The 143,737-nt window shown below is 44.2% G+C and overlaps 2 protein-coding genes across 6 annotated transcripts; one reads left to right on the forward strand and one right to left on the reverse strand.

The window, feature by feature from the left end:
• Positions 1-28,867: 28,867 nt before the first annotated feature.
• DCAF4 (DDB1 and CUL4 associated factor 4) lies at positions 28,868-62,258 on the forward strand. Of its 4 annotated transcripts, none has more exons than XM_039219933.1 (15): positions 28,868-28,989; positions 42,369-42,560; positions 43,197-43,293; positions 45,659-45,762; positions 46,190-46,347; positions 47,037-47,119; positions 48,347-48,449; positions 50,748-50,891; positions 51,781-51,830; positions 55,923-56,002; positions 57,553-57,648; positions 57,764-57,861; positions 58,856-59,029; positions 59,335-59,449; positions 61,374-62,258. In XM_039219933.1, the coding sequence occupies exons 3-15, from the start codon at positions 43,205-43,207 to the stop codon at positions 61,403-61,405; spliced, it is 1,326 nt and encodes a 441-aa protein (XP_039075864.1). In that variant the 5' UTR covers positions 28,868-28,989; positions 42,369-42,560; positions 43,197-43,204; the 3' UTR covers positions 61,406-62,258. The 4 variants fall into 4 exon arrangements, with proteins under 4 accessions (XP_039075864.1, XP_039075865.1, XP_039075863.1 ...); XM_039219934.1 differs by lacking the exon at positions 61,374-62,258 and adding an exon at positions 60,232-60,566; XM_039219932.1 differs by having other exon boundaries at positions 28,869-28,989; positions 61,172-62,258.
• A 5,174-nt stretch (positions 62,259-67,432) lies between these two features.
• On the reverse strand, positions 67,433-118,070 carry ZFYVE1 (zinc finger FYVE-type containing 1). Of its 2 annotated transcripts, XM_039219949.1 has the most exons (12): positions 117,864-118,070; positions 115,564-116,483; positions 94,651-95,155; positions 91,037-91,251; positions 77,591-77,697; positions 75,527-75,635; positions 74,900-74,997; positions 74,687-74,804; positions 72,183-72,353; positions 71,250-71,430; positions 70,480-70,593; positions 67,433-69,029 (listed from the first exon to the last, which is right to left on the reverse strand). In XM_039219949.1, the coding sequence occupies exons 2-12, from the start codon at positions 116,044-116,046 to the stop codon at positions 68,797-68,799; spliced, it is 2,334 nt and encodes a 777-aa protein (XP_039075880.1). In that variant the 5' UTR covers positions 116,047-116,483; positions 117,864-118,070; the 3' UTR covers positions 67,433-68,796. The 2 variants fall into 2 exon arrangements, with proteins under 2 accessions (XP_039075880.1, XP_039075881.1); XM_039219950.1 differs by lacking the exons at positions 91,037-91,251; positions 94,651-95,155; positions 115,564-116,483; positions 117,864-118,070 and adding an exon at positions 82,146-82,244.
• Between the last annotated feature and the right edge of the window lie 25,667 nt (positions 118,071-143,737).

Raw genomic sequence — 143,737 nt, forward strand, 5'->3', positions numbered from 1 at the left:
TTAGTTTTTTAAATTCACTAATCCAAGAAAAATGAGCAAAGAACAACTTTCATAACAAAATAATAGGACTACTTCAGTTAGAGGTCATATAACTACTGAAGCCCCAAAGATGCCTTCTTGCTGATTGTGATATCAAGACACCTTTAAAATCCCATCTCTAAAGCTCTATAGATATTCTATAGAAATATAGATATATTCTCTATAAATATAGACCTAAATACACTCCATCTTCCCCCCCCATCCCTTTCAATTTATTTTTTTCATTGTTTTTTGGGTTTTTTTTAGTATAGTTGCCCACCTCTTTCATCTTGATTCAGCTGGTTGGGTAGCTTAATTTGAAGGTCAAAGTGGGCCTGGAATAACCAACCTCCATCCCACCCGAAGAGTCAAGAGTTACACTATCGAACGTGGGAGCCATGAGTCACATGTAGGTACAAAGCACTTGAAATGTGGATAGTTCGAATGGAGATGGACAGAAACTGTTAAGTACACACCAGATTAAATAGTACCAAAAAAAAAAAAAAAAAAAAGAATGTAAAGTAGCTCATTAATGATTTTCGTATTGATTATACATTAAAATGACAATATTTTGGATTTACTAGGTTAAGTAAAAAATGTTATTAAAGCTAATCTCACATGTTTCTTTTTACTTTTTAAGTGTGGCTACTAGGAAATTTAAAATAACTCATGTGGCTGGTGTTGTATTTCTATTGTATAGCACTGCCCTAGACAGTGTGTGTGACCAGGGAAAGGAGGGGGAAGGCTTTCTCAATCATGTGAATCCATCTTGTAGAGCCTTCTCAAATTCAGCCTTAACATCAATTAGCAAAACCCCTGGCCCAGGTCAAGTATGTGTTCAGTGCCACCATCCCAAAGAACATTTAGGGTGTGGCCAAGGACACAAGGACCCAAACCACAAGGGGCACCCAAATCCATTTTCTCTTAAAAAGTTTGAGGGCTGTTTCAGCAGAAAACAAGTCAAAACTGTGAGGAGATGCCCATGCACAAGCAGGGAAGAACGGCATTTCTGAAGCAAGTTTTGGCCTTTGCAGCTGACTTTTTTTAAGGCACATCAAAATAAGAGAGAGAAGGGAAGGAGAAGCAGAAATCACCAACAGCCAAAGAATTCATTTGAAAGAGGAAGTGTGCCACAAAAGCCATTCAAAATAAATGCAGGACCTAGCAGTCTCTGGGAGCTGAGGGGTTTTAAGTCCTGTGAGTGTTTAAAAAATAAGAACAAACTCACCATCAGTCCCTCTATTCATCTGCAGAACAATCAGTCATGGCCTTGGCAGCCAATGGGCCATGCTGGCTCCCTGAGATCCAGAGCCAGCTCTGGTATGTTCTGAAATAGGGGTATCATTGCTGAAAAGGGCGTATCAAAACTATCATCTGGTTTTCCCTCCGCTTGGGAATGTGGGTGGGAAGGTCTTACTCCCTTCACAGAAGAAAAAAAGTCAAGTTCTGGGTTTGTGAGATCCTCCTAGGGCCAGACCTCTGAAAGCTCTTATTTCAGGGTAAAGCCAAATTAGAAACTGATGCTTGCTGCTTCCCACTAATTCATTTCATTCATTCACTCACCCATTGGAGGCTCTCTTTGAGGGAGGCATTGTGCTAGGCACAGGTGGCGAAATAAAAATAAACCAGACAGGGAAAAAGCCCGCAAAAAGCAATTCCCATCCATCTGGAGAGAGAATAAAGATAGTAGGCCCAATCCTACAAGCAAGCAGAGTAATTACTTGATGTGACTTAAAAGGGAAGAGCAGCCTGCCCAACCAGGCTCTCCTTTTCCTGGCATGGTGCCCATGATCCCAATGGATGCATCCTTGGGTGTTTATTGAGTGTATTCGCTTCTTTGGGTTTTCAAGGTTTTGTGGTGTCGAGATTTTCACAAATTGGTCTAAAGCAGGCAAGAAGTGATATATGTCAAAGAACCTTAGTGGAGGGAGAGGGTACCTCTAACATTGCAGGGGAGGGAAAGACTTCATGGAGGTGGTCTCATTTAATTTGGGCCTTGGTTGAGTAGACTTCAGAAATGAGCCAAGGAATGAAAGGGTTTCAGGTCCAAACCATAACCTAAGAACAACTGATTCATACAGAACTATATGTAGGTTCCCTACCCTGTGCCACCTTGCCTCCTTTATGCTGGGCATTGGGATGCAGAGAGACAGAAGACAGTTGTCACCTTTAAAGGTGAGGGAGGGAGAATGCAGAGCCATGAAGGAGAGGAAAAGGGGCCACTGTGGGATTGGAGGAAACACACTGACCAGATAGGAAGGTTGGTGTTGCCTTCCCAGAAGCGATGCCTGAGCTGAACCCTGACTGCCCCGTAGGAAGAAAGATGTCCCCACGGAAGTGGCAGCATGTATAAAAGTCCTCGGGGAAGTGAGAGAGAGCATCATGATTTCAGGGGATCCCTTTGGTAGGAAGGTAGTTGCAGGGGTATGAGTGAGACAGAAAAAGCTAGAGAGACAAGGAGTGGGTGCCAATGCTAAGAGGTGCAGAGTTTGATCTGGAAGGCAATCAGTCAACACTGAAAGATTTTAAGCTAGAGGTGAAAATGAAGAGGCTGCCTTTTTAGAAAGCGATTCTCATCAGCAGTGTGACCATAAATTGGAGGGAAGCTGAGCTAGATAGAGGCCTGGGAACCTGTTAAGCGGCTGTGGCACTGGGGTGTAGACGAGGGGCAGGATCAGGGATTTCTAAGGAAGTAGAACGTGCAGGACTTGGTAGCAGGCATGCTGTGGGCTTGAGGGAGGCAGAGGGCCCAGGATAATGCCAGGTTTCTGGCTTCTGGGAAAGGACATCAGTCAGCTCCAGTTGCCTAGAGAAACATGAAGTCAAAGCCAAGGCCCGAAGGCTGAAGGCCAATGAAGCAGTGAGACATTCCATTGTGGGAGAGGGGCTTGCCTTACTAGAATACCTTAGTCCCCCATCCCCTACTTGGCCCCTGAAATTGATATAAATCTCCTCCCCTGGCAGAACAGTGACCTAGGCTGGGATTCTCTTAAGCCCCCCTCTTCTGGCTCTTCCTTGAGCTGAATGGATTCCACCTTGTATCAAGGGCCTCTTCCAAATCCCTTCCTGCTAATCCGCACCCTTTCTTTCAGGGCATGTTCTGAATCGGCTTAAAGGACTCTCCCTCCCAGGTAGTTGCATCTTACTAGGAGACTCTAGGACACCCTAAAACCTTCACAAGGAGAGGATCAAGACTTCGTGAGACACATGGTACACACACACACACACACACACACACACACACATACACACACACACAGGCATGCAGAAGCAATGGCTTGATTAGAATCTCAGGCACCAAGAAAGACAGCAAATGGGATATTTTTATACAGAAGCTTTCTCCACTCAGATCACACAGAGTCAGATGGCAGTCTACTCTGAGAACTAGCCCAGCTTCCTTTTCACCCTCACTAAAGCTAGACAATTGTAAGTGGGCCTCGGTTCTTCTTCCTGGTAAAGCCACTGGTTATTTGCTGTGTCTATTTTTCTAAGATAGCTAACTCCTCTCTCTTGTACCCTCCTCTACCTGACAATCCATGTTTTCCAAGTCCCCCCATCACCCATCTACATGGACACCGGATCTGAAATTCTGTCACCAACCAGAGAGGAAGGTCAGGGCTGCCTTCGTAGCTGCTTCATTGCCTGGCAGCTCCTGCAGCCTAAATCACAGCAACTGGCAAGGTCCTCTTGCAGAGAGGGGCAGGATGGGGCAAAGGGGGAAAAGAAAAACCATTCTACCATTACCACCGTGGGGAAGGACTAGAACCATGTTTGCAGCAAGACATACATGAATCAATTTCTCTTAAGACTGAGTCCACGTGTACAGAAATAGACTCCCTTAGGCATATCCTGGGAAAAGAAACTTCCTTTCATCCGCAAAAGTGGCTGCCCCAAGAGCCCCCAAAGAGGCCTGTCTGTAGGGTATTTCTTTAAGTATGGTGACATTTCTGAGGCACCTGTCTCTCTCACTCACACCATTTATGTGACCTCAGGCTTCTACTCTGTCATTAGGCAGGGCTCATCCAGGAGAAGTCTGAAAGCCAAGCGCAGGAGAGCGCGTTAAGTCTGGTTGTTCTGCAGATATTTACACCACCATATGAAAATAGGTGTCCACAAGCAGGACAGATGGACGGAAGCCACAGGACCTAAAATGTCCCACATTCTGGCGAAGAGGGGAACCGAGTCCTGCTGAATTGAATGCAGCAGGTGTTTTCTATTCTCTGAAAACTCAAGACAGTGAACTCTGGTCTGCCTAGCCGCTAAAGCACAATTCTACGTTTATTCTACTCAAGAGGGCAGAGGGAGGTGGTGAGAAAATGTTCCTGAAGTCCACAGAGGGTCCCATGCAACTTAAATACACCTAAGCCAACAGTGGCTGGCAGCCCAATGACCACTTCTCCAATGCAGCTTTGGATTCTGGGACAGAGGCACAGCACAGGGCGCATCTAAGACCTCAAAGAAAATAGTGATAGAGGAACCGAGCAAGGAAATGAGTGAGGTGAACTTCTGGGCGAAGAGACAAAATAGATGCAGTTGGTTCTCGTAAAAGAAGTAAAGCACAAATCCAATGGAATGGGATTATTAAGGTCTAGGCAAGAAATGAAATTTATTTTGGTACCTGGATTCCCAAATTCACCATATGTTCTCGTCCTCTGTTCTCACCAATCAACTTATTTTATCCTTGTTCAACAGGCAACAATTTGTATCATTGCCATATTGTAATAGTTGGAACTCAGTGACAATTCTGAAAACCAGGGCTATTTTCTAGACATGAGTAGGTTCAATAACGATGACTCTGAAAGCCTTCATGTTTCTAGAATGGCTTTTCAAAAAGCTGATATTAAATATTTTAACCTTATCTATTTCATAGCTTGAATGTAAACCTATGCAAATTAAGTGGATCTCAAATTAGTCACATACTACTTTTGGCTTTTGCAGAGTTTTATCCATAGCTATATTAAAATACTTGGTTCCTCTAAAAATTAAAAATAGTAATACCATATGATCTAGTAATTCCATTACTGGTATTTACCCAAAGAAAATGAAAACATTAATTTGAAAAGATACATATACCCTTATGTTTATTTTAGCATTGTTTACAATAGCCAAGATATGGAAGCAGCCCAAGTGTCCATCAATAGATGAATGGATAAGGAAGATGCAGTACACACACACACACACACACACATGCACATACACACAAGGGAATATTACTGAGCCATAAAAAAAAAAAGAGTGAGATCTTGCTATTTGCAACAACATGGATAGACCTGGAGGGTATTATGCTAAGTGAAATAAGCCAGAGAAAGACAAATACTATATGATTTCACTCACATGTGGAATCTAAAAAACAAAACAAATTAACAGAGATACACTGATACATCTGGAGAATAAACTGGTGGTTGCCTAAGGGGAGGTGGCTGAGATGATGAGGGAAATAGATAAGAGAGGGAGAAATACTTATATTTTAGTGTCTCTCATTTTCCATCTCCCTGTCCCACAAAATGTGGAGGGCAGGTGTGATACCTTTAAATCTCCTCAGCCTGGCCCAGGTCCTAGCATATGGTTAATAATTGGTAGCTGAAATAATAAATAAAAATATAAATAAATACATAATGATATAAATCCCACCCTATTAAAAAAAAAAACCCTCTACTTCACACTCACCAGGATGACTAGAATTAAAAAGTCAAATGACAATAAGTGTTGATAAGGATGTAGAGAGATCAGAACTTTCACTCAGTGTTGGTGGGATTGTAAAATAGTCCAACTGCTTTGGAAAATAATCTGGCAATTCTGCAAACAATTAAGCATAAGTTACCATATGCCCCAGCACTTCTACTCCCAGCATATATCTAAGAGAAGTAAAGACATATGGCCACACAGAAACGTGTACATGAATGTTCACAGAGGCCTTATTCCTAACAGCCAAACAGTGGAAACACTTAAATGTCCATCAACAGAGGAATGGACAAATGGACAAACGTGGTATATGCATACCATAGAATATTATTCAGCCATAAAAAAGAATGAAGGATGGATACATGCCACAATGTGGATGAATCCTGAAAACACCATGCTAAGCAAAAACAGCCAGACACAAAAGGCCACATACTATATTATTCTATTCCTGTGAAACTCCAGAATACAGAAATCCACAGAAACAGAAAGTAGATTAGTAGTTACTTAGGGCTGGAGGTAAGGGTAGGTATGGGGGGAAAGGAGGCAACAGCTAAAGGGTCCAGGATTTCTTTAGGAGATGATGAAAATACTCCAAAACCGACTATGGGAATGACTGCACATAAGCTGCAAATGTACTAAAACCCGCTCAGTCAGACACTTTGAATGGGTGAATTGTGTGCTATGTAAATTATATCTCAATAAAGCTGTTTTTTAAAAATCTCCACCACTCATCATAAATGCCAAACACCTGCTAATCCAGACATTTCTATGGTCATTTTCTCCTTGAGAACTGCAGGAGACATGTAGAAAACTTAGACTACTAGAGGGAATTCAATTTCCAACTTGGTGATTCTATATTCATGTTAGCCTCTTGTAACACAGAAATTCCTTGCCCTGAAAAACTCGAAATATGAAAGCTATAACTATGACCAAACAAATGAGCTCATTGACAGAGATTCTGAAAGCCTTTGGGTTTCTAGGAAGTCTTTCAATAAAGTCAAATCTAAGTGTTTTAATCTTGAGTATTCACCCCTCTGGGGTAATTCCTAAAGTGAACTCTTATAACAAAAGGGCTGAACCAAGAACCTGCTTTACCTAAGGACCAAAGTGATCTCAAGTTTGGCTTCTTTTTAATTCTGAAATATAATGGGGGTAGGAGAGGCAATTTCATCCAAATTGAGGTCCATTTTCATTTTTATATTGTCTTTAGCTAGTTTTTATCATGCATTGTGAATTTTGGTTAAACCTTCCCATGGTAAAACCCAGGAGATGACAAGAAATGGTACAAGTAGAAACACTGATGACAATACTAAAGAGAATGAAGGTCTGAGTAAGGAGGGCAGTACAGAACAAAGCGAATCAGGAAATCTCAGAACTGGATCCTGGCTTGACTATTTACAAAGTACACAATCCCCAACTTAATCCCGATCCTCGGTTTATTCATCTGTAAAATGGGGAGATTGATACCAACTTTTAAGGGTTGCTGTGAGGAATAGATGTGACAGTGTGACATAAAGGAAAAGCAACTGGCATAAAGTGAGCACTTGAGAAATACTCCTCCCTTCTCCAAGAGAGAGGATGGAAAATTGAGTACTGGTTGGTGCTTAGGAGGTACACAAAAGGAAAGAGCAGAAGATCTGGAATGGAGGAGTTAGGTGAGTCCGGGATTAAGAGAATATAATCCACTAAATTAGCTGAAGCCAAAAACCCTGGGGCAAAATGGGAGGCCAGACTTGCCTGGACCCAAGGGGAAAGGGCATAGGATAAACAGCAAAATAAGAGCCAAATTGGGCTGTCAGTAAATTCTTTGAGTTTATACAAGAGTCCATCCCTTCAAGAATTTCTTTTTGGAATATCATGGAACTAGAGGTGCGGTATGGTAGACAGCAATAGGATGTGGTTAAATGTAACATTCAGGGTGTGCCGTTACTAACAAGTTATTCACTGTTAACAGGGATATTTCCAAAGTCCAGATTTTAAGGAAATGAACATCTAGTCCATATTAGAATCTCTCCTCATTTGACATCCCGTTAGGAGGAGAATGGCGTCGTGTAACTGTTCTTTACTAAAAAGAGTAAAACCAAAGTCTTGAAAAAGTGCACAAAATCTGTGTCCAAATTTGTTACTGGCAATTGGCCGCCCTCTAGTGGCAGCCAGTGGAGAAGGCACCCTTCGAAAGCCATAAAATAGGGAAGCCCAGCAGGGTTCCAGGCCTGGAAGAAACTGCCAAACACAGCAATGTTCACATGGATACCTCAAAGGCAAAGAAAAAAAAAATTGAAAACGCTTCAGTATGACACGACAAAGTCCTTTTTCTGTGATGTTCTGGAACATAGTAGTATTCACAAGATATTTGCTGAATGAGTGAATGGCATTAGGTCCATGGCAGAGTCCTGGATTCATGCCACATCAGGGCATTGATATGCAATGAATACACCACCTGTCAAACTGATGCAGCAATGGAAACCTTGACTGATTCTAGGATACTTTCTGAGTGATACAGTTGAGTAAGAAGTACGGCTGGGTCACCAGGTTGAAATTAAGGAAACTGCTCCACTGGGTCAACCAAAATGTGCATGTCATAAAAACAAGCCGTCTTTTCCTCTCTAAGCTCTGGCGAGTCCATCTGCAAAGTGAGGAACATGGTTTGCCTCTGAGAAAAGATTACCCATGATCCCACATACTCTTAGAGCAGTAAAACGTACTTGATTTATTTATCACCCATGGTGAGTCAGGTGGAAAAAACATGCTCAGTTCTAAAGCCAAAGCTCTTTTGGCATCAGATCTGTTATTACACTGAGAGGGGGAGAAAAAATTAACCACACAGACCTACCTCAAATTGCTTGCCAGTCCAGTTTCTTTTGTTATTGTTATCCAGTTACTTATGTTCAGTATATTCGATATAAAATGCGGCGACTATTCCCTGGCTATGCCAGTTTTGCCAAGAAGGATTGTAAGTCTTAAGAGAGGTTTAAAAAAAAAAAGGCCCTAGCATGAAACAATCTACTTTGATCAAAGTGCCTGGATTTCTGGGAAAGCCAGCAATGTTATTGGGACCTGCATTCTCCCTACTTGGAAAGACATGGCCTGTACAACTTCAGTGCAAATGTATGATATGGCACCATGCTATTTTCTTCGCTTACAAAATCTGCAACACCTTCTGTTTCTTCCTAGGCAAATGGCAGCCTGTTATACCTACATATTGTATCTACAGCCTGTATTTATGTCCCCTGAATGGTCGATTACTTGAAATGGAACATCCACGCAGAACTGCCCAAGATGCTGTTTTACAGACCAAGCCTGTCCTGCCTTTTGGAAAATCCCCAAAAGCCATACCTACTGACCATTGATGCTTCCGGTGAATATTTGGCCTAGAAGTCACAGACAGATTTATTCCTCAGACACTCTGGTGAGAGGTGCCCAGAGCACAGGCTATGAAAACTCAAATGATCATTCCCAACGTTCGACCAAGAGGATAAAGGGAGACCAGATGCCTTAAGTGCCTCAAGGGTGCATGGTGTTGCTGGGAAGGGGGTATAAATACCTATTCCCCAGATAAAATCCCTTAGGAGAGGGTGCCAAACAGGCTGGCACTTACTTGACATTTCCGAAAGTGAGGCAGACAGGTGAGCACTGGGAGTAAAAATTCAGGCTACCACTGGCCACCACAGTTAACTGGTTACTATTTTAAGTAAGGACTACAAGAAACGAGGTCAGAGAGGGGCAGAGTCCTCCAGCATCCGCTCTGCACTCACACAATTGTCATTAGGCACCAGGGAGCTTTTCAAATGTGGGAGCCCTGCAGGGGGGTTCTTTTTCTGGCTCACAGCTAATGCAGAGGAATGAGGCCTTCTCTTCTCCGACCTTCTTTTCAGGGCTCCTGACCTTCCCACACCAGGGGTGCTCTCCCAGTGGGTGGGTCAAAATAGCTTATCCAGAACTCAGGGAGGGTGAAGGAGAGAGAAAGAGTATGGCCTTCGAAAGCTCTCCTCTCAGAACTGTAGAGGTCAAATAGGTGGTGGGACATTTTAACAAGATGAAACGAAACATCAACCCCAAAAGCAAAACTTAACGCATCCTCGTCACATGATGTTTTAAAAGGTTCTTTTTTTAATTATTAGGAAAAGACATCCTTGGCGAAAACTGCTGGATATCCCAATAAAGCCATACTTTCCCTGTGTCCTATCCCAAACTGAGAATGAGCAACACCTGATTTTACTGAAAACCACATTTGCTTTTAAAAATCAAAAGTATGGTGGGGTGCCTGGGTGGCTTAGTCGGTTAAGCGTCCGACTTTCACTTAGGTCATGATCTCCCAGTTCGTGGATTCAAGCCCCGCATCGGGCTCTGTGCTGACTGCCAGCTCAGAGCCTGGAGCCTATTTCAGAATCTGTATCTCCCTCTCTCTCTGACCCTCCCCTGCTCACGCTGTCTCTCTCTCTCTCTCTCTCTCTCTCTCTCTCCCCCCTAGAAATAAAAATATTTTTTAAAAAAATCAAAAGTATGGTTAATATCCTATTAAATCGCTAAGTGTCATTATGAGATGACTATAAGTGACTGTTTATTCAATTCTGCCATCAAATAGAATACAGTGCCCTCAAGTTCACAGCGTTGGGTTAAGTATCACACGCAAAGTAATTCAGACAGCATGTCAGAATCTTAAACCACATCAATGCCTTACATTATAAGCCGTTCCTAAACAAAACAAGGGCTTTCTATGTAAGCAGTCGAGCCTGACCAATGAGAATAGATTAATGACAGCAGTGGTGATAATAATAATAAAATCAACACTTACGTAGCACTTCCCAAGAGCAGGCACCGTTCTAGAGCACTTTCTCCATCTTAGCCCATTTAAACGTACTCTCAGGATCCGCATTTTACAGGCAGGAAAGATTGCCCTTGCTTTCTCGGTTTGTAAAGGAACAGTTGGGTAAAAGTGAACCCATACTAACTAGCAGCCTGACTTAAAACTAGGTCAACACGTCTCCTATTCTCCAAACTCCAGTGCAAATAATTCTCCTCTCAAGTCCAAAATGCAAAAATGAATTTCACCCCCAAACGCTGGGTTTATAATATCACATAATGCTATTTTCATTAGCCATCTGAAAAGTAAGGAGGAAATCTCCTTCTCAAATAGCTAAAACCACACCCCTTCAAGGTAGCAGGCAGCACTGAGCCAGTGCCGCCAGCTGCTGGAGAGGCCTGCCCACCTTTTCCTTAAACTGCTCTTTCCCCTCCCGTGGTCCTCGCATCCACTCCACATCCTCCTATAAAGAAAAACCAAGCACCAAAATATCACACTTCTACTAAAAGTTTTTAAAAGTTTACAAAAGGCAGCAAATAATTCTGCTGACACAGTGAAACCATCAAAAAGATGTGCCGTAACAAACATATGTGCGACTTTGAGTGTTTTCCCAACTGCCCCATAATTTGTGATGAGGGTAATACTTCAGAGCAACAGATATCCACTTTGTTCATTCTTTTGCATTGCTTTTCCAAGTTGAGTCCCCTCGAGCCAACTATAAATAAGAATGTGTGTATTACGGAGGCGTATTAGTATTTGGAGTTTGGGGTTTATTTGGTTTTTGCTGTTATTTCATTTTCAAAATGAAAATAAGTTCGTCTTCTTCTTGGATATAAAAATAATACATGTCCATTTTAAAGAATCAGAATGATAAACAAAGAAACAGTCGTGAAAATGAAAGTCCCCTGAAATCTCACCATCCTAACCAGTAACACCGAAGAGTGCATCCTTCGATGCATTTATGTACACACATAGTCACACATATACCTATGCACGGATACTTCCACAATCTTACACGAATGGTATTATATCACGCCTGCTGTTTTTATCATAGACAACTCTTCTCTTCTTTTCCTCTCTCCCCCTAACATTAGCTAGAGTGTGTCTATGTAGATTTCCCTTTGTTATCGTACACATAGACATATACATACTCATATATACGCACATATATAGAGAGGCTTTTTGTTCTGTTTTTTTACCATAATGGAATCATATTGCACTCATTTTGTGTCTTGTTTTTCTGACTCACCGATATCTCATGGAAATCTCTCTCAGACATCTGGTAAGGCTATAATTCATTTCATTTAATAGCCATGTAATATTCTATGGAGTAATATATTTTAATTTTTCAGCCATTCCCTGATTAATGGCCATTCACCATGTTTCCAGTTCTTGGCAGCTACAAACAGTCCTGCAATAAACATTCCTGCACACATGTCCTTACAAATTAGCACTTTTATTTTTATGGAATAGATTCCTAGGAGTAGAATTCTAGGGTCAAGGGGAATATGTATTTTTAATTTTAATAGATAATGCCAGATTGCCTTCCAAAAAGGCTGGAACGCTTTACAACTCCAATATGTGAGAGCACACTTCCCCCCACATCCCTGTTGGCAACAGGTATTATTGCTCATTTTAAGTTTTTGACAGTTTGATGGATATAAAGCAATATTTCGTCATGAACTTGCATTTCTCTGAATCTGGACTGCTGCATGCATTGTGCAATATGTGCATAGTTCATTGGGGCTGAAATCCAGCCCACAAATGGCTTGCAAAACCCAGCATCCTGGCTGTGTTCAGTGCAGAGGAAGGATCGTTTCTAGTTTTTAGGAAGGTGATGCTAATGCCCCTGTCCTGACCTCAAGAAATTAGAAGAACTCTTTGTATGGTAGGATATTTGGACTTGTTCTTCTCCTCATAATCAGTTGCCCATTTTTCTATGGCATTATTTAATATTTTTCTTGTCAACTTACAAAAACTGAAATTTGTGAGATTAATTTTATAGAAATTAATTCTTTGACTACCAATTCCATCATACAAATGGTAGCTATCATTTGCCCCTTAACTTTGCTTATGGTACCATTTAGGATATAAAATTTTGTTCATCTTTTTCTTATTTCTTGTTAAATTTTTTAATGTTTACTTATTCTTGAGAGAGAGAGAGAGAGAGAGAAAGAGAGAGAGCGCACATGGGGGAGGGCAGAGAGAAAGCGGTACACAAGATCCAAAGCAGGCTCAGAACTCACAACAATGGGCCTGATGTGGGGCTTGAACTCAAAAACTGCAAGATCATGACTTGAGCTGAAGTCAGACACTTAACGGACTAAGCTACCCAGGTGCCCTGATTTTTTTCATCTTCTAATCAAATATATTTATCTTTTCTTTTATAACTTCTGGGCTTCCCGTCTTATTTAAAAAGCCCTCTTCAGGGACACCTGGGTGGCTCAGTTGGTTAAGCCTCCAACTTTGGCTCAGGTCATGATCTCCCAGTTTGTGGGTAGAGCCCCATGTCCGGCTCTGTGCTGACAACTCAGAGCCTGGAGCCTGCTTCAGATTCTGGGTCTCCCTCTCTCTGCCCCTCTCCCACTTATGCTCTGTCTCTCTCTCTTTCTCTCTCTCTCTCTCAAAAATAAACATTAAAAAAAATTTTAAACCTCTTCAATCCTTAGAAAATGTATGTAGTCTTCTAAATTATCTTGTAAAATATTTATTTTATTATTTACATTTATCTTTTTTCCATCTGGAATTGATTTATGCATACGAAGTAAGACAGGGATCCAAATTTATTTTCTTCCAGCATGATAACCAGCTGAAACCACATCATTTTATTTAGTTAAATTTTTTTTTTAAGTAAGCTGTACACCAACATGGGGCTTGAATCCAGGACAGGAGATCAAGAGTCACATGTTCCACAGACTAAGCCAGCCAGGTGCCCCAAACCCACATCATTTTAAAAAGTATTTCATCAGAGACACCTGGGTGGCTCGGTCGGTTAAACATCAGACTCTTGATTTAGGCTCAAGTCATGATCTCACAGTTCATGGGCTCCAGCCCCACATCGGGCTCCACACTGACAGCACACAGCCTGCTTGGAATTCTCTCCCTCTCTCTCTGCCCCTCACCTCTCTCTCTCTCTCTCTTTCTCAAAATAAATAAACTTTAAATAAATAAATGAATGAATGAATGAAAAGTATTTCAACCTCTGGGGTACCTGAGTGGCTCAGTCTTGTCAAGCATCCAACTCTTGATCTCAGCTCAGGCCTCAACCTCAGAGGTCATGAGTTCAAGCCTAGCATTGGGCTCCATGCTGGATGTGGAGCCTACTTAAGAAAACAAGTATTTCATCCTCTATCTACTGAATTCAAATACCTCCTTTATTATGTATTAATCTCTCATGTGTTCCAGTTCTGGAATCTCAGTTTTCTCCCACTGCTCTAATGATTCCTAGACCAATACCAATGCCAATGTTCTGATATCTGATATTCTTTTTTTCCCAGTTTTAGTCTTTGTACAAAGTTTAAGGTTATTTTATCGAATTCAAAAAAAACTTATGAGCATCCTAAGTGGAACTGCATTAAACGTATATATTATTTTGTGGAGACCTGAAATTTTAAATATTATCTCCATATCCAAGAACATGATAGACCTTTGCATTTATTCATATCTTCATTTGTGTTTTTATCATAATATTTTGTAGTTTTCTTTATATAAGTCCTGTGTCTTGTTCAATTTATATATAATGATTTCATTATTTTATGGTAAATACAATACTTTTTTCCATTTCCACTTTTTTTTTAAGATTTTATTTGTAAGTAATCTCTACACACAACATGGGGCTCTAACTCATAATCCTGAGATCAAGAGTCACTTGCTCTACCCACTGAGCCAGCCAGGCACCCTGATCATTATACTTATTTAAATTCTACCCCATTACCAAATTATCTTATTAATTCTTGTACCTTTCTTTTTTTAACTAGAAGCTGTCAATTTTTCTAGGTATGTAAACATATCATCAGGAAAAAATAGTTTTTCTGTTATTATCCAATTTGCCAGTCAAATTATAATGGTGATTTTACTGGAAATTATTTTCACATTTCACCATGAAGGACATTATTTGCTTTTGGTTTTTGGTACATAGCTTTTTTTTTTTTTTTTAATATTTTTTTATTTATTTCTAGGAGAGAGAGAGACAGCATGAGCAGGGGAGGGTCAGAGAGAGAGGGAGACACAGACTCAGAAACAGGCTCCAGGCTCCGAGCTGGCAGTCAGCACAGAGCCCGACACGGGGCTCGAACCCACGAACCGCGAGATCATGACCCAAGCGAAAGTCGGATGCTTAACCGACTAAGCCACCCAGGCGCCCCATGGTTTTTGGTACATAGCTTTTGACATATTTGTTTCATTCTGTTACTATTTTCTTTGTGATTTTATTAGGAATGAAATGAATTTTATCAAATGCATTTTTAGCATCTATTATGTGATCACATAGTTTTTCCTATTATCTAAATTATGAATTTTATTGAAAAGTCCTGTTAGTGAATCACCTCAAGAAAGCCTTCCTGGTCCTGGTACATCAGGAGGGGGTGAGTACTTTCATTGTTTTGTTGTTTTGTTTGTTTATGTATGTGTGCATGTGTTTGATAAACTAGGTTCTTTTTGCTAGATTCTATTTGCTGATATCTTACTTAAAGTTTCTGCAAATATACATTCATTAGTGAGACTGGTCTATAATTCTCTTTTGTACTACCTTTATCAGGTTTGGGTTGTAAAATGATGCTGGTGTTGTAAAACAACTTGGAGGGTTTTGACTTTTTTCTGCAGCTTGGAATATATTAAATGACTTCAGAATCATCCATTCTCTAAAGGTAAGATAAAATTCAGCTTTGAATCTACCTGGTCCTCTTTTTACTTTTAATGGTAGGTTTTGAATCATCTTTCTGATTTCTTTTATGGTAAGTCATCTATTCTACTTTTTCATTCCTTCTTGGGTCAAATTTGATAGTTTGTATTTTGATAAGACATGACCCATTTTCTCTGGGACTTCCAATCTGCTGCCATAGAGTTGTATATTGCAGTCTATCAAAATTTCTTTAATCTTTTTCTGTTTTGTACTATGATCATGTCTCCCCTCTCATTTCTAACTAGTCTATTTTTGTTCTTTCTTTCTTTTTTTTCCTTTCAAGCCCCCCAAACCAAATGTATACAAGAAATGGATGCATCATTATAAGCCATATTCAATACTGTATTTTCCTAAAGATAAATAAGTGTGTATGATATGAAACTTTAAAGGTTAAAAAAAAATACACTGGAAAGTAATTCTCTCTACTCTTGTCCTCTGGCCACTCAGCAGCACCCTCCTAAGATATAACCACTATAGGGTGGCTCTTTTTCTCACTTCTTGAGATGAATGCTTATCCCATTATTTTTCTCAATTATTTACTCTCTCCTAACCTGTAGTAGGATAATACTTGCCCACTGACTTTAGATTTGACCATGTGGCTTTCTTGGGCCAACGGACTACTGAGCAGATGTACAGACAGTTCCCGACTTCCAACAGTTAGACTTACAATTCTTTCACTTTACAGTAGGGCAAAAGTCATATGCATTCTAGAAACTGTACTTTAAATTTTGAATTTTTATCTTTTCCCAGGTTAGCAATATGTGTGGGATTCTCTCTCATGTGCTAGGTGATGGCAGCCAGTCTTGGCTTCCAGGAAACCATGATCATGAGGGTAAACAATTGGTATGTTGACTACCATTCTATACCCATACGACCATTCTGTTTGTCACTTTCAGTACAACATTCAGTAAATTACATGAGATATTTAACACTTTATTATAAAGTTGGCTTTGTGTTGGATGGTTTTGCCCAACTGAATGCTAATTTAAGTGTTCTGAGCACATTTAAAGTAGGCTAGGCTGAACTCGATGTTCAGTAGGTTAGGTGTATTAAATGTGTTTCCAACTTAACAATGTTTTCAATTTACAATAGGTTTGTTGGGATATAACCCCACAGTAAATCCAGGGAGATCTGTATGCTACATTGCAGCAGAGTTTGATTGCGTGGCTTGGCTGGGCCTTTTGCACTCCAGTGACTTCGGCCACAAGAAAGGCAAGTCACACATGGAGGTTGCTCCTTTCTTCCTGTTACCAGAATAAAAAGTTACTGAAAAGAGACCTGAAGCTAGCCTAAGGCTTGGAGCAGAGCCACAACAGGGACAACATTAACATGAATGAGAAATAAATGTGTTGTAGGGCTAGGAGAATCTGAGGTTGGTTATTTATAGGATAACCGAACTAAAAGTAACTAATGCAATTACATATGCAAGGAGATTTATTTTTTTAGTTATCTCTTGGTTATTGATTTCTGGTGTGATTGCCTTGTGGTCACAAAACACACACTCTATTATTCCAATCATTTGAAGTTTGTCAACAATTGCTTTATAGCCAAATATATACTCAAGTTTTATAAACAGTATTTGGTCTTGAAAAGAATATGTATTCTGCAGTCATTGGATGTAGTGGTTTATTTCCTAATATGCCCATTAAGTTACATTTGCTCATTATGTTGTTCAAATCTTCCATGTGCTTACCGACTTTTGTCTACTTATCCTATCAGTTATTGAGAGCCATATGTTAAAATAGCCAATTATTGGGGTGCCTGGGTGGCTCAGTCAGTTGAGCGACAACTCTTGATATCAGCTCAGGTCATGGTCTTAAAGTTTGTAGGATGGAGCCCCGTATTGGGCTCTACGGTCACAGCACAGAGACTGCTTGGGATTCTCTCTCCTTCTCTGCCCCTTCCATGCTCACGCTTTCTCTCTCTCTCTCTTTCAAAATAAATAAACATTTTTAAAAAATAAAGTAGCCAATTATTAAGGTTTTGCCCATTTCTCTTTGTAGTTCTCTCCATTTTTATTTTATACATTCTGAGCCTTAATTATCAGGTGATTCAAAGGTAGATTCATCACATTATTCTGGTAAATTGAATCAATCACTCTGGTAATCACTACAAAGTGACTATTTTATTTCTAGTTATGATTTTTGTCTTAAAATCAATTTTGTTCAATACAAACACAGCCACACAACTATCTCCTCTAGCTCACATGGCATTTTTACTCTCCTTTGACTTTCAAACCTTCTCTATCCTTGTTTTAGATGTGTCTCTTATAAGTAGCAGATAGTTAGGTTTTGCTTTGTTTCTTAGCCAGTCCACTAATCACCATCTTTTAACTGAAGCACTTAGTCCACATATAGTTAATGTAAATTCTAATATATTTGAGTTAACATCTATTATATTACTATTATGTACTTTCTTCTTTTTTATCTAACTCCAGTATAATTAACATACAGGGTTAGATTAATTTCAGGTGTATAATATAATGATTCAACAATTCTATACATTAGGCAGTGCTCATCATGATAAGAGCACGCTTTTATTTTTTTATTTATTTTTGAGAGAGAGAGAGAGAAAAAGAGAGAGTGCAAGCAGGGAAGGGGCAGAGAGAGATGGAGACACAGAATCTGAAGCAGGTCCCAGGCTCTGAGCTGTCAGCACAGAGCCTGATGCAGGGCTTGAACTCAAGAACCACAAGATCATGACCTGAGCCGAAGTCAGACACTTAACTAACTGAACCACTTAGGTGCCCCACGGTAAGAGTACTCTTAATCCCCATCATCGATTTCACCTATCCTCTACCCACGTCCCCTCTGGTAACCATTAGTTTGTTCTCTATAGTTAAGACTCTGTTTTTTTGATTTGTCTATTTTTTTCTTTGTTCATTTGTTTTGTTTCTCAAATTCTGCATATGAGTGAAATTATATGTTCCATATGTTTTATGTTCTTTTTTCTCTCCTTTTTTGCCTTCTTCTGGACTGACTTGAGCATTTTTTATCATTTAATTTTCTTACACTCTTTAAGGTTATATATTACTTTCCTATTCTTTTACTTTTAGCATCCTGCACTTTAAAATTACAATATGCATCTTTGACTTCTCAAAATCTAGTATAATCAGTATATCTATATTTTCCCCAGAAAATTCATTATTTCTCCCAACTTATATGTTATTATTGACTTTTTTAAATTTTTTATTTTTTTATTTTATTTTTTTTAATGTTTTTTATTTATTTCTGAGAGAGATTGACAGTGTGAACAGGGGAGGGGCAGAGAGAGAGGGAGACACAGAATCTGAAGCAGGCTCCAGGCTCTGAGCTGTCAGCACAGAGCCCGATGCGGGGCTCGAACCCATGGACCGTGAGATCATGACCTGAGCTGAAGTCAGACACTTAACTGACTGAGCCACCCAGACGCCCCTAAAATTTTTTATTTTTAAATAATCTCCACATCCAATGTAGGGCTTGAACTCACAACCCCAAGATCAAGAGTAGCATGCTTTACTGACTGAGCCACCCAGGTGCCCCAACCTATATTTTATTTTAAAACTCAAGGCACCTAGGTTGTTCAGTTAAGCGTCCAACTTTGGCTTAAGTCATGATCTCATAATTCCTGGGTTTGAGCCCCACATCAGGCTCTCTACTGTCAGTGTAGGGCCCACTTGGGATCTTCTGTCTCCCTCTCTCTCTGCCCCTTCCCTGCTCACGTGCGTGCATGCACATTCTCTCTCAAAAATAAATTAAAAAAAAAAAAAACACATTAAAACCCTATAGTTCATGTTCTTCTAGATTACCCATTTATTTGCCCCTTTCTTTATTCCTTCCTTTATTTCAAATCTTTCACATGAGATTATTTTCATTTTGCCTAAAAAAATAAAATGTGCTTTAGATTTTCTTTTAGTGAGTCCATGGATAATAAACTCGCTCAGTTTTTGTGTAAAAAAGAGAGAGACAGAAGAGATTTGTTTTAATTTTATCCCCATTTTTTTATCTAGATATTTTGTAAGTTAGAAATAATTGTAAACATGGGTGCCTAGGGGCTCAGTTGCTTAAGCAGCCAACTCCTGGTTTTGGCTCAGATCATGATCTCACAGTTCGTGGGTTCAAGTCCCACAACGGGCCCTTCACCGTTGGTGGAGAACCTGATTGTCTCTCTCTCCCTCTCTCCCTGCTCCTTCTCAGCTTGTCCTCTCTCTCTCTCTCAAAATAAGTAAATAAACTTAAAAAAAGAATTGTAAACATAAATAAGTTTGCAAAACAAGAATGAAAAAAATCTTGTTTTCTTTATTAATTTTTTTAATGTTTTATTTATTTCTGAGAGAGAGTGAGAGAGAGAGTGTGAGCAGGGGAGGGTCAGAGAGGGAGGGAGATACAGAATCTGAAACAGTTTCCAGGCTCTGAGCTGGCTGTCAGCACAGAGTCCGATACAGGGCTCGAACCTACAAACCATGAGATCATGACCTGAGCCGAAGTCGGACACTTAACCGACTGAGCCACCCAGGTGCCCCATAAATTCTTGTTTTCTTGAACCATTTGGAAATAAGTGGCCAAAATGATGCTCTATTCACACTTAAACACTTTAATGCATAATCCTTACCAATAAGGACATTCTCCTACACAATCAAATACAAACACGAAAATCAGGAAATTAACATTCTCTATTACCGCCATCTAATCTAGAGAACCCATCAAGTTTTGTCAATTGTTCCAATAATATCCTCTGGAAAACTAGAAGATCCAAATCAGATGACATGTTGCATTAAACTGTCATGTCTCTTTAGTCTTCTTCAATCTGGATTAACTCCTCAGACTTTCCTTGTCTTTCATGACCCTGAAATTTTTGAAGATTACAGGACAGTTATTTTGTAAAATATAGAAATGTCCCTCAATATGGGTTTGCCGGATATTCCTCATGGTTAGATTCAGATTCTGTGTTTTTGGCAAGAATACTAAAAAAGTGATGCTATTTTCTTCTTGTTGCCTATCAGATGGTACCCAATCAAGATCTGTGTCATTACTGGTGATATTAACTTTGGTTACTTGATAAAGGTGGTATCTGCCAGATTTCTCTACTGTATAATTACTCTTTCCCCCATTGTCATTAAGAAGTATTTTTAGGAACTATCTTGACATTATATATTTGTAGTTACTTTATCAAACATTTGCTCCTTAGTTCCATCATTGGTATTTCTTTGCTGAATTAATTATGATAATGATGTTTGCCAACTTATGATTTTCTGACTCCATCATCTCTACTCATTAGCACTGTACTGTATGAAAAACTTTTCTTCTCTCTTCATTTGTTTATTCACTTAGTTAGTTATATCAGTATGGACCCAATGAGTCCTACTTACTCAGTGAAGTAGAATCCATTAATATCATCATTTATTTGGGCACCCAAGATAGTCCCAGATTTGGCCTATAGAAGCCCCTTCAAATTGGATATTCTAGACTCATCTTAGATGTTCTCTGCCCTAACCCTGGAGTCAGTCATTTCTAAGAATTTAAATTAAAAAAAAAAATAAAAATTGGTCCCTTTTACTAGAAAATAGTATTTAAGAGCCAAGATCTGAACTTTAGGTATGCTTATTGTTATTAAGCTGTTGCTAATCCTGGGTGCTCTCAGTAGTCAAAGGTAGGGAATACATACACATGTACACACACATACACTTAACATCTGTATTTGTTTTTCTTTCTATTGAAAATCATGATTTACTTTAGTATCTCAGTTCCAACCTAGTTTTCTTTCTTTCTGTATTTCTAGCTCCCTTCCTTGACAGTGAAAACACTGTCTCCTATTATTCTCGATCTACTTATTTATTTATATTTATTTATTGAATGAAGTTATGGACTGAATTGTCTCCTCCTTATTCAACCTGACTGGGGTCCTTATAAGAAGAAGAAATTTGAGGGCACCTAGGTGGCTCAGTTGCATCCAATTATTGATTTCGGCTCAGGTCATGATCTCAGGGTCATAGGATTGAGCCCCATGTCAGGCTCCTCGCTAGGCATGGAGCTTGCTTAACATTCTCTCCCTCTCCCTCTGCTTCTCCCTCTCTCTCTCTCTCTATCAAAAAAAAAAAAAAAAGGAAATTTGGACACACAGAGAAACACCAAGAATGTGCACAGAGGAAAGACCATATGAGGACACAGTGAGAGAGTGGCCATCTGCAAGCTAAGGAGAGAGGCCTCAGAAGAAACTAACCCTCCCAACACTGTAATCTTGGACTTCTAGAGCCTAGAACTGTGAGAAATAAATTTCTGTTGTTGAAAGCTACCCCATCTGTAGCATTCTGTTATGGCAGCCATAGCGAACTATTACAAATCAATTGCCCTTCCTCCCTCTCTCTTCCACCCAATAATGTAACCAGTCTCCTATCATTGCCTCTCACATCCTCCCAGCCCACCCCTCAGCCGAGAAGCTCTTCTCCCTACCCCACTCAGGCTCCAACACCCTGTACTGGGCTGACCCTGCTGCCACTAGCATCACTAACATCGCACCCCTGCCTCACCCTACCTAGGCTCATTCCCCATGATGGACCATCACAGCCCCTGCTGCACCCTCTCCCCTGCGCTAGTGCCCTCCTTGCCCCACTCAGGCTTTGACACCTGGTGCCAGGCCACTGACGTCCTCATTACGTGGATGTTTACCTTGCTTAGCCTTACCCACTGACTTGTGGACTAAATCTCACCTTTATTCTTACAAGATATTTTTACCTTTTCCAGGTCAGCTTTCTCTGGGCATCAATGTCAACTAGAAGAATAGATGAGGCTGAATGAAGCTGCAAGGCTGGGTCCAATTTATTATACATATTGCCTAGACCTGAGTCAGCAGGACAAACCTGCAGAAATCAAAAAGGCCTCAAGCACACAGACCTGGCTTGATATTTATACAATATAAAAGCCTCTCTTCCTTCTGTTCCCTCTCCTGATGTTCCTACCTGGTACCTCCCTCAGGATGGTCTGACAGTTCTGGTTCCCTCTGCTGTGGTATTATTACAATCAGGGGACCTGGATGTTTCCTCTCCCTTAGGTGCTAGTGATGCCAACTGACATTGCAGAGATCTGAATCTTTCTTCATTTTCCTTACACTCTGCTTTTTTTTTTTTTTTTTTGCAGAGGCCTCTCTTCCTTTGATTGTTATATCTACCCATTTCTAAAACATTATTAGACCTTTTATACTTTATTTTATAGCTCATCAGAATGGGCATGACGCTGCAGAGATTTGTGTCAAGAACAATCAGATTGCAGAGAGTAGCAGAGCTGAGAGATGACATAGCTCTCAAGAGGCCAAGAGAAAGCCACCTGGGTTCCTGACATTCCAGTTTCTAATTCCAGTGCCTGCTCCTCCTAGAAACCATGATATACTCTCCAACATCCTTCCACTAAATTCTACTTGAGCTTGTGCTAGCCTGATGGCGATTCTGGGGCTTTGCACAAAGAAGCATGTCTAGGACTTTTCATTCACCTGCAAACCTCAGTCCATCCAGCCAAAAACAACCCCCTGTAAAACCAGTGCCTATGAATGCTTTGTGCAGGATGGCCCAGCCTGCCTTAAGTGAATTCTGAGAAGCGCCTATTTCTCTAGCACTCTCTCGCTCATATAAGTCCAGTATCCTCTGCCAACCAACTAGCTCTGCACAATCCCCGTGTTTGTAGAGGCTGGTTTAGTGAAGGAACCAATGGATTTTTGTCACAACATATATTTTGTGTAGATTGCACTGCAGTGGGCCCTATTCATTGTGAAGATCTCTCCGATGGCTCGGCCAGTCCACAGCACCTACAATGCATATTTATTGAGCACCGGAGAGTACAATCTCTGACAAGGAAACCAACTCAGAGCTTGTTCCTTAATAGGGCATCGCTCAGATTGCTACCCCTTTAGGCAGTGCGCTTTCATTTGCGCTACCATATTACCTTAACTTACTCAAAATTTCGGAAACCTGAAAAATGACTCTAAATCATAGACTCCAGTTCCCTTATCTCACTCATTTTTATTCCTCTTGGAATTTATGCCCTGACTTCACAAGTCTAAGAGTGATTGCTCTGGCTGCCTGTGCCGCACGACCTGCTGGGGGCCCGAAGCCCCAGCTGTGCTTTCTCTGCCGCTCACACTTCCCCTGGCAATAAACGGAACTCTATTAGGGCTTCCCTAATGGCTCCTGAAGCAATGGGCAACACTGCAAGCTCATTAATAGTGCCACTATCACCGTGGGGCTAGAAGGAACAAATGTTTATTTGGTTCCAGAAAATGAGCCAACCCCACCATTAGACAATGCCCAGGGAGGCGAGGTAAGAAGAAGCCATTTATAGAAAGAGAAGCTTATTTTGCAAGATAAAATGGATGAAGCTGTTGCAGCAGACGCCCATCATGGCTAACATTGAGCCTTGTAGGCAGGGGGGATGGGGGAAGGGTAGGAAATCACACCCATGCCTCAGACTGGGAAGACAGATCCCTGGACAAACTCCCTAGGCAATTCTCCTTTGCCTTCCCGGCTCTTTCTCAGGGAGATCCAGCTAAACTGCTGGGATTCCCACTGTGTAGAGGAAGGGTTTTTTGGTTTGGGGGTGGAGACAGGGTTTGCATTCAGTTTCACTGAGTTCTCAAGTGCTCATTGCGGCTCACGCACTGTTCTGAGTGCTTTGTATGATCCAAGTGCATTTAATCCTCACAGTGAAGTAGATAACCTTGATATCCTCATTTTTCAGTTGGGGAAATTGAGGCTCAGAGATGTCAATCAACATGCCCAGGGTCCCACAGCTAAATTGCAATGGAACAGGAATTTGGACTTAGGCCCACTGATTCCATAGCACACAGTCTTTACTTCTAGGCTGTATTTCAAGTGATGGCCAACAGTAAAAGGCAGCATACATAAAGCATCTTCCTCCCAAGACACAAAACACCTTCAAATATGTTGCCACACTTATCCATAGTGTACTATTTTTCTAATCTGGAAAGGTGGGGTCTAGGTAGTCAAATATGGGACAGAACAAGGAAGAACTTAATTTTGTGAAAACGTGGCTTTCAGTGTGGATTCATCTGAGAAACGTGGGCTGAAGACGTCCTTTAGCCTTCCTAGGTTCTCTGATTTTCTACATATGCGATCCCAGAAAACAAAGAAAAGCTTAATCCAGTCCTTTATGTCCTCTCCTGAGGACGGGATCAACATGCCCATCTGATTTTTTTAAAAGCCTCTCCAGGCACGTGAATGCACAGATTTCTTGACAAGCCGGTTCTGCTTCAAGCCTTCCTGGAGGCTTCTAAGGCTAAGCTGAAGCCAGTTCTTCTTTACTCCCTTCCTCGTGTTCCCTAAAAGCAATCCCTCCATCAGTGTTAAACACAAATTCAAATGCAGAAGAAGCCAGGGATGCAGTAAGATTTGGAACAATTACATGCCTTGATGTTTCTTTCCTGCTCTTACTCTGCAGATTCTTTTTTCCCTTCTCCCGATCCACACTTTCTGATGTCTATAAAGCTGTCGTCACTGATGCAGCCAGTCATGGGAAACAGGGTGCATCTTTTTAATATTCTTCCAGCTTGCCGAGGAAATGAGTGATGCTGATAGACAGTATGGCACAGGATATTCTTCCTGCAGGTCGCTTCTCATTTTCTAATCCAGGCCACCCTGGCAAGACCCCAGGCTTGCAAATGATTAGCAGAACGGGAGAAGAGTTTTAGAAACTATTTGAAGAATCCTCTAAATGGAAGCACAATTCTCGGCACCAAGTAGACAGGTAATAAAAGAAGGTGAAAAAAGTAAGTGAGCAGTGGCCTATGTTTCCAAAAGAGGGCTCCATTGACTCCTAATGACTGAGACCCCTCCCTAGGGGGCGGAGAGTAGAGAAATGCACAGCTGAGGATGAAGCCTCATGAAGAAAATAGTCTGTACGCTAAAGAAGCCCAAAATGGAATTACTTGGATAAACTGGATGCCTGGGGGGGGGGGGGGGAGGCGTGGGTAGGGACACAGCAGTATGCAGACCACCCCCTTTATTTGGGAGGGGGTATTTTTATTATTTTTTAATACACTTTATTGTCAAGCTAGCTAACATACAGTGTATACAGTGTGTTCTTGGCTTCAGGAGTAGATTCCCTTGATTTATCACTTACATACAACACCCAGTGCTCATCCCAACAAGTGTCCTCCTCAATGCCACCCCACAGCGCCACGAATGGTGAGATCATGACCTGACCGGTAATCAAGAGTCGAACATTTAACTTACTGAGCCACTCAGGCACCCCTACCCTGGGGGTAATTTTATATCAGTGTATAAAAGAGGCTCCTCATTCTTCTTTTTATTTTTAGTGCATAGTATTCCACTATGAATGTGCCATCATTTATTTAACTAGTCTCCTATTAAAAGACCTTAAGATGGCTCCCAAACTTTCACCATTATACATGGTTCCATGTACCTAAATCATTTTGCACATAAGCAAATACATTTTTTGGATCAATTCTCAGCAGTGCAATTGCTGGGTCAAAGGTATATGCGTTTTGTATTTTGATAATATTGACATGTTGCCAAATTGTCTCCCTTAGAGGTGGTAGGAGAGCCTCACTGAGCATTAACAAATTTCTGAATTTTGCCAATCTGGTTATGAAAAAGGATATGTCAGAGGAGTTTTAAACTACATTTTTCTTATATTGAGTGACACTGAGGATCCTTTCATGTTTTCTTCCTTTTCTGTATAGTTGGTATAGCCACTGTTCATTTTTTTTTTTTAATTTATTTATTTGCGGGGGGAGAGAGCGAGAGCAATCAGGGGAGGGACAGAGAAAGAGAGAGAATATTAAACAGGCTCCACTGCAGAGCCACCTGGGGGCTCAATTTCACAAACCATGAGATCATGACCTGAGCCGAAATCAAGAGTTGGACACTTAACGAACTGAGCCACCCAGGTGCCCCACTGTTCATTTTTCTATTGAGTTTATTTGTAGTACTTTATATATTAAGAAAATCACTTTTCTGTGATAGAAGTTATAGGTATTTTATACCAAACTGGAGCGTCTTAACTTTCAATCGTTTTGGTCTTGAGAACACTAACTCTGGAACCAGACTGCTTGAGTTTAAATCCTGGCTCTGCCACTCAGTGTGTGACCTTGAGCAAGTTACTTAACCTCTCTCTGACTCAACTGATCAGTGAAGTAGTGACATTAACCATACTTACCCCACAGGATTGTTGTAATTAAAAGAATGAATATGGAAAGGGCTTAGAAAATATGTGGCACACGACAAGGACTATATAAGTATGTTTTTTCTTTCAATGTAGTCAAATTAATGTTATTCTTTTTTTTAATTTTTTTTAACACTTATTTCTTTTTCAGAGACAGAGCATGAGTGGGGGAGGGGCAGAGAGCGAGGGAGACACAGAATCTGAAGCAGGCTCCAGTCTCCGAGCTGTCAGCACACAGCCCCACATGGGGCTGAAACCATGAGATCATGAGCCAAAGTCGGATGCTTAACCCACCGAGCCACCCAGATGCCCCAAATGTTACTCATTTTAGATGCCATTTCAGAGAAAACTTGTACTTGCCTCAAAATGGGGAAGAAAAAAAAAAGGAACTACTTCTACTTTTGATGGTAACATGCACTATCCAGATAGATACTCAGCCTTCCTCAGAACAGACGGTGCTCAATCCATGGGCACATAGACCAAGCAGTCACCACATCTACTCAACAATAACCCTCTTTGGTAGGGATCATCATCACTTTATCTGTGAGCTACCTTAGGTTCACGGACAGCCAAATGACTTTGCCCAAGACCACACTCCCTTTGTGCCTTGATCTGAATATGTTCTTTGGCCTTTTTTCTGTGGTGTGCCTGGAGCAGATCCCTAAAGCATGACCAGCCCTCTGGCGGGCTAGCGGCCACTCACTCAGCACGCCCCAAAGCCAACTGCTTCCTGACTTCCTCCAGCAACCCTAGCTCTTCAGCTTGGAATCCCATTAGACTCCTCCCACAGAATTCATCAAGCCTCCGCAGATTCTCCCTCCTGGGAAATGTTATCTCCCATCTACCCTCCTTTCCATCCCAGCTGCCAGCACTCTGACTCAGTCCTGACTACCTCTCACTGGGACTGTGGCTGCAATAAAGCTTCTCAGGAGCCTCTCAGCCAACGTCCACCATCTTTTCTCTCCAGTCTCTTCTGCAGTGCTGCCCTGATCTCCCCTAAGCCCAGCATCAGTCCTGCACTGCCCCATTCTCAACCCTTTAGAGGTCCCCTCTGCCTGGTCTGTTCCCTGACATTTGACCCAACCTACCCTGCTGGTTTTGCTTCCCAGACTCCCCGACCATCCAGCCAAAACGAATGGTTCACTATTCTTTGATCAGGCTTCCCAGTCAGGTTGTTTGTTCAGCTTAGAATTTCTCTCTCTGCCTTGTCTTCTGCGCCACTCAAGCTTCACAAAGCTGTCTTTTATTGTGACTGCACTCATTCTCATTCCCCTGCTCCACACCCTGCATTTGTTTGTAAACTCCTTGAGAGCAGAAATTCTACCTTCTTTATTATGGACTGAAACGCTTTCACATAGAGATACAACTGATAAACCACACAACCCATTTCCTAATTGGTCCAGCCACTCACAGGGGCCTGGGTTAAAAAGACACATGGTGTGCCAGGCTTGCTAGGGGAAACGACCAAGCCTGGCCTATTTAATTTCTTTTTTCTTTTTCTTTTCTCAAGCCTGGCCTATTTGAACCCAGATCTTCTCCTAGAACTGTCACTTCTGGCAAACTGCTCATCACCGGCTTCTAGAAGTTCTGATAGCTGTCAGCTGATATCTGGAACAGGAACCGCACACACAGAACATTCTAGAAATATTATTGGTATGAACAAACTCTGCGCTGGAGAGAACAGCAGAACGATTTCATTGTTTCATGAACGCACAAAAAGGTAAAAGGCTCGTCTTAGGTCACACAACAAAGCAAGAAAACAGAACTAGACCTAGAAGCGAGCCTCCCAATGCTAGTTCAGGGCTCGCTCCTCCACACCTTGGAGCTATACAGACCTAACACAGAAGCCTCAACCACCTGAGGTCACTGTCCAAGACCCCATCTGTTCCTTTTTCTCCCTCATCTCAGAGACTCCTTTCCCCTTCCTACAGCAAAATCCTTCCTCCTCCCCAGGTCTCAGCTTTGAAGCGACGAGAGGACTTCTCTGGGCTGGACCCATTGGCTTTGGGCAGACATGGTAGGCGTGGCTGGGTTAGGTACCCACCTAGTCCAAGGATGCCCCCTCGGAACTTCCGGGTTCAGAACTCACCCTCCTACCCGGCCCGGCCCCGCCCCAAATGCGTCCGGCCCCGCCCCAGCCTCGCCGGCAGACACGCGGCCTCTTCGCCAGGCCTGGGCGGAGCCGAGCTTCCAATCTCCGCCCCCTCCAAGATCCACCCTATTGGCGTAGACAGTCAGAAGACACGCCCAATAAGAAGAAAAGGGGCGGCCGCCTAGTCCTATCCGCTGCGACAACACAAAAAACGGACGCAACTCACTGGCGGACGCTACACCTGGGTCTTTCCGGGTCCTTCCACGCGTAGCCCGTACTCGTGCTGGTCCTGGGCCTGAGAGAGCCAGAAAGGACGCTCTAAGAAGTAAGTGTCTGTCGACGAGCGTGACTTTTGGCGTTGGTCTGGGGGCCGCTGCTGCTCTCCTCACAGAGCGCGGGGTAGGTTGGGCCGCGGGGGAAGGCCGGAGAAAGGGGCGGGGAGCCGCCGAGCACGTGGAACGCTGGCCTGAGGCGTGGGTGGGTGGGGGGCTGGGCCGGCGAGCCTCCGTGTGCAGTCTTCGTGGGCGGGCACAGCAGGGCTCGTCTTGTCTGGTACGTTTTTCGGCCCTGAACACCCGGGTGGGGGTGGGAGGCCCGAGTGTCGCCGCCCTGTGTTGGATCCGAAGGAGCGCTTTTTAAAGCCCTGTTGCTGAAGGTGTCGCCCCGCACCTGTCACCAGGCTGGACCGCGGACCCTTGGTGGCGGGTTCCCTGAAAGTTGAGGTTGTGTTCAGAGCCAAGGCACGCTGAGCGCTGACGGAGTGCCAGGCACTGTGCCAGCTGCTCCCCGAGCAGTTTTCCCCCCGCCAACGCTGTGAGGTGGGCACACTACCTTTGTCAGACGCGGGAAGAGGCCTGTGAGGTTTCGCTCGCCCAGGCTGACTACTGAACTAGTGAGTGGTGGAGGCCCGGCTTGAACCCAAGCTTTCCCAGCTAACCTCCCCTCCCCCCCCACCGCCCCAGTTGTGTGTTAGCGGGAGAGCCACCTTTTCCTCTTCTCAGGGTCGTCGCCCCCCGCCCCCGTTGACCTCGGAAACTGTGATACCCTCTTCCCCCAGGTGGGCCTGGCGTAGTCTACACACCTTGTCTCGCGAATCAAACAGCAAGCAGGAAAGAAAACCGGGACGACTTCCTGGAGGAAACAAAATTCCAAAAATCCCGCTGTCTGACTTTAAATAACAATGTAAATTAGAGTTGAAGTGGCGTTCTGGGGGTGACCAAACCCTGGGGCCTGACCAGCAGGGGTGGAATTCCTTTTCCAACACTCATTGCGTCCTGCTGGGTCAGATACTTATCCGAAGCCTCAGTTTCCTTATTTGTAAAATAGTTAAAAAAAACAACAACTCAAGGTGGGCTTGGCAAGCACTTAGCAGAAGCCATTTTGTATTCGGCTTTACAAGCTATTCAGCATTAGCATTTTCCACATTACAATCCAGTAGTGTCTATAATCTTAATTATTACCCTGTTAGATTTTTTAGGATGTTTCTCACTTTTAAATATGCTGATGCATACTAAATCTAATTCACATACCATAAAATCTGCCATTTTAAAGGGTATGGGTGGGTGGGTTTTGTAGTATATTTAGAAGGTCGTGCTACTATCCTCAGAACATATTCATCGCATACCCGTGCGGCCTAGGCTCTACGAAGAGGCCTTGTTGGGCTCCAGGCCGGACGTTGAGGCCCAGCAGCCAGGGCCTCCCAACCTGAGATCTCCAGTGGGAGAGATGGAGCCTGCATCCCGTGCTGAATTTTAGCCCCAGGCTGGAGCGAGGAGAAGGAAGAGTAGAGGCCCAGGGCAGAGCCCCGTGGTCTCCCATGGTCTGGAGTTGCCCAGGAGGCGTCTTGGGGAAGGAGCAGTGCCAGTTATCGCGAAAACTGGGTATTGCAACCATAGGCCTCTTGGCCACTCCTTTGGAGAGAACTGTGCGACTGTGAGGGAAAGCCGACCAGGGGGAGATCCTGCCACTAGGCCTCTACAGAGACCCTAGATTTGAAGCAGGGCCCAAAAAACTCAGGAACTTGCCAAACTCTGGCTTATCCTCAAGTGGAGATTCATACTTGGAGCCTAAGGAGGTGAACCTTTGAAAGCTTATGAGACCAAGATAAGAATGAAATGAGATGATGTCACAGCAGCAGTGACAGCAAGGAAATGGAGAAGCTAAGCGAAATTAGAGAGGACAAGTCCGGAGGCACCTGGGTGGCTCAGTAGGTTAAGCGTCTGACTTCGGCCCAAGTCATCTTACGGTTCGTGGGTTGGAGCCCCGAGTCAGGCCCTGTGCTGACGGCTAGCTCAGAGGCTGGAGCCTGCTTCAGATTTTGTGTCTCCCATTCTCTCTGCCACTCCCCCACTCATGCTCTGTCTCTCTGTCTCAAAAATAAACTATAAAAAAAGGACAAGTCCGCAAACCCATCTGAGGGGCATGTTGTTTCACAGGCAAAACCCAATTACATACAGCTAGAGTGGATGTTATCCAGCTTTCATGTGGAGAAAGCTATTGGCAGTTCTGAAAAGCAAAAAATAAAGGATACCAAGACTGTATTTCAGTTTTATCACATCGAATTCTGTTTCACAGCAAAGCATTACAGGTATACACTGCTGCCTACCAAAATACCCCAAAGGTTAATGAGGAAGTTTATAGGTTTTTCAGAAGTTCTAGGTATCCACCAGATTATCCACCTCATTCAGATAATGTGAGGATGTAACCCAGTGATGTATCTCAGCTAGTATCTCAGGAAACCAAGAGGGAAGATTTGGTTCACTGTGAGACCAACTGCTTCATACCTGGGAATCCCAAGGGATCTGGGCAAATCAAAAGCACACCTGGCTAGGTTTGCCAATACTGTTGCAGAACAAACTCGGGTAAACTCATAGCAAGAGAAGCCAGTAATAAGAGACAGGGTTTGGAAAAGAGAAAGGGAGAAATTATTTCCAGTTGTGCAGAGAAGGTGGCAGGCTCCAGCCTTAACTGACTTCCCAGTCTGCAATGTGGACATCTGTAGTTTTATAGAGAGAAGTTAGAAGGGTATGTGCAAAAGGACAGATAGGATGTGATCATAGATGGGGGATCAGTATGTGTAGAGCCGGTGATCATGGGAGGGGATGTTTGGGATGTGGCCTTCTATACATTCTGTTGCTGTTAGGACTTTTCTGGCCTGGCGGTTGCAGTGTTCTAGTCAATTCAAAACATCTTCATCAATGCCTCAAGAAAGTATGATAAGAAATCAAAACAGTAGGTTTCAGAGCATGAGTTGGGTGGTCCTGTCTCTTTCTGGTTTTAACTGTTGGGGGTCTGTAGCACTCTTAAGCAAGAGTGCTCGCTGACAGCAGATTAAGAGTTTCTTTTCAGAGATTGCTGTCAGCTAAGTGTATTTGGAAGAGGACAGGTATCCACTTGTTGACTAAGAAAGGATCAACAAGCAGATGATTTGAAAAGTTACAGAAGAAAATTAATTTTCTTATACTTTTTTCCATTTTTATCTTAAAATGACTCTGAATCCAGGATTTCAGTGGTACCCCTTATCTGGGGGAACCCATTCCAACACCCCCACCGGATGCCTGAAACCATGGATGGTACCAAAACCTGTGTATACTACGTTTTTCCTATACATACATACCTGTGATAAAATTTAATTCATACATTAGGCACAGTAAGACATGAACAGCAACTAATGATAGAGAACAGTTACAACAGTGCACCGTGATAAAAGTTATGTGAATGTGATCTGTCTCAAAACTTCTTATTTTACTGTATTCACCCTTTTTTGTGATGATGTGATGATAAAAATGCCTGTGAGATGAGACATTTAGGCTTTGTGACACAATTGATCTCCTGATGATACAGCCGGAGGAAGATCCTCTGTTTCTGGATTTGAACTGGGGAAAGTGAAACCGTGGGCCTGGGGGTCTTCTGTGATGAATCGTAAAACTTTATACCAACCTGCCATGTTAAATCTCAGAATGAAATGCTACTGAAAATAAGGGAAAACATTAAAATAAGTTTGTACTGACCTAAAATGGAGGTTATAAAAAACATTATAGGGGCGCCTGGGTGGCTTAGTCGGTTAAGTGTCTGACTCTGGCTCAGGTCATGATCTCATGGTTTGTGAGTTCGAGCCCCATGTTGGGCTCTGTGCTGACGGCTCAGAGCCTGGAGCCTGCTTCAGATTCTGTGTCTCCTTCTCTCTCTGACTCTCCCCTGTTCATGCTCTCTCTCTCTCAGAAATAAATAAAACATTAAAAATTTTAAAAATAAAAATAAAAAAATAAATATTACATACCCCTAGTCATTTTAACCTCTTACCTTATGATATGGGGGAAGGGGGGGTGTTGTATCATTATCCTCCTCTTTTTTTTTTAATTATGGATTTCAAAGTGTTTCATTTTATTGCACTGTTCTTACAGTAGGGAGTGCTTTAGTAAGTAGATAACAGAAACCAAAAGATCTACCAATTCCATTTAGCTTTTTTTAGGTCAGCTGAAGAAAAGGATTTTATCTAGTTCTAATTAAAAACTTCTATCTCATGAAACGTTAAGTAAAAAGACCAATTTTCTTTTTTTTAAACGTTTACTAAAACATGAAGTCTCATCATTCAGTCTGTATACTTACCTTTCAGTAAGTGTATAATCAAACAGAATAAAGGAAATATGACACTAGTGTATCAGTGTTTACAAATGCACAGGCATAAACTTTAGTTTAAATAAAAGTCACATTCAACCTGATTCTGGTTTTAAAACAAACTGCTGTCCTACTAGAGTATTATATATGAGGGGCCCTGGGTGGCTTAGTCGGTTAAGCGTCCGACTTTCACTTAGGTCATAATCTTGCGGTTCATGGGTTCGAGCCCCGCGTCGGGCTCTGTGCTGACTGCCAGCTCAGAGCCTGGAGCCTGTTTCAGTCTGTGACTCCCTCTGTCTCTGACCCTCCCGTGCTCGTGCTGTCTCTCTCTCTCTCTCTCCTAGAAATAAATAAAACATTAAAAAAATTAAAATAAAAATAAAGTATTATATATGATACCATAGCTTTTAGCACAAAAGCTAGTAATTTGGTGGAATGTTGCCTACGAAAACATAAACAGGTACACGTGGAACATCATAAATCATTAAAAAAATTTTTTTTTAACGTTTGTTTATTTTGAGGAGAGTGCTCTGCCAGTGCAGAGCCCAGCTCAGGGCTCAATCCCATGACTGTGAGGTCATGACCTGAGCTGAAATCGAGAGTCAGTCACTTAACCAACTGAGCCACCAAGCCACCCATTATCTAAAATTCTATAAAAATTTTACTAAGCTACCACCCAGATAAAGGGTGTTAACAGTGACTCTTACTTCTAAAAATATGAAACAATGTAATCAGAGCCTTTATCAACTAACTTGGGATGACTGAGAAAAGCAGTTACTCATAACAGAAGAATAGACTCCCCAAGAAGCTTCTTTTAAAAAGAACCATATGGGGGCAGAAATCTTTGTACCAGTTAGTCACTCTGCATTCTCTGCCTTCTCTTTCCCTACTCCCAGCCCCTTGGAAACCACCTCTTCTTTCCTGTCTCTCCTCCCTTTCTCTTTCTATCTGGACTTGCCTGTTCTGGAGATTTCCTGTATGTTGATTCATACAAGATGTGGCCTTTTCTGTCTGGCTTCTTTTGCTTAGCATGTTTCTGAGGTTCGTCCACACTGTAGTAGGCATCCATACCTCACTCTTCGTGGTTGAACACCATCCTGTGTATGTGGTGTATTGTGTATATCCATTCATCAGTTGAATGAAATTTGGGTTGTTTCCACTTTGGGACAATTATGTATAATGCTGCCGTGAATGTTACATCTACATTTTTATATAGCCCTATGTTTTTGTTTCTGCTGGGTTTTGCTAGGTCATGTGGCAACTGTTGAACCTTTTGACGAACTACCAAACTATTTTTCCAAAGTGCCTACAGCATTTTGCCTTCCACCAGCAATGTTTGAGGTTTCTCCACATCCTCACCAACACTTGTTGTTACCTATTTTTTTTTTTTTATTGTAGCCATCCTGGTATGGATGAAGTGCTATCACTGTAGTTTTGATTTGCATCTACTTAGTGACCAGTAATGTTGAACATCTTTTCATGTTCTAAGTGGCCATTTGTATGTCTTTAATTTTTTTGCTCATTATTTTTCCTATTGAGTTGTGTATTCTGGATACTAAATCTTTATCAAATATATGGTTTAAAAATAATTTTATTCCATTTTGTGAGTTATCTTTTTACTTTTTTGTCTTTTCACTTAATAGTGCCCTTTGCACAAAAGTTTTTGATGAAGTCCAGTTTTTTTTTCTTATGTTTCAGGTGTTGTATCTAAAAAACCATTATTCCATGATCATGATGATTTATATACCTTTATTTTTTTCAAAGAGTTTTACAGTTTTAAATATTGGGTCCATTAGAGTTAATTTTTATGGATAATGTGAAATATGGATCCAAATTCATTCTTTTACAGGTGAATATCCAGTTGTCCTAGCAGTTGAAAAGATTATTCTTTCCCCCCACTGAGTAGTGTTGGCATCTTTTTCTTTTTTTTTTTTTTTTTTTTTAAATGTTTTAGTTATTTCTAGGAGAGAGAGAGAGAGACAGCGTGAGCAGGGGAGGGTCAGAGAGAGAGGGAGTCACAGACTGAAACAGGCTCCAGGCTCTGAGCTGGCAGTCAGCACAGAGCCCGACGCGGGGCTCAAACCCACGAACCGCGAGATCATGACCTAAGCGAAAGTCAGACGCTTAACCAACTAAGCCACCCAGGTGCCCCGGCACCTTTTTCAAAAATCAGTTGGGGGATGCCTGGCTGTCTCAGTCGATAAAGCATGAGACTCATTAATCTCAGGGTCTTCCAATTCATTACATGGATGTTTTTCCATTTATTTAGGTCTTCTTAAATTTCTTTCAGAATGTTTTATAGTTTCAATGTACAAGTTACACTCTTAACTTTATTATGTATATTTCTAAGTATTCTTTTTGATGTTACTGTAAATGGAATTGTTTTCTTTAATTTCATTTTCAGATTGTTCATTGCTAGCATAGGATTACAACTCATTTTTTAAAATATCTTATATCCTGCAAACTTACTTAACTCATTTTTCACCTCTAATAGTTTTTTTGTGGAGTCTTTAGGATTTTTTTCTACATAAAATCATGTCATCTACAAGAAGAAATAGCTTTACTTCTTTTCCTGTTTGGATGCCTTTTATTTCTTTTTCTTGCTGAATTGCCCCTGGCTAGAACTTTTAGTAGAATGTTGAATAGAAATGGTGAGAATGGACATCCTTATCTTGTTCCTTATCCTGGGGAAAACTTGTACTCTTTTCACGATGAAGTATGATGTTAGATTTGGGTGTTTGTTTTAAGTAGGCTTCACACTCAATGTGGGGCTTGATTGAACTCATGACCCTGAGATCAAGAGTCCCGGCCCTACTGACTGAGCCAGCCAGACACGCCAGCTTTGGGTATTTTGTGGATGCCCTTGATCAAGTTGAGAAAGTTACAACTTTTCTGTTCCTAGTTTTTAATCATGAGAGGCATTCTGCATCTGTTGAAATAATCATGTGGAGTTTTCCCCTCCGTTTATTCTATTAATATGCTATATTACATTGATTGATTTTCCTATGTTGAATCAAACTTATATTCCTGGGATAAATCCTGCTTACTCATCACATATAATCCTTTTTATATGCTTCTGGATTTGATTTGCTAGCATTTTGTTGATGATGTGTGTGTCTGTGTCATATAATAATTTTGATAAGTATTGCCCAATCACTTTCCAAAATTAAGTCATGTTTGTTTGAGATTAACATTGTCCTTCCAAAGTAATGGTCTCTTAGAAATTGTTTTTCTTGGGGCACCTGGGGGTCTCAGCTGGTTAAGCATCCAACTTTGTCTCAGGCCATGATCTCATGGTTCATGAGTTCGAGCCACGTGTCGGGCTGTATGCTGACAACTCAGACAGAGCCTAGAAACTGTTTTTGGATTCTATGTCTCCCTCTCCCTCCCTTTCTCTGCCCCTCCCCCTGTTTGGGCTCTGTCTCTCTCCTTCAAAAATAAATAAAACATTTTTTTTAAAAATTAAAAAGGGGGTGCGTAGGTGGCTCAGTCGGTTAAGCATCTGACTTCGGCTCAGGTCATGATCTCATGGTCCGTGGGTTTGAGACCTACATCAGGCTCTCTTTTGTCAGTGCAGAGCCTGGAGCCTGCTTCAGATTCTGTGTCTCCCTCTCTGTTCCTCCCCTACTTGCTCACTCGCTCTCAAAAATAAACAATAAAATATTAATGTTTTTTAATATTAAAAGAAATTTTCCTTATTTCAAGCACTTACAAGATATCTCTGAAAGCAAAGCCAAGCCCAGCCTTCCACAACACATCTTACTTAATACCTGTCTGGCAGAGGAGCTGCAAAGAAGCTGGGATTCGGCATTTTTATCTAGCAAATTGTTAGCGCTTCTGTCAAGAACAGTTTCTAAGGGTCTTCCAATACTCAGGGCGCCTGGGTGGCTCAGTCATATAGGCATCTGACTCTTGATTTCAGCTCAGGTCATGATCTCACGGTGGGTTTGAGCTCCACATGGGTCTCTCTGATGACAGCGTGGAGTCTGCTTGGGATTTTATCTCTCCTTTTCTCTCTGCCCCTCCCCTGATCATGCTCGCTCGCTCTCTCTCTCTCACACACACACTCACACACACACACACCCATAAAAAAAAAGTTCGTCTACATCAGCTCTATTCGGGGCTGGGATAATTCATTTTAGGGGACTGTCCTGTGTATTGTAAGATGGTTAACAGCATCTCTGGCTTCTCACTAACTGGCAGTGTGTCAACCACCTCTGTCACTGCCCCTCCCCCCAAGTTGTGACAAACAAAAATGTCTCCAGACATTGCCAAAAGTCCCCTGGTAAAGAAAATTGCCCTCAGTTAAGAAACACTGATCTAAAAACTGATAGGTGTGAATTTCCAATAAAATTAACTCTAATTTTGTTTTTTTCTTTTTAATTTGTTAACATTTTTATTTATTTTTTATTTCTGAGAGAGAGAGGGAGACACAGAATCTGAAGCAGGCGGGGCGCCTGGGTGGCTTAGTCGGTTAAGCATCCGACTTTCGCTTAGGTCATGATCTCGTGGTTCGTGGGTTCGAGCCCCGCGTCGGGCTCTGTGCTGACTGCCAGCTCAGAGCCTGGAGCCTGTTTCGGAGTCTGTGTGTGTGTCTCTCTCTCTGACCCTCCCCTGCTCACGCTGTCTCTCTCTCTCCTAGAAATAAATAAAAATATATATATAAGAAAAAAAAAGAATTCTTTCTAAAAAAAAAAAAAAAAGAATCTGAAGCAGGCTTCAGGGTCTGAGCTAGCTGTCAGCACAAAGACCGACGCAGGGCTCGAACCCATGAACTGTGAGATCATGACCTGAGCTGAAGTCGGACGCTTAACCAACTGAGCCACCCAGGTGCCCCCGTTTTTATTATTGAAAGAGAGAGCATGGGAGGGGCAGAGAGAGGGGGAGACACAGAATCCGAAGCAGGCTCCAGGCTCTGAGCTGTCAGCACAGAGCCGGATGTGTGGCTGGAACTCACAAACCGTGAGATCATGCCCTGAGCCGAAGTCAGAAGCTTAACCAACTGGGCCATCCAGGTGCCCCCAAAATTGACTCTAATTTTGAATTCAAATCCTCACTATATATTTGACTTTGGATCTACATTTGTCTCAGTGTGTATCATCATGTGTTGATGACTCTCAAATCTGTATCTTTAGCCTTGTTTCCTGTCTTGATTTCCAGACCCTTTTAACAGCTGCCTACCTTGGTGTTCTATAGGCAGCTTGAAATCGGTATGTTCAAAACGAGACTCATTGTCTTCTCTCCCCCAAACTGCTCTTTTACTTTATTCCTGGTCTCCCAGACCAGGACCCTACCAGTTAGTAACTTACTGGTTCCTCACTCCTCTGTCTCCACCTCTCCTATGAAATTCACATGAGTCTTTCTAAATTCAAGATCCTCTGTCCCAAGTGCCATTTCCTATGGTGGGTTCATCTCATCTCATTTGCTGCAGCAGACCTTAACTTCCAGCTTATTCTCTCTGCTGCCTGTAAAGTGCCGTTTCCAACATGGATGTCTAATCATAGAGCCCTCATGGGCTGGCTCTGCCTGCCTTTCCAGCCTCATCCCTCAACTCCTTGTACTTTAGGCTCTGGCCATACCAAACTGTTTGCTGCAGGTCCCTCACCTCACCCCCTTGCCTGACACTCCCAACTGCAACTCAGACTGTCTCTCCCCCTAGCCTTCCTTCCACTCAGAGCAATGACTGTCTTCTTTTTTGCTACATGTGGAGAGACCAGAGTGGAGTCTTCACTAATGAAGGAACCGGTTCATACATCAGCATCCCTAGTGACCAACTAGTGTCTTGAGAATAGAAACCACAGTTTATTTATCTCTGCCTGCTCCCCAAGGCTCAGTGGGCTCTCTGTAAATCTGTGTTGAATAGCAAGTGAAAATGCCCAGAGCAGAAAGGGGCTACCTGGGATTTTAAAGTAGCTGCAAGGTGGTTTTGTTTTTGTTTAGTTCAGTGAACATTTACTGAACTAACTAGGTCATGGGTGCTAGGAACAGAGGAAGGAACAAAGCAGGATCTTTGCTGAGAGAATTCACATCACGTCTAATATAAGATGAGAGTACAAAGTTCAGTACACAGTGATAAGGACAAATAATGCATTAAGTAGATACTAAGACTAAACTACATCTGCTTTTGGAAGACTCTCTTCCCACCCCTGAAGTAGGCTTCTTAAAAGTACAAAAAGATCCCATTTCATCCTACTCTAATCCTTTCTATATTCAGTCAACTTGTATTCGTTGTGACTTTTTTTTTAACAAAGCAATCTTTTTTTTTAAATTTTTTTTAATTTTTTTTTTTTTTTTATTTCTAGGAGAGAGAGAGAGAGACAGCATGAGCAGGGGAGGGCCAGAGAGGGAGGGAGTCACAGACTCTGAAACAGGCTCCAGGCTCTGAGCTAGCTGTCAGCACAGAGCCCGACACTGGGCTTGAACCCACTAACCATGAGATCATGACCTGAGCTGAAGTTAGACACTTAACTGACTGAGCCACCCAGGTGCCCCAAGCATCCAACTCTTGATTTCATCTCATGTTATGATCTCATGGGTAGTGGGATGGAGCCCCCCATCAGGCTCCGTGCTGACAGTGTGGAGCCTGCTTAGGATTCTCACTCTTTCCCTCTCTCTCTCTCTCTCTCAAAATAAATAGGTAAATAAACTTGAAAAAAAATAAAATGACTTTGGCTTAATGTTGCTTATTAATTTGGTTGATGCTGTCAGCCTCTCAATCTGTTGCAGTACTTGGCACCTGTGCTTGTGTGAAGTGGTGGTTTGGAAATAGTCCACAATCAATGCTGTCATTGTTTACTGTGCCCTACTCTTTTTGTGCCCTTCTTTTGAGGATAATGGTGGAAGTATGCCATGCTCTTGCCTCCTGATCTAAAGCCTTTGATTTAACATTACTGTGGTCTTCACTGGAGTCATGCATTATTTCGTAATTAAAGCAAACTGGGGTCATTTGTATAGAATGTGCAATCTACAGAAATGTTTATCTTTTTATGACATTATGCCTTCTTTTTCTTCTAATATTATAATGTTTATTTTAGAGAGAGATTGAGACCAAGTGTGAGCAGGGGAAGGGCAGAGAGAGAGAGGGAGACACAGAATCAGAAGCAGGTTCCCGACTCTGAGCTGTCAGCACAGAGCCTGACTCAGGGCTCGAACTCAGGAACCTCGAGATCATGACCTGAACGAAAGTCATACACTTAACCAACTGAACCACCCAGGCACCACTCTTTTCAGTTTTTTTAATGCTAATCCTACCTATTTCCCTTCCTCTGCACAATGCCTCTTAGCTTGTAACTTAGTAAATACAACTTGATTCTTAAATAAAGATCAAGAATATTGATCCTTAGTGAGACCTATGTATATGGTGTCCAGGAGCCGTGAAAATGGGTTGCTTAGGGAGATGAATAAAGTTGTCACGCTGTTGAACAGCGGTGAGGGTGGCAGTAGAGGTATTATTTACAGAGAAGGGAAATACAGGTAGGTAAAAGCAGAGGGGGAACTAGGGAGAGATCATGGGCTCTGAGCCTATGGGTCTGCCATCGCTGTGGGAGGAGATGGCAGTGGAAGAAGTGGATGCTCAGGACGGATACTAGGGCTTGGAGCCGAATCTGTGTTGGCAGGTGAGATGGTAGAAGTATGAAAAGAAGAGGATCTAGGACAGAACAGTAGAAAACAGACATGGGGACACTAGAAAAACCAGTGAAGACTGAATTTGACAAGAGGAACACCAAGAGAAAGATATTCCAGAAGCCAAAGAAAGAGTGAAGCTTCATGGCATCACATGTGGTAGGAATGGGCTAAAAAGAGACCACTAGCTTTAGCAGGTAGGACCTCACAAGAGCATTTGAGCAGAAAGACAAGGGAGGCGGCCTGAGGAGTGACTGGGAAACGCACAGGTGGGATGTGTGCACGTGGACCACATGCTCAGAACATTCTTCTTCCTTTAGGGTTAGAGATGGAGCACATACAAGTGAAAAGCCTGGCGGTGTTCATAAGCTGAGAGAGGACAGGGGAAACTGACTGAACATGTGTCTGCAGAGTCTGAGAAGAAATGTGAGGAGCAGCCAGGTGGGGTGGGTTTGCCAGGAAGAGGCACAGGGATACCTACTGCTCCGACACCAGAGAGAAGACCATTAGAAGTGTGAAAGCCGGTATTTGTGGGAGGGAACAGAGAGAAGCTGGGCTGTTCATACCTGACACCATGTCTCTTCCCTGTGAGGCAGGGAGCTATGCCAGCAAGTAAGGACTGGAGGGAAGTGGAAAGAGTGTGAGGACAGTGATAACACCCTGCGTTGTTGGGAATGACTCCAACTAGGAATAATTAAACTAGGTTAATTCATACTGCCCCAGCAGAGGATGGAAATAAAACATTTATGATGGCTGCCCGCACGGCTATAGGCTTTGCTTCAATAGTGCTGTATTAATTCTGGCACAGGACTGGAGAACGTCCGGTGAAAGTAATCTGGGTTATGGGATGACCTGGAGGGGGGGGGAGACTGTGTCTGAAGCAAGCAAACTAAGGACTTTGTTACAGAATTCACAGAATGTTTGGGTAAGTACTGGACCAGGAGTCCAGACTTGTGGTGCTCTGATGCTAACAAGCATTCACCGCTCAGAAGTACAAGTTGGGAAATAGATTTGTAGCCTATTCTTTGGCTGCATTCAGCCCTCGAAGTGTTTTTCTAATTTTGTTTTGGCACTTGAAAGTGGCTTTAAAGTACATTCGGTATGAAAGTGTATTCAGTAAGGCGTCATCACTGTCTCCCATGGGTTGGAGGTGGAGGGAATCACCACATGTTGGAAATGCATGAAACTCACAGCAGCTGGTCCATGTACCACAGTTTGGTCTTTTTAAGACCTCTCACTGTGATTCCCAGTGTTGAAGCTTGTGATTCAAGTGCTAGTTTCAGGCAACACAAGACTTGAAAAAGTCACTTGAAATATTATGGCAATATGTGTCATTAAGACACATTATTTTAAAAAATGCACATACACACCTGTCCCTTTAGCGGCTACCATACTTCAGGAAGCTAAAACCTTTATACATTGTGTAGGACAAAGTGTTCACTGTCGACTGTTTTCTGCAAATAGGGATGTGTGTGGAGTGAAAGAAAAATGACATGCTCTGATGTTAGCTGGTAAAAAAGAGAAAGAAGAATAACCTAGGAGTCCATGCCAGTCTCAGCTGTCATCTAAAGTAATTGTGAGAATCTGCCATCACCTCACACGGGGACCCGGGGAACCAGAAGGCGGTAGACTGCCAGCCCAGGTGTCGACTGTGAGGTAAGAGAACTGCAGCCAGAGAGGTGGCTTCAGAAGCATGGGATTTTATCGGTATCTCCACCTGGAGGCAGCCTTTATAGGTGAGGCCTGGCATGTTGGCTTGGTGAGAACCCGTGTTGGGCCGTCCTTTTGCCCACCTCTGACCATGAAGGAACTATCACAGAAGCAAATAGGCACCTGGGTGGTCACTAGTCCACCATCAACTCATGATATCAACTCGGGTCAGGATCTCACAGTTCGTGCACTGACAGTGCAGAGCCTGGTTGGGATTCTCTCTTCCTCTCTCCCTGCCCCTCCCCCGCTTGCTCATGTACACTCTCTTAAAAATAAATAAACATTAAAAAAAAAAAAAGCAAATGGGGCCCGGTGGGTGGCTCAGTCGGTTAAGCATCCAGCTGTGGCACAGATCATGATCTCACAGTTTGTGGCTTTGAGCCCCACGTCAGGCTCTGTGCTGACAGCCGGGAGCCTGGAGCCTGCTTCAGATTCTATCTCCCTCTCTCTGCCCCTCCCTGCTCACACACTTGTCTCTCTCTCTCTCAAAAATAAATACAAAAATTTTTTATTTAAAAAAAGCAAATGAAAACTGCATGCAGATACATATTTATATGTAAACTGTCTTTTTTTCTGTTTTAGGAGCAGAAATGCATAAAAGCAACGGGCAGAATAGAAGACGTTTGAGAAGGAGCCACCAGCGGAGCCCTTGGCTCGGACAACACGGTTCTGCTGAGAGGCAAGTGCTGCTGCGCAGGGCGGCCCCAGCACTGTGCGGCTGCGTTGTGCCGCCAGGCTTCTCATCCAGACGCGGGGTGGGAGGTGGAGCCCACGTTCCCAGGGGCGCCGCTGCTGCAGGTCAGCCTGCCTGCCACCGGTTGAGTAATGAGGAGATATGATCACACTCTTCTTCCTTCTTGGAGTGCCCATGACCTCTGTCCAGAGCGGTAGCCAGAGGCTTAGAAGTAGACCTCAACAGAACTGGAGAGCTGTTTTTCTGTTTTGCAAACTTTTCCTCTGTCTCTCTCTCCCTTTTTTTCCAGCCAGTGAAAATAGCTTTTTAGAGACCTAATTTCATTAAGCCTAAGTCCTTAGAACAGCTAAATATATAATACTGTATTTAAGAAACACAAAAAGGTATAAAGACTAATACAGCGAACATCGTGTACCCGCTACCCAGCTTAGAAAGTAAAACTTCATCTATACTCAGTTGAGTCCCCACTATAAAACAGGTTCCATTCTCTAATTTTTCTTATGCCCAGAAGTCCTATTGGCCCTGAGCTGTGGAGAGTGTCTTATCCTGGTGTGGGTAGGCATCTTGTTCCGGGACTGGACTGTGTTTCTTTCATGCAGGAATCTTTGCACAGCCCCCTCCTCACCAGAGGAGGCCTGCCCACCAATTTCAAAATTCCACCGCACTTCAGACCTCCTTCTAACATGGGCAGGTGTCTAGCCACAAGGTCAGAAGATCCCAGATACCAAGATGCTTCTCTAGAACAGATTGGCCTAAACAGTAATAAAAACCATCAAAGTAGAAAGAACAGGGCTTTGGAATCAGGAGGCCTAGGTTTGACCCTCTCCTTTTTCCTGTGTGAATTTGGGCAAGTTACTTCACTCTCAGTCACCCTTGTACAAGAGAGCTAATACTGACAAGGTTTGCAGGACTGTTATGTAAAGCTTCTGATGGGCTTCCTGCCTCTGAGCAGGCCCTTCATACGTGGTGGGTGCAGGATAAAATCGGTGGCTCTGAGCCAGAGTCCCAGATTTGACCCATACTGTAGAAAGATCAGGACAGTGCCCAATGTTCATATGTTTGTATAACATAAGGAGAGCCATGGATATTTTGGGGGCCCCAAGCCTTCCCACAAGAGTACAATGAGCAGCAAAATACGATCTGTGCGAAAAGAGCACTCCTCTGCTTTGGTAGAGTAGTGTGGAAACATGCCAGGCACACCTTTTGGGCTCTGTGTAGACAGGCAGCGTTCATTGAACTAGAAATATAGACATTTGTCATGATGCTTCGTCCTTCCTCCTGTTGCTGCTCATCACAGATGAGCTGCCTTTAAAAGCTCCGGGCTGTAAAAAGGAAGAGTAAATGGTTTTCTCTGAACGGCATAGTTAGAATTTACAGACAGAAGAGAAAGTTCTTTCATTCCTTCAACCTAGTCATTCAGTTTGTATTCCTTTGAGGGTTAGGGAGGAAGTTCTTGATTTTTAAAGTGGATTTTGTCAGGATTCTACAGTTAGGTATCTTGCTGTATCATTCTATCCCCCAGCCTGTAATTGCCACAGACGCTGCTTGTAGCTTTGCACATTAAGTGTTTACTTTAAACCATGGCTCTATCTGAGTACTGACTGAGCACATCACTTCTGTGTCCTGAACCCCAGTTTCTCCATGTGTAAGGTTGTGCAGCCAAGTAAAATGTAAACTTTTGTATTGCAAAATCCAATAAAGAATGAAATGAACCTGGCCTCGTAACTGCTCTTGAGCTGACAAATGAGCCCAGTTGGTAACATTCTCATTGGCAAAGATTTCTATTCCCCTTTTCATTTGGAAAATGAGAAAAAAAAAAAAAACTCACAAAATGCTCACATGAGAAGACAAAGAAAGGAAATTACTATGACCTGCGTCCTGTTAAGGATGAGGAAGCAGGGGCACCTGGGTGTCTCAGTCGGTTAAGTGTCTGACTTCGACTCAGGACATGATCTCACGGTTTGTGGGTTCAAGCCCTGTGTCGGGCTCTGTGCTGACAGCTCAGAGCCTGGAGCCTGTTTCAGATTCTGTGTCTCCCTCTCTCTCTACGCCTCCCCTACTCGTGCTCTGTCTCTCTCTGTCTCAAAAATAAATAAACTATAAAAACTTAAAAAAAAAAAAAAAAAGGATGAGGAACCAAAACCTTGCCCTGACTTTTGTATATTTGTAGTAGGTAGCACTGCTTTCAAGGAAAAGAGCAAGGTCAGAGCTCCCCAAGTAATCAGAAGGATCAGAGGGTTGGGGTGACGGCTGTGGAACTTCCTTGACTGACCCTGGCAGGATCCCATAGTCAGAGAATGACTGGGACTCAAGCTCCTCATTGCAAGTTACTGTGACTCTGTGTCAACAGGTATAACGCAGTGGCACAGCAAAGCCCACAGGACTCTGGCCATGTTGACGATGACGAGGCCCCATCAACCTCATCTGGCACAGCTGGGAGTTCTTCGGTGCCGGGTGAGGCAGTCAGCTGGACGGTAGACCTCTCGGGTCCCTGCCTGTAGGAAAGATGAAACCTCATCCTGCCTTGTCATCTGGTCATACCTGTTTTGACTGCCCTTCTTAGCCATGTGTGGTCTTCACTTGCATGTGGGTAAACTCCATGTGTGTCAATGCCCATTCCTGGCTTGGAGGAAATTCTGCAGCAAATTGAAACACTACCTAAACATCCTGGCTGTGTCTGGAATGGGGTCCTGAGGCAAACGGCTCCCCCCATGCAGGACCAAACCAGGCATAGGATGGGCACTGACCATGTTAACCCACCTCTTGCCCCTCAGAAAAGACAGGCATCTGTGAGGGGTGGTGTGGATAGGTCACTGGTTCCTTCATAGGTGAGTCAGTGCAGTGTTTAAGTTGAAGTGGATTTCATTTCTTTTGACTAAAGATCTGCCAGGGTTTTACTTTGACCCGGAAAAGAAACGCTACTTCCGCTTGCTCCCTGGACATAACAACTGCAACCCCCTCACAAAGGAGAGCATCCGGCACAAGGAGATGGAAACCAAAAGGCTACAGCTGCTGGAGGAAGAAGACAAGCAGAAAAAGGTGCACTCCATATTCCTGGTGACCATGCTGTCCCCTCTACTCGTGCCCGAATCCATCCATGGTTGATAAGAGGTGCCAAGTAGTCGCCTCTGTAACACTTAGCATGGTGCACTTGAGGGAATGTGGCATTGCACTTCCCCCATAGAAATCTGATGAAGTGAGTAAGAAGGCAAGAAATCTTCTCCCACCCTCCCTTTTCTTATCTGCAAAGTTTCATCAGTGATTCTCACATCTTGTCCTTCCCCAGAGGAATCTTGGGAAATGGCCTGAAATGGTTTCAGTAACTGTATATTTTAAATAGAAAACCAAGGGATGTGGTTTGGATCTGAGAATTTCCTGCATCCCTTCTGGGGATTACATGCCAGGACATTTCAGTGGTTTATGGGGGCCCCGGGATCACTAATAGTCGAATGGAAAGCAGACCAGTGCCATTCTTGTGCTCACTAGTGAGGTGGCTTCATCTCCCCAGGCATAAATTGATGGGGAGTTTGAATGTGGGCACCAAACCAACTTTCTAGCTCACGTGCTTTCTTATGATGGACTTTTCCTCTTGCCAGGAAGAGGAGAACATTAGATCTTTATGCATATAGTTTCTGCCAACTTAGTACACTTACTTTTTCATCACATCCTATGGAACTGAAAACATTCTCCATTATCCCATAACATAACTTCTCTTTCTTTTAATTTAGAAAATAGCCAGGATGGGCTTTAATGCATCTTCATTGCTACAAAAAAGCAAGCTGGGTTTTCTCAATGCCACCAGTTATTGCCGGTAAGACAATGCCCCATTGTTAAGTTTTCTTCATGAATGTTCTTTTTCTATTCCTTATATCTACGGTTGAAGAAGCCAGTCAGGATAGAGTACGTGACCACTCTGTGAGGAGTCTTCACAGTTGGAAGAGGAGGAGCTCAGCTCACAGCCTGCCTTCTGCTGCTAAAACCAGCCCTGAGAGAAGCATTCTCCCTTTAGAGCAAGGGAAGTGGCTCATGCAGGAAGCCACAGAGAGAGGAGGGATCCAGGCAGAGAAACTGAGCAGAAATTCTCAAGATGTTTCCTCTGCGTTACTTGAAATCATTTTTAGTGTAATAGGAGGTCCCATAGCTTCATTCTCATGAGACTTCTGCTCCCTTCTCCTCTTCCAGTGAGTTGTCACCTAGAATAGAGCATGAAACAGGTGTATGTGTACTAAACCTTATATACTCATGATGTCTGCTATAATTCTAACTGAAACCCTGTGATGAGCTAGGTTGATATTTCCCCAGTTTCCAGAAGACGCTGAGACTCAGAGTTGAGTGACTGGCTCAAGATAAAGCTAGAAAGAGTGGGATTGTCGGACTCCCAATGTCGGAGCTCCTAACCCCTACATTCTGCTGCCTTCCTGCTCTGCACAGAACTCATGTTGTAAAAAAACAACATGAGTTCAGGTGGCTTTATGGCACTTACTGTGAAACACGGCCCCCTTCAGGGAAGGCCAGCCATGCAAGGGGTATCCACCAGGGCAGGTAGGGCATGCCTGTCCAGATTTCTCTCCTGAGAGGGAAGGGAGTTAAAGGTTTGGTTAGAAACTTTTCCGTTCACCCTAACACATGCTTTGTTCTTGGCGGGGTAGTGCCTATGATGTAGAAAGGGAAGGGCTCCATACCTGCTTCATACTAGCGGGTGCTCTTCAGCCTGCTGTTTTTTTCATTTTTCAGGCACATTCTTTCTGTCTCAAGAAAGAAGTTGTACAAGGTGATCCAAAGAAAATTGGTCTAGTTCAGCTTTCTTTGACCCTAAGAATGAGCCACCCATTTCTTGGCCTTAGTTTTCATTAGAGTTCTGCAGTTGAGGTTATTTGGGACCCTGCTCAACTCCATTGCTGAGAATTACTTCGGAGGAGAGGTGGCTGACTAGGGGAGGCAGTCTCCAGGGTGTGGGCCAGGGCAGAGCTTCCGAGTCTGCTTCACGGGTGTCTCGTTGCGGCATCCATGCCCTCCCCATCCCTCTTTCCCTCTGCAGTTTAGCTCATGAGCTGCGAGTGAGCTGCATGCAGAGGAAAAAGGTCCAGATTCAGAGCTCGGATCCCTCCGCTTTGGCAAGCGACCGATTTAACCTCATACTGGTGAGTGGGAGGGAGCGCCCCGCAGGTGCCAGAGGTGCAGCTGCTATCCCCTGACACTGCATGGCTTAACATTGGTTTTCATCGGGACTAGCCGTGTGGAAGCCAGTGCCATGAAAGCAGGTGGTGTCCTCTTGGTTTTATGGTTGTAACCAATATTTTGTGGCTACCTGCTGGCAGGCGCTGAGCTGGCAGTGCAGGCTCTGCTGACCATCCTCACGCCCATTACAGCTCTTGTCATTTAATCTGAGAGCCTGGGCCCACTACACATTAAGAACTATCACAAAGTAATTTTCCCTTTGGTGTGTTGTGTGCAAATTGAAAAGGTATACTGTGGACCAGGGGCTTCTGATCCTTCCTATACTGGGCATTGTCTGGTGGTCACACCTGAAACACCACTGTCCTTTAGTAGCAACTTTGTGTTACTCCCTTGCTTGCTGGCTCTGACCACAGTGGCGAGGGCCTGTAGGTCTGTGCTCCTGAATCAGCACATCCAGCACACCTCTATCATGCCCTTTACAGGGAGCAGAAGATCTTCTCTGCTTTAGGTTAGACCTGGGCTGGAAGCCAAAGTTAAGGCCAGAGACTGCTTGAACCCAGGGTTCAGGGAAATGTTGGCAGAGGACCGAGAGTCCACTGCAAACAAAAGGAGCCACACCACTGAGTTAGACTAGAAGCTTGAGGACACAGGAGATCATGGCATGCCCCGTAAGCCCTTTCCTTCTAGAGGCCAGGGGAAGGCTGAGGAGAATTCGAGAAGGACACAAAATGGAGAGCCTCAGCCTGATGGTCTGCTGAAAGGACTGGAACCTGAAGCCACAGTGCTGACCCTTGAGGTCTTGCCCCAAGAGACCTCAACAGGAGAGCCCTTCTGTAAGGGTTATGCAAGGACTCGTGTTCTCTCCTGGCTTTACTCTCCCATGCATTTGGGGGCACAGTTTGACCCAAATCACTGGAAAACTTTCTTACAGTGCCTTCCGCTCAGGACCTCCCTCCCTGGGGTTCTTCCATAAAACTGGGTGGGGATACACGTGCTGTTTAGTATGGTCTGAGCCCTGGTCCTCCTACTTCATCTCACACAAGGCTGGCACTAGCACCCAGATCTCCCCAGTAACCCAGGGTTAGATGTGACTTGCTGGCTATGTGACCAGAGCATTGGGAGATTTGCCACCCAGAGATCAGCTTTTCAGCTGATTCCTGTCACTGCCATGATTCTTCAGGAAGCTGCTTTCCAAGTAAATTTGCAAAGTGAAGTTTCACCAGCATCCAAATCCATGTATGTGTGTATGTTGTATTTATAAGTATATACAAAAACCGGAGTATGTAGGGGTTTGCTTTGAAATAATTACTACATAAAAAAAATTTTTTTTAATGTTTACTTATTTTTGAAAGAGAGGGACAGTGCAAGCAGGGGAGTGGCAAAAAGAGAGGGAAACACAGAATCTGAAGCAGGCTCCGGGCTCTGAACTGACAGCATAGAGCCCAGTGCAGGGCTTGAGCCCACAAACCGTGAGATTATGAACTGAGCTGAAGTCAGATGCTTAACCGACTGAGCCATCCAGGCCTGGCCCCTTTAATTTTTTTACTGTTTATTTTTGAGAGAGAGACAGAGACAGAGACAGAGTGCAAGTGGGGGAGGAACAGAGAGAGAGAGGGAGACACAAAATCTGAAACAGGCTCCGGGCTCTGAGCTGTTAACACAGAGCCTGATGTGGGGCTCAAACTCACGAACTGGGATCATGACCTGAGCCAAAGTCGGATGTTTAACCAACTGAGCCACCCACGTGCCCCTGTAGTATTTTCTGTTGTAATTTGTTTCTTAAGTACAGTAGGCTCTTTTTTTTTTTTTTTGGTACCTGGTTGGGGGGAAAGTGCCCGTGTATTGGAGATCCAATTTTGTATCCTCCTTTTACCCTTTCACAGTTATAACTTGCATTTTCCACATTGTTGTATGGTTTTTATGATGACTGCATGTCCCCATGTGACTCATCCGGGTGGATGTAGGGACTTTGCAAAACCCAGTTCTGAGTGAAGTCACTGTGCAGACCTCATGCTTCTTGACAGTGCCCCCTCCCTGCCTTCCTCCCTGCTCCTGACCTCTTGAGATCAGATACCTGTTAGCTTTGCCCACTGACAGGTGGACTGGGCAGGGTCAAGTCAGGTTCTGTCCATGCTCCCTTGTGGGTGGGAGCACTCACCAGTTGCAGATGCAGAGAGCGCAGGATCCAAGACAGATGGCAGGTGGTCTTAGCTCACTTGTCTCGGCCTGGGAGGTCACCGACACTCTCTTTTCCCCTCCAGGCCGATACCAACAGTGACCGGCTCTTCACAGTGAATGATGTCAAAGTCGGAGGCTCCAAGTATGGCATCATCAGCCTGCGCGGTCTGAAGACCCCCTCACTCAAGGTGCATATGCACGAAAACCTCTACTTCACCAACCGGAAGGTATGCTGCCTTTCCCATTAGCCTTGCAACCCCCTTTGCCAGGGATGCAGAGGCCCTGCAGGAGCTGGCCCAGTTCATAGTAGAGAAGAGAACATGGATACTTCATTTTAACTAGAGAAAATGGAATTTTCGATCTTGAGAGCCTATAAGGGAAGGAAAGGGCCTCAGGAGTTTCTTATCTTAGAAGAGAAATAACTGTCAATAGTTGAGAGTTGGGAGAAGTTGGGAGAAGGCATGAGAGGCTTGAGAAGCTTCTTTAACTGCTTGTACAGACTTTCCCTCCAGTGGATCAAGTTGACCTGAAGGAGCCCATGCCAAGCACCGAGTTCCTGGGCAGTGGGCTGTGTTAGCCTGTGTGGAGCCCTCCTGGGCCTCACTCTCTCGGCCAGGCTCCAGCCTACCCAGAGGTTACATAGATACAATACAGCTCCGCTTGCTGTCTAGGGAGCAACCTTTAAATCACACTGGGGTGATGGCTGCAAGTGTAAAAAGCTGTGTGACATTCTATTCATTGAGAACATGAGCCACAAGATGGATACAGATTGAAAATGGTTTCTGAATGAAGTGAAATACAACATGCTTTTCAGAGTTGGGCTTCGTCCCCTGCTATTGCAGAGAATCCATCCCCAAACCAGAGAGTTACTAGATTTCTCACCGTGAGGTCCATGCTGACGACCAAGGCCTGGGGGTTCTTTCCTCCCTGTTCCTCTCAAGACCCTACATGGCAAGGCAGGGAACTTCCCTGTTCTGATGCTTGTTCCAGCCCCTTTAAAAACAGTGAGACCTAAAGAAGGAAGCCCTATGTCTGTATCCCTCCCAGTTATTCCATAGGCAATGATTTGTCTGTTTCAAATGAGTTTTTCTGTCTTGCTGTGTGTTTCCTCACCAGGTGAACTCTGTGTGCTGGGCCTCGCTGAATCACTTGGATTCCCACATTCTGTATCTTTTGGCAGATGGAGAGGTTTGATGGGCAGGCCAGGCCCTGTTGAGGAATGTCTGTGGGGTTTGTGAGGTGGCATCTCAGTGACCAGAGGTCTGCACCATTTTATGTGCACATCTCACCCTTTAGGAAGGAGCACTGCAGCTAGGTAGAGAATAGAGATTCCCATGGAGCACAGAGAAGTTGTCGAGGTCCCTGGATGATATTGATGTCACTATGTGCCAGATACTGTTAAGATCAGTTAAAGAACAGTAAAGCCTAAGCATGAACCCCACATCCTCCTGAGGTGAAGGAGGAGGAAGTCAGAGCTACAGTGGTGTGAGGGTGGGCTGGACCCCTTGCAGGGGAAGACTGAGGGCAGATATCAGTCAAAGGGATTCCTTTGGCATTGGACGCAAGTGTGTGGGCTCTGTGCTGGGGGTGTCTGCCAGAGACAGCCTCCTTTAGGGCACTCTTCCTTGTAGTCTTCGCCCTCTCAGAGAGCAATCAGGGTTCTGCTAGGAGCCCAGAAGCAGTTTCAGGCTAGCCAGACCCTTCCTCTGGAGTCCCTAAGGGCTCTTGATGCACAAGACACCCGTCTGTCTCGTGCTTCTGAGAATATTATTGTTTGAGCCAAAGCCACACATTCATAAGTCTTGCTCTTGGTTTATTTCCATAATAAATGAGTTCTCGAAACTGTGATCACTCATTGTACCAATAGCTACTTCATGAGTTGTCACAGGGCTAACGTTAGTTAGCATTTATGAATGTGCTTAGCACAGTGTTGGTCACGTCATGGGTCCTCAACAAATAATGCGTACAAAAAATTAGAACCTCTTGGGTTTTTTTTTTTATTTGTTCCATGACACTCTTTCTCTCTCTTTTTTTTTTTTTTTTTTGAATGTTTAAGAGAGAGAGCATGAGTGGGGAAGGGGCAGAGAAAGAGAGAGAATCCCAAGCAGGCTCTGTGCTATTAATGTAGAGCCAGATGCAGGGCTCAAACTCAACAAACCATGAGAACATGACCTGAGCTGAAATCAAGAGTCAGATGCCTAGCTGACTGAGCCACCCAGGTGCCCTCACAGCACTCTATTTTTAAAACATTTTATTTTATTTTAATGTTTATTTCTGAGAGAGAGATAGAGTGTGAGTGGGGGAGGGGCAGAGAGAGGGAGACACAGAATCCAAAGCAGGCTCCAGGCTGTCAGCACAGAGCCCAATGTGGGGCTCGAACTCAAAAACTATGAGATCATGACCTGAGCTGAAGTCAGACACAACCAACTAAGCCACCCAGGTGCCCCAAAACACTCCATTTTAAAAACATGAGAGATTCTAGTTATAAATTTTATATAAGACAAACAAAATTGTGTGAGTTCTATAAATTGAAAACGTTATGTGGCTTTCATTTGGTGGGATTCTGTGGGGGGATAAGGCCACCTGTTACTGCGATCTTTCAAGAGGATCGAAGAGACGAAGTCATAAAGGAGAGAAAACAAGAACCTTGCTCTTGTTTCTGATCTTAAAACAGGATGACATTTTCCCATGTTTCTCTCCTTACACTAAGGAGAGGACCAAAATCCATATAACTGGGTTTAAAGATCTGGTCTGTGGTAACTTCATCAACTGCTTGCCCTCTGGTGGTCATTTCAGGTAATCTTCAGGCTTCTGTGCACTTGCTGCTTCTGCTGAAGGTCATGGAATTCTCTCCCTTTACAAAAATGGCACCTTGTTTAGACCTGTCCTCTGCATTTTTCCCCCAAAGAATGGTGGTAGGTTAGATTGAAGTTGTACTTACTGGGCTTCTCAACCTGTGGCCTATTAAAGGGTTATATACTGACCCCATTTGTATCCTACAGGGTTTAAGGGTTACCTGGGTCTTTAGTCCCTCCCCACATCGTCGGCCTCAAACCCAGAAGCAAAAGAGGTTTCTTTAGGGAGGAATTGGGCTTCCCAGCTCTGTGTTACCATTTATAGCTTTAGCAGTCTCTGTACTGTTATATTTAACATGGGGCTTACCACCCAAGGCAGTGTGATGTGCACACACCCCACATTCAGACTATCAGTAATGTTGCTTGATTGCTTTGCAGATATTTACATTTTTCACTGAGGTATGTGTTCGTTCCTCCAAAATCTGTTGATTTGATATGCAATCCCTGTGCAAGGTTCTAGAGATGGCAGCGCAGCAGGTACTCAGTCTATACAGTGACGGCCGTGGGGCAATTGGACACAAGCGGGATGAAGGGATTGGGGCGGCCTTCCTGGAGGTGATCCCACATGGGAAGGAGGGGACGGAGCTCACAGTAGAAGGAAGAGGCAGAGGGAGCTTGGCACACTGGGCACCAGTAAATGGTCTGATATCTGATGTCTCTGGCAGGGTGGGGTCCTGGGTGCTGGAATGATCTGGAAGATTGTGGCCATGGAGGCATTTCTTACAAAGCAGTGTGGGCAAGAGGCTGGCAATGGTGAGACCTCAGGTGGAGGGCTGCTGCAAGAGCGAGGGCAGGGGGAGGGACTGTGACGGATGAGCAGGAGTGGAAGAGAGGCACGAGTCCAGAGGCCCAGCATCTAAGCCAGGGAGTGGAGGTGAGAGAAGGAGGCCCGAGGAGGGGACTCCGAGAGCAGTTGTGGAGGCCACAAAGGGGCGTGTTGTTGGAAAGTGTCGCGTAGCCACAGGCAGGACTGGAAGGTGTTGATCAGAGTGAGAAACGGTCCGTTGGAGACCTTGGGGAGAACACCTCACTGGAAGAGGAGTGTCAGACCTGGGTTTCGGTGAGCTGGAGGACAGGCAAGTGGGGTGACACAGTCTCCTGTTGAGAGAGTGACAGGAGGGCAGGCAAGTGGGGAAACACAGACTCCTGTTGAGAGAAGTCCACCTGTGAAGGGAAATGAGGTGGAGCAGTTGGAAGGCAGACGGCCCAGTAGACATGCGGAGGCAGTTCAGAGAAAAGGAAACCCAAAAGGCTGTGACCTGGTGGATCGGCACATCCAGTTGTAGCCCAGGAAACTGAAGTTAAAATGATATGTCACTTTATACCTGTTCAGATGAGCGCACATTTTAAAAGTCTGATAGTGCCCAGTTCGGCAGATGGAGGAAACGCTGGTGTGAGTAAATTGATAAGACCCCTTTATGTTGAAACCTCTTATGACCCCAGATTTCCATACTAGGTTTAGACACTAGAGCCTGTTTGCAAACTGCAAGTCATGACCTCTGTCTGTGGGCCATTAAATCCGTTGTGAGCATTTTTTCTTTAATGAAACAGACTAGAAAATAATCAGTTCCATATTTAGTAAGGGTAAATATTTTCTAAAATTTCTGTTTCAGCTAGTTGTGTGAATGCAATGCGTGGTAGCGTAAAATGAAACTCCTAGTGTGGGTTCAAGAAAACACTGCCTTAAAGCAGGTTCCCACACATGGAATAGGACACAGGAATACCAGAGGGATGCTCGCTCCAGCAGTAGAGCAGAATACCCCAGAACAACGTAAGTGCCCATCAGCAGGACACAAGACAGATGATTTGTGTATTCATCCACAGTGAAAATGAAGGAATGGGAGTTACAAGCTTCAATACAGGTGAATCTAGAAGACAGTGGAGATGGGAAAGTTGTAGAAGATACTCTGAGAGCATGGCCCAGACCTCAGACCAGTTTTAGAATGTGCTTCTGGGTAGGAGAGAGGGAAGCATTGGACTGGGGAGGGGTCAGAGAGACTTTTAACTGTGACACTTCTTTTCCTTTTAAGATATTTGAAATGGGCACCTTGGTGGCTCAGTCAGTTAGTTGTCTGACTTTGGCTCAGGTCACAGTATCATGGTTTGTGAGTTTGAGTCCTGTGTTGGGCTCTGTGCTGACAGCTCAAGCCTGGAGCTTGCTTTGGATTCTGTGTCTCCCTCTTTCTCTCTCCCTTGCCCCAACTTATTCTATCTCCCTGTCCCCCTGTCCCCCTCACCCCCCCAAAATAAACATTAAAAAAGTTTTTTAAAAATCTGTAACTAAATCTAGAAAATGTAAGCATGTTAAATCTGACTCATGGCATCAGTTTCTTGAAGGGTACTAATGCCCATTCTCTTCCCAGAGGAGAGTCTTGTACTTGACTGTCCTTAACAGCTCTCCAGGCTGTGCCTCATGGGAATCGCAGAGACTCCAGGCTGTGCCACCCTGCTCCCTGCGTCACTGTTTGTCAGTAGTCACCCAGGTACCTTTTCCTTTGGATAAGGAGGTGCTCTGAAGGAGGTCTCGGTCCCCGCCTCCCAAGAGCTGTGGTCACAACAATGGTGTAGACTCCTGTGGTGAAGGCTTGGACAGGAAGGGTGGGGACCGCAGGGCAGGTGGGGACAGCCTACAGAAGCTCTGGTAGGAAGATTCCGTAAACCGGACCCAGGATTTGTACTAAAAGCTTGTGCATCTTTACACACCCCTCCATTGGGGTCGCCTCAGCCAGAACAGCTAGAAGTATACGTAAGGAGTGCAGATCAGAGTATTTACTTGGGCTGCCCGCACAGACCTCGCAGAGAAGCATGGCAGATGCTCCTGGGGACGCCTGCGTTCTGTGTGCCCGAAGGCAGTTGGACTTCTCCTTCCTGGCAGTGTCCTGGACATTAAGTCTTCAGTCTTTCGGAGAATTAGGACCAGTTAGACAAGAATACGGGCTTCGGGCAGACGTGGCATGGGCCCTCTGCCCCTTAGCAACTTGAGCAGATTGCATAACATCTGTGAAGAGAGCACCTACCCCAGTGGGGGACGGGAGGGTACAAGGTGATGCACGCTTAGCCCGCTGCCTGCCATTCCATGGTACACAAGTGTGCGCGGCAAGAGCTGTGTTACCCCAGCTTTACAGGTGAGGAGAGTGAGGCAAAGAGGTTCAGACTTCACCTTGTAGAATTAGTCTATGGTGTCATAAGTCAGGATAGTGGTTCTCTTTAGGGAAGAATGGGAAGGTTGTAATTGGGAGGGTTTTCAGGGTACTGGCATGTTCTGTGTTTTAACCTAGATGGTGATATAGCTATACTTACTTTGTAATAACTCATTAAACTATATACTTAGGATTTGTTGTCAATTTTGTTAATTTTTTTTAATGTTTTTTATTTCTGAGAGAGAGAGACAGCAAGAACAGGGGAGGGTCAGAGAGAGGGGCAGACATGGAATCCGAAACAGGCTCCAGGCTCTGAGCTAGCTGTCAGTACAGAGCCCAGTGTGGGGCTCGAACCCACAAACCATGAGATCATGACCAGAGCCAAAGTCAGACGCTCAACTGACTGAGCCGCCCAGGCGCCCCTTAATTTTATTAATTAAAAGGCTTATTTTCAAAAGGTTGCTCATGCTCTCTCTCTCTCTCTCGTAGAAATAAATAAAAAAAAAAAAAAAGAGAAAATATAAAAAAAAAAAAAAGAGAAAATATAAAAAAAGGTTTTCCTTGAGATCACACATCTAATAATGTGATATGGGGTTGAAACCCTCTTGTAAAAACACCACACTGCTTCTCTGACGGCAGTTAGTTCTAACACTACTGCTGGGAAGGCAGGAAAGATTCATGTGCTCATTCTCAGAGTGACCACTCTTGAGCCAGGTACCCCAGTGGAGTATCTCTTGTTTGCTACCACAAAACCCAGAATGGGGCCAATGAATAGATCCAAGCAGCCATTACTGGAGGTTACCCAGATCTAGTGGTCATGGGGCTGGCAGCACAGAGGAGATCTCCATCCCTCAAGGGCAGCCATCATTTATGGCCACTGTCCCCATCAACAGGAGACCGGCCCGGCATGCTGTGCAGTTTCCGGATCCCCGGGGCCTGGTCCTGTGCGTGGTCCCTGAACATCCAGGCAAATAACTGCTTCAGTACAGGTAAGCCGCGGCTGCCCTCCACGGGTTCCCAGTGTAAAGGATTTCACAGACTTCAAACCCACTGTCCAGACTGTGAGTGATCCTTGTCTTTCTGGCCCATCCCTGTCTCTGTCAGGCTTGTCTCGGCGAGTCCTCGTGACCAATGTGGTGACAGGACACCGACAGTCATTTGGGACCAACAGCGATGTCTTGGCCCAGCAGTTTACTCTCATGGTTGGTTGGATTGGGAAGGGGGGGAGGGGTATAAAGTTTCCCAAGAGTGGAAATTTTGCTGGACTGAAATTGGATTCCTCTGTGTGGTATCTGGTTGTCCCTCTTTTCCAGGGGAAAAAAAAGAGGACATCAGAAAGGCTTAACGGTTCAGTTGGTGATTATATCTGCCTTGAAGGAGAGCTGGCTGATTCAGAAAGGCCTGGCTAAACTGGCTTTGGGTTTTTGGGGTTTTTGGTTTTTTTTCTTTAGTGCAAAAAGGTGATTTTATTAAAGCATGGGGACAGGACCCACGGGCAGGAAGCTGCCTAAATTGGCTTTAAACAACTTCCAATTTAAATGAGCTATTAGCACTTCTTAAGTACTTGGATTAGCCATCAGGACAAGTAAACTTTTTTAATGTATAAATTAAGTCCCAATTCACAACACTAAATAGCCTCATACATAGCTTTCAGATTACATGTTTTATAAATTTGACAAAATTCTAATCATTCCTACATTTCAAAGACTTCTCCTATTAAAAATGCCATCTTTCTTTAAAACCGTGATGGAGTGTGCAAACTGCCGACGTGTAGTCAGCAGTAGGCGCAGAAGTGTTGTCCAGGTTTCTTCAGCCATCTACCCTGTCTGGGAGGCCACCCTTCAAGGCTTTCCCGGATCTCCCGTCGCTCCTACTCCATGCTCCCCACCCTCGCTTCTCACAAAGGACCTTCCTTGGTGGAGATGAGGCGCCATCATGTGGGCTCCACAGAATGAAGCCTAAGGGTCCAGTGTATCCTCCAGTGGGGAGGACCCTGGGAGACACATGGGGTCCAGTTCTCTTACCCTTTCCTCAGGAACCCTTCCAGCTACGCTGAGGCTCAAATCCCCGCCAGGCCGTCAGCCCACACCTCTGACCCAGGGGTTGGGAGAGGGGTGTGAGGCAGGCGTGCTGTTCTGGAAGGCTCACCCCTCCCGCCTTAGAGGAGGAGGTACCAACCAGTCCCTTTTTCCATAGGCTCCTTTGCTGTTTAATGGCTGTCGTTCTGGGGAGATCTTTGCCATTGATCTGCGTTGTCGAAATCAGGGCAAGGGCTGGAAGGCCACACGCCTGTTCCACGACTCAGCAGTGACCTCTGTGCAGATCCTCCAAGAAGAGCAAAACCTAATGGCATCCGACATGGCGGGAAAGGTAGGATAGCACTGACTCTTTCGAACTCTGGCCCAGAGTTCTGCCAGATGAAAGGCTCTTCAGAAGAGACCCTCATGTAAGACAATAGCAAGGAAAAAGCAGCTGGAAACGAGGCGAGTTGTGGGCCGTGCAGAGCTGGAGCCCAGCCTGAGCTAGACAGACCTGAAACTGGTTTTTGGTACTTTTGAAATTTAGATTTTCCTAACTTGAAGGAGTTTGGACACCACCTTGCCCTCCCTGGCTTCCACGCCTAGGTGCACCAGTGTGCCTGCCAGACTCTCTAATGGCCCTTGTGCTTTCCACAGATCAAGCTGTGGGACCTGAGGACCACTAAGTGTTTAAGGCAGTACGAAGGTCATGTGAACGAGTATGCCTACCTGCCCCTGCATGTGCATGAGGAAGAAGGAATCGTGGTAGCAGGTACCTGGAGAAGGGGAGATATTCTGTCCTGTCAAGTAAAATGGCAGAGGGGGGGAAATTACTCCAAATCGGAAGTGAATACATGGGACTATGGACTCCCGGGGTCAGGGGGGACCAGATGGAACGTAGAATAGGACATTAGTAAGCAGCAGTTATGCATCCACTAGGTGGAAAGCCCTCTGTCCCCGCATCAGTGGGAGAACGTCACTTCAGTAACAGGCAAGTTAGGTGCCATAAAATTTAGCAGCTTGGGCAACGTGGGTGTTCGCCTGGTCAGCGTTCAGTGTGACCCATATCCTATCCTGTTGAAAAGTTTGCACTCCCTGTTCTTTGAGCTCACTTTCTAACAGAGGATGCTGAGAAAAGAAATTAGGGTCACTGTAACAGAACTGGTTCCTGGCCCCCTTACCACAATCTGTGGGGACCCATGATCTGCAGGGTAGGAGCAGAGATGTCTAGCCACTAAACCCCTTTGAAAGTAGCTACAGGTTGATCACAGGCTTTGCAGTTTTTGGGCTACAGAATATTCTGTTAGCATGGAAGTTCAGTGGTTTGACAAATAGGAAGCCCTTGACAGAAGGAATATGTTCTTGGTGTTGTCAAGCCCTCACATTTGCAAATATGTCTACAGAATGTACTTGTTTCCCATCGGCAAGAAGTGTCACTTGGTTAGGACTTTCTCAGGCTTATTTACTACTTTCACTGCCAGCAGGAGTTAGCTTCCTATTTCAGTCTGGTTTCCATAAGTTTTCATCTAAGAGCTTCTGTGTTCTGGATAATAGAAAAGAGAGAAGCCCTGTGAAGAGGCAGACCTGGGTAGTGGGCTAGCTGCAGCAATCGGTGAACCGCATGGCCTGAATCCATCCACAGCCAAGGGAGCACACAGTCTCAGCTGGCCAGAGGCACAGATGTGACATCTGGGAAACTGTAAGGTCTGCCCTCCTTTCCTGGAAGATCTCCAGTAGCAGAGATCATGTGTCTGGCCTGCCACAGCCAGTGGTCATTAGGTGCCACATCCCTCACAGCTCTGAGCCTAAAGACATGGGGTCTAACCAACTGAGCCGTTAAACCAGAAAAGCACGGGGCGCCTGAGTGGCTCAGTCAGTTGAGTGTCTGACTCTTGGTTTCAGCTCAGGTCATGAACTCAGTTTCATGAGTTTGAGCCCCACATCCACCCTGCCAACGAGGAGCCCACTTGGGATTCTCTGTCCCTCTCTCTACCCTTCTCCTACTCACGCTCTCTCAAACTTTAAAAAAATTTTTTTAAACCAGAAAAAGCTCTGGGGAGAGTTGTCACCCGGTTTGTCCCCAGGATGTATTAAAGTGAAGAGATCTTCCTAGCTACTGTTTCACACAAAGTAAATCAGTTGCAGGTCATCTAGACCAAAGGGGCTGGGCCCTTGAACAGCCTTGACAAGAGAAGCAGAGTGCCCACCTGTCAGCCGAGATGCCTGGGGCACGATCCAGGGTATCACGCAACCATCGCGTCTTGTCGCTTTGAATTCCTGCAACTGGTTGTGTTTCCTAGAGCACAGGGAGACCTGGAACATTGATTCTCAAGAAGTACATACTAGCAGCAGAAGTAATTTCCATTTGCATTTGTGTTTTGGCTCCCGTGGATTCCTGTTGAGCCTCAGAAATTGTGAGAAGCCACGTCCACATGTACACAGCTTCTCCCGTGTGTTCCTCCCTGACCTGCTCTGTGTCTTCCCTCTTTCTTAGTGGGCCAGGACTGCTACACAAGAATCTGGAGCTTCCATGACGCCTGCCTGCTAAGAACCATACCTTCCCCTCACCCCACCTCCAAGTCTGACATCCCCAGCGTGGCCTTCTCTTCTCGGCTCGGGGGCTTCCGGGGGGCCCCAGGGTTGCTCATGGCTGTCCAGCAGGACCTTTACTGTTTCGCCTACAACTAATTCCACAGGGTGCCGCCTGGAGGGATGTGGATTTGACTGAAGGGAGTGAGGAGCAGCCATGCCTCTGCCACAGCTCCTGTTTCCAGTGAGGGCATTTTAAATGGATGCTGTGTACACAGATCCCATCCATCCGGCTGCTAAGAAGAAGGTGCTATGTTTTAAGTGGAGACACTTCAGTACAGTTACTTCAGTTAAGTTGTGAGCTCAGAGACCTCAAAAGTCCTTTTCATAAAAGGTACTTGTTTCTTGTTGAATTTCTCAAATAGTCTGTGCCCCACCCACTCTCTCTCTCTCTCTCTCTCTCACACACACACACACACACACCACCTTTTAAACAAAAACTTTGCTAAGGGTTGAAGATTGGCAGTAATGAAATTGACGTTTTCTTTCACCAAAAGCCGTTTCAAGAAGCCTAATGAGATTGAGTGAGGCTGTTGGTGTGAGTGCCTGGGTCACAGAAAGGTGTACACCAGCCTGGAGAAACTTGGGGAGAAGGGGAAGCGGGGAGTTCTTTCTCTTGAGTCTCTAGAGAAAAATTGAAGGCTGGACTGGGAGGTGGTCATTAAAAAGCTTTTTGAGACTAGTTCAACATCAGTAGCAGATCTTGGATTCCCCTTTTATTACCATTCATAGGCATTGGGAGGAAAAATGGATCTTTCTAGATGCTAGAGGTTTTAAACAGGCCCTAGCATGCCTTTGTTGAAGCACCTTCCAGAATGTCAGGTACAAAAGCTCCTATTCCTGTTATGGTGATTTGAATGTCAGCGTTAAGGTCCCCATCTCAAAGAAAGTTGGCTTTCATTTTTTTGTAATCCAGAAGCAGTTTGTGAGATGTTTATACAAAGTTTTCAAGGCCTGTCTTTGTACTGAACAATAAACTAGAAAGAACGATGCGTGGTGTGTTGCTTCTGTCAGCGGTTTAGAAGATCATGATGCTTGGCCACTCTAGCAGTGAGCCAGCTGCAGCTCCGTCTACTCATAGCTTGGATGAGGAGTAAAAACAGGTACAGACCAGTTTTAATGGCTTTGCTGGAGAGCTTACGTTTGCCCCTCCACATCCAGTGTGCCCTCCTCTGCCTGCTCTGCGCGTGCCCCAAGAGGCTGACCCCCGTCCATGGACTACAACGGTGGGCTCCCTAGCTCCCCTCCTGCTGGGCTGTGGGGGGCTTAGCTGTGTTCTCCACCCAGCGCCAAAGCCTCTGTTGGGACATAGTTCTCTCTAGGTTCCAGCAGCTTCTATGTGTCTCTTCACATCTGCTACTAACTGCACCTCCCTGTTGCAAGCCCAGGAACTTGTTACTCCCTTGAGTGTTTGTTCCATCTGTTTCCTGCCAGAACCCTAGTACAAATTAATGTACAGAAAACCAAATCTGCCCCCCAAAAGATGAGAATATCAGGTTAGTCACCTGATAGATGAGCTACCTACATCTTAATATAATTTTAGTAGCTCATATTTTATAAAGATTTCCCCCATCTTCTTTGATCCTTACAACAATGCACCAAGGAGGTACAGCAGTATAAAAATTATTAGCATCGTTTGACAGGTGCAGAGGACTGGGCACCCAGACCTGTTCAGCAGGGACCAGAACTTCAAACCAGAAGGCTGGGGAGCATGCTCTGTGCTGCCCCTGCGCCTCTAGGCACTGACAGTAATCATGTGTCACAGTTTGTGCTGCGAGAAGGCAGGAAGCGGCTTGGTGCACGTGGAAGTGTGCAGAGCTGAGTGTTCATTGTTAATCACCCAGTAAATAAATTTTTCTGGTCCTCACCAGAGATACACTTACTAATTACCAACATTCATTTAGGTTTTGTCCCTGTATCTCTTCAACCTGGCATGTTGACCTGCACTTAGGTCCCAGGAAATACATAGCCAATTGAAGGGTCCAGGTGGCTATGTCACTAGCGTCTCTTAGAGTGACTTAAGTAGCGTGCCCCTACCCGAGAGCGCAAGTAAGCATAAATGCGGAGCCATGAACCTGACATCCACTCATCCTTCTGTCCCCTCAAGTTCAGTTATCCTAATATACCAGTTCGCCCATCGCAGGATCTACAACTTAAAATCACTGGTCCCGCTCATCTAATGCAGTTTTCCCCATGGTTCTGTATGGTTCCTGTGCAGCTGAGAGCCCGTGGGGGCTCTTCAATCCAACTCTGGTCGCTCCCCAAACAGTGGGGACAACAGGACCACTCAGGAGAATGACAGGTGAGTTCTGTTACATAGTCTCAGTGAAGCATTTTTCATGTGCAGGTCTCTTCACGCATGTTGCCATTCCCAGGTGACAACGGAAAGTAAAGAATGAGCAGGCGGTGGGGGCGGCAGCACTGAGCTATGACAGACTCCTGCCTGACTCCTGGTGTTTGCTTGCTTGTAGCCATGCAGACAGATGAGAGAGCAGTTCTCTCTGTCTCTCTCTCTCTAATAAGTTTTCAAATGCCCAGGAGGTAAACACCGGCTTCATACCCTATCTTGCGTGCAGCCACCTTAGAATTCAGCTGTCCCCACATTGTCTGGAGGGCACCAACAGCCTACTTGGTGCCCCCCATGAGGGTCCCCAGAAGTGTCCTTTAAGACCAGGTTAGCCACACTTAGCGGTCAGCGCTAGATCTGGCCTGGTCTAAATCTCCCACGGTAAGCATCTCCAAAAACGGCAGGCTGAATTCTGTTTCCCCTTCCTTTGGGGTCTGGTGCTGTGTCTGCCTCTCCAGGCTGCCCACTGCATGGCCACCGCTGTGGGACTGACCTTCCTGGGTCCCTGCGTTCAGAGGCTTCTCGTGCCCCAGAATAAAATGTGTGGCCTCCTGAGACTGGATCATGTGTGCCTTACCTCTTTGCCCATCTCCGCCTCCCACCTGGCCTCAGGCCACAAATGTTTCAAGATCCACCCTCACCTGGGCCTCCGAGCAAGCTGTACTCCCCCTTTCCATCTGTAAAAGTCATACTGTTTAAGTCTCAGAAACCTTCAGAAAGCTTGGACTTCCTAGCACTTGCCACAATCAGGTATTCATGCAGAATAAACAGTTTCTGCCAACATACTGGCTTTTAGCTCTTACAACCCTGTGAAGTAGGTGATGGTCACTCCAATATACTGAAGAAAAAAAAAAGTGACTTGTTCCAGGTCTTCTAATAAATGACAGAACCAGCAGCGTCTTGGCTCAAGTCTGTGAATCTATTAGGCTCCTTGTGCTTAAAGGAATGTGATAGTTACTTTTCCCCTGGAAGTTTAAGGTCTTGGGTTCAGTTTGACCTGATTTCTCCTTTTTTAAATAAATATTTGAGGGAGAACTCAAGCAGTGTGCAGCCCAACACAGGGCTTGATCCCATGAACCATGAGATCATGACCTGAGCCAAAATCAAGAGTCAGACGCTTAACCGAGTCACCCAGGTGCCCGGACCTAATTTTCCCTTCTGCCCACTTTCCTCAAGACCAGCCATCTCTGTCCCCTACAAGTGACCTGGTTGGCCTGTCTTTGCTCACCTCCTGGCTTGTTCCTCCCTCCCCTCTGCTTATGCTCTTGGCTTCATTTGAATAGAAGCGGCTATAGCCAAGAGCAAAAAGGACTTTCTCTGCGGTAGCCCAAATCCAAGCAAAGGCAACCAGAATTGGGGTGACATGGTGTCTGGGGAAATGTAAGGGAGTTGTCTAAGGATGGATGGAGCCAGAGCCTGGAGGGCGACTCAGGCTGGAGTTAAGGGTTTCGTATGATCAGAGTAAAGTGGCAGCTGAAGCCATGGTAGTGGGTGAGGTCCTTCAGTATTAACATTATAGATGAGCGGGCTCTGCCACAGTCCACCAGACCCGGAAAGATCTGCTGTTGTCTACAGCTGGCAGCTTTAGAGATGGTGCTGGTCATAGGAACATCTCCCTAAATGACACCTTCCCTAACCCCAAATAGCCCCATACCATCTACACTTCAGTTTTCATAACTGACTTTTCCAGGTACAAAAGAAAAAGAAAAAAAGTTGTACCAGGTGTAGTTTAACAGAAGGGAGAACTCAAATTCTAAAACTAAGTCCATCAGTGATAAGAGTTACGGGCTTCCAACATGGGTTCAATTTTCTTTTTTTTTTTTTTTTTTTTTAAATGTTTTATTTATTTCTAGGAGAGAGAGAGAGACAGCATGAGCAGGGGAGGGTCAGAGAGCGAGGGAGTCACAGACTCTGAAACAGGCTCCAGGCTNTGAGCAGGGGAGGGTCAGAGAGCGAGGGAGTCACAGACTCTGAAACAGGCTCCAGGCTCTGAGCTGGCAGTCAGCACAGAGCCCGACGCGGGGCTCGAACCCACGAGTGGCGAGATCATGACCTAAGCGAAAGTCGGACGCTTAACCGACTAAGCCACCCAGGCGCCCCTTTGGGTTCAATTTTCTGCCCTCCCCTCCACCATTGATGCTGGTTCTGAAATTGAAAATGTAAATATGGTTTTAGAAACTTTTACTGTTAGTTTTTCAACAACTGGGAAGCTTAGCTCCATTGGTACAGGTTAGATCAACTTGCTTCATCTCTAAACCAGTTTCCCTGAGTTTTAGTAAAAGGGAAGTATTATTCTTTACCATGAGAACCTGAGGACCAATGCAAATGATTAAATGTCCATTTTTAAGCCCTAATAGTAGCATGTACCTTTTTTCTCTTAATTTTTTTAAGGCCGGTGTCTTATCCAGAAATGCAAAAGAATTCACAACTCAAGGAGGAAGGAAACTGAAGAGATACTCTACATTGCAATGCCAGCAGCCAGGGGGGGGACGGAGTGCAGACCTGGCACGGCAGGTTCTAGGCCCGCCTGGACTCAAACCCCAGCTTCAAGTCTCCTTAGCCGGGCAGCCCTGGACTTGTGAGCCTCTCTGAGCCAGTAGCTTCAGCTGTAAAACACAAACCCTACCCCTGCCTTCCAGTGTGGTTCTGAGAATATCAACCGTCTAGAGCTCCTAGCATAGTCCCTGGCATTTAACTGGCACCTGTATATTACAAGTCAAACCAGCAAACCAGCAACGTGAACCCCAAGGGCCGTGGAAGGATCCCACCGGGTCCCATGCTTTGGAGACCTCTTGGTTCTCAGCCACGGCTGAAGCCTTTCGCCACAGGTCTCAGAGACCGCGTCCCCAGCTATCTCCTCCACCTCGGAGCAAGTCCTTCAAACGCGAAATTTGTTCTTCCTAAGTAATCTCTACGCCTGACGTGGGGCTCAACTCACGACATGGAGATCAAGGGCCGCATGTTCTTCCAACTGAGCCAGCCAGGTACCCAAACCAGAAATGCATGACAAGACTTTATGCAGCCACCCCCGAACAGAGGGGAACTAATTTATGCTCTCAGATGCCCAAGATAGTGGGCTCTCGCAGTGGCAGTTATGTTCTGTTTCTTCATCTGGGTGCTGCTGAGGCCAGAGTGTGACGCCCACAAGAAGGGGGAGACAGTTAAGGATGGACATGGGAGTTGGACAGAGGAGACCGGGCAGTGGAATGAAGAGGGAAGTGACAGATAAAACGGTGGAAAACCGTTTTTCCCCAGGGTTTCCCTAGGTTGACGGCAGCACCTAGTCTCTTCTGTGAGAGGACCCCCCGCGGACTGCGGCCCCACAGCTCGAGTGAAACCCTGAGGACACAAGTCCTGGAGCAGCTGCCACTGCCCGACCCGGGCTGCCTGCTTGGGGCCAGCCCGTCACCCCCACCCTGGAAAGCTCTGATGAACAGCCCAAGTACAGGACCAGGGCATGGCCAGTGAGCACGTGCGGAGCCCTCACCAGCGGAAAGTTCAGGAGCTTCAGTTCTCATTCTCAAAAGGAACAGCCACAAAGTTCCCAGTTAGCAAACAGCTGGAGGAGGCCATCTGTCTAAAACCCTGCAGAAAACAACCCATCATCGTGACACGAAAACCCCTAGGTTGGTTTGTGATATTTGGCTACACCTTTACATTCTCATTACAGTAACAAGCTGAAGGATTACTGGCCAAATATGACCACTCTAGAAACATGCCTCTCACTAGTTTCTGCTCTGAAAGCCACCAGCTACTTTCCTCTGGACTAGAGGGCGGCAAGATTTACTGATGAAGTTAAAGGAAAGAGCACAGTCCATATTCAGCAGGAAGATTCTTTTATAATGGCGAATTTGATAATACACAGTACTAGAGTATGGCCTGAGTCAGTGGGCCACAGGAGGCAGTGAGGGGGCAGGTCTGAGAAGGACCAACACATTCCAGGGCTCACGTCACACTGACACTCGTGCCAGGAATGACTGCCACGTACCTCTCTGAAGTTCGGCCCACCCACCAGTTCAGTCAAGAACTATGCCGCGTTTAATTCTTCGGTTTTGGCCACTGAAGAAAATCCGCCAGGACGACAGGATTTCAGCACAACAGTCTCTTTCCAGTCACAAGAGAGATGGAGGTCCCGGCTCTTGATGAGAAACAAAAGTGTGACTTCTCTTGCAAGAACCAGAGAGAATATTTTCCTTTATTATCCGTTGAAATATTTATATATATTTAAAACAACTAACAGTCCATTCACTGCGGTTTCCCTGGAAGATTTCTCATGAGCACCCCTCCAATAGCTAGAGGGGTCATGTATCAGGGAACAGAGAATTAAGACACTTCAAAATAAGCAATAAAAATCCTAGTGCAACACTCAGAAGCAGATGGCGGGCTTGCAGGGCGGAGGGGAAGGAAGCAGGTGCTGTGTGTAGGAGCAGGGCGCGGCCTCCGGCAAAGCCAAGTGGACACGGGAGCATCAATAAGCAGGAAACTGCTGGGGCGGCAGGCCCGTTTCCTTCTGTGCTCTCCCCAGTTCTCAGGGCCGAGGACCCCGCCCCTCACCTTCCACCCACTCTGGTGACCTGCACACTAAGTTGGGCAGTCTCTGACTGAAACAGGCCTAGGCCAGGAATGGGGATCCGATTCCAGAGGGCCCAGGTGGATTCCTTTCCGGCTATTCCAAGCAAGAGGTACCTGGGAAAAGGCAAGGAAAGGAGACACTTCAAAGGCTCACAGAGAAGAAGCAAAAGGTGACTAGTGACACAGTGGCTCTGAACCTGGCTCTGTTCTGGAGGGTGGGGGGGGGAAGACCTGGGGCCACGGCCACCTTATCCCTGTGCTGAGGACAGACTGGGCGAAGCCTTCCCAGCCCTTAGCAGCCCGACTAGGTGCCACCTCCCTTGCACATGGATATACTCAGAGTTGTAGATTTCTTATTTTTAACTGAAGTAAATGCAGTGGATTCAGGTTCGTTCCCCTTTACTCTACGCTGCTCGGTCCCCTGCCCTGAGGGGCTCACACGTTCAGCCCTGGCCAGGCTCCCCCAGGCCCCCACCTCAGGACAGTGGCCCTGGGCGGAGTAGAGGACACACTGTAACAGGTGCCGGGGAGGAGGGCCTACCTCAATGAGACTTCTGTTTCTAACCCTGAGAACCTAAGGAATTGTGAAGGACTCGGAGCGGGAGCTGGGGTTAAAGGTCACCGGGCTTTTTATTGCAGTTAAAGCAGACTCGGACAGGATGGTCCCAGCCTCGAGAGGGGACGGCCCGGCGGTCGTGGGAGCACTCGTCACAGAAGCCCTGTCCGCAGGCCCGGCAGTGGTGCTTGGAAAGCTTGATGCTGAACTCCTTCCGGCAGCTGTGGCAGTGCAGGATCTCGTGGTCAGGCACCCAGTACGCCGGCCGGGCCGCGTCCTTCACCAGACCTGCGGGAGCCGACAACGATGAGTGGGGTATGCGGAACCAGCATGCAAGTCCCGTCGGGCAAGACACCTCCTCAGACAGCCTTGCTGCGCACACGGTCCCCTACGGAGGCCATCACTCCGTACCATGCGGCTCTGGGTCTCTGGAGCTGGGGCCTAGGCACAGAGGCTTGCGCGTCCCCTGGGCTCCCGGGTGACCCCCAGAGTAATGATAAAACAGCCCAGGCCCCAGGAGCAGGGACATCCCTTCATCGTGACCCCAGCTCCACCGAGTACGTGTTAATCAGCGGCTGCAGGGGGCAGAGACATTACCCAACTGCTCAGGGTCCCGGCTTCCTCATCTTCAACAAGCCACCTTCAAGAGCAGTTGTGCAGACTATAAGAAAGAACGTGTCTAACACCCTGGCCTGGGACCCACCAGCCAGCGAGCGCGCAGTAGGCAAGCCCCGTGGTGAGCAGACGGCAGGCTCTCTGTGGCAAGGGCAGCCCTGCCTCTCCCGGGTAGCCCGGAGAGCGGATGCAACCTGAGCTTCCAGCCTGGGCAAACCTAGTCCTACACCCTTGAGTCAAAAGTTCATCATCTGCTCACCTTCAAGCCCCATTGGTAGTAAATCAGATCCAAGCAGTGTTCACCATCAGCCAAGCCAGGAACCTTTCTGCTCCCTTGCGGCGGGCAGAAACACCCCAGGCCCAGCCAACCCTGCTTGAGCCTTCCACACTGGTGCGTTTCCCTTCCCCTTGCCATCCTAGTTACGAGTACCCCTCACACCCAGAGGTGAATAAAGATCTTAAATCCTAAACGAAGAACTGGCTGATGTAGTAGATTTAAGACAGCCACAAACTCTGACACTCCCGCCCACTCCCTCAAATCCAGGCAGGCTTTGTGACTATGGGAAACTACAGCAGGAGTACCACTTTCCAGACCCAGACCTTAAGACGTTGGTGGCTTCTACTGCCTGTCTCTTGGAATGTTGAGTCCTGAGCCCCCGTGTGAAAAGTCTAACTCCCACTGGAGAAACCACAAAGAGAGGCCTAGAGAACACACGGAGACAGGTTCTACCAAGCCAACCTTCCAGGTACCCCTGCCAAAGTACCCAGAGTGTAAAGTGAGGTTGGCTTGGCCCCTCAAGATAGCGAGGCTGCCTTACTGGAACAGATGGAAACTCCAGCAATGCCCCTGGACCAGAGTTATGACCATTCCTGACTCCAGGTTGGGAGACGTGATAAAATGGTGGTTGTTTTAAGCCCTGACGTGTTCAGGCAGTGTGTTCCACAGCAATAAACAGTATGAGGCAATGGCCTCCAGGAACAAACATGAACGTATGCAGAAGCAAGAAAATGTCACTTTTCAGTCAGCTCCCTGCTGCCCAACTCCGTGTAAGCCGGCAAGCCTCTGTCAGCATGACAGCCCAGGGCGCCGTGAAACCCCTCATCCTACACACACTACACCCACCTAGGGGTATGTCGATGGCTGTCACCACAGCTCCCAAAGTGCTCTGCACAGCCTCGCCCACCTTCCGAGCAATCAGCGTCCCGCCCTCATCGTCTGCCTGTGCCTCGGTAACATCTGTGGACAATGAGAAAGGAAAAGCCGTCGTCTCTCAGTCATTTCCCAAATGGGAAACTTGGGGCAAACGCGCTGCTGCCTTGTAAAGACTACAAGGATCGGGGCTGTGGGTCAGGACAGACCCTGAAACCAACTGACATGTTAGTCCCTTACCTCACTCTGAAGTGGTTTTAGAAGCTTCCTTTAAGGGAGCCACAAAGGTTCTAGGAGCATGACCTAGAGCCTTCTCCAGGAAGGCGCCCCAGTCTAAGCCATGTCTGATAAACGCAGGAGAGGGTTAAACCCCCCGACCCAGGACTAGCACCCCTTTGGACTCTACCCTTAGAAGAGCAACCGGATTAGGAACAGGGTTATGGGGCGCCGCCTGGGTGGCTCAGTCAGTTAAGCATCAGACTTTAGCTCAGGTGGTAATCTCTTGGTTTGGGAATTTGAGCCCTGCCTCAGGCTCTCTGCTGTCAGCACAGAGCCCACTTCAGATCCTCTGTCTCCCTCTCTCTCTGCCCCTCCCCATCTTGATCTCTCTCTCAAAAACAAACATTAAAAAAAAAAAAAAAAAAAAAAAAAGGACTACAGTCAGGCAAGTGGGGGTCTACTTCCCAGTACCCAGTGCCAAAGAGAGGGCCCTCCACCCTAGCAGCCACTGGGCCCCACGTTACCTAATTGGACACTCCTGGCTTCATAGCAGTTGTCACACACCCGCACAGGCGCGGGGCCCCAGCCTCGCTCGGGCACCGGCCGGGTCTTGGATGAACAGCTGTCACAGAAGCCCTCCCCGCAGGCCCGGCAGTGATGCTTGGTGTCATTATCTTTAAAGGATGTAGCGCATTTGTTGCAGCTCTGTTCCAGCCCAGAACAAACAGAGAGGCACGCATTAGTGGTTTCTGCTCAGCTGAGGAGAGTCAGCGTGGCGCAGGGGGAGGACACGGGACCAGTGCAAGGGCAGGAACCCAGCAGCTGTCATGCAGAGAACCGAAACCCTCCAGGCACGTGGAACACACCCGCTGAGGCACAGCTGTGACCATCCTTTTCTTCCAAGAAATGCCTGGAAAGGCACCTCATACCTATTTAGCTGAGTCACAGCGTTCTCAGAAAAAACTATGCGGATTCTAGCCAGAAGACCAATGAGAATTCATCTTTTCGCCCCAGCAGCTTCTCAAAAGAGCCTTCAGGAAGTTGGTGGAGAAGGAGCTTCCTGTCACAAGGTGCTGGGGTCAAGGCTGGGGACTCCCCTGATGTGGGTACTGAAGAGATCTATGAACCAAGCCAAATGACCTCGAGATACTCTTTTCCTCCAGATTCTGTTATCTAGGACTTCAGACATCTATCTAACCAATAATAACTAGCCCTTGCGGGCAAAGAAACCAAAACCCACCAGAAAGAAAATAATCACAGAGTAACACAAAGGGAAATCAATGGGCAAAGAGAACCCTGGCTGCCTCAATGCGCCCCACCTTTTCTAATACTCTGGGAGCTAATCTGACTGCAAGAGAAAATCCCACACCTCCCTCACAGGAGAAGCTTGGAACGGGGCAGAACGGCACAGGCAGTGGGCCATGCCAGGGACGCAGGGGCGTCCTGCCACACCATACCAGGATCTGGGAGTTGGGCCTCCAGTACGCAGGGGCGATCTGGTCTGTCAGCCAGGAAGTCACAGCCTTGGTGGGCCCAAGGCTAAGCTCAGACACCGACTGAGCCATCAAGTTCATCCCATCCAAGAGGCGCTGGGCAGCATTGTTGTTGTCCTTCAGAAATCCATCGGTCTGAAATGAAAATGCAGGCTCCCATCAGGCTCCAAAAAGAGTAAAAGGAAGGAAGGAGAGGGGTCTCGGGTGAGTAGCACACTCATCACGGTCAACTCAGAACCACAAACTCCCTGGCAGAGACGAGTTGACCAAGAGTCCCTCCGGCTTCTAGACAACACCACAGCCACCCAGTCATTACTAACTTACTCCCTTCAAGATGACCAGAAGATCTGGTGCACAGCTGTTCCATTCAGGCCTTACCTGCCAAACAACATGTACAATCCAGGAGATACTCGAGTAAGGATGGTACCTCCTCCAGGAAGCCCCCCACCCCAGGCTGGGTTTAGCTCTTCCTCTCGGTTTCTTCTAAAGAATCCTATTCCCATGTGTAAAGACAGTTATCTGTTTACATATCTGACTCACTATTAGACTGAGCCCTCTGAAAAAAATAACCTCTTTTTCATTTTTGTATTTTTAAGTGTCTAGTTCAATTCTGGGCACACAGTACTCAACCAACCTAAGTTCATATAATGAATGAGTGAGTGAACGAACAGAAGGGGAGGGGCTTGTATCCCCAAATCCCAAGGACCATGAACAATGTGGCCTAAAAGTGAACTACTTTCTTAGAATAAAACATTTATCATAGAGACAACAGTTTTCACAAGAGCAGATCCGAAAACAAAAGACATTAGTCATAAAAGGTACAGTGAGAAAATTATACTAGTTCAAGGCCACGTTAAGTCCTTGGGACAGGACGGCCTGGCCTATTATGTCAAGAGGGTGAGCTCCAGAAGTGAGACCATACCACAGGAACAAATTTTAGTGGGGCTGGAAACTGGAGAGAGGAGGAACAAAACACTAACGAAATCCTCAATTTTATGAGCTGTAGGACCCAGGAAAGCTCAAGATGGCTGCAAGGAGGCCGGTCCGGCTGACTGGTGGCCTTAGGAGTCACCCAGCAAGGGGAACACCAGCAAGTAAGAGAAGTTCCCTAGAGAAAAAAAAATTTTTTTTCTACAAAGAGAAAAGGATTCAGGTGCATTATGATTTACTGGTAATTCCAAGTGTGATTTGTGGTTTGATGCAGAGTGAAATCACCACATCGCTACCTCAAAATTAAATTCAAAAGACAAATTAAAAAAATAGAGTCTAAAAACATAAAAGACTCAGTGTATATATGTATAAATAAAAGTAGGGTCTACAGTAATCTCACTTCTTAGATTATACTGCAAGAAAATTTCCTAGAACAAAGGCTTTCCTACATAAAGAATGTCACTATAGCATTTTGATTAATAAAAAAAATTATAAACAGCATGAATATTCAAAAACAGGGGCGTGATGGGGAAGGGGCATCTCGGTGCTTGCTCAGTCGAGTTAAGCATCCAACTGGATTTCAGCTCAGGTCATGACCTCATGGTTCAGGAGATTGAGCGCCCCCCATCAGGCTCCACGGTATCAGCTTAGGATTCTCTCTCTCCCTCTCGCTCACTCTGCCCCTTCCCCACTCACACATGTGCACACTCTCGCGCGCTCTCTCAAAAAAAAATTTTTTTTAACTTAAACATTTTTTAAAAACGGGAGGGGGATGATGAATCAGACTAAAGCATAAGACAGAGCCTTACACAGTTGACTACAAAGGAAAACCATGAAAAGGGGTGTGGAAATAAAATGGTATGAGGGACATCTTGCTGGTTTAGTCAGTGGAGCATGCGACGCTTGATCTCAAGGTCGTGGGTTCAAGCCCCATGTTGGGTGTGGAGCCTGCTTAAAAAATAAATAAAAATAGGGGCGCCTTGGTGGCTGAGTCGGTCAAGCATCCAACTTCAGCTCAGGTCATGATCTCACAGTTCGTGGTTTCAAGCCCCACATCAGGCTCTGTGCTAACAGCTAACTCAGAGCCTGGAGCCTGTTTCAGATTCTGTGTCTCCCTCTCTCTCTGACCCTCCCCTGATCATGCGCTCACTCTCTGTCAGGAATAAAAAACATTTAAAAAATTTTTTTATAAATAAATAAATAAAATGGTGGGATGGGAAAAAGCAGGTAAATGGCATGTACATAATACTTGCATCTCTACAAACATGCCTATGGAAATGAGAATGAGAAAAAGTATTTTATTTGCTAAGGCAGTATAACAATAGGCCAACATTTAATCTATTTAAAGCTGTGCTTCTAATATATATCCAAGAAACGAAAATAATTGACAGTCTTGAACAAGAAAGGCTCTCCAGATCCCGCCTTCCTAAACCACCAATATATTAAAATGCATGGTTAACCTGAATTCTAAACAAGCTCCACTTTTCCACACATGTGGAAAACTGAGCAATACAAGAAGAAAACAGAAGAGCTCTTACTCCAGGCCACACATGAACAATCTCTGTCCGTACCACCGTATCCACCGGATCCTGGTTCCCAAACCAGTACTGCCGGCTGCGGTAGACCACACCACAGTTGGGACACTCAATCACATACCTACAAGGAAGGCAAAGGGACACCGTTACCCAGCCAGGAACCTGGCAGAGAGCACACCAACAAACCTCAGCTACATCGTCATCATTTAAACTCACCCAGACCAGGCGTATTTTGCGAGACCCATCCAGGGGGAGTCAGTGGAAGCAGATGTCTTGGGCACTACGCTGACCTCCTTGCCTCTCTCGTAGCAGGCCTGAAACATGGAGCACTCTGCCAGCTTCTTCTCTGTACACCAGACCCCCTGGCCTCTTCAGGTCCCTTTCCAGCCCCCTCCCGACAAGCCATACCAACCGAGCCTTTATAGACCCAGGGTTCAGCACATCAGAGGAAGGACCGTGGCTCTAAAAAAAGCCAGTGCCCTGAACAGTCATGAACGGAGTGTGTACCAACCCCAGGCCCCAAAACGGAGCCGCAGATTATACCCATCACAGAAACAGTCCATTCAACTGGCCTCTGCAGGGCCCTCCTGCTCTGGAGAAGAATGAACAATGGACAGGACCCTGGCTTGTAAGCCCAACAGAATAGAGGGAAAATCTGTTGAAAAGTCGACAAATAAATAAACTAAAGAGCCCCAACAACAAAGGCATCGGAGTTCTTTTGGTCAGAGCTGGGGAAAAGTTCCAGAGATCTTCGGTTTGAGTATCAAATTCTTTGGGGTGCAAAGGGTGGCCCCAAGCCAGTTCTTCTCCAAAGCCGAGCAGGGAGAAGCTCAGAGCACTCACCTTGCACGTATAAACTCGGTTGTCATACTGGTGGGAGTATCTGCAGCGGCTCTTGGCTTCATGAGGGACTCCTTCTTTCCCATGGTTCATGCTGTTCTTACATCCAGCCCTGAGTGAAGCCCAAAAGCGGACAGTGAGGCCGTGACAGAAGCCCCTGCCACTTACGCAGTCTGACTCTGAGCCAGACCCAGGGCCGAAACCAGGCCCTGTTTACAAACTGGGCCCGGAGTACTGAACACAGAGAGCGCAGCGTGGGTCTCGGAAACCCACACACCTCTCTTGTATGTGAATACACAGCACTCAAAGGCGCTATTGCCCTTGTGTGTGGAGAAAGGAGAAAAGAAGGAAGAACCTCTTGCTAGAAAAACCACCTGGTCCCACAGTAGGAGTGCAGAAGCCTGAAGACACCACCCTGACAGGAGATAAAACCTGGATGGCTCTCAGCAAACCCCCAAATCCAAAAAGCACGAAATGGGAAATTTAACCGGAACAGGCTGCCAAGATCCAAAACAAAAAACAACCTCCAAAATTTGGCAATATAGTAAGAGGAGGCTTAAGCTGAATGGGAAAACCTTCCAAATGAACAGTGAGCTCTGCCATTCTGACAAGGCAAAAGCAGAGATCAGGACTTTAGAGTTTCACTAGGATTGAAGGGAAAGTTCTGGAAATCCTGGGGAGGCTGTTAGAATGGAAGTGCTGATCCAACAGAGCCTAAGACCCTCATGCTGGGCTAGGAGGTAAACAGAAAGGAAGGTAAATCACACTGGCAACGACCATCCCTCTTTTCTCACCAAAAAAATCCTTAATGCTCTGAGCCCAGACTGTGTAATCTAAGAGCCAAATCCTTGTTACATATTCAGAGCCAAGGTGGTGGCGGTTCAGTGCTCAGCAGGTAGCCTATACGGTTCTATGCAAGAAAAAAAAAAAAAAAAAAAAAAACCACTCACAATAAAAGGCCCAGGGCTCCTCCTCTAAATGCATAAATCTGGAGAACATGGGCCAGAGGTCCCAGATATGAGCAAAGACAATTAATTCAACGGGGATGAGGGGGGTGGAGTGGGGAAGGGTCTACAAGTCACCAGACTGTGATTTAATAGCCAACAATAGCTCAAAGTAGTCCAGGGATCCCCAAAGTGTGGCCCCGACCAGCAACGTCAGCATTACCTGTAGTTCTTATCAGAACTACAAACCCTCAGGCCCTACATCATACCAACTGAATCAAAATCTGGGGAGGAGGCAAGGCCCAACAATCTGTTTTAACACGTTCTGCCGGTTTTTCCCATGCACGCTAAGCATGTGAGAATCAGCGCCTAAAGCCCTCGTGACTAAAGCATGGTCAACAGACCAGCAGCACAGGCATCGCCCAGGAGCTTGTTAGAAATGTGCGATCTTAAAAGCAGACCTTCTGGTTCAGAATCTGCATTTTAACCAACTGCCGAGGTGATAACTACACAGATTATAAAGTCTGAGAAGCACTGCCCTAACTCAGCGTTCTCAACATATTAGAATCATCTGAGGGCCCTTTTTAAAATGTACCAATGTGAGGGCCCCACCCCATATCTGTCAAGTGAGAATCCTTGGAAGGGAAGCCCAGGCCTTGAGAATTTTGCAAGATCCCTGGATGATTCTAAAGTGCTCTGAGTTTGCTCACAGTGAAAGGAGTCGACCAGGTCTGATACCTACACCGCAGAGCTTTGTACACCAGCTACCAAGTATCAGTGAAGTTTAATGACTACAATGAAAAGCCTCATCAGGAGAAACACAGAAAAACAGAAGCAACTAAAGTCTCCTGTAGTAAAAACTGCCCAAACCAGAAGCCAGCCAATTTCCCATCCAAACCAGGTGGGACTCTTAAGAGGATTCTTCAGAACCATGTATTTTACAACCTCAAAGTGTGGTCCCCGACTGCCAGGATCACCTGGGAACTTGTTGGAAATGTACCTTCTCAGACCCCGGCCCATCCTTAATTCGGAGTCTGTGATTGAGCCAGACCCCAGGTGATCTGCACGTACACTGAAGTCTGAATTCTGAGTCTCTTTTCCCAAGATGGCTAGTCTCACTTACCCACAGCTGAGGCACAAGGAGGAGCAGGTGAAGTATTCATCTGGAAAAAAGGAGCTGTGCGCCATCTGGTCATCGGGGATCTCACCGCTGAAGCGGTCACTCAATGCCTGCCGAGGAAGGAAGGCGACACATGAAGGCACTTGGCAGGGAGCCTGTGCTTTGGCCCTTCAACCACATGCCTAAGTTCCCCTCGCTGCTGGCTTATTTCTCCCCAGGCTCCCCAGCCAGGAGAGGCAACCCAAGGACTCCTGATCCTTACCCTCGACCTTCTTGGCCCAACCTGCCCCAATCCTCACAACAGGAAACCTCAGGAAGAACCAGCTCATTTCCCAAAAGGCAATAAGGAAGCTAACGAAGGTACTGAGCTCTCCTGATTACCCTGGAAATTATAAACACCTCACACACTCGGGCTTTCGCTCAAAACCACCACTAATGCCCACCAGTGACTAATGCCCATTTCATCTTTTGAAGCAGGAACCAAGGAATAGAGACCTGGGAAGAGGGCTCGCCTTTAAGTCAGAGAGAGGCAGAGCTGACTGGTGAGCTGGGAGTTCCCTGGGCGTCTACCCCAGTTTTAACCACAGGCGCTCTTTTTCTGCTAGGCCACAGAACTATCCCAGTGTCGAAAAAAAAATCATTGGCCAAAAAAACAAGAATACAGTGCTTGGCAGCCTTTTATCAACTACAATAAGCTAAGAGACAGAAAATGGCCAAAATAAATGCCAAGAAAGAACGTATTTGCAAAAGCAAACTGAAAATTTTATGTTGAAAGGTAGCTTTCATTTCTAGTCCTGTTTTCATCCAGTACTTTATACTGAGTGTATTTTTCAGGTTAATTTGTTCCCACCAGGCCCTTACTCATATGCAGTGGGGGAAAAAAATCACATAAATTAAATAGACATGGGCTTTTCAGACTTTAAAAAAAAATCATTTTTTAAGTTTATTTCTGAGAGAGAGAGCAAGCAAGACAGAATCCAAGCAGGCTCCAGGCTCTGAGCTGACAAGGACTCGAACCCACAAACCCGGAGATCATGACCTGAGCCAAAGTCAAACACTTAACTGACTGACTGAACCACCCAGGCGCCCAAACTTTAAAAATCATTATCTACATGCGACTCCAGGCTTCTAAGTTTCAACCTCCCAGGCTGAAGCAGCCATGCACTAGTTAGGGGAAAGAGAAGGAAAAGTGGCCTAAACCAGAAAGACCAGTTATTTCCCTTAGTAAAAAAGCAAAAGAAAGTTTAAGATGAGATTTGGGAAAAGAGCAGATGATTTTAAACTAAGGCTCTCAAGCTCTGAAGGGAATTTCACTTAAATGAGAACTTACTTGTTCAAGTTCCTTTTCCTTTTCTCAATGAGGTCTTTCTTAGTATCCTGAATTCCGAATCCAAGTGTTTACAAAGGCACGTGACATCAGTGTTGAGACAGGATAGATGTGAGACAGTAATGGCAAGGAATGTGTCAAAGCGAGGGTACACGGCTCACCTAAGCGCATTCATATTCGGCCTCTGTGAGTATCAAGGCACAGGCCCTTAAAACGCCAACTACCCGCCACGGCCCAGCAAGTGGCAATCCTTGACTTGGACCAACAGAAAAGGTCTGACAAATAATACATATAAGTCTTGTCCTCTTGGGGGTATTTTTGAGGAGTACTTAGGGAAAACATGAAGCTTTTGAGAGAGAGAATATAAATGAATATACATAGAAATATTAATGAGAACACATGAGAATCAAAAGTAGAATTACTCAGGGGCACCTGGGTGGCTTAGTCGGTTAAGCGTCCGACTTCGGCTCAGGTCATGATCTCACTGTGTGGGTTGGAGCCCCGCGTCGGGCTCTGTGCTGACAGCTAGCTCAGAGCCTGGAGCCTGCTTCAGATTCTGTATCTCCCTCTCTCTCTGACCCTCCCCTGCTCATGCTGTGTGTCTGTCTCAGAAATAAAAACATTTAAAAAATAAAAAATAAAAAGAATTACTCACTAGCCTACACTGCCCTACTCTGTCCCACTTTTTTTTTTTTTAATGTTTTATTTATTTCTGAAAGAGACAGCATGAGCAGGGGAGAGTCAGAGAGAGAGGGAGACACAGAATCTGAAACAGGCTCCGGGCTCTGAGCTAGCTGTCAGCACAGAGCCCGACGCGGGGCTCGAACTCACGAACCGTGAGATCATGACCTGAGCCGAAGTCGGACACCTAACCGACTGAGCCACCCAGGCGCCCCATACTCTGTCCCACTTCTAAATGACCCATCCTTCCAGGAGTTTTTGGCCTCGCGTCTTTCCCAAAGCCTTCCCAACCACTCTAGACACGCCACACTCTGCGTTCTCCAAACAGCTGTCGTATTCGATACCTGACACACGCATTGAGTAACCAGGCAGTAAGGCAAAGTCATGGCCCAGTTGTACGGATATGACCTCCCAGAGGAGATCATACAGGCTGTGAAAGTAGTTTCCTACCTTTGTATCCGCCACTGACTCCCAGCGAAGGTTGTGACAGGTACTCAGCTAGGACCTCTGGAGGGAGGTGGTGCAACCCCCATGCACACACCAACCTCCACCCTGCCCTTCGTGCTAGGCTTCATCTCATGCCCACAGACCCGCTCAAATTTAAGGCCAGCTGCTCCCTGATTGGCCAAATTACTGACAACTCTTAAAGTTGTATTTCTCCAACCTGTATGTGCATAGCTGTCTGCGGCTGGCTGGTGGGAAAACAGAGCATTAGCTTCCTAACGCATCAATTTGCTGACAGATTTGGAGAGGAAGTTTGATAGATAGATGCAGATTGTGCAAACCTGGGCAGAGTATGATACTGAACAATTTAGATAAATAAAACATGACACCGGCCTCCCCACCCCCCACAAAGGCATTTCAGCTTGTAGTTGGCAGGTCTGCACCCTCTATGCCTCTGTTATAAAATGGGGGGTTCTGGCTATTACCTTCCTCAACAGGAGTCTTCACGATTACACTGTGGAGATCAAATTAACTTACACATGAAGAACACCTGGCATAAATTAAGAGCATAGGGAACATTCACTGCCATTATTAACTTCATCTGCGCTGTTTCCTATGCTGATACGTTTCTTATTTTTTCCCTTGGATACCCTCCAGCCTAATCCAGGTAACATGCAGGGGATATAAGAACCTCCCTCCTTTCCAAGACAGCTCACTGGTCTTCACAGCTGCTTGCATTTGTCAGTGAATTTTATTTAATTAATTTAGTTAGTGAGTGAGCTCTATGCCCAAAATGGGGAATGAACTCACAAACGTGAGATCGAGAGTCCCATGCTCCACTGACTGAGCCTGATAGGCACGCTTTTTTTCTTTTTAAGTTTATTTATTTTTTAGAGAAAGAACAAGCAGGGGAGGGGCAGAGAGAGAGGGAGACCAAGCATCCACAGCAGGCTCTGCACTGACAGCAGAGGGCCCAACACAGGGCCCGAACCTATGAAGTGCGAGATCATGCCCTGGACCTAAGTCATACATCCCACTGACGGAGCCACCCAAGCGTTCCTGTTTTTTAATTTTAAGTTTATTTTGAGAGAGACAGAGAATGCACACACGTGTGGAAGGGGCGGAGAGGGAGAGGGAGAATCCCAAGGAGGCTCTGCTGTCAGTACAGAGCCTGACAAGGGGCTCAATCTCACAAACTGTGATATCATAACCTGAGCCAAAATCAGGAGTTGACACAACCAACTAAGCCGACCCAGGTGCCATTATTTTTTATTTCTTTAGTAGGCTCTATGGCCAATGTGGGTGAATCAGTGGGTGAATATTTAGCTGCAAAAAGACGTGTGTGTATCTAATGGGGTAACAGAGGAAGGGGAAAAAAGTAAGGAACACAGAGGCTACTGAACAGGTGTATGAAAAACCAAAACAGAACATCTTTACCCTAGAGTCTTTTCTATTAAACAGGTAACTGAAAAGATCACCTAAGTACTAGTTGCCTTTAGGAAAAATATCAACTTTAGCCCAAGTTCACCAGCTGGACCCAATTCAGGGGGGATGCCACTCCCAAGCAAGTATAAAATTGCAGCCCAGGAATGGTGGCAGCACAAGGTTCTTTCTGTTCCAAACCCAAGTGGTCTGGCTCAGTTCTCTGAAAGTTCTTCAGAAAAACGGCAGCAAGTATCTCAGGGCTGGGCATGACGCAACGTGCAGCCCCATTCCACAGCGCATGCACCTGCAGAGCCTCCCCAGCCGCCTGCCCTAGGCAAAGTCACTGCTGGCTTATGCTGGCCGGGCAGCCATGACCTCTTATGACATCAGAAAGTGAAGAACTCCTAGGTTAACCAGCCCCATCGCTTCGGGCGCTTGTCACCCATCTCCCCTCCCTCATAAGTCACTGAAGAGCTGGTATCAGTAATGAATCAGAGCTTAACAAGCTTCGGGAGGACTTACATCAATGAACAGTAGAGGACTGTTAACAGCAGAACTGTTAAAAACAGATCCAATGTCAGTGTGTTTTAGATACAAGGGTAAAGAGAAACTATCATCCTTTCTTCCCAGTGCAGAAACTGCCACCTAATCCATATACTTTGTCTTTCAAAAATTCCAAACCTCACGTCATTCCAGGTTTTCTTGGGCTCTCCTCCTCCTGAGGTCCCCAAGCTGTTAGAGGAAGGCAGGCAAGGACTTCTCCAGAGAAAGCTAGGAGGAGCATTTGAGACAACTCTAGAAAAGGTTGCCTGGAGACCAGATGATCTTGAACTTTAGTTGCCTTGGCAACAGTATGGCCCCTTCTACTGAACCTGTAAGGTTAGTCCCAGTCATCAAGGTCTAGCAGTGAATTTTCTGATTCAAAATGGAGGCTCTTATGTAATCACTGATACCACCCAACTCCCAAATGTAGTAACTGTATAAACAGAGGTCTCCCAACATGACATAATTGGAAAGCCAAGATCAGAGGCTAAAGAAGGCATTCTACAAAACCTATACGAATTCAACTTTAAAATGGTTCTCTTACCTATTTAGACCATAAATACAGGTAAGTTGATTCAGTATTTCATTCCCTTATTCAATATAAACCTGAACGGCTCTTTAAACAGATTTGCCTGCTCAGTGAGGGCACACTCTGCCAGTAGGAGTGTGAGCTGTTGCTACCATGGAGCCTGAGCAAAGCAGTGAGTGGTCAAGAAGCAGGAAATAACCTGCTGGAAGAGAGACCGGGGCCTGGACCACACCGTGGCTGACTGGCAGAAGAATGATCGGGTAGCATGATGAATCAGGAAACAGTGGGGTGGCCACCTGAGCTGACCTTTTCCCCCAACTTCTGCAAACCCTTCCGTCCTTCTTATTCAGCACCTTTCCTGTTCCATAATGAACATGGAAAGGAGCATTTAGGCTCCCTGTGAGTCCAACAGCACTACATCAGACAGGTGGAAGGTCCAGTGTAAGATACAGCTGATCACTTCTGTAAAGTATACTAACTGCATTAAGAAAGAGGTATGTTTTAGGGGCGTCTGGGTGGCTCAGTCGGTGGAGTGGCTGACTCTTGATTTCGGCTCAGGTCATGATCTCATGGTCATGAGATCCAGCTTCTTGTCAGGCTCCGAGCTGAGAATGGAGCCTGCTTGGGATTCTCTCTCGCCACTCCTCCCCCCACTCACGCTCTGTCTCTCAGAAATAAACACTAAAAAAAAAAAAAAAAAAAGACGAGACGAGGTATGTTTTATCTACTACTAGAGAAAGATAATTCAAGATTCAGTAAAACAAAGTAAGCTGGAGAATAGTAGGAATCATATGATCCCTTTAAGGGAGAAAAGTAAAGACACTATATACATATACTTGTATAGCACTGGAAATTTCTAGAAGCATATACAAGTATTAATAATGGTTATGATGGGCGTGGGGAAGGACCTTAACTTGTACCTTACACATTTCTATACTATTTGAATTGTATATCATGAACACACATTGCTTTTTTTAATTAAAAAATCACTTTTTAAACATTAAAATAACCAAATACAATTTATGGGACTATCCTTTCTAAAGGCAACTGGCAGCATGTATCAGGAACCTTTAAAGATGACTACTCTCCGTCCTTCTCAGAGGTGGAGTAACTATTGAGAAGGACTATATACCACTGGGTTAAAAGCATAGACTTGGTAGCCAGACTAGCTGGTCCAAATTCTCCAGCACTCACTAAGTGAGTCATCTCAAGCAAATTAATTAGCTTTGTGCCTCCACACCTTTTCCTCACAGAGCAGGTTTGAGGATGAAGTGAATCTATTACACGTGCAGTGCAGAGCATACTACATGGCACACAGTAAGCAATCGGTGACATCAGTCAGTAATAGTAGCAGGGGTAGTCATTTATCCGAAGGAAATAGGCACAATGTAAATAATACCTTTAAATATATGGAAAACAGCAGAAGAAAAAGATGAAAACCACTACTAAAATAAGAGCAAAATTAACTAAATGTAAAAAATGATCCATCCTCCCTATAAATGAAAAGCATACAGTTTTTTTTAAGACATATTTTCATAAAACATTTAATGACATGGGGGGGAGCTAGGCTTCAATGTTCCATGAACAAAGCAAAGTATATAACTGCACATACATACACCATGACCCCAATTCTCTGTTTAAAATAAGTAGCGGGTGCCTGGAGGGCTCAGTCGTTGAAGCATCTGACTTCGGCTTAGGTCACGATCTCACGGCTGCTGAGTTCGAGTCCTACATCCTGTGAGCTCAAGTCCCGCTTCAGGTAAAACATGCTTCTCTCTCTCTCCTTCTCTTTCTTTCTGCTCCTGTGGGACTGCCCCTCGTGGGATTCTCTCTCTCTCTCTCTCACTCTCTGCCCCTTGCTCACTTGCACCCTCTCTCATAAATAAATAAACAAATAGTAAATAAAATAAGTAGCAAAGAGGGGTGCCTGGGTGGCTCAGCTGATTGAGCGTCCGACTCTTATTTAGGCTCAGGTCATAATTCCAGGGTCATGGGATCCAGCCCCGTGTCAGGTTCTGTGCTGACATCATGTAGGCTGCTTGGGATTCTCTCTCTCCCTCTTTCTCTGTCTGCCTCCTTCCCCCACCACTTGCATGCTCTCTGTCTCTCAAAATAAACATTAAAATAAACGAATAAATAAATAAATATCAAAGAGGAGCACCAGGGTGGCTCAGTCACTTGAGTGTCCAACTTTTGATTTTGGCTCAAGTCATGATCCCAGGTCATGGGATTGAGCCCCAAGCAAGCTCAGCATGCAGTCTGCTTAAGATTCCCTCTCTCTCTCTCTCTCTCTCTAAAAATAAAAAAATAATGGGGCGCCTGGGTGGCTCAGTTGGTTAAGTATCCGACTTCAGCTCAGGTCATGATCTCACAGCTTGAGTTCAAGCCCCATGTCAGGCTCTGTGCTGACAGCTCAGAGCCTGGAGCCTGCTTTGGATTCTGTCTCCCTCTCTCTCTGCCCCTCCCCTGCTCATGCTCTGTTTCTCTCTGTCTCAATAGTAAATAAACATAAAAACTTTTTTTTAATTTTTTTTTTTTTTTTAAGTAATCTCTGCACTCAATGGGACTCAAACTCACGACCCCAAGATCAAGAGTCACACGCTCTACCAACTGAGCCAGCCAGGTGCCATGGGTGTACTAATTTTAACTTCAGCTGGCAGATTTGATTTTTGTTTTTGTTTTGTTTGTTTAGAGAGAGAGTGTGGGAGAAGGGCAGATGAAGAGAGAGAATCTTAAACAGGCTCCGTGCTCAGCACAAAGCCCAACACAAAGCTGGATCCCACGACCCTGGGATCATGACCTGAGTGGACATCAAGAGTCCAATGCTCAACCCACCATGCCATCCAGGGCTCCACCCCCACCCCTGCACTTGAAGTCAGTGAGAGTCTGCAATGCTTCACATCCTTTTGGACATCTTCTTGCCAGACTTTTCAGTGTTTGCCCTCACACCGCTGTGGTTTTCATTTGAGTTTCTCTGATTCCTAGAGACCTGAGATTTCTATATTTGCGCATCACAGTTTTGATCCCCTCGTTTGTGATTTGTCTATGTTCCTAAAAGTTTATATACTTTTTCCTGACAATATTCCGGTATATCTTATCTATAATAAAGAGAAAATTATATAGGGAAAAAAATTAACATTTGTTATATTAGAACATACCCCTTCGTGAAGTGTTTCTACTGAGTTAGTGAGGAACAGGACAAGGCTAAGAATAACAGAGAAAGAAAATGCTGGGAGAAGCAGGAAGCCAAACAAATTATTTTCGTGTTGATAATTTATGTTTATGCCTATCCCCACTCGTCTGCTCCAAAAAGAATTCAAGGCTCCTTGTAAAAATAAATACAACAACATAACACCAAATGAAAAATAAATGGAGAGGTGCCTGGGTGGCTCACTTGGTTAAGCATCCAACTCTTGGTTTTAGCTCAGGTCATGATCTCATGAGTTCATGAGTATGAGCCTCACACTGGGATTCTCTCCCTCTCCCTCTTTCTCTTCCCCTCCCCCACTCGTTCTGTCTCTCTCAAACAAATAAACTTTAAAAATAAATAAATAAATGGAGAGCCATTCTATGATATACAGCTGTGAACTATGAAGATTTCAGTTAGTGTATTTTAATAGCAATGAAACTCTACTGGGTCAGTTTGCCTAATGCAAACCTCAGAAGTGGCTTTCTATCAAAATGATAATCAGAAGAGTAACAACTTCTGACATAAGAAATTTAAAAAGCAACAATCAAAAACAACAGGAACAAATTTTTCCAGGATTTCGGCACGTTGCAAGAACCCCACAATTCCCTGAGGAGAGCCAAAAACACATGTTTAAACAGATAACTTCTGCCCATGGAGAGAAGCAGCAGGTCCTGGGTCTCCACCCCAAAGACAGAATGCAGGGTCCAAGTGAAACACCCCAGACCCCAAGAATCAACGCAACTCCAGGGGACCAGGCTCAGTGCGTTTACAGAAAACTTCATGAACCATACCAACTCCTGCACATAGAGTGGAACTATTTTTCTCAAACTTGCCTAACAAACTGGCCTGGAGTAGGACATCCAAATCTCCTGAGGGTAAAACTCCCTGAGCGCTAATTACTGCTTACAGCACTCTGTGTCCCTGACAGTCTAATTTAAACATTAAGCTGGGTTAGCTTAGAGAAAACCTAAGAAACTCTAGAACCCAGCCACTGGCCTTGTCATTAAAATGTATACTGATCAGGGTGCCTGGGGGCTCAGTCAGTTAAGCCTCCAACTTTGGCTCAGGTCATGTTCTCACAGTTCGTGAGTTCGAGCCCCACGTCGGGCTCTGTGCGGACAGCTCAGAGCCTGGAGCCTGCTTCGGATGCTGTGTCTCCCTCTCTCTCTCTGCCCTCCCCTGCTTGCACGCTCACTCTCTCTCTTTCTCTCTCTCAAAAATAAATAAACATTAAAAAAAACTGTAATGTATACTGATCAACTTTACAGCTCTTTGTATAAAAGGGCATGGATTCTGCCTCTTTTGAGGATGTCTGCAATACCTGGTGGAATCTTCCACTGTGACTACCTTTGAGGCACTTCAAGGACATCAGCCAGTACATTTAAGTGTACTCTAACCTCAAACCTAATTGGAAGTATTTCATGAATTATTCAAATACAATCATTTTCCATAGGTTTCTTCTCAGAATCATCCACACCACTGAACACTTACTGAACATTTACCATACACCAAGCGCTTTGTTTCATCAAGTGTGTTGCTCTCATTTAATCCTCAGCTCAACTTCAGCAGGAACATTCTTTTTTTTTTCCTTTTAAGTTTTATTTACTTATTTTGAGAGAGAGCAAGCAAGCAAGAACAGGGGAGGGGCAGAGAAAGAGAGAGAATCCCAAGCAGGGCTCAACCCCACAAACCATGAGAACATAACCTAAGCTGAAATCAAGAGTCAAGACGCTCAATGAATTGAGCCACCCAGGCTCCCGAGGAACATTCTTTTGTTATCCCTATTTCACAGATGAGGAGAAAGGTATGAAGAAATACTCTAAGGACAAAGGTTATTGTCTATCTTGTTCACCGTATTTCCAGCACCTCAAACTCTACCTGGCACATAGATGCACTCTTTTATTTTCTGAATGAATGAATGAACCAATGAACAAATAAACTAAAGTTCCCAAGACCAACTGGATGGTAAGTGGCAGAACTGGAATTCCAACACGTCTGACCCCAGAACCCAAGCTCCTAAGCACCATCTTTAGTCCGTGCAGACTGCTAAAACAAAATACCACGGACTGCATAGCTTCCAAACAATGGAAATGTACTTCTCACAGATCTGGTGGCTGGAAGCTCAAGATCTGCACACCAGCAAGGTCAGGTTCCGGTGAAGGCCTGCTTCCTGGTTTACAGATGGTGCCTCTGTACTGCGCCCTCGCTTGGTGGAAGGGGCGAGGGAGTTCTCTGAGGCTTCGTTCTAAGAAATTAATCTCATTCATGAGAGCTCCATCCTCAGGACCCAACCACCTCCCAAAGGCCCTCCAATACTATCACATCAGGCATCAGGGTTTCAACATATAAATCCTGGGAGGACACAAATATCCAGCCTAAAGCAACCACGATGCAAAAACCACACACTTTGGGGCATTGTATGGAAACCAATTTGACAATAAATTATATGTAAAAAAAACAAAAAACAAAAAAACACACCCACAAGCTTTCTTTAAAGGGTCACTTTTCCTTTTGATATAATTTCAAACTTCTAGAAAAGTTTAAAGAACAGTATAAGAAACTCTCATATACAATTTACCCATATTCACTACTTGTGTACATTGCACCCCAATACAAACCTTTTAAAAACCCATGGAGGGGGCGCTTGGGGTGGCGCAGTCGGTTAAGCATCCATCCGACTTCAGCTCGGGTTACAATCTCATGGTTTATGGGTTCAAGCCCCCCACTGCACTGTTAGTGCAGAGCCTGCTTGGGATTCTCTCTCTGCCTCTTCCCTACTTGCACTCTCTCAAGATAAAAAAAACTTTTAAAAATTAAAAAAAAAAAAAAAAAACTCCATGGATTGGGCAAATCCGTAAATGCCCAAAACATGTTCCAGTGTGCACCACAGCCTGCCTCATCGGATGCCAAACCCCTTTCTCCTACACCTTCCTTCCTATACCTCCCAGCCCAGCCTCCATCCCCTAATCCTCGGGGTGTCCTCACATCCCTAGCTCCAATCTTGTCATTCCCCAGCACCCGCAGTACTGCTCCCTTCCTGCTCCTCCATCCTCAGCCTGCAGGCAGGTAACTCGGCGGTGAGCGCAAGGCAAAGAGCACACTGCAAAAAGGAAGCAGCACTCGCAAGGATCCACTTGATGAATTATCAAGAAGAGTAAAAGAAATAAGAGACTGTGTTGAAGTAAAATCCCTGTAATACTAAAAACAGGCAAAATAGAAAAAAAAGATAATGAATAAGTAAAAATACTTAAATAGGATTCCACATCCAACTATGTGAAATGACAGAAAAGTGATAGCTGCGTAGATACACATACACACACACACACGCTTTAGACACAATTTATTTCAAGAGAATATAACCGCGGGGCGCCTGGGTGGCTCAGTCAGTTAAGCATCCGACTTCAGCTCAGGTCATGATCTCATGGTTTGCAAGTTCGAGCCCCTCATCGGGCTCTGTGCTGACAGCTCAAAGCCTGGAGCCTGTTTCAGATTCTGTGTCTCCCTCTCTCTCTGTTCCTCCCCTGCTTGTGCTGTCTCTCTGTCTCTCAAAAATGAATAAATGTTAAAAAAAATTTTGTTTTAAAGGAGAATATAACCTAGAAAAAGAAGAACTTTTATGACATATAATTTTGTTATTATTTTTAATAGAGAAATTTGGGGACGCCTGGGTGGCTCAGTTGCTTAAATGTCCGACTCTTGATTTCACCTCAGGTCATGATCTCACGGTTTGTTAGATCAAACCCCACATGGAGATTCTCTCTCTCCACCTCCTCTTTCTCTGCCCATCCCCCGCTTGTGTTCCCTCTCTCTCTCCTCCACTCCATACACACACACACACACACACACACACGTAAAATGAATAAACTTTAAAAATATATAAATAAGTTCATTTTCAAAATTTCAAAATTCTATTAAAGAGAAAGTCCCACTTAGGTAGCAGCACTATCTTTATCATCCCCTGAACACTTGCTAATGCCCCTTTTAAATAAAGAAAAAAAAGCCCCAGTATCCTTCCATGAACAACAGTCGCTACAGAGGAAATAATATGTTGCTCTACTTGCTGAGAGATAGGAGAATTTTCCTGGTTATATGGAGCTCTAGACTAAACCAGCCAGTGTGTAGACCTGCTGCCACTTAGTAACTGTGTAACTGACTACTTCACCGCTCTGTGCCTCAGTCTCCTCATCTGTAAAATGAGGAGGTGATGTGAGATTTTTTCTTTTTTTTTTTTTTAATGTTTATTTTCAAGAGAGAGAGAGACGGACAGAACATGAGTGGGGGAGGGTCAGAGAGAGAGGGAGACACAGAATACAAAGCAGGCTCCAGGCTCTGAGCTGTCATCACAGAGCCTGATGCAGGGCTTAAACCCATGAACTATGAGACCATGACCTGAGCTGAAGTCGGACGCTTAACCAACTGAGCCACTCAGGCACTCCAGGATTTTTTTTCTTTATAAAGATTTTATTTTTTTAACTTTTTATTTGAGAGACAGAAACTGTATGAGTGGAGAAGGGGCAAAGAGAGAGGGAGAGAGAGAATCCCAAGCAAGTTCTGAGCTGCCAGCACAGAGCCCCATGTGGGGCTTGAACCCACGAAACTGAGATCCTGACCTTAGCCTCAACCAAGAATCAGACACTCAACCGACTGAGCCACCCAGGTGCCTCAAGATTTTATTTTTAAGTAATCTCTACACCGACGTGGGGCTCGAACCTACAACCCCGAGATCAAGAGTCACACACTCTACTGACTGAGCCAGCCAGGCGTCCTGGTGGTGTAAGAACTGAACCAACTAATTCATACACAGTCCTCTGAATGGTGATATACAATAAACAGCACTTACTGTCACAGTGTGTCTGTGCCCTTTTTTGTCTTGGGAAACTTCTACCTGTGCTACTGGCTTTCCATATATAATGATAACCACAAGTTGCCTTCTTGAATAAATTAATATAGGTTTAAAAAAAAAAAAGAATCCTGTTCAGATAACTGAGCCTCAGTATGAGGTCAACTGACCAGGGCTGGGCCACACCATGCAGAAATGAATGCTTTTTCCTATCCTCTTAAAGCCCAGTTTTTCTGTGGCGTGGGGACCCATCACGTTTTAATTGTCACCCAAGATTCCTCTATACTCAAGCTCCCAGCAGGACGAGCTCACTCAGCACTTGTCAGCCTCACTCATGCACTTCCTCTCCTCACCACCTGTCTTTCCAGCCCCAGCTTGGAATCCTTAGCACCAACAACATGGGAGCGGCGCGTTCTCACCACCCACTGGTGCCCCGGTGAGAAGCACCTGGAAGGCAGGAGCCAACTGACCTTCAGGGCTTTGAAGATGACCCCCGGGTGCCGGGGAGAACGCGTGGTGTTGTTCTCCAGCTGCTGCTCTAGAGCGCGCCGAAGCCCGGAGAAGTCCGTGGGAGGGTTGTAGGTCCTCGTTCCCTTGTAGTGAATGGAGCTGAAGGCTTCAGGGAAGCGGCCCAGCTTCCGGAACCGGTCCTGGATGAGCTTTTCTGGCACCTCTGAGGGGTGATCTGGACAGGGAAAAGGGCACATGAACAATGACCTTCCTTTTAAAAAGAAAATCTGCCTTTCACTATAAAAGTAGTGTGCAGTCCAACTCTGTATGTAAAGTATACCTGCGGACAGAACTAATCTACGCTGTTAGAATTCAGGGTAGCCTTGCCTAGAAGGGAGCATGTGCAGGGCTCCCCCATAAAGTGGGTGCTGGCCTGTCACAATCTGATATTGATTTCACAGGTACATCCAGGATGTGAAATTCATCACGTTATATACACTTTTGGCATGATGTGCACTTTTCTGTATGTACATTATACTTCAGGGAAAGTCTTTTTTTTTTTTTTTAAATCTGCTCATTGTACAAAAATCCAAACATGTTAAAGCATAGAAGGAAAGAAATAGATTTCCTGTGCTCCCTTCCACTTCCTTCCCAGAGGTGGCTACAGTTCAATGTTTACCCTTTCAGACTTTTTTCCTGCACACTTACCAACACATAGAGGCAACTTGCTTGTATCACTGAATAACATACTGTAAGTATCTGTCCTTTTCATGATATACTCTGAGAAGTTCCTTATTATTTTTAATAGCTACATCATCTTCCATTCTATGGGCATATTTAATCAGTCACCTACTAATGAGCATTTAATATAAATAGCTAGGGGCACCAGGGTGGCTCAGTCAGTTGAGCATCTGGCTCTTGATTTTGGCTCACGTCAGGATCCCAAGATCCATGGTGACAGCACGAAGCCTGCATGGGATTCTCTCTGCCCCTCCCTTGTGCTTGTTCTCACTCTATCTCTCAAATAAATAAAATTTAAGAAAAGTTAAAAAAATAAAAACCACCTAGCGCAGTAGATGGTATAAGGCAAAAAATATATATATATACACATACATGCATATATATATACACATACACACATATATATGTACATATATGTATTCATGAAGGACTCGTTATTTCAAAACCCTGAGCTAGAAACTAAACCTTCCCTTTACCAAAGTTGTAAAATTCCAAAGTGGCATAAAAATGCAGATCACAGAAGTCATCTAAAAGTCAGCATTTCCAGTCTTCTCTCCTTACCTCAGAGTCCACCTGCTGGAACATTTAGATTTCTCATCTTCCTGTTAGACCCAGGCCTTCATTTGGCCCCAGTTTGTCCACTACCTCCATACATGCCACTGCCCCAGCTTGGCCCCATCACTTCTCGTCCAGCATGGTAGTAACATCCTGGTGATCTCCCTGCCTCTGCCTTGAGGCATGCCTCTCTAGTTCATCCTGCAACAGGCAGCCGTGGCATCTTTTGAAAATACAGATCTGAACATATAACTCCCTGGTTAAAATCCGTCCGGGGCTCCTGTCATACTTGAGAACTGAGTCAAGGCATCCGCAATCTGACCCCCAAGCAGCTCCGCCATTTCCTCCTGTACAATCTGTGCTTCAGATACAACAAGGCTCATCACTTACTCATCCAACAATCATCTGATGAGAAGCAACCGTGTGTCAAGCACTCATCCAGACTCTTTAGATAGAGCAGTGAACAAGACAGGCAAGGTTCCTGCCTTGGTGGAGTTTCCACTCTAATGGGAAAGAAACAAAAACAAGCAAGCAAGCACACAGGATGACTGCAGATGCAAATGAACAGAGCGTAACCGCTGGGGTGCAGGAAGAAGGACCACTTTACAGGGACAGTGAGCCAGGGCTCCAAGCCGGTGAGAGCTGAATTGAATCTCAAGTATGGCCTGCTGAGGGAACAGTGTTCCAGGCAGACAGAGTAGCATATGCAAACGGAGCAACACAGAAGAGGCTGACATGGCTACTAGATGGAGCGTACACAAATATCACATATGCACACATGCACAGAGTGGGGGCAGGCAGTGGGAGGGATCAGGGAGATAAACAGAAGGAGTTCAGAGACACAGACAGGACTCAGAGTAAAGGACACCAGAACTAGTTTGTAGTGAAAGCCACTGACAGCTTGTAAGCAGTATGACACGATCTAAATTATAAATAAAGCTTATGAAAAGATCACCCTGGATGCCGTGTGGAGGATGCACTGAGGGGCTAGAACGGAACTTAGGAAGCTATTACAGAACCACCCGCAGTTTCCTGGACACAATTTGCTCCTTCGACCACCAGGGGTTTGGGCTTGCCAGAGCCTCCTTCCCCCACTGCCCTATCAAGCCACATGTCCAAGGTTCAAGCATCACCTCCTCTTTCCTAGATCCCCTTAGGAGGTGTAGAGAGTCCCCTTCTGGGGGCACCTGGGTGGCTCAGTCGTTTAAGCACCCTACTTCGGCTCAGTTCATGATCTCACGACTCGTGAGCTCAAGCCCCGTTTCGGACTCTGTGCTGACAGCTCAGAACCTGAAGCCTGCTTCCGATTCTGTGTCTCCCTCTCTCTCTGCCCTACCACCATTCACACTCTCATTCTCTCAAAAATATTAAAAAAAGAGAGAGTCCTTCCTCTGTACTCCCACAGCTCCAGGACCTACATCCAGTACAGAATAGACCACATGTGGTCTCCCCAACTGAACTGTGAGTTATTCAAAGGCGAGAACTGCTTTTTTTCAGCTCTGTGCTCCAGCGATCAGCACATGGCACTGTGCACTTAAGAAACTCTGCTGACTGAAGGAACAGGTAAATGGCAGAACTGTGTTAGGGGCCGACACTATTGCCCCCACCTGTGTCCAATTACTGTTGCTGCACCTGCTCGCTCATCCTCCCTCAGGTCATGATTTTGCTTCCTACTTCTCTAAGGAGATAGAAACAATAAGATAACTCCCACACATACACCCCACGCCTACCCACTACCTGCAACCGTGTCCGTACACTCTGCCTTCCCTCTGGCGCTTACGGAAGGACTGTCCCTGCTTCTAAGGCCAACCCACCCATGGAGGCCTCACTCCAATTGTCCTGCTCTCTTCCATCTGCATCATTCCCTTTCTAGTGAAGGCATTCCCACCAGTACACAAATCTCTGCAATACCTCACAGTTTCAATTCAAAAAAGGGAAAATTTCCTGAAATCCCACATCAGTCTCCAGCTACCATTTCATTTATCTGCTTCCCTTTGAAGCAGAACTCTTTGAAAGAGTGAAATATACACACAAGCTTAATTCTTCTCCTCCTGTTGTCTCTTGATCCAACCCTAATCAGGCTTTCATGCCCACCATCCCTGGGAAATAGGTCTTATCCAGATCACCAAGGACCTCTGTAATCCTCAACCCTCATCCTGACCTTGAGCAGATTTTGACCTGGTTGCTCACTCCATCTTTCTCTAAACACTCCTTCATGTCTCGCCCAGGCAGAAATTTTGCTGGGCAATCCAGCACCACCAAGTTGCTACTCCAGCCCAGCAGCTGCCTCCATGTACCCAGGAAGGTCAATCTGTGACACAGTTCCCTGTCTACTCACCAGAGCCCAGCAGCTGAGTGTGCACAGTCTCATGGAAAATGATAACAGCGGGGCCCAAGGTGGACAAGGGGACATCCAGGCCACAGCGGGCAGTGGTGGCCTTGAGCTCCTTGGTGAAGTGTTTCAGATAAGCTTCGGAGGCGTCCCCAAGGAACTTGAAGAGGTCATTATGTAGCCGGTCTGCATGAGTTCGATAGATGACGAGGTCTGAGATGGCCAGGACCTTAAGCAGCAGTCGTGTTCTCTGGCTGAGATTCACCGTAGCCCCCAAGAGCCCTTCTGTGTCTATCACTGCTACTTTGTGGACTGGGTCATAGGCTGCCCACACTCCCACAGTGCAGGACTCCTGGGCAGGGGACGTTTTGAAGACTTCGCGACCATAAAAGAAAGTATGGTTGAGAGTATGAGATTTTCCATCACCGGTATTTCCAAAAATGGAAACCACCTTCAGATGCTGATCAGGTTTGCAGTCCAATTTCCTAATAAAGTCTTCTTCATTCGTTACCTTCAAAAAAAATGGAATATAAGATGTATACTAGTTAGGAAACCTACAAGAACAACAACTGCTTCTGAAGGTCAAAGTCCTTGAATGAGCTGTCCAGGTGGCAAGGAAGAAAAGCCCCAGGATGACAGCCTCCCACCCAGCCTAACCCCCAGAAAACAGCTAAGAACTTTCAAAGCCTCAGGCAGTACAATTTAGTGCTCATGAAAAAGCTACAACTATAAAATTCTTAAGAAGATGACATAGGAGCAAATCTTTATGACTCTGGATTAGGCAATGGGTTCTTAGATATGACATATAAAACCTGTATTCTACAAAGGATATCATCCAGACAGTGAAAAGAAAGCCCAAAGAACAGGAGAAAATACTTGCAAATCACTTCTCTAATAAAGGATGAGTAGTCCAGAATATTTAAAGAGCTCCTGGGGTGCCTGGGTGGCTCAGTCAGTTAGGTATCTGACTCTTGGTTTTGGCTCAGATCATGATCTCACAGTTCATGAGATCAAGCCCTGTGTCAGGCTCTCAGCTCTCCCTCTCTCTCTGCTCCTCCCCCACTTGCACTTTCTCTCTCAAAAACAATAAATAAGCTTAAAAAAATAACAACAGAAATCTTCACGTACTTATTAGGGGTGCCTGGCTGGCTCAGTCAGTGAGCATGCAACTCAATCTTGGGATCGTGAGCTCAAGCCCCATGGTGGGGGTAGAGGGTACTTTTTAAAAAAAGATAATCAAACACTGGTGGGAATATGGAGGAACTGCACTGCTCATGCATTCACTGCTGGTAAGAATGTAAAATGCACAACTCCTCTGGAAAACAGTATGGCAGTTTCTCAAATAGTCAAACCATATCTATCAGTAATTCCTAGGTATGTATCCAAGAGAACTGAAACATATGTCCACATAAAACTTGAACACTGACACTGAGTGTTCATGGCAGCAAGAGTCCTAATAACCAAAAGATGGAAACAACCCAGTGTCCATCAACTGATGAATGGATAAACAAAACATGGTGTATCCAAAGATAGAGTATTATTATTCAACCATAAAAAAGCAATGAAGTACTGATGCATGCTACTATATGGATGAACCCTGAAAACATCACACTAAGTGAAAGAAGCCAGACACAAAAATACTACATATTCCATGATTCCATGTACATGAAATATCCATGATGGGCAGATTCACAATGACAGAAAGTATATTAGTGGCTCCCAATAGCTAGGGTAAGAAGGGACTAGGGAATGACTGCTAATGGATATATAGGGTTTCTAGCTGAGTTGATAAAAATGTACTGGAACTAGTGTTAAGGGTTGCACAACTTTATAAATATACTAAAAACACTGAAGTATACACTTTTAAAAAAAATTTTTTTTTTTTTTTTGAGAGACAGAGTGCAAGCAGGGGAAGGGCTGAGAGAGAGGGAGACACAGAATCTGAAGCAGGCTCCAGGCTCCAAGTTGTCAGCACAGAGCCTAACGCGGGGCTCAAACTCATGAACGGCAAGATCATGACCTGAGCCAAAGTCAGGATGTTTAATCGACTGGGCCACCCAGGTGCCCCTGAATTATACACTTTAAAAGGGTAAAATATATGGTCATATGAACTACATCTCAATAAAGCTGGGTTTTTTTCATGTATTGGTTAAAATTCACCCATCCCATAATTCCTCTGTTTACAGTTTAAAGAACATTTTAATTCTTTAAAAAGTCAGGACAGGAGAGAAGAGACCCAGTGTCAGTGAGATCCAAGACTGGACCCCCAGAAAGATGCTCAGGGTTCCTACTCTCAGAATACAGAATCCCAGCGCCAAAGCTCCTAATCTAAATAAGCAATGTTCTGCTCCAGCAAGGAGTGATAATCCTTTACACCCAGTATCCTTTAGCCATAAGAGAAAACACATCTTCCTGATTCTTAAGAGTCTGCTGGTTTGATAAAGAGCAATTAGAGAAATGTAGACAGACCAGGGGTGTGATAACATGAGCCCTCATTTCTCATAACCTCATCAAGATAGTAAACTACTCATGATCCTATTGGTAACATCACTGTTGTTACATTATTAACAGCCCCAATGTTAATGGCAAAGCTAATAATTTACTGAATGCAATGACAGTGCCCTTCACTAGATCCACGTGGGCAGAACCATTTCTATCCTATGTTTTCATCCCTAGCATTTGGGACACAGCCTGGAACATAGGAGAGGCTCAATATCTAGCTACTGAATGAATAAATGAATGAATGGATGTCATGCATGTTGCTAGGTACCTTCATCACTTTTCCCCCCCGCCCTATATCCTCCATAGGGCTTAACACACAGCAGCATTTGATACACCTGGTGATGGACTCACTGACCTCCCAGACAACTGAGAAGAAAGAACAAAAAGTTACATGGAACAGCGCATTTGGGACTGGGGTCACTCACTGGTTCCAAACCACTAGGTCAGCCACAAGAGAGACAACAAAAGTTCAATAAAGCTCTACTGGCAAGGAGTCAGGTAAGGTAAGCATGGCCGGCTTTGAGAGCCAGCACCTTCCAAACGGTCCTGGGGAAGAAGACTAGGCCTAGGGATTTCCTCCCCCGGAAGTCTACTCTGTCGTGACTCTGTTAGCCCACAGAGCAACTGTTCTCTGCGATACGTAAGGGCGGGCACCTGAAAAGGGGTCATGTGGGAGCCTTTAAGTACCCAATTAGATGTCTCAGGATTTACGTTTAGTTTTCACCAAGCAATATACGTAATATACATAAACACACAACTCATTTGGGATGAAAATAAAACTCTCCCTGCCAGCATGAGGGGGTATGATTTGGGCCCCCAGTGTCCTGTGTTAAACATACACGGTCCTGCGCTGGGCATGTGCATCTGAGTTCAGTGCAAAGAATTCTAGGTGGATGGAGGAGCTCAAAACCCTAGGCTGGTTTCTCTACTGACAAGCCATGGATGATCATTTAACATGCACTGATTGTGATTTTTTTTCACATGTAATGTGAGGATATAGGCATTTTGCCCTCCCTGACTGGGTAGTGGTTGCGAGTCAAATAAATAGGTATATTGAGAAAATGCCTCACAAACTGAAACCATATTTCACTTTTCCTTCTTCTGCCTTCCACATTATTCTGTTTTACTACTCAAATCATCCTAATCTGTGGCCAGTTTCCCCTGAGCTAGAAAGGAGAGAACAGCCTAGGCAGTAGCAAGACTGGTTTTCAGTCGGGGGGGTGGGGGTGGGGGGGAGGAGGAGAAGGTAAAGAAAAGATAAGAAGATTCCCTCTGATGAGGGAAGGAAGGTGCTAGAAGGGAACAAGGCGCTCGCTCTACTCGTTCTGCCAGTCTGTGATCAATGACCCCACTCTGCTCCACTCCTGGAGTGAAATGAGCTGCCTGACTCCGATCTGTGCCAGAGCAGGCCACCCCACCCAGCTCTGCACATCTGAAATGCTCCTCGGCCCTTATACAGCAGCAAGAGCACTACTCCAAAGCTTCCCCTCCCCAGCATCTGCCTTCTCCTCTTCCCTCCGAGCTCTTGGACAGAAACACCCAAATTCTACTCCTGGCTTGGCCACTGAGTGGCCCTGGAAAAGTTACTTCACTACTAAGGCCTCAGGGAAATGAGATACTAACACTCTACCCGCCAGAGATACTGAGAGGGCCAAGGGAGATAAAGCAGGTAAAGGGCAGAGCACATCGCCTGGCACACAGTAAACACTTGATCAATATTACCCATGATTCCTTCAAGACCGGCTTGTTGTGAAAACATCCAGGGGCACAGCAGTAGCACCTGGGCTTGCACTAGCTTGTTGCCCAGAACTTGTTCATTCAGAGACTAAATCAGCAATATGGGGAGATCTAAACAGATTCTACCTAAACATGAAAGATCTCTGGGCCCCTGCCTGGCTCAGTCAGTGGAGAATGAGACTCTCGATCTCATGGTTGTAGGTTCAAGCCCCACACTGGGTGTAGAGATTACTTTAAAAAGTAAATAAATAGGGGCACCTGGTGGCTCAGTCTTAGGTTAAGCGTCCGACTTTGGCTCAGGTCATTATCTTCCGGTTCATGGGTTCGAGCCCCGCGTCAAGCTCTGTGCTGACAGCTCAGAGCCTGGAGCCTGCTTCGGATTCTGTGTTTCCCTCTCTCTCTGCCCCTCCCCCACTCATGCTCTGTCTCTCTGTCTCTGTCTCTCTCTCTCAAAATTAAATAACATTAAAAAAATTTAATAAAATCTTGAAAGAAGGAAGGAAGGAAGGAAAGAAGGAAGAAAGCTAGCTCCCTGAGTGCCTCTGATAAAACTCCTCTCCTCTCCTCAAAACAACGTATTATTAATACTGGCTCTGGCTCTGTAGCTGACTCTTAGTAAAGTGATCATCTAACATCATCAGTTCTTTTTTTTTTTTTAATATTTTTTATTTATTTCTAGGAGAGAGAGAGAGACAGCGTGAGCAGGGGAGGGTCAGAGAGAGAGGGAGTCACAGACTGAACAGGCTCCAGGCTCTGAGCTGGCAGCCAGCACAGAGCCCGACGCGGGGCTCGAACCCATGAACCGCGAGATCATGACCTAGGCGAAAGTCGGACGCTTAACCGACTAGGCCACCCAGGCGCCCCCTAACATCATCAGTTCTTAAGAAACCAGAGTATACCTCTCTCTCACCCACAAAGCTTTTCACTCTGTACAGGGTTCCAAACAGAGTTTCTAAAATGAAACATAACAGTAAGTCAGTGATCTCCACTGTTCCAGTTTAGAATTCAGAGCAGCTGATGACAGTGAAAAGTGTCCAGCAGTCACCCTCTGTCCCACACAGGCAGTGAGAATGACAGACTCCGTCAAGAAGTTCCTGCTTAGCCCTTAGAGAATCATTCCAGAAAGAATAACCACATGTGCTTTCTTCTGAGGGAAAACTACTTTGTTCCCTACAAAGGGAAAAGCAAGAGATGGAGAAGGAACTGAAAGAGCCTCGGAAGGAGGAAAGTTCCACAGAGCACAGAGACCACTGATGTGAAATCCCAAAGGCATCAGAAAACACTCTAGAGGAAAGTAGCTAAGCACTGAGGTCCTTTCAGTTCCGGCCTTTAGAGACAAAAAGGATCTACTCTGTGCCAACTAAAACCATACAGTCCTTTAAATTGTTATAAAGTTGGCCCCTGTGGCTGAGAGCAAAACCCAGCTCCTTCCCCAAAGCATAGACAGAGCTAAGAGAAGGCTGGTTGCTCCTGTCAACCCCTCACAACCCACTGCTTATAACAGATCCCACCCCTGAACCAACTAAGATGATTTTACGCCTCCCCACTGAGATTCTAAAACTAGCCTCGGTCAATAGTTCTTGCCAAAGGGAACTTCCTACTAATTACTTCTATGTGTTGGTCTCTGATTTATCTTTCTTTTCATTCCATTTTTCTGGGTTCAGAGGAAGAGACAGAACTCAAAGAAACCAAACCAGATTGTCACTCGAACCAGAATTGGGACCTCAAAATGAAACTAGAACTTCTTTCAACAAAGGAGAACAAGGTACACGTATCAAGCTTCATCTAGTGGCTGGCACTGACCTGACGCCATTAGACCAGCACAGATATACAACTTAGGCAACATTTTCCTTCTCCTGGGGAGGTAAAGGAGAAGTGGAAGACGAGGGGAACTCTTCCCAGGAAAATCCAGAGTCACTTTCATCATGTTGAAAAGAACCTCCAGGTAAGTGATTTAAGTCAATGATCTAATTTTCACACAAGATTTTACTTAAACAATGTCAAACAGATCAGCAGCCAATCTATTTGTACAATCCAAATGATAAGGATGTTCCATTCTAGGAAGAAACTCCTAGGCCAGAAAGTTCTAGTACACCTGTTTCTCCAACCTAGCAAGCCTAGAAAATTTCCTTTCATTCTATTCTAAAAGGAGTGTGTAATTCTGTGTTTATCCATGTATGTGTCCATAGTTTCATAAAAAACTCAACTGTTTCTCAATCAAATGTTTTCTTAAGACCACTGAAGTCATGGGATTGGCTTCCCAAACACACTGAGCACATTTGGTAAGGGCAAAGATCACTTTCTTCCACTCCAGTGTCCCCAAAGCCTTCCATTACTTGAGAGGTCAGGAATTCTCCCCCCTTGTCTCCGAACTACCAGAAGTACTTCTGACACACAGCCTCCCCAACTCTGCCTGCGGCTCCCCTCCTACTCCAGCAAGAAAGAGAATGTTTGTATGCAGAAATGATCCTCAAAGTGAATTTTTTAAAGACAGTCATTTTTAGCTCCATGGTCGGTTCCTTTGACCTCAACCCAACTTACCCTGTTCAGCTATCCTTTTATATCTGAACAAAAAGCTTTCTAAAGCAAAGCTGAATTCTGAGGACAGACTAGAAACACCGAGTCATCCTCAAGATCCACATCTCCCTAAGAGGCTCTTCCAAGGAGCTCCCAGATAGCAGACACAGCCCCCCACTTCAGTGGCATGGCATACCCATATTTGGCCACCTATAAAACAGATATAAGCTCTGATAAAGGCTCTGGGACTTGGCAATAAAAGTTCCAGGCCAGAAAGAAGACAGGACAGCTAGGTTCTGGTCCACCTCTACTTGGATTCGACCATGGGCAATTTCACTCAACCCTACCCTTGCTCATAGCCTCCTCCATTCCCCACCCACCATCTCTTTTAACATTTTCCATTCTTCCTGGTTCTGAGCTTCCCAACTGTAAGGTACCACGCTGGCCAGGGTCTGTTCTGTGTTGTTCACCACTGTAACCCTAGCCCAGGGTCTGACACATAATTGGGAATCAATATATGTTTGTTGAATAAGTGAATGAATATCCAAATACTATGTTCTCTCTGGGAATAGTTTTACCGTTAAGAATTCAACCAACTTGCTTCTATACCACTTGCTGATTTTTTCCTTTTAACTGAGAAATTTTTTTAATGTTTTCAATGTTTTATTTATTTATTATTTTTTTTAATGTTTTATTTATTTCTAGGAGAGAGAGAGAGAGAGACAGCGTGAGCAGGGGAGGGTCAGAGAGAGAGGGAGTGACAGACTGAAACAGGCTCCAGGCTCTGAGCCGGCAGTCAGCACAGAGCCCGACGTGGGGCTCGAACCCACGAACCGCGAGATCATGACCTAAGTGAAAGTCGGACGCTTAACCGACTAAGCCACCCAGGCGCCCCATTATTTATTTATTTTGAGAGTGAGTGAGCAAGCAGGGAAGGGGCAGAGAGAGAGGGAAACAGAGAATCTGAAGCAGACTCTGAGCCATCAGCACAGAGCCTGCCGTGGGGCTCAAACTCTCAAACCATGAAATCATGACCTGAGCCAAAGTCGGATCCTTAACCGGCTGAGCCAGTCAGACGCCCCCCAATTACTGATTTTAGAATAACCTTTAACAACTTAACTTCCCTGGGCCTCATTTTTCTCACCTGTAAAATGGGGTTAACAACACAATCAACTTGAAAAATTGCTGTGCGGATTGAATGAGGTAACTACACATCAAGCGCTTTGTATGGTGGAATCATGCAGTAAATGCTAGAAAAGAATTGACTGACATTATTGCTGTATTCATACTGGTTTGCCTCTAGGCCACAGCATCAGCACCACCACAGAATTTCATTCCATTATCCCAAGTAAGAACCCTTCCAAAAGGAAGGTTTCAAATACACAGCTCATTAAAGAATTAGAGATACTGGAAGAAGATGCTTACTCAATAGTTACTGTTTGCTCCCCTCAAAAAGATGTATCTTTTCAATTAAAAAAAAAAAAAAAAAAGCTGTTATGAGGCTGAATACATACATTATGCATAAGAAAGTATCAAGTTTTCAAAAGAATGATGTGACACAATGCCAAGAATTATTACTATGCCACAGAATCCCTATGGGACGCCTGGGTGGCTCAGCAGGTTGAGCATCCGACTTTGGCTCAGGTCATGATCTCACGGTTCGTGGGTTCGGGCCCCGTGTCAGGCTCTGTGCTGACAGCTAGCTCAGAGCCTGGAGCCTGCTTCTGATTCTGTATCTGCCTCTCTCTCTCTGACCTTCCCCTGCTCATGCTGTCTCTGTCCCTCTCTCTCCCTCTCTCTCTCAGAAATAAATTTTAAAAACATTTAAAAAAAAGAATCCCAAAAAATGCTCTTCTCATCCATTATGTCAAAAATCTTAACAGATGACACTGGCATACAAGGCGATCTTTGGTGTCTGAGGTGGAGACCGAAAGGGCCTGCTTTCTATGCTACATGGAATGTGACAGTAGAGCCCTGGTGAAGTAACAACATCACATAGAACTACTTAAAGTCAACAATAGTAACCCCTCCAGGAGTATCCCCCTCCTCTGAATTTCCATAATATCCTCCCTATACCACTCTGACATCATCCATCTTGTTTCCATGTCTTCTGTTACCACTGGACTGTCCTCTCCCCAAGGGCAAGCTCGGTATCTGAATGCCACTTGCTATTATCCTCGGTTGTCAGCACATAGTAGGCGCTCATTAAATGTTTACTGAATTAATGATTAAATTGATTTATTCATTTTAATGCATTTCATTAATTAATTGATTAATGCATTTCATTCGTTCAACAAATACTGAGTACCTACTCTATGCCAAACACTGGTTCCAAGGCAGGAACCATGAGATCCTGACCTGATGAAATCAGATGCTCAACCAACTGAGCCACCCAAGTTCCCCCTGAATTGTATGCTTTAAATGGGTGAATTGTAGGGCATGTGACTCATATCTCAATAAAACTGTTTTTTAAAAAAGTAAACCCAACATTAAAAAGAAATGAGATACTAGTAGACTTCTTTTATTGTAAAATTAAAGAGAAAATTCTATACTTTTCTGTAGTTCTGTATTTTCAGTATTTTAACATGCAGAATCTGTTGTTTTTATAATTGGAAAAATAATAAAAGTTGCATAAAAAAACCAAAATCACTGCCCTCTGCTACGCACTGCTTAACAGGTGCAGCATTTTCATTTGGGATGATGAAAATTTTTTAGAATTAGATTAGGGGTGCCTCAGTGGCTCGGTCAGTTGAGCATCTATCTGACTTCAGCTCAGGTCATGATCTCCTGGTTTGTGGGTTCGAGCCCCGTGTCAGGCTCTGTGCTGACAGTTCAGAGCCTGGAGACTGCTTCGGATTCTGTGTCTTCCTCTCTCTCTGCCCCTTGCTCGCTCGCTCACTCGCTCTTTCTCTCTCAAAAAAATAAACATTTAAAAAACATCAACAGGGCACCTGGGTAGCTCAGTCGGTTAAGCTTCCAATTTCAGTTCAGGTCATGATCTCACAGTTTGTGGGTTCAAGCCCCACATCGGGCTCTGTGCTGACAGCTAGCTCAGAGCCTGGAACCTGTTGCCTGTTTCAGATTCTGTGTCTCCCTCTCCCTCTGACCCTCACCTACTCATGCCGTCTCTCTCTCAGAAATAAATAAAACAGGGGCGCCTGGGTGGCTTAGTCGGTTAAGCGTCTGACTTTCGCTTAGGTCATGATCTCGCGGTTCGTGGGTTCGAGCCCCGCGTCGGGTTCTGTGCTGACTGCCAGCCCAGAGCCTGGAGCCTGTTTCAGAGTCTGTGACTCCCTCTCTCTCTGACCCTCCCCTGTTCACACTGTCTCTCAATCTCTCCTAGAAATAAAAAAAAAAAAAAAAAAAGAAAGAAATAAAACATTAAAAAAAATTTTTTTTTAATTTTAAAAAAGTCAAAACCAGACAGAGTAGTGGATACACAAAACTGTTCACTTCACCATGGTTAATTTTATGTGATGTGAATTACATCTCAATAAAAATAAATAAATGCCCGCATGGAGCTTACACTCTAATGGGGAGAAGACATATTCAAACAATTAAAATATACAGCACACACACCAAAAAAACAAGTCATTAGATGAACGAACTGTGGTGGATCTTGCAACAGAACACACTCAGCAATAATAAGAAATGAACAGAGACATGCAACATGAACAACCCTCCCTGCAAAACATTACGGTGAGTGAACGAGCCAGACACAAAACAGTACTGCCTGCTTCTATCTATAAGAAACCCTAGGAAAACCAAATCTATAGTGATAGAGAACAGATCAGTGACTGCTGGGGAACCATTGTGGGGGATGGAAACGTTCTATATCTTGGTGGTGGTGGTGGTGGTGGTGGTGGTTATACACGTGCACATACATTTGTCAAAACTCATAAAACTCTACACTTAACATGTGTGTATCACATCATGCAGAAACTGTATCACGATAGAGCTGATTTTTTAAAGTATATGCTATGTCAAATGGTGGTAAGCAGTATGAAAAAAAATCAGGAGAGAAGACTAGCAATACGAGGCGAGGGCAGGGGTTGCTCTTTGAAACATGGTGCTCAAGGAAGCTGCACTATGAAGCCAAAACCTTTTTAGGTCAATTCTTTTAAAAACAACGTAATGAATGCAATTTTCTGTGGTAAAGAGAAATGTCATGAACAATCCCAAACAGTACATAAGCCTAAAATCATTTCTATTTAGTTCTGGAAAGAGACTTTTCTCCCCTGGCAGTGGCAGATTTAACTTCTTAATTCATGAAGGTGGGTGGGGGGAGTTAAGGAGGAGGAAGGAGGGGAGAAAGGGAGAGAAAGATGAGGGAAAGGGAGAGAGGAGGAACAAATGAAGGAAGGGAAGGAAGGGAGAAATACAGAGAGGGAGGAAACAGGGAAGGAGAGAGAGAAGACAGAGAAGAGAGAAAAAGAAACACTGGCAAGCAGACTGTCTGCCTGTCCATCTGTGCAACAGTCATAGTCCAGATCTAAATAACAAAGTTGACTGAGAGACACGTGGGGAAAAAAACAATAGGGCACCCTGTGACCTATGACTGCATGGTCACCAGGCAGGACCAGAGAGGGTACAAACAGAATTATGGGGTCCTTAAACTGCCTCTACTCACAGACAAGTACAAAAGAGAGCTAAGCTTTCCTGGGAATGAAGACCTCTGTTATCTGCAACCCCCCCCACACACCCGCCCAGTCTCACTTAACCTACGAATTTTCATTTAAAACCATTTTTCATAGAGATTACTCAAACTAATAAGGCACATAAGTGACACTCAATAAATGTTTATGACTGTTGCTGAGTGATACAGATAAACTGAATTGAGCTCTTTGAAAGAAAAGACTCAGAGATTACAGAAAGCAGTTTAGCCACTTGGACTGACATTCACCAGGCAGAAATAACTGGGCTAGAAAGCAGAGGAATTTCTAGAATACTCTGTGACTGCTGAATTGCTCAAGATTATGTTGTCTTTTTTTTTTTTTTTCTGAGAGAGAGACAGCGTGAGCAGGGGAGGGTCAGAGAGAGAGGGAGACAGAATCTGAAACAGGCTCCAGGCTCTGAGCTAGCTGTCAGCACAGAGCCCAACGCGGGGCTCGAACCCACGAACCGTGAGATCATGACCTGAGCTGAAGGCAGCCGTCCAACCAAATGAGCCACCCAGATGCCCCAAGATTATGTTATCTTAACTTGAAGTTAGGATGTCTGTGACTATATGCAGGAACCAGGCTGTCAGTTTTTTTCAAGCATTCTAACATCTAGAGTCAAATTCTCTGGGAAAAACAGTAATAATCCAGCCTCAAATAGAAGGAAGTCAGGAAGGGAAAAGAAAAATTCCAGAAGCTACCAGAAAGTAGAATCATCCTCCAGTGAAGTCAAGCCAGAGAGGTCAGGTGCTTTTGCATACCTACTTCTCTGCCCAGGAATTCCAGCCACTACCAAGCTGACCACAAAAAACAGTCAAAGAAACCCTCTTAATTGCTGGCCAGAAGCCATTGGAAAAATGGGAAAATGAACAAAACAGCCTCCCAGGAAACATCCATGCTTTCCTGCCTCCAAAAGCCCCTCTGTATCCCTTCCCATAGGCCCTTCCAATTCTTCTTGCCTAGAATTTTCTATATCCTTGTTTTCTTTCCTTTCTTCATCAATGCATTTAGCAATTCTAACCTCAGAAACCGCCCCAAAGCAGGCACGACCAGCCCCCGCCCCAGGAAAGGTCAAGCAGCTGTCCGAAGCATTTCCTTGCTACACAACCTCCAGGATAAACTCAAGGATGCTACCCACAGGCGACACATCCACAGGAAAAACATGGAAGGTCCACCTAATATGAAATCTGCCTGTTACATTAGCCTTGGCTCAAAAAGCCAAATCTTTGCCTAACTCCAGAGAAATCAATCACTTCAAGGAAATAACAGACCAGGAAAAATAGAATCACACAAACTGGAGGTAACTTGAAATAAAAAGACAGGTTCCCTGACAAGCTGACTCACAGTGGTTTTGATGGCTTCTATGGGTCAAATTTTAAAAAGTCCTGTACTAAACAAAATAGCCTCCCAAGTTAAATGCTGGGACCCTGTTATAACTAAATGAGTCCAAGACTGAGAAAGCTCAAAAGGTGCTGAACAGAGACAGAAGGCACATCATAGGGACCCTTTCCTCCTGTTTGTCTGAGTCATCCTCAACCTGCACTTCCCGGTAATCCCGAACAATGCCTTCCCTCTACTACTATTACCAAGCAAAGGGGGCTTTTACCTGGGTTTCTAAGAGTTCTGTGCAGTGATGGGGGAGGGGGCCTCTGCTACTCAATTACTGCTCATGATTTTGACAGTCAGCTCCTAAGAAGATCTATGTTTTGTTCTTTTTTCCTATATGGCACCCAAGAATTAACACTGTAGCACATATATTCAAGTACTGACCAGAACTTGCCAAAGGGCTAACCAGCCACAGCATCAAAATTAGTCCTTACATTGTAATGGTTTGGCCATCTGCAGGGAAAATGGGGAAGTTCCACAAATTAGATCGATTTCCCTGGCTCGTGACCTGTTGGCCAGAAATAAGTCCTCTAGAGTTTCCGCCAGTCTATATGAAAGGCCAAGCCCCAGCAAGGTACCCTAGACCAGGAAACAGAGGACAGGGCCACATGGGTTGATTAAGTCTAAGACAGAAGGAGCCCCAAAATGGGGCAGACCAGCAGAGCCAGCTTATGGTCAAGGATTCCCATACAGTGTGAAAACATCCTCTGCTATTTTCCATTCCAGAATCTCACAAGAATAATGTCTCTTTTAGCCAATTAAAAAAAAAAAAAAAAAGCCAAGTCCCAGTATTTTGAGCCACACTATTCTGGGATTGTAAACAAGTGAGGCAGCCAAGCAACGTGATGGGTCTTCTTAAAGGAACGGTCTCAGAGAGAGGAAGTCTACCACGGCGCTGAAGAAGGAATGAAGAAGGCTCACTGTGGCCTCCCATTTCAGAGTGGGCCCAGACTGTGCATCTCTGAGTCCAGGAAGACCTGACCCACCGGACACTTTCTTAGCTTCTTACTGACCGCTCCTGGGTCACTGAGCTTCCTGATCACCTGCATGCTCAGCATGAGGGGACTTAACTTGAAGAGTCTCTGGCATGAAAAGCTCCTTGGCTCTCCTAATGTCCCACTCGGGGGTCAGTCAGCATGAAGGGAAAACAGGTGAAATTACTTGTCAGTTTGCTGCTCTACTTTCTGCGAAAGAAGACAAGCACAGGAAGTTTGTAGAAAAGGGACAAAGAAGAGAATGGGGTGGTTATTCAGACAGGACGTCTGAGTCCCTCACAAGACACAACAGATAGGAAAGTACCATTCTCTTCCTCCACTAAGAACTGCACTTGTTAGAACTTTATTCTTCTAACCTTTGAGTTGTTTGCTAAGGGTGTTGTCTCTAAATTCAAGAGCTTGGGGATGACTTGTCAGCGTGGAGCATTTACTTATTACAGACTCTAACTTATGGACCTGAAGTCCTCTGGTTTTCCTAGCACAGTTCCACTGAGGCCTAGAAAAATCAACGAATACAACACAGAAGAAAATCTAACCATTTCACTAGAGAGGTTGTAAGTACCCCAAAAGAGAATACTGACTTCAGCTAGATTACTTCTGGGGAGCAAAAAGAACCAAGAGAGGGAGGGGCGCCTGGGTGGCTTAGTCGGTTAAGCGTCCGACTTTCGCTTGGGTCATGATCTCGCAGTTCGTGGGTTCGAGCCCCGCGTCAGGCTCTGTGCTGACAGCCAGCTCAGAGCCTGGAGCCTGTTTCAGATTCTGTGTCTCCCTCTCTCTCTGACCCTCCCCTGCTCACGCTGTCTCTCTCTCTCTCCTAAAAATAAAAAAATAAAAAAAAAAAGAACCAAGAGAGGGAGGCAAAACTGGCATACATGTTAAATTTTTGTCCCTGACACGTTTTCCATGTCACCAGAATGCAGACCTCCTATTAGATCAAACCTACATCCTTTAGATGAGTTTGTCAATCACAGCACAACTGACATTTTGTACCAGATCACTGTTTGTTTTTTTTTTTTGGGGGGGGGGAGGGCTGCCCTATGTATCGTAAGATCCTTACCAACACCCTGGCCTCTACCCATTCGCCAGTGGCACAAGCTCCAGTCGTGACAACCTAGGATGTCTCTCAACATTGCCAAATGACCGTGGGGAGAGCAAAATCACTCCTGGTTGAGAACCGCTGTGTTAAATAATACCAAGTGAGACTAATATAACTCTTCGTTGCACGAACTGGGTTCTGAAAGACTTCGTTTTATCAAATCAATAAAATCTAGGGTACTAAGCAGGTGTGATCTGCACAAACCAAATGCCAAGGAATCCCCGAGGAGGGTTCTCTCATTCCTCACCCTCCACTCTGTAACAGTATTCCTGTTTTATATCCAAACTTAGTCCCAAATCCATCAATGTCTTTTTTTAAATACCAGTTTATTAAAGGATATGATAAAAGATGCAAATCAAAGCCACATGGAGCAATGCATAGGGGAAGGAATGAGGAAAACACAAGGAGCCTTCATGCCCTCCCTCTCCATTTATACAACTCTCCCCAATGCCCAAGTGTTCACCACCCCAAAAGCTCTCACTGTCCCTTTCCATCTCTCCAGTGTCAATGGTGACACCAAATCGCAGCCACCTCTCGCCTCATCTTCTGCAAGGGGTCTCCCTGCTTTTCCTCTTGCCCCCTATAGGCATTACAATGTAGTCTTCACAGGGAAGCCATTTCTTGAAAACTTCTACCAGGCCATGTGACTTTCTACCAGAAAGCAGTCTGGTGCTTCCCATCACTGGTAACAACCACACTTTCTTCTATGGCCTGCAAGGCCCTACATGATGTGGGACCTGTTCCCTTACACCCTCTGCCAGCTCCCTCCACCCACAGGGACAGCCTTCCTATACCACAAACATGACATACACCTTCTTTTTGTTCCCTTGCCCTCTGTCCAGAGAGCTATTTCCCCAGGTAGTATTATCTATCAGATCTTTGCTTAAAAGTAACCTCTACAATAAAGGCTTACCTGACCATCCTACCCAAGTAGCTTCCAAGTCACTCTCGCTTAATAATACTACATCTGAGGGGTGCCTGGATGGCTCAGTCGGTTAAGCACCAGATTCTTGGTTTTGGAGCAGATCATAATCTCACAGTTTCATAAGTTCAGGCCCTGCAACAGGCTCTGCTCTGGCAGCACAGAGCCTGCCTGGGATTCTCAGTCTCCTCTCTCTCTCTTCCCTTCCCCCACTCATGCTATCTCTGCCTCTATAAAAATAGATACATAAATTTTATTTATTTTTTAAGTTTATTTTCAGAGAGAGAGACAGTGTGAGCAGGGGAGGGGTGGGGGGGAGACAGGGAGAGTCCCAAGCAGGTCCTGCACTGTCAGCGCAGAGCCTGACATGGGGCTTGATCTCACAAACCGTAAGATCATGACCTGGGCCGAAATCAAGAATTGGTTGTGTCACCCAGATACCCCGATAAATAAAAAATGTCAAAGATAACAATATTAATAACACACCTGAGCCACCTTTTTACATGTTTTACACGTGTGAACCCTGCCTTCCCCACATAAATGGTATGTCTATGAAAGCATGGACCGAATCTGATTAGCCATGCTTCCCTGAAACCTAGAAAGTGCCTGCCACATAATACATGCTCAATAAACGTGAAGAATTAATGAATGCTTTTGGCTCACAGACTAAATGTTATCTATTTAAAAGCCAAAAATGAATTCTTGCTTCTGAGACCAAAAGTCAGTCTCTCCTCAAATTTACCAGCATAGTGGGGCGCCTGGGTGGCTTAGTCAGTTGAGCGTCCGACTTTCGCTTAGGTCATGATCTCGCGGTTCGTGGGTTTGAGCCCCGCGTCGGGCTCTGTGCTGACTACCAGCTCAGAGCCTGGAGCCTATTTCAGAGTCTGTGTCTCCCTCTCTCTCTGACCCTTGCCTGCTCATGCTGTCTCTCTCTCTCCTAGAAATAAAAAAAAAAAAAAAAAAAAATTTACCAGTATAGTACACATGCAAATGACAAGGTAATGATAAAATACTCCTTCCTACAAGGAACTTTATTGTTTCTAAAAGGAACTTTCAGGTTTTCCAAAAGAAACTGAATAATACTCAAACCACAAGCAACAAACCTTAGGGGACTTGAGGCCATAGAATTTGAGGAAACCACACATAAGTTACAGCCTACAAGCTTCTAAAATAATTCCTATGTGCTAAACTGAAAATGGTCAAAACCCACAAATGCCAGAAACATAAAATGAAAAACAAAGACGGGACCTAACTCATAGAATCCTTACTACGGTGAGTAAACAGTTCTTCAATAACACTGTCTTACATTTATATCAAGCTCTAATTCATTTGTTCCTCACAGCACCTCTAAGGAATTGATGAGTCAATGCTACTGGCCATATAAAGCCTCATCAAAAAGCTTAACTGACTTGGTCAGAGACAACAGGAGTGTCAGAGTTAGAGCAAGGATTTTAGAGACAGACGCCTATGTTCAAATCTCCTGACACTTCCTGTAACTAGATCCTGGCAAGTTACTTCATCTCTGTGCTTCAGTGTCCTCACCTATAAATCCCAACGCTAGAGATGAAATGTTTGTGTCCTCCCAAAATTCATGTTGAAATCTAACCCCAAATTTGATGGTATCAGACGGTGGGGCTTTGGGGAGGTGATCAGGTCATGAAGTGGAGTCCCCCTAAGTAAGATTAGTGCCCTTATTAAAGAGATTCTAGAATTCCCTTCTACCATCTGTTGACACAGAGAAGATGGCTGTCTGTGAATCAGGAAGCTCGTCATCACCAGACACCAAATCTGCGGCCGGCATCTTGATCTTGGACTTCCCAGCCTCCAGAACTCCAAGAAATAAACTTCTGTTGTCTACGTGCTACCCCATGGAATATAATATAGAGGCATATGGTATTTTATCACATATAGCAGCCAAACTGACCACTACTCACTTCATAGGGCATGGTAGGCTGAAACTGCAGCCCCTATTCAAAGATACCCACATCTTAATCCCTGAAACCTGTGAATACGTCGATTTATGTGGCAAAAGGAACTTTAACGATATGACTGAATTAGAAACCTCAGGAAGAATGATGCTAGATTATCCAAGTGGGCCCAACATAATCAAAGTGTCTTTGTAAGAGGGAGGCAAGAGGGTCACAGACCCAGAAGGAGATATGACAACAGCAGACAGACAGAGAGAGGGGCTGGAAGATGGAACACGTCTGTCTTTGAAGCCACATGACGGGGCCATAAGCCAAAGAATATAGGAAGCCTCCTGAAGCTAGAAAAGACCAGGAAATACTCTCCTAAAGTCCCACAAGAAACACAGCTACACAGACCCATTTTATGACTTCTGACCTCCAAACTAGAAGAAAATAAATTCGTGTTTTAAGCCACTAAGTGTGTGGAAATTTGCTACAGCAGCAATAAGAAACTAATACATAGTTATAAACAGGATTAAATGAGCTCATGCACGTAAAGTGCTAAGAACAGTTCCAAACAGCCAGAGTCAGAGCTCTTTGCATTTAAGCTCTCAGGAGTCAAGAACAGAGCCCAGGGGACTCACTGAAGGACTTCAGAGGCTAAGAAAGCGAGGTTAGGAAATTCGGTAATATCTATCTAAATTTAAAAGTCATACATCACTTGACAAAGAGATTCCATTTCTAAAAAGATTCACACGGATGTTCAACATACCCTTGGTTTGTAATTACTCAAATATCCACTAGGAAATCCACTCAGCAACATAGTAGGCAGCCTTTAAATAATGAGGTAGACCTCAGCGTACTTACAAGATGTACTGATATACCTGCAAGATGTATCCTCTAATGAAAAACAATAAAAAGCTCGATGACAGAATAATAAGTATATTAGGTTCCATCTCTGTTTAAAATAAAAGCGATACATTCATATGTTCATAAGGACATCTCAAAAACTTCTAGAAGGGCATGTAGTTCACTGTTCATGGTGGTTGTTCCAGAAAGGAAACTAAGGGGATGGAACAGGAGGGGAAAACTCTTGCCGTCATATGCCTTTTTGTGTTATTTTTGGTTTTAACTACGGATGTGCAAGATACCCATTTTTTAGAAACTGAAGTGGAGATGTGACATGACCAACCTATCAGCAAGTATTTACGCACAGACAACGTGCCTCCCATTGTACATGATATAGGGCATAGGGCCCGGTCCTGCTCTCCAGGAGCTCACATTCTGGCTGAATTTATAATCTAGATTTGCATTAGACAATCAACTAATTTGGGATGATTTTGGGGACGTTCACCTAAGAAAACAGAACCACACATTCTCTCAAAGTATTTTTCCACTTGTGACTCAAAGAACAAATCACCATCTAAAAAAAATAAATTCTGTGTCTAATCTATTAGTCCCGCCAGGGCTGCTTGAAACCGTTAAGTCTTGGGAAGTGGTGAGTGTTGAAGAAGGAAGGAAAAGCAGGAGAAATCTTTACTAAAACACAATTACATACGTTACCCCAAGCTGCAAGAAAAAAGGTGGACAAATATCTCTGGGTAGTTGGATTTGTCTTCTTCATTACATTTTCCTAATTCTCTACTAAGGAACATGTATCAATGCCACAAAAAGAAAAAAAAATACACATCCTCCTCTCCTCAAAAAATATTCTTTTTGGCATCAACACAGTAATCATGACGGTTACTGGTTCATCCCAAGTCTTCCTCTCATCTTACAAAAGCAACGGCAAGCCAAAGAACGACCTTCCAAAGGCTGAACTGGTGGCAAAACCAACAAGAATCATCCAAGTCCAAGTGTTCCATTTATAAAATATTTAGTCCACACTGTTACCCAATTAGAGCATAACCATAATGAAGACATTATTGCTAACAAGGGAGGCAGAATGGGATCTGGGTCACTCTTCCATAACTCCATTAGTTCCCCTCAGTCCATAAAGAAGTCTGTGTTAGCAAAGTATTTAGCTGACAATGGAATCATGATGTAATGCATTTCCATAATCTTACCAAGGAGGAAAAAGACAGAGCTGAAAAATGTTCAGAGGGAAACTGGAAAGTTGTCAAACAGAAACTCATGTAGGTTCTCTCCAATCTGGGGACCTGAGGACACATCACTACAAGAAGTATGGAGTCGACGTACCACAAATACCCCATGACGCTGACAAAAACGACGAACTGGTCCTGGCCACTGCGTGCCAGGCCCTGTGATAGGGGCCCTTCCATTTCCATTCCTTAATCTCTTTGCATCTTCTCAACTGCTACTGTGAAGTACAAGTGAAACTGAGGCACGAAGCTGCAATAACTCTCCATGGTTACACAGCCACTGAGTGGTGACGCTCGGATGGAAGTCTAGCAGGCTTCACTCAAAAGTACGGACATCACACTGCCTCGCCTGGAAAGTATAAACGTTATACGCCCCCTTCCCGAGTCACCCCTGACTGTGACTCACCACCATTTCCCCAGCTTGCTCCTATCACACACTACCCCCACCCCAACTTGGAATCAAATCAAATATGCTCCAGTCCTTCTGTGATGGCAAGTGCCCTCGCTGGCTTTTCCTGATCAGTCTATACATGAAGAGGCCATCTGGACAGAATACTCTCCTTATCAGAGGCCACTTTTTGAAGACCCGCCTCTCTAAATGGAGATAGCAAGTTTTTGCGACTTACTGCCTTGCACTCCCAGGGGACCGCTGTCTCTTGCCCTGCACACGCAGCCCCTCATCATTCGCATTTATTCACAACTTGCCAAGTGCTCTCATTCAGAGAGCCGATCTAAGGAAGGTCTTCCTCATAATCACCCTAATAACAATAACAGTAACAGCTACCATATTCTGAGCGTTTATTATGCAACAGGCTTAACAAACACAGTGCCATTTCATCCTCACACCAACCCAAAGCAGGCACTGTCTCCAATTCACAGACAAGAAAACTAAGGCTCTGAGTAAAAGTAACTCAGCCCAAGGTGACACAACCGGTAAGTAACTCAAAGTGACGCCATGCCATTTGAGGCTTTCAGGGTCTCCCCCTTTAATGATTAAAAGGTGAGCTCTACTTGGACTTCCCTTTCGAGAGCTGCCTTCCCACAAGATATCTGCCCCACGACCACAGGAATCCCATGGGCTTCACCCGCAGGCTTACCTGAATTTCTTCATTTTCATCTACTAGGAGGAAACTCACAACCTTCTCGGTCATCTTCTTCCTCCTGGTCTCCTCATCCAGCTCTTCTTCTTCCGATAACCCCTGGACCTTAGCGACATGGTACACAGTAACGGGGTGTCTCCTTTTATTACCCCCAGAATGAGTCCTCTTCTGGCACTCCAGGCACAAGTTGATTTTACAGGTCTGGCACCTCACGGCCGCCCTCTGCCTCACACCTGGTGAATGCCCATTGGGGCCCTTGCAGGGATCGCAGTAAGGGATGTGGCCAGGCTTGAGTCTTATCCGCTCGTGGTTCCGCAGGCGCTCCTGCCGATGGAGCTCCTCCTCGCAGCGGAGACACTGCAGGCTACAGCACTCGTCACACTCAAAGACCGCCTCATCAGCCCCGCTGCAGGCGTAACTTTCCTGGCACATCAGCCCCGGATTCAGGCCCTTCTCTGATGGGCAAGTCTGGGCACTCATACTCGGATCGGTAAGGAAATCACCCACAATGTCACAGTCACTGGGCTTTCCCCAGGAGTAAAGACCAAGGCTTTGAGTCTGAAGCCTGCACAGAACTTTCACAGGGTTCTGCACACCTTTAAAAAAAAAAATCTTCAGGGTCCTATAAGAATTCTTCACACGCTCACTGTATCAGCAGCAAAAAGCTGATTTGGTTTGATGGTTTTATCCTGTTTTATGGTTTTATTGTTTGATGGTTTTATCCTCTGTAAAGTGCAAGCAAAGTTGTGGTCAAATGAACCTGAAAGGATCTCTTATGGCTATCTGAGAGAGATCAGATGAGTTCAATGAGGTGGGCTCATCGGTTGGGCCTCGGGCCACAAGGGTTTGGTAGTGACAGAGAGTGGTCAGGAGCTTTGCAATATAATCCAACCTCAAGTCGATATTTCAGGGGATACCTAGAATAGAGGAAGGAAAAGGATTTCACTAATCTAAAAACAGAAGTGCATCCAAAAAACAAAAAAACAATTGTGATCAAATAAGAAGCCAAAACTCCTACGAGAAATCTCATTCTCGCCTGGAACACTTATACGGGCTCATTCTGATCCTAGAAATTTCATCTCAAAACCACAGGCAACGCTCCCCCTTTGGAAAACAGCCACTATCCCCAGGCCCAAGGCACTTCCGAGACTTTGCCGCTTTAATTCACAGACTGAAATCCTCTGTTCGTCCAGTTATTAAATTCAGAATCAACATCATTAAGCACAAAGTTCTTGGAGGGACAACCCTCTGCAGTGTCCCAACCTGCAGCACACAGTCCTGAGGTGAGTAAAGAGGCCTGTAAAAAGCTAAAGAAATGATAACGGAGACTTTGGCTCCATCAATGTCTTTGGCAGATCTAGTTAGGTTGTTTCAACTCTAGATAGATGTCTATTGAGGACCGTAAGCCTGGACACAAAAGTCACCATGTCATATTTAAAAACACTAAAACACAATTATTGTACTTCCCTTTGTCCCTTCTCTAACTGCAAAAAAAAAAAAAAAAAAAAAGGGAGCAACAGGAGACAGAATGCCTCCTCTACCGGCCACTGCAAAGCCAGGCCTGCAGTGAGTTAAAACAAATAATTTTTCTCTTTGTCACTCAAAAACTAACTTAAAAATAACTTCGAAAAGAAAAAAGAAGAAGAAAGGATAACTGGGGCAGGGAAGAGGCTTTTGTCACTTCCACAATTACATTCTAAAGCCCCCTTTAGCCTTGACCTCCATTCTAATGCACCAGCGAAACGTAAAGCTCTCTCCTTAAAAATATTCACTCCACCCTCTAGTAATCAATCTATCAATCTTATTTTTAGATAAACAAGGAAGGAGAAGAGAGTGACTAGGAGACATTATTTACACCCTAACGTTAGGCAGAGCCAACCAGCTCCCACAACGGAAACAAATATCAAAATCTGTCAGAGAAATTTAGAGAAATATAAAATCAACCTTCAAAAGAACACCTCACCGCCGGACCAGCCGGCCAAGCAAACAATCTGCCCACTCGGGCCCCCACCTCGACACCTCTCTCGAGCGGGGGATTCCTCACCCTTCCTTCCTCCTGGGCAACACCACCACAACCCGAGGGGCAGGAGCAGAGTCTAAACAAAGAAGGTCCCCCAAAATCCCCCTTCCACGCTAGCAGAGGCCAGAGCCGAATCCATTGTTTATACCCCCCCCCCCCCCCCCCCCCCGCCCCCGCCCCCCCCCCCCCCCCGGGGGCAGCCGGAGCTCCGGACTATCGTTCACCCGGCGCAGGGCCGTGCCCTTCCCTCCCCGCCGCGCCTGCCCGGGGATCCCACCACGGAACAGTTCGGCAGCGGCGAGGCGGCGTCGGGGGACCGCGGTACGCCGGCGGGGGCTGTTCCTCAGGGCACCGGTGGATCCATCCTCATCTCCATCTCCGCCCCCCTCCTCCTTCGCTGCCTCCCGGGCTTCCTCCTCTCCTGTTGTCAGTTGGGATCAGCTGATCGGAGTGAACTTCTCCCAGCTCCGACTAACAGGAAGGCGTGAGCAGTGCAGCCCAGGGAGGGACGAACGGGAGGGGGAGGAGTCCGAGGCCGGCGAGGGCGGAGAAGGGCGCGCACAGCTTTCTGGGAAGCGTAGTTCCGCGGACGTGTGTCCTCCCCCACGTCCCGGAAGAGAAGGCTCTGAATGACTACAACTCCCAATACCAAACAGATTGCTCTTGTGAGGAGGCGGTGAAGACAGGCCGTCGAGCATTTCGGGACTTGGAGTTTTTGCATTGACTGCGGTGTTCGAAGGTTTCAGCGCGTTGTTTTGCGTAGTGGCCTGAGAAAGAACGGCGCTAAATTAGATGACTGATGTAATGTGTTGTATAGTTGAGGCAAACAATTCGATCTCAAGTAACCTGTGTTGTACACCATTCCTTCAAAAACGTGTAAAAACAAGCAGTCGCCTCTTACCTAATTTCACCTTGCACAAATGAGAAGACCGGAAAGAATTGATAAAAGAATATAAGTACTCTTGGAGTTTTGTTTTCCCTGTATGAGTATTCTTCAAGCCAAATATTATTTATTTTTCTTACCTTTTACTCTTTTTTTTTGACGTTTTCTTACATAGTTTTAGAACTTCTGAATTTTATATCATCTTTAAGCCAGACAGGGTACATTTTCAGACAAGCTTTGCGGACTACAGTGCAGGCTAATGGTTAACATTGTTATGTGGCTTTTATAGAAAGCCATATATTTGTTTAGTACTTTCACTTTTGGGTTTGTTTGTTTCTTTCTCCCCCGCCCCCCTCCCCCCACCCCCCCAGCCCCGTTTGTTTCTTGGAACAACACTGAAAGAAAGACTGATATAATGAAATGGGCACTGGTCTGAGATGCAGAAAACCGCACGCTTGTTCTAGAAAGCTCCTGGCTAAGTCATTCAACCTCTCCATGAAATGAAGCAATTGCTCTGGATCAATTCTGAAGGCTCTGCCAATTCTAACATTCTATGAGTCTACCTTGATAATTGTTAACTGGGTAGAGGAAACTAAGGTTAAATGACTTGCCAAGTTACACAGCAAATTATTGACAAAGCTGGGACAAGAATCCATCTCCTGACTTAGTCACTTACTCTTAAATTTAAGGGACATAATTAGAACAATAGTAAAAACAATCTGTATAATAATGAGTGAGCCACATGTGAGGGTTATATTGCTAAAAATTATGTTTTCAAGATTGGGCAGATTGCCAACAATTGGACTAACTGCACAACATGACAGAATTTTTTTTCCTATGTCCTATTACAAACCAGGATATTAAGATATTAAGAATTAGGGCCTGGATGGCTCAGTTGGTTAAGCGTCTGACCAGCTCAGGTCATGATCTCGTCGTCTGTGAGTTCGAGCCCCGTGTTGGGCTCTGTGCTGATAGCTCAGAGCCTGGAGTGTGCTTGAAATTCTGTGTCTCCCTCTCTCTGTCCCCTCCACCCACCCCACTCCCTGCTTGCTCTCTGTCTCTCTCTCAAAAATAATAAACATTAAAAAAAAAGAATTAGGAAAAGAAGGATTTTAGTAAGTTAAGAGAATAGGTCTTGAGCTAGGCTCTTAAAAATTCCCTAGAGGGTTTTGTTCCTAAGATTGACATTGTAATTTTTTGATAAGCTTAATATTTTGTTTTATACTCCTAATTATAAAATGAGGATGGGGCACCTGGGTGGCTCAGTTGGTTGAGCTTCCAATTTCAACTCAGGTCATGATCTCACTGGCCATGGGTTTGAGCTCCACATCAGGTTCGCTGCTGTCAGCCTGTCGGCACAGAGCCTGCTTCTGATCCTATGTCCCCCTCTCTCTGCCCCTCACCCACTTATGTTCTCCCAAAAATAAATATTAAAATAATAATAATAAAAAACAAAATGAGGATATATCCTGGGAGCAAAATGGTACTTAATCCCTCTTGAAGCCAAGGATACCTATTTTAAAGTTTATTTATCATTTATTTATTTTTCAGAGAGAGGGCCTAAGCGTGATTGGGGGGTGGGGGTGGCACAGAAAGAGGAAGACAGAGGATCTGAAGCAGATTCTGTGATGTGGGGCTCCAGCCGAAATCAAGAGTCGGCCACTTAACTGACTGAACCACGCAGGTGCCCCTAAAGTTTATTTTTTAAGCTGTAATAAGCACCCCTGAATCTGTGGAAAATCGTTGCCTCCAAAGAGTATAACTAAGGTGAGGTAAAAATGAAGATTTTATTTGAACACATTTGGAGGTGCCTGGGTGGCTCAGTCTGCAAGAGACCAACTTCAGCTCAGGTCATGATCTCATGGTTTGTGAGTTTGAGCCCCTCATCAGACTCTGCTATTGGCACCAAACCTGCTTCAGATCCTCTGTCTTCCTCTCTCTTTACTCCTTCCTGCCCTGCTCTCTCTCAAATAAAAGTAAAAAAACATACACATTTGTACTTTTTTTTAGATTTTATTTTCTTTTAATTTTTTTAAATGTTTATTTATTTTTGAGACAGAGAGAGAGACAGAGCCCAACCAGGGAAGAGGCAGAAAGAGGGAGACACTGAATCTGAAGCAGGCTCCAGGCTCTGAGCTGCCAGCACAGAGCCCAACGCAGGGCTCAAATTCATGAACTGTGAGACCAGATCATGGCCTGATCTGAGATCAAGAGTTGGATGCTTAACCAACTGAGCCACCCAGGCACCCCTAGGAGGGATCACTTTAAGTTGTATTCGCTGCTTGGTTTTGTTTTGTATTTTTAAGATTATTTAATTTTGAGAGAGAGAGAGAGAGAGAGAGCGCATGAGTGAGGAAAAGGCAGAGAGAGAGGGAGATACAGAATCTAAAGCAGGATCCAGGCTCTGAGCTGTCAACACAGAGCCCAACTGATGCAGGGCTTGAACCCACAAACTGGGAGATCATGACCTGAGCTGAAGTCAGCTTAAGCTCAGACACTTAACTGACTGAGCCACCCAGGCACCACTGTTTGGAAATTTTTAAAACCACCAAGAGAGGTGTATTGGATTAAGTATCCCTGAGAGGGCTCTCTTAGGGGTCCAATGCCCCCTCTACAACTCCTCTCAATCTCCTTCCAAGGCAAGGGGGTCTATTTGTTTACAATTTACCCTTACACTGAAACTGTAGCCCTTTGAGTCCCCAGCTTTAGACTTCCACTCCCACCAGGCCCTGGGCTTTATCTTCTGTCCCAAAGGCTTAGAAAAAAACAAGCTTAGGGGCACCTGGGTGGCTCAGTTGCTTAAGCGTCCGCCTTCAGCTCACGTCATGATCTCACGGCTTGTGGGTTCAAGCCCCACGTCAGGCTCTGAGCTGACAGCTAGCTCAGAGCCTGGAGCCTGTTTCAGATTCTGTGTCTCCCCCTCTCTGATCCTCCCCTGTTCACGCTGTCTCTCTCTCTCTCAGAAATAAATAAAACATTACAATTTAAAAAAAAAAAAAACAAGCTTAAGTGCCAATTAAGGAACATGCCCCAGGGTAAAAGTGACATCATTGTTCTACCTACCCTCTAGGTCCTGCCTTCATCTAGATTTTAGTCTGATAATTACATATCTTGTTGACTCTTCAATATTTTACCAACATTTTTTGTTGTTTTCAGCAGGGTGAACTGTTTGCCGTTTTCTGAGCCATATTACAAAAAAGGAACAATCAAGCTAGTGGTTAGCTCAGAGAGGGAACTATTATGATCAGGGTACATGGACTTCTGGGTATTGGCAGTGTTCAGCTCTTAACCTGGGTGGTGGCTGCACCAGTCTTCACTTGATAAACTTGCTTTAGATAAATGGGTCTTTTGCATTCTTTTTTTTTTTAAATGTTTATTTATTTTTAAGAGATGGGTGGGGAGGGCCAGGGAGAGAGGGAGACAGAGGCTCGGAAGTGTGATCTGTGCTGACAGCAGAGAACCTGACAGGGGGCTCAAACTCACAAACCATGAGATCATGACCTCAGCTTAAGTCGATTGTTTAACAGACCGAGCCACCTAGCCTCCCCATGTCTTTTGCATTCTTCCATCTGTGTGATATCTTTCTCTCTTCATAAAAGATAAAATGTCTAAATTTTAATTAGAGAAAAAAGTAAAGTAAAAGGTAACATAAAAGTAAGTTCTACAAGGTAAGCAAACCAAGCTCTTGGACTTAATAGATTAATTTCCTGAAGTCATTTAAGGTAGCATTTTAGGGGCACCTGGGTGGTTCAGTCAGTTGAGCATCCAACTTGGCTCAAGCTATGATCTCATGGTTCATGAGTTCAAGCCCTACATCAGGCTCACTGCTATCAACACAGAGCCCCTGCTTTGGCTCTTCTGCCCCTCCCCTGTTCACACTGTTTCTCAAAAATAAAACAAACATTAAAAAAAAGAATAATAACATTTAAAGATCTCAGCAGGTGGCACCTAGCTGCTGGCTCAGTTGGTAGAGCATGTGACTCTTGTTCTTGGAGTTGTGAGTCTGAGCCCTACATTGGGGATAGAGATTACATTGAATAAAAATCTTAATAATATTTAACCATAGCAGAAAATACAAAACAAGTAGAAGACAGGTTTCTAGTCTGTGCCCTTAAACTTCCTCCTTAAAGGGAGACCATAATATAAACAAACAGATACACACACAACTGATCTTTAGCTATTAAAATATACACTTCTGGGGGCACCTGGGTGGCTCAATCAGTTAAGCATCTGACTTTGGCTCAGGTCATGATCTCACGAATTGTGGGTTCAAGCCCTGAGTCAGGCTCTGTGCTGATAGCTGAGAGCCTGGAGCCTGCTTCATATCTGTGTCTCCCTCTCTCTCTGACCCTCCCCTGCTCAAGCCCTGGCTCTCTCTCTCAGAAATAAATTAAAAAATTAAATTAAATTCTAAAATAAATAAAATAAAATATACATTTCTGGGGTGCCTGGGTGATTCAGTAGATTAAATGTCTGACTCTTGGTTTCAGCTCAAGTCATATTCTCACAGTTTGTGAGTTCAAGCCCTGCATCAGGCTCTGTGCTAACAGCTCAGATCCTGCTTAGGATTCTCTCTAAATAAATAAATAAATAAATACTTTAAAAAATAAAATAAACTGCACATTTCTAAGTGGCTACATCAAGGTATTCAATGTGGATTAGGAAAAGTCGACTTCCCAGATAGTGCTAAGAGATGACATTCATTTCCTTAGTAAATCTGCCAGAGCCCAAATCCAACCTTCAGCCTTATACATACAGAATTTTTATTTTATCACCCACCAAGAGTGAATCTCTCTCTCTCTGGGGTAGATACACACTAAACAATCTTACAGATTGAGAATGCCAATCCAATAGTTTACAATGAGATATTACTGTTACTCAGACTGGAAAGCTGAGTAACAGCACATTTGTTCCTATGATAATAGTTCCCGTGACAATAGTGCTACGGAGAAGCCTGCTGAAAAGGTGCTTGGTGAGTATGGAATCAGAACAAAAGAGGGGCGCCTGGGTAGCTTAGTCGGTTAAGAGTCCGACTTTCGCTTGGGTCATGATCTCGCGGTTCATGGGTTTGAGCCCCGCGTCGGGCTCTGTGCTGACTGCCAGCTCAGAGCCTGGAGCCTATTTCAGAATCTGTATCTCCCTCTCTCTCTGACCTTCCCCTGCTCACGCTGTCTCTCTGTCTCTCCTAGAAATAAATTAAAAAAATATTTAAAAAAAAGAACAAAAGAACAAAAGAAAAGTGGTCAGATTAATTGAATGGTTATGACAAAAGGCTAACAGGTACAGACCTCTTATTAGAGATGGTCTTGCTCAGGGAACTAGAGACCAAATTCTAAAGTTACCTTTCTCCTTGACATTATGTGGCTACCCACCAAGACAGAACTCAGAAAGTCACTCTGTATTTAAGAAGAAAGTTAATTGATTGAACAGCTACTAGGTATTTTAGACCTGTTGAGAAGTTTGGAACATAAGGCTCAGAAACTGGCCAAGAACAAGGGAAGTAGTTAGCAGGAATTACAAACAACCGAGTTCTCACCATGGGAGGCCAGGGCATGATGCCATCGTTAGTATTGCCTCCACTGAATACCTCTTCCATCTCACTCTCTATGGCACTGCCCCCACTGCACTCTGGATGACAGCAATGGTGATACGCAGAATAATGTAAAATATGTCCACATCCTAATCCTCAGAACCTATAGATATGTTACATTATATGGTGAAAGGGACTTTGCACATGTGACTAAAGTTAAGGATCTTGATATGGGAAGAGCATCTTGGGTTATGCAGGTGGGCCTGATCTAATCACAGAGCAGGCAACTTTTCCTAGCTGTAGTCCTAGACAGATGTCCTAGACAGATGTGATGCCAGAAACAGAGTTTCTGGCTTTGAAAATGGAGAAAGGGAACCAAGAGCCAGGGAATCCTGGGGGGGGGGGGGGGGGGGGGGCGTGTGGAGGGGATCAACGGCTAGAGGCTGGAAAGCTCAGGGAAGCAGATTAGTCCCTACAGACTCAGTAAGGAACAGTCTTGCCAACACCTTGATTTTACTCCAGTAAACTTATATCCAACTTCTGATAAACTATAAAACTATAGAGGTGGCTCTTCCTGTCCATGGGTCCTGTCCCCTTGGTTTAAAACACCTTAAAAAAAAAAAAAGTATAATGTATAATAGCATAAAAAGTCTATGTTGTTTTAAGCCATTAAATGTGTGGTAATTTGTTACAGCAGCAACAGAAAATGAATACAACAGTGTTGTGGTGAATGATTTCTAACCTTTTCTGCATTTTTATTCAGAATCTCTCTCAAGATTAAAAATCCTGGGCAGGAGAATCTAATGTAACACATAGATCACATACCTACGGCATGGATATAAGCAAAGTGGAAAGAGGGAGAATCTCTTCTCCTGAATTCCAGAATGAGAGGCATGACATGGGAAGATATGATTACTCCAAAATACAAAGGGAGGTTAGATATTAGACCATAAAATAACAAATTAGTGGCAATGCTGCATTTTGCCAAGAGCACCTTTCTTATCAATACCTAAATGGCACAGCTTACTCCACTTCTGTCTTTTCTTATAAATGATAATATATTACATTAGATTGTATTTAAGTCCTGCCAACATATGATCTGCATCTTTCTTCCATTAGTTAAGAGAGAAGTCACAAATCGAACTGCCTAATCAATAAAAGAAAAGTACTGGCTCACATACTCAACAATCTGGGCAATTACACTTTCAGCAAAAGCCTAACCTGGGAATCAAATAACACGCTCAGGACCTTGTTCTCCTCTCCACTTCTCAGCTTTGGACATGCACTCAATCAATTTTTTACAAAAGTGCAAACTTAATTCAACACAGGAAGGATACTAGAGGAAGGAAGGTGTTGGAATAATTGGACAAGAAGTAGGCAAAGAATAAACTTCAACTTGAACCTCATGTATAATTACACAAAAATTAATTCAAAACTGTGCGAGTCTGGCTCGCTCAGTGGGAAGAGTATGTGACTCTTTTTTTTTTTAATCTTTTTTAATGTTTTATTTATGTTTGAGAGACAGAGAGACAGAGCACGAGCAGGGGAGGGGCAGAGAGAGAGGGAGACACAGAATCTGAGTCAGGCTCCAGGCTCTGAGCGGTCAGCACAGAACCCAATGTGGGGCTCAAACTCACAAACAGTGAGATCATGACCTGAGTCAAAATTGGACATTCAACCAATCAACTGAGCCACCCAGGTGCCCCCCTCCCCTTTTTTAATGCAACTCTTGATCTCAGGGTTGTAAATTTGAGCCCCACGTTGGGTGTAGAGATTATTTAAAAATAAACCTTTAAAAAATTAATTCAAAACTGATCATAGACTTAAAGGTAAGAGGCAAAACTACTTTTAGAAGAAGACACAAGAAAATCCAGGACCTAGGCTGGGTGAAGAGTTCTCGGGCATGATACCAAAAACACAAGTCATGAAAGAAAAAACTTATATAAAAGAAAAAGACCTCATCAAATGAAAGTTTTTTCTTTGTGAGAAAATAAACTAAAAATATGGTCCAAAGTTGTATTCAACACAAGAATTCAGGCAGTATTCAAATATTGCTGGTTATTTTAACTACTGAGGCTAAAACAATGATGTCATTTGGACCTGCAGAATGCGCAGCTTTATGGAAACTCTAGCAGGTAGAGAAGGCAAAATCGATAACCTTCGAAAGTAACTTCTCAGTGAATAATTACTTTCTCTTTCTCTGAAAATTGCCACATTGACTCACAGAGGTGGGTCCTGACTGATAACATTTGTATTCTATCAGCTACTCCCTAGTTGGGCCAGTCAGACCCTCTGCCTGGGGAATTTGGAATTGACATCCAAAAACAATGAACAGAGTGGACATTTGCTGCTGAGAGTGTCCTCTAAATGTAATCTCTTTCCTATGTTTGGAAACATAACTAGTATATAAGTGTCAACGAGACATTCGTTCAACCAATGGGCTGACCAAGGACCATAAGCCTGGAGCAATGGCAAAACAAAACTAAATAAATAAAAGGAACAGTTTGGAATTCAGAATGAGACTTCTTTTTTGTTCTGATGTTTATTTATTTTTGAGAGAGAGAGAGAGAGACAGAGAGACATAGCATGAGCAGGGGAGGGGCAGAGAGAGGGAGACACAGAATCCAAAGCAGGCTCTAAGCTCTAAACTGTCAGCACAGACTTCTATTTTTAAGAGTATGCCTGACTTGATATTCTAAAAATGCTTATGTAGAAGAATATTCAGATATTGGATAAACTACACAAATAGACATTTACATGCATTACTGGGATGCTTGGGTGGCTCAGTCAGTTGAGTGACTCTTGCTTTCAGCTCAGGTCATGATCCCAGGGTCATGGGATCAAGCCCTGCACTGGGCTTCATGCTGAGTATGAAGCCTACTTGAGATTCTCTTCTCTCTCTCCCTCTCTTTTTCCCCTCTCTCTCTCTCCCTTTGCCCCTCTCCCTTGCTTGTGGTCTCTATTTCTCTCTTAAAAAAAAAAAAAAACTTAAAAAATGCACTGCTAAACTGGCAAGAAAATAAAAGGAATCACCAAGTGTTAAAAAAAAATTTTTTTTTTTTAAAAAGGAAAGTATAAAATCCTGAAGTGGTAAGTTTGTGGGGAAGCCTCAGGGGCCTATCCTAGAGTCATGATAATTAATAATTATGTAGGAGAATAGGAGACTAAGTCTTGGGTAATAAAAGAGAGCCCTTGAAGAACAGAGCTTGGAGAGGGTCATGGGAGGCTCAGTGGGTTAAGCATCTGACTCAGCTCAAGTCATGGCCTCGCAGTCCGTGGGTTCGGGCCCCACATCGGGTTCTGTGCTGACAGCTCAGAGCCTGGAGCCTGCTTTGGATTCTGTGTCTCCCCCTCTCTCTGACCCTCCCCTGCTCATGCTCTCTGTCTCTGTCTCTGTCTCTGTCTTTCAGAAATAAAACAAAAACAAAAACAAACAAACAAAAAAAGAACAGAGCTTGGAGGCTCAACAGGCTGAGTGAAAGGTAAGCTAGAAAAAAATGTGCCTTCCAGCAAAGGGATCAGAAAAGAAATCTGTCTTAGTGTTTGTGACTCCATGTAGACTATACTAGAATAATGATAATGCTACTGATAATAATGGTGATAATAATAGTCTTTACTGGGGTGCCTGGGTGGCTCAGTTGGTTAGGCATCTGACTTTGGCTCAGGTAATGATCTCATGGTTCGTGGGTTCAAGCCCTGTGTCGGGCTCTGTGCTGACAGCTCAGAGCCTGGAGCCTGCTTCGGATTCTGTGTCTCCCTCTCTCTCTTCCCCTCCCCCTCTCATGCTCTATCTCTCTCTGTCTCAAAAATAAACAACTATTTAAAATTTTTAAAAAAATGGTCTTTACTGAGAATGTGTAAACATAGTTTTACCCTCATGAGGGTCTGAGTTTGAACTGAAGTGATCTCATGCTGGTAGTGCACTGTGGCACATAGCAAGTAGAAATAAAAACCCGCTCTGGAAGAATCTTCAACCCAGGCAACTTAGTTTTGTCTTAGATAAAACTTAGGCTAAATATGAACTCAGAAATAAGCCCCATTAATAAGAATCTGCAAAAAAATGAGGTATTTTTATCTCTGAGATTATAATTATCAAATGTATTGATTATATAGAGAAAAATATAAATCGTTTGATAAAAATAGCAAGAAACCATAAAAAAATAATGAGGCAGAACTAGGGAGAAAATACATAACTAGTCTTAAAAAGTCAGTGGGATTCTGCTTTTGGCCATGATGGAATAACGAGAAGCAGATCTGCCCTCCCACATTAAGCAGCTAGGAAACTAGACAAGATATATGAAATAATGATTTTGAGACAAAATTAATTAATCTATGAAAAAAAAAGAACAAGTGAGGTGAGCCATACAATTTCCAATAGCCACAGTGTTACAACCTGAAGAGAGTTATCAGGTACAGTGCTGGGAGGGAGAACCTAAGCCAAGCTGAGCAGTTTCACTTAAAGAGACAGAGTTCAGGGGCACCTGGGTGGCTCAGTCTGTCAAGCGTCCAACTTTGGCTCAGGTCATGATCTCACAGTTTGTGGGTTCGAGCCCCGCGTCGGGCTCTGTGCTGACTGCCAGCTCAGAGCCTGGAGCCTGTTTCAGATTCTGTACCTCCCTCTCTCTCTGAGCCTCCCTGCTCACACTGTCTCTCTCTCTCTCCCTCTCAGAAATAAATAAAACATTTTAAAAAAATGAAACCGAGTTCAGAGGATGGAGAGATGAGAAGAACTAGAATATATAGGAGAAAATACAAAGGAAAAGAGATTTTCAAAGAAAACTCAGATCTATAGATCCATTAAGTGGAATTTTAGTTTAAAACTTTCCCAGAAACTAACAATAGAACTCCCCTATGACCCAGCAATAGCACTGCTAGGAATTTACCCAAGGGATACAGAAATGCTGAGGCATAGGAGCACATGTACCCCAATGTTCATAGCAGCACTCTCCACGATAGCCAAAACATGGAAAGGGCCTAAGTGTCCATCAACAGACGAATGGATCAAGAGGATGTGGTTTATCTATACCATGGAATACTACATGGCAATGAGAAACAATGAAATCTGGCCATGTGTAGCAACATGGATGGACCTTGAGGGTGTTATGCTGAGCGAAATGAGTCAGGCAGAGAAGGACAAATACCATATGTTTGCACGTATAGGAGGATGAGGAGGAACTTAACTGAGGAACGAGGGGGAGAAGAAGGGCGGAAATGGTGGGGGAAAGGGAGAGAGGCAAACCATGAGAGACTCTTGAATGCTGACAAAAACTGAGGACTGATGGATGTGGGGGGGAGGGGGGATGGGCATGGAGGAGGGCACTTGTGGGGATGAGAACTGGGTGTTATGTGGAAACTAATTTGACAATAAACTATTTGTAAAAAAAAAAAAAAAAAAACTTTCCCAGAAAGACAATCCCAATCTCAGGTGACTTAGAAAAAAAAATTTTTTTATGCTTATCTATTTTTGAGAGGGAGACAGAGCATGAATGGATGAGGGACAGAGAAAGAGGGAGACACAGAATCCAAAGCAGGATCCAAGCTCCGAACTGTCTGCACAAAGCCCGATACCTGGCTCAAACTCACGACCATGTGATCATAACCCAAGTGGAAGTCAGACACTTAACCAACTGAGCCATACAGGCCTCCCCACCTACCTCCTTCCCCCTCTCCCCCCCTCCCCGCATCCCAGATGATTTACTGGTGAATTCTATTAAACACTTTACAGAGGTACCTGGATGGCTCAGTCAGTCGAGCATCCAGGTCTTAATTTCCAGCTGGGGTCATGATCTGAAGGTCCTGGAATCTAGCCTCATTGGGATTCGCACTGAGCATGGAGCTGCTTGGGATTCTCTCTATCCCCCTCTCTGCTCCTCTACCCTACTCGTGTGCTCTTTCTCTTTCTCTAAACAAAACAAAACAAAACAAAACATTTATGGAAGAGACAATATAATTCTACATAAATTCTTCCAGAAAACATAAAGGGAGGGAACACTTTCCAACTTATTTTATTGAGGTATAATCGGCATATAACATTATATTTGTGTCAGGTGTTTGTATGCATTGTGAAATGAGTGCCACATTAAGCGTAGTTAACATCTGTCACCATCTGTAGTTATAAAACTTTTTTTCTTGTGATGAGAAATTTTAAGATTTACTCTTAGTGACTTTCAAATATGCAATACAGTATTTTAAAAAAATATTTGAAGTTTATTTATTTTGAGAGACAGAGAGAGCATGAGCAGGGGAGGAAAAGAGAGAGAGGGAGAGATCAAGAGAATTCTAAGCAGGTTCCACACTGTCAGCGCTAAGCTGGATAAGGGGCTCAAACTCACAAACCGTGAGATCGTGACTTAAGACAAAACCAGGAATCAAATCAGATGCTTAACCTACTGAGACAGCCAGGCACCCTTGCAATACAGTATTATTAACTATAGTTATTATATAGTACATGACACCCACATGACTTATTTATTTTATAGCTGGAAGTTGCTTTTTTTTAAAAATTAGGTTTCACACCTGACATGGAGACCTGGCATGGGGCCTCCATACTCATACCCCTGAGATCAAGACCTGAGCTAAGACTAAGAATCAGAGGCTTAACCGACTAAGCCACCCAGGCACCCCTGTAACTGGAAGTTTGTACCTTTTGACTTCCGTCACCCATTTTACACACACCGCCCTTCCCTCAGGCAACCACCGATCTTTTCTCTGTATCAGTTTTGTTTGTTTCTTTGTTTTTTTTTTTTTTAGATTCCACATAAAAGTGGAATCATACAGTACTTTTATTTCACTTAGCATAATGCCCTCAAGGTCCATCCATATTGTTGCCAATGGCAAGATTTCATTCTGTTTTATGAGTGAATAATACTCCATTTGTATATATACCACATTTACTTTATCATTCATCCGTTAATGAGCATTTAGGTTGTTTCCATATATTGGCTATAGTAAATAATGCTGCAATGAACATAGGGGTGCATTTATCTTTTCAAGTTAGTTTTTTTCCTTTAATAAAACTTATTTAAGTTTATTTATTTTTGAGAAAGCATGAGCAGGGGAGGGGCAGAGAAAGAGAGAGAGGGAGGGAAAGACAGACAGAGAGAGAGTGAGAGAGAGAGAGAGAGAGAGAGAATCCCAAGCAGGCTCCTCACTGTCAGCACAGAGGCTGATGTGGGGCTCAAACCCACTAATCAAGAGATCATGACCTGAGCAGAAACCAAGAGTCAGACACTTAACCAACTGAGCCACCCAGGCTCCCCTCAAGTTTGTGGGGAGTTTTTTTCTTCTTCAGATAAATACCCAGAAGTGGAATCGCTGGATCATATGGTAGTTTTATTTTTAATTTGAGGGGAACCTCCATACTGTTTTCTGTAGTAACTGTATCAATTTACATTCCCAACAAACAGAGCCCAAGGGCTCCCTTTTTTTCCAGATCTTCACCACCACTTGATATATCTTGTCTTTTTTATAATAACCATTCTGACAGGTGTGAGAGGATATCTCTTTGAAGTTTTGATTTGCATTTCCCTGATTATTAGTATTATTGAGCACCTTTTTTATGTACCTCTTGGCCAACTGTATGAAACTAATATTCCATTTTGCTATCAAGTTGTATGAGTTCTTTACATGTTTTGGAATTAACCCCTTATCAAATATGTGATTTGCAAATATTTTGTCCCATTCAGTGGTTGCCCTTTCATTTTGTTGAAGGTTTTCTTTGCTGTGCAGAAACTTTTTAGTTTGATGGAGTCCCATTTGTTTATTTTTGCTTTTGGTGTCAGACCCCCAAAAATTGTCATTAAGACCGGTGTCAAGCTTACCACCTATATTTTTTTCTAGGAGTTTTATGGTTTCAGGAGAAAAAAAATCCATTTACAATAGCATCAAAAAGAATAAACTACTTAGGAATAAAGTTAACCAAGGAGATGCAAGACTTGTATGCTGAAAACTATAAAACATTATTAAAAGAAATTTTAAAAGACATGGATGCCTGGGTGGCTCAGTTAGTTCATCATCCACCTCTTGATTTCAACTCAAGTAATGATCCCAGGGTCATGGGTTCAAGCCCCAGTCTTACACAGGGCTCCACACTGACAGTTGACAGCGTGGAGCATGCTTGAGATTCTCTCTCTCACTCTCTCTCTTCCTCTCCCCTGCTCATGCTCTCTCTCACTCCCTCTCCCTTGCTCTTTCTCAAAATAAGTTTTAAAAAACTGTAAAAAGAAAAGTTTAAAAAAAGAGAATATAGAAAGTCAAACGGGGACACTTGGGTGGCTCCGTTGGTTGAATGTCTGATTTTTGATTTTGGCTCAGGTTCATGATCTGATGGCTCATGGGTTCAAGCCCTGAGTTGGGCTCAGTGCTGGGCATGGAGTCTGCCTAAGATTCTCTCTCTCCCTCTCCTTCTGCCCCTCCCCTCTATGCATGCATGTGTGCACACCCTCTCTCACAAAAATAAATAAATAAATAAATAAAACAAAATCTTAAATCTTTCTCAAAAAAAGTCTTAAGAAAAGAAAGAAATATAGATCAATGGAATAGAATGAGAGTCCATAATTAAACCATCTATTTATAGTCAGTTGATTTTTTTTAAAGATGTTTATTTATTTATTTTTGAAACAGATAATGAGCAGGGAGGAGCAGAGAAAGAATCCCGAGAATCCCAAAAGAATAGACCCTATGAACCATGAGATCATGACCTGAGCCAAAATCAAAAGTCTGATGCATAACTGAACCACCGAGGCACCCTTGCTCAACTGATTTCTGAAAAGAGTTTCAAGACTGGCCAATGAAGGAAAAAATACTGTTTTCAACAATTGGTGCAGAGATAACTGGATATCCACATGCAAAAGATTGAATTTAGACCCATATATCACAATACGAAATCAACTCAAATTAATCCAAGACCTAAAAAAGTTAAAAGTATAAAACTTGTAGAAAAAGTATAGGTATAAGTCTTCATGGCCCTGTGCTAAGGTCTGAGTATTTGTGTCCTTCCAAAATTCATATGTTGATTTTCTAACCCCTGAAGTTGATGATATTAGTAGGTGGGGCCTTTGAGGGGTGATTAAGTTGTATGGGATGGGGCTCTAGTGAACGGGATTAGTCTTTTGTAAATGACATCTCACAGCTCCTTCTGCTGTATGAGGATACAGTAAGTCTGTAACCAGGAAGAAGGGCCTCACTTGACCATGCTGGCACCCTGATCTTGGACTTCTAGCTTTCAGAACTGTGAGCAATCAATATCAGCTGTGCATAAGATACCTAGTCTGTGGGTGTATTTGTGGCCTGGATAGACTAAGATAACTTAGATTAGGCAATAACTTCTTAAATATGACATGAATAGCATAAGCAAAGAAAAAATAGGTAGACTGGACTTCATCAAAATTAAAAACTTGTATGAATCATGGGGTGCTTAGCTGGCTCAGTTGGTAGAGCCTACAACTCTTGATCTTGGGTTTGTAGGTTTGAACCCCATGTCGGGTACAGAGATTACTTAAAAAAATATTTTGGGTGCCTGGGTGGGTCAGTCGGTTGAGCGGTTGAGTGTCTGACTTTAGCTAAGGTCATATCTCATGGTTCATGGGTTTGAGCCCCATGTGGGGCTTTGCACTGTTGGTGCAGAGGCTGCTTTGGATTCTGTGTCTCCCTCCCTTTCTGCCCCTCCCCAGCTCACCCTCGATCTTTCTCTTTCAAAAAATAAACATTAAAATTTTTTTTAAATAAAATAGTTTATTTATTTATTTTTTAATGTTTTATTTATTTCTAGGAGAGAGAAAGAGAGAGACAGCGTGAGCAGGGGAGGGTCAGAGAGAGAGAGGGAGATACAGACTCTGAAATAGGCTCCAGGCTCTGAGTTGGCAGTCAGCACAGAGCCCGACGCGGGGCTCGAACCCACGAGTGGCGGGATCATGACCTAAGCGAAAGTCGGACGCTTAACCGACTAAGCCACCCAGGCGCCCCTAAATAAAATAGTTTAAAAACCAGAATTTAAAAATTCTGTGAATCTGGGGCGCCTGGGTGGCTCAGTCGGTTGAGCATCCGACTTCGGCTCAGGTCATGATCTCACGGTTCGTGGGTTCGAGCCCCGCATACGGCTCTGTGCTGACAGCTAGCTCAGAGCCTGGAGCCTGCTTCAGATCTGTGTCTCCCTCTCTCGCTGACCCTCCCCTGCTCATGCTGTCTCTAGCTCTCTCTCAAAAATAAATAAAACATTTTAAAAAAAATGTATCTTTAAAAAAATAAATAAATAAAAAATAAAAATTCTGTGAATCAAAAAACACGATAAAGAGAGGGGAAGGGAAAATCGACTCACAGAATGGGAAAAAAATATTTGCAAACCGTCTATCTCATCAGGCTGTACTATTCAGAATATAAAAGAATTCTTTGAGCACAATAACAAAAAGTGAAATAATCCAGTTAAAAATGGGAAAAGAAGAGGTGCCTGGGTGGCTCACTCAGTTGTGTCTAACTCTTGATTTTGGCTCTGGTCATGGGCTCATGGCTCACAGGTTCGAACCCAGCATCAGGCTCTGTGCTAACAGTGTGGCACCTGCTTGGGATTCTCCATCTCCCCTCTCTGTCCCTCCCCTGCTCGTTCTCTATTTCTATCTCAAAACAAACAAACAAATAAACAAACTTTTTTTTTAATGGGAAAAGGCGGGGGGCACCTGGGTGGCTCAGTCAGTTGAGCATCTGACTTCGGTTCAGGTCATAATCTCGCAGTTTGCGAGTTTGAGCCCCACATCAGGCTCTGTGCTGACAGCTCAGAACCTGGAACCTGTTTCAGATTCTGTGTCTCCCTCTCCCTTTGCCCCTTCCCCACTTGTGATCTGTCTCTCAAAAATAAAAATAAAAATAAAACAAAAATAATTTTTAATGGGAAAATGATTTAAGTAGATATTTCTCCAAAGAAGATATAAAAATGGCCAATAAACACAAGAAAAGGTGCTCAACATCATTAGTCATTAGAGAAATGCTAATCAGAGCCCTAATGATATCACTTCACATCAAGCAGGAAAGGTATAATTAGGGGAAAAAAAGCCCAAAGAATAACAAGTGTTGGCAATTGGTATAGACAAACAGAATCCTCAAGCCTCACTGGTGGGAATGTAAAGTGGTGCAGCTGCTATGAAAACCAGTTTGGCATTTCCTTAAAAAGTTAAACATAGAACTACCATATGATCTCACAATTCTACTTCTAGTGACATAGCCAAGAGAACTGAAAACATGTTCAAGCAAAAACCTGTAGGCCAATGCACATAGTACCATTATTCATGGGGGAAACAACCCAAGTGTCCATCGACTGATGAATGGTTAAATAAAATGTAGCGTATTCATACAACAGCATATGATTTAGTCTAAAAAAGGAATGAGGCGCTGCCACGTAGTATAAGATGGATGAACCTTGAAGGCATACTAAACGAAAGAAGCCAGACACAAAAAGCCACATGTTCTTTGATTCCATTTATAGGAATTGCCCAGAATAGGCAAATCCATAGAGACAGGAAGCTAATTAGTGGTTGCCAGGAGCTGTGGGGAGTGGGTCATAAGTAATGACTACCCAATGTGTATGACATTTCTATTTGGGGTGATGAAAATGTCCTAGATAGTGATGATAGTTACACCATAATGTGAATGTACTAAGAGCCATCAAACTGTACCCTTTAAAAATGTTTACAATGGTGACTTTTATGTGACTTTTACTGAAACAAATAAAAACAAGGGAGACAATGAGTATAGTTCTGCACCCGTTGGGTTTGAAGTGCACAGGGAATATCCCAGTGGAGGTACTTAGTAGGTAGCTGGCCAAGAAGAGAAGGAACTGAAGTGATCTAGGCTACAGATATAGACTTGGGACTAGATGTTTGTTGAAGCCCTAAGAGTAGATGAGTTAGCTGTGAAATCATTCAAGTAGGGAGAGAAATTTTTTCAGAAGATCCACGTTTTAAGACATGATCACAAGAGGACCCTTTGAAGGAGAATGAGCAGGAGAAAGAGTATGGGACACAGAAGTCAAGGAAAGAGGATTTGTCGAAGTGCAGTGGTCAGAAGCCTTACGTGCTAGAAGAGTAAAATAAGATAAAGGCTAAGAAATGTACGTTGGGCTTAGCAAAAAGTAGATATAGTTTTATTGGATTGGTGGAGACTAGGTTCAGATAACAGTTGTTGAAAAAGATACCTTTAGGGATGCCTGGGTGACTCAGTCAGTTAAGTATCTCTCTCTCTCTCTTTTCTTTTTAATTAAAAAAATTTTAATGTTTATTTTTGAGAGAGAGACAGAGAGAGGAGAGCAGGGGAGAGGGAGGAGCAGAAAGAGAGGGAGACACAGAATCAAGAGCAGGCTCCAGGTGGACAGCACAAAGTGCCCATGGTGCTTGAACCCACAAACCGTGAGATCATGACCTGAACCTAAGTCAGACACTTAACCGACTGAGCCCGGGAGCCCCAAGCGTCTGACTTTTGATTTCAGGTCATGATTTCATGGTTTGTGAATTCCAGCCCCACATCAGGCTCCATGCTGATAGCGCAGAGTCTGTTCTCCCTTCCTCTCTCTTCTGCCCCTCCCATGCACGCTCTCTCTCTCTCTCAAAATAAATAAATTTTAAAAAAAAAGAGAAAAAATACCTTTATTAGAGGAAGTCATAGAAATGAAAGTTAAATTAAATGTCACTGTCTCCCATTAGAACATTTTATATGTTTATATGTATGTGTATATATATGTATATATATGTCAAGTTTAAACTATTGTAGAAATGTAATTGGTATAGCCCTTTTGAAGAGCTATTTGGCATTATCTGTTCAAATTTAGAAATTAGCATAGCCTTCCACCTTGCCTTGATATTAGTTCTAGAGAATTAAAATATTTCATGTATTTAAAAAATTTTTTTTTGTTTCGTTTTAACATTTACTTATTATTGAGAAACAGGGAGAGACAGAGCATGAGCATGGGAGGAGGAGAGAGAGGGGGAGACACAGAATCCGGAGCAGGCTTCAGGCTCTGAGCTGTCAGCACAGAGCCCGATGTGGAGCTCGAACTCGAATTGTGAGATCATGACCCGAGTTGAAGTCAGACGCTCAACCAACTGAGCCATCCAGGCGCCCCCCCAAAAATTTTTTAAATGTTTATTTCTGAGAGACAGCGAGAGAGAGAGAGAGACCAAGTGTAAGTGGGGGAGGGGCAGAGAGAGAGACACACACAGAAGAAGGCTCCAGGCTCTGAGCTGTCAGCACAGAGCCTGATGTGGGGCTCAAACGCACAAGCTGTGAGATCATGACCTGAGCCGCAGTTGGATGCTTAACTGACTGATCCACCAAGGCACCCTGGTATTTCATGTATTATTTTGAAGGAAACATATATAAATATGATAATTGCAAAACTGTTTAAATGTGTACAAAATAGAAACAAATATCCATCAATAAGGGAATTATTAAATAAATTATACAATGGGTGATGGTCGCCTTCTCAGTATATATTTCCCTCTTCCTCTTTTATAACAGGATTTTAATTTTGTTTAAATGTCTACTTTCCCCCGGCATAGGCCTTGGGTTTCAGAGAAAACTGACTTGACTCTTAGTTCAAGGGGTAGGCCTGATTTTCCAAGGGTAATTATGTCTATTTTGCCAATGATTGTTTCAGGCAAGAGCAAGAAACTCAGTGTAGGATGTGATTCAATTCAGGTTCCTGGAACTTCTGGAAAGTTTTTCTTTGATCTTCTGGAAGAGCTTCTGAAATCCACTTGGTCTCTTTCCTGAATCAAAAAACATGTGGACTAAATATAGCCATCCTATGACCATGAGGGGAGTTGTCCTTAGAATGAGGCCCACATTGGGGGGGCTGGCTGGCTCAGTTGGAAGAGCGTGCAATTCTTGATCTTGAGATCATGGGTTTTGAGCCCCACATTGGGTGTAAGATTACTAAAAAATAAATAAAAATAAAAACTTTAAAAAAGGAAGGCCCACATTGTAGCGAGGAGAGCAAAGAGAAAGGAAAAAAGCAAGGCAGAAAGAACCTTGTTTTTGATAAAATTACTGAGCCTGTAGATCACTCAACCCTGAAGGGAAGCCTTTCTTGTCTTTCTGCTGGATGAGCCAAAACATTTCCTTACTATTTAAGCCACTTGGACTTAAATGGTCTGTTATTTGGTTCTGAAAACTTTCTAGTCCATACACTGTGACACAACCATGTTATGAAATACAATGTAGCAATTTAAAAAATGTTTATTTATTTTGAGAGAGAAAGAAAGCCAAGAGGGAGAACGCATGAGCAGGGGAGAAGCTGAGAGGGAGAGAGTAAATCCCAAGCAGGCTCCACACTATCAGTGCAGAGCCTGGCTCAGGGCTCAATCTCAGGAATAGGAGTTGAGGTCAAGAGTCAGAGGCCTAACTGAGCCACTCAGGCATCCCCAATGTAGCAATTTTTAAAAACTCAGGGGCACCCTATTGACTCAGTTGGAAGAGCATGGGACTCTTGAGTTCAGGGTCCTAAATTCAAGCCACATGTTAGGTATAGAGATTCCTGAGAAACGTAAATAAAATTTTTTAAGTTTATTAATTTTTTTAAAAAAATTTAATGTTTATTTTTGAGAAAGAGAGACAGAGTACAAGCAGGGGAGGGGCAGAGAGAGAGGAAGACACAAAATTCAAAGCAGGCTCCAGACTCTGAGTTGTGAGCACAAAGCCTGACATGGGGCTCAAACTCATGAGCCGTGAGGTCATGACCTGAGTCGAAGTTGGACACTCAATTGACTGAGCCACCCAGGAGCCCCTAAGTTTATTAATTTTTGAGGGAGGGGCAGAGAGAGAAAGGGAGAGAGAGAATCCCAAGCAGGCTCCATGACTCAGGACTCAAACCCATGAACTGTGAGATCATGACCTGAGCCAAAATCAAGAGTCTGATGCTTAACCAACTGAACTACCCAGGCACTTCAAACTTTTTTTTTTTTTTAAGTAGGCTCCATGCCAAACATGGGGCTTGAACTCATGATCTCAAAATCAAAGGTCACATACTCCACTGACTGAGTCAGCCAGGCACCCCTGAAAAAAATAAATAAACTTTTAAAAAATGAGGTAGGGGCATCTGGGTCGCTCAGTTGATTAAGCGTCCAACTTCGGCTCAGGTCATGATCTCACAGTTCCTGGGCTTGGCCCCAAGTCAAGCTCTACGTTGACAGCTCAGAGCGTAGAGCTGGCTTCAGATTCTGTGTCTCCCTCTCCCTCTCTCTCTGCCTCTCCTCCACTTGCCCTCTCTCTCTCTCTCTCTCAAAAATAAAAACATTTAAAAATCTACCTAATTTTAAAGACTGAACTACTACATTTTTTAAGATGTTTATTTGAGAGAGAGAAAGTTAAGAGAGGAGAGGACTGGTCGGGGAGGGGCAGAGAGAGGGGGACAGAGGAGCTGAAGCAAGCTCAGAGCTGACAGCAGTCTGTCAGTGAGCCTGTTGTGGGGCTTGAACTCACAAACTGAGATCATGACCTGAGCCGAAGTTGGATGCTCAACCAACTAAGCAATCTAGGCACCCTATATTAGGTATATTTCTACATACTGATTTAACATACCAAAAAATTCCTAGCCCTACTGAGTGAAAATTGAATAAGTCTGTGATTCCATTTCTGTAAAACTCTAAAAAGCAAAATAAAATGTTTATTTAAGTGTATAGATGCCATTACATAAATTATTTTTAACTTAAAATTATGTAATATTTACTGTATTGAAAATATATGTAATTCATATGTAGATTATGAAGCATAATAAAATGAAAACCCACCACCAAGTTTATAAACCAGAACATTACCAAAACCATTGAGGCTACGTATATGCTCTTTTTTCTCATCACCTTTCCTCCCTCCAAGAGGGAAATAATAACTCCATAGGGCAGCCACCACCCTGAATTTTTTATTTAATATTTTTATTTCATTATTCCTTTGGCTTTTTAAAAAAAAATATGGTTTTGCCACATGTATTTTTTCTTTAAACAGTAGATGATTACATAGGCCATTTTTAATCTTCATTGATAATGGTATCATACAATATAGACTTCTGACTTTTTTCATTCAGTATCTCATGTGTGTAACTGTATTCATTCTATTTTTGTATAATGCCCATTATGTGACTTATTGAAAATGTGTTTATTCTCTTGTTAGACATTCAAGTAATTTCCAGTATTTTTTTCTTTTATTAACAATGGTGTTAAAAACATTCTTAAATATGTGTCCTGGTGCATGTATGCAAAGATTTCTTTGTATGACAGAAGGAATGGACTGCTGGGTCATAGGGAAAATATGTGTTTTATTTTTCTAGGTTATGCCAAGGTAGTTGTACCAATATAACTTCTATCTGAAATGCCTAAGTTTTCCTGTTATTCTACATCCTTGTATTATCAGACTTCTTAAATTTTACAAACAAAAGGGCTTTAAAATGATTATCTCACTATGATATTAGTATCTCTGTTATTACTAATAAAGGGGAGAATTTGTCATATTTTATTCAAATTTGTCCTCCCTTTACAGGGCCAGTTAAAACATAGCTCAGGATACTACTTCCTCCTGGAAGACTTTCCTGACTTCTGATCTGCTGGCTAAAGGAAGTGCTACTACCAATACTTTGCGTATTTCTATCATAATATTTTAATAAGCCCTCCATTTTTCAGGGACACATGAACATCTCTTTACAGTCCAAAGCATAGTCCATGGAAGATTACCTTTTTTAGGGCAACTGCGTGGCTCAGTCAGTTAACCTTATTTAGTTTGAGACAGAGCAAAAGTTGGGGAGGGGCAGAGAGAGAGAGACGGAGACACAGAATCTAAAGCAGGTTTGAGGCTCTGAGCTGTCAGCACAGAGCCTGATGCAGGGCACCAACCGACGAACTGTGAGATCATGACTTAAACTAAAGTCAGACATTTAACTGACTGAGACACCCAGGTGCCCCCATTTTGCTACATTTTAAAGATATGCTGTGGTTTTTTTAAAAAAAACAAACACTACTTTTATGAATATTACATGTTTTGCCTGCCCATTTAAAGGTGAATAAACACCTGCTCCCTTCCTTGAAAGAACTCAGTGTCTAATACATAACAAACAGACAATCATACAGTGGTATATGTCCTGGAACGATGATGCGGGGCCTGAAGCTACATGGCTGGGCTTCTGGGAGACTAGGTATTCATCAGGATATTGCCTTAAATCCAGCAGTTCTGATGACAGCTCAGGTGCTTGACAAGAATTCCAATAATTTCCTCCTCCCAATCTAGGGCACAAAGGTGCCTATTCCAGTCACTTTCTGTATTTCATATGATTCACCTATGTTATCATCTATAATTAACTGTTTTCCCTTTTCCTGTCAGTTAATTGACTCCGCTACATCTCTGGTTTCAATTCTTGAGAGGATCTGTGTGGGCCAACGAAACAATGTTTTTCTCACAGGTCACACACTATGTTGATGACCAGACGTGGCCAAAGGGATAGGTCAGAATGCACATAATGTGGTCACCAATGTCAAAAGTAATCATCTCCAGTCACTGTCCTCAGGGAGGACCTATGAGGGGAAAATTCCTTAGAAGGGGGATGCCTGCTATTGCAGGTGAATGGCCTGACCTATTCTCTACAAACGACATACAAATGTCGTTTGAACACAAAAGTGTTCAAGGCACTTTCTGTTGTAGGGATAGAAAACTCCATTCAAACTGATTTCGGAAAAGGAATCCGTTGGCTTACACACTGAGAAGCCTAGAAGCATAATGATTTCAATGTTCTCAAATGATATCATCAAAAATCTGTCACCTTCTCTTTGCTTTCTTTTGTGATTATTTCATTCTTATCCCCACTAGTTCTAAGGTTAAATAATCTCAGATTTACATTAAGTAAAAAAGATAGAGTTCCTTCCCCCAGCCCCTTTTAGCATTATTCCTGCTAGACAAAACGGCCTAATGTGATGGTTGAGACCATGGGCTCAGGAACCAGATCAGCTCCATCACTAACTGTTAACGGTTTTATTTTTAAAGTAGGCTTCATGCCAAGCATGGAGCCCAACTTGGAGCCCAACTCGGAGCCCAACTCAGCACTTGAACTCATGACCCTAAGATCAAGACCTGAAATGAGATATGGGGTGCCTGGGTGGCTTAGTCAGTTAAGCGTCCGACTTTCGCTTGGGTCATGATCTCGCGGTTCGTGGGTTCGAGCCCCGCGTCGGGCTCTGTGCTGACTGCCAGCTCAGAGCCTGGAGCCAATTTCAGAGTCTGTATCTCCCCCTCTCTCTCTGACTCTCCCCTGCTCACGCTGTCTCTCTCTCTCCTAGAAATAAATTTAAAAAAAATAAAAAAAAAAAAGACGTGAAATGAGATAGTCAAATGCTTAACCAACTAAGCTACCCAGGCACCTCCATCACTTACTGTCCTTATAAATTTGGACAACTTATTTTGCCTCTCCAAGCCTTGGTTTCTTCATCTCTACCACAATGGTTCCTACTTCAGTGGGTTGCTGTGAGGTTTAAATTTGCTGATATTTGGAAGATGCTTAAAATAGTGCCTGGTACAACACAGTTACTCAATTACCAGGCTCTGGTAAAGGTTATAACTTTATCTCTGCGCTCTAAGGTTGGGACTTTCCAACCAAACTACAAAGATCTAGAGTAATGGAAGGATGGTTTTCTTTTAAGAAATCTGGGGTGCCATTACCAAAGGCTAGGGAATGGATACCAGCTCAATATAAGTAACAAATGTCTCCTACAGGCGACCCTGGGGAATAGATATTATTAGCCCTACTTAATGGTAAGAAAATCTAGTGGTAGCCTTTCCCGTTAGTCTGTCACTGAATTTCATGTTGTTGGTACTCATATATAATCATTTCTTTCTTTCTTTTTTAATGTACAATCCTGTCATTCAGCAAATATTTATTGAGCACTTGCTATATGCCAGACTTTGTCCTAGGCCCTGGAATGCAGCAGTGAACAAAACAGACAATCCCTGCACTCCTTAAGTTTACATTATAGTGGGGTAGGGGAAGACAAACCATAAAATAAATAAGACAAATATAAAGTTAGTAAGTGGTGATAAATGCTGTAGGGTAAAATCCAATAGGAAAAGCAGATTTAAAAAAAAAAAGGGAGTGTGTATGTTTCAGTTTTATACACAACGGTCAGTTTGTCATCTGACATTGTAGCTCTTCCCAAACAAGGATGAAACCTCACTTGCATTTACCTTCAAACATTCAGGGAGTCAATAACTTTACGTCCAATAAATGATAAGCCTTCTGAGAAGAATTGGGAAACAAAGGCCTGTAAAAGATATTAACCAAAAGACATAAATTGAAGAATGATTCATGACTAGTTTCACTTATTTCCAATAATTTAGTTTTATTTACATTAATCTAATAAGTGAAGTTCTTTTCAGCACCTTTACAATTACAGAATGACAGTTGTGTTAAAAGTTCTTGCAGGCTATTTTAGGTATTTCAAGTATCTTTAGCCATCTCTTTGGCCTTCCTAGGGAGCACAAGGGGTGCGCGCGAGCACTTAAAAAAAAAAACACCACCACGCCCTCTGCCAGTTATCTCGTGGTATCAAGGATAGCTGTTTTCCAGGGGAAAGTTAGCCCTTGGGAGTTCCCAAGAACTTGCTAGGTGAAGCCCCGTTAGCTGTCCATCCAATCTCAACAAGCCACAGAACAAGCTTGTAAGCCCGGAAACACAAACTGCAAAAAGTGAGAAACCTTCTAACAGCCCTTGCGCCCTGTGCACCGG

This window comes from Hyaena hyaena, unplaced genomic scaffold (genome assembly GCF_003009895.1).
Source record: "Hyaena hyaena isolate Hyena2069 unplaced genomic scaffold, ASM300989v1 scaffold_851, whole genome shotgun sequence".
NCBI lineage: Eukaryota > Metazoa > Chordata > Mammalia > Carnivora > Hyaenidae > Hyaena > Hyaena hyaena.

What these genes read in the sequence shown, in the direction of transcription:
- DCAF4 (XM_039219932.1), top strand. Translation starts at nt 43,205, where the DNA reads ATGCATAAAAGCAACGGGCAGAATAGAAGACGTTTGAGAAGGAGCCAC. An exon ending in TCTACTTCACCAACCGGAAG is followed by an intron (nt 50,892 to 51,780) that starts GTATGCTGCCTT and finishes TTTCCTCACCAG; the next exon opens with GTGAACTCTGTGTGCTGGGC. An exon ending in CACTTGGATTCCCACATTCT is followed by an intron (nt 51,831 to 55,922) that starts GTATCTTTTGGC and finishes ACAGCTCTCCAG; the next exon opens with GCTGTGCCTCATGGGAATCG.
- ZFYVE1 (XM_039219949.1), bottom strand. Translation starts at nt 116,046, where the DNA reads ATGAGTGCCCAGACTTGCCCATCAGAGAAGGGCCTGAATCCGGGGCTG. An exon ending in ATGAAAATGAAGAAATTCAG is followed by an intron (nt 95,156 to 115,563) that starts GTAAGCCTGCGG and finishes TTTTTTTTGAAG; the next exon opens with GTAACGAATGAAGAAGACTT. An exon ending in TCCTTGTGCCTCAGCTGTGG is followed by an intron (nt 75,636 to 77,590) that starts GTAAGTGAGACT and finishes GGCTTCACTCAG; the next exon opens with GGCTGGATGTAAGAACAGCA.